At 36.8% G+C, this 144179-nt stretch overlaps 1 protein-coding gene, 1 long non-coding RNA gene and 1 pseudogene across 2 annotated transcripts in view; 1 reads left to right on the top strand and 2 right to left on the bottom strand.

Moving 5' to 3' along the window:
• The first annotated feature begins 15792 nt into the window (after window positions 1–15792).
• LOC101956265 (protein tyrosine phosphatase domain-containing protein 1 pseudogene) lies at window positions 15793–22911 on the top strand (annotated as a pseudogene).
• Window positions 22912–27359: 4448 nt separating this feature from the next.
• Window positions 27360–104277, bottom strand: LOC144364800 (antigen WC1.1-like). Its single transcript, XM_078015883.1, has 23 exons — window positions 103980–104277; window positions 99570–99662; window positions 99178–99492; window positions 97749–98063; window positions 90054–90368; window positions 82868–83176; window positions 82461–82778; window positions 71783–71875; window positions 71392–71706; window positions 69744–70058; window positions 63380–63694; window positions 58355–58663; window positions 57946–58263; window positions 51562–51654; window positions 51170–51484; window positions 49793–50107; window positions 44428–44469; window positions 44024–44338; window positions 43769–43801; window positions 43219–43356; window positions 42808–42903; window positions 40797–40943; window positions 27360–27478 (listed from the first exon to the last, which is right to left on the bottom strand). The coding sequence occupies exons 1-23, from the start codon at window positions 104275–104277 to the stop codon at window positions 27360–27362; spliced, it is 5241 nt and encodes a 1746-aa protein (XP_077872009.1).
• Window positions 104278–144173: 39896 nt separating this feature from the next.
• LOC144364953 (uncharacterized) overlaps window positions 144174–144179 on the bottom strand; it is an 11677-nt gene continuing 11671 nt past the window's right edge. The window contains exon 2 of the long non-coding RNA XR_013423116.1: window positions 144174–144179. This exon is cut by the window's right edge and continues 929 nt beyond it. This is a non-coding gene — a long non-coding RNA (uncharacterized LOC144364953).

The raw sequence follows: 144179 nt of genomic DNA, 5'->3' as shown, positions 1-144179 counted from the left end.
ATCTTTTAAATTGTTTTTTTGCACTGGGGATTTTAACCCAGGAGCTCTTTATTATTAAGCTACATCCTCACCCTCTCCTAATCACATTTTTTAAAACTTTCAGAGAGGGTCTAATTAGGCAATGTAGGGCCTCCCTAAATTTCTGAGGCTGGTCTTGAATTTGTAATCCTCCTGCCTCAGCCTCCCTAGTGGCTGACATTACAGGAGTGCACCAGGGCACCCTGCTAAAGACTTATCAGTCTTGTTGGTTTTTTCAAAGATAAGGTAATAATATTCTCTGTTTTTTATGGACTCTATTCTGTTAATCTTAGATAATCCTTATTAGATATAAGATTATATCTATTCTTCTGCTTGATTTGAGCATAGCTTGTTCTTTATCTAGGTTTTTTGGATTTCCATTTCTAGATGCAAATATATGTTGCTGATTTGAGTGAGAATTTTTTTTTCATATATGTATATATAGCTGTAATTTTCCCCCTGCTCTCACTAAATGCCCCAAATTTTGTCTTGCTATATTTTCATTTTCATTCATCTTAGAAGTATGTTCTATTTTTTCCCTGATTTCTCTTTGGTCCATTTGTTGTTGAAGTGTGCTATTTAATTTCCACAAGTTTGTGATTTTTCCAGTTGTGTTTCTGTTATTGATTTCTAATTTTATCCCATTGTGGTTAAAGATGATATAATAGTCCCCTCTTGTCCACATGGACAACTTTCTAATACCCTCAGAAGACGCTAAAAACTGTGGATAGTAATAAATCCCAAATATACCACATTTTCTCCCATATGCATATGCCTCTGATTAAGTCTCATCTATGAATTAGTTACAGTAAAAGATTAAAAATGACAATGAATAATCAAATCAAACAATTATAAAAATATAATGTAATAGTTTGTGAATGTGGTCTCTCTCACTCTCAGAATACCTTATTTCACTGTATGCTGGACAAAGAAATAATTGACATCTTGTTGGGATAAACAGGAATGCTTCAAAATTTATTATATTACTCAAAATGGCACATGTTTTAAAAATTGAAAATTGAGTATTTTTACTCATGAATATAGAGTGTCTCTTTTTTTCTCCCTTATTTTATATAGGCAATACAGGCTAATTTTAATTAAATTGAAAGTAACCTAGTAATAAAGAAAATAAAAGGATGATAGACTATCTCTTTATTCAGTTCTTTGCTATCTTTCTTTAGTTTTAGTTTACCTTTTTAAATTCTTATACATATCTTGCTAAATTTATACCAGAGTTCTTAATTTTTGAGGTGCTTAAATACATTGCTAACATGTTTTTAATTTCCAAAGCAACTTGTTTTTTTTCTGGTATACTTGAGTGATTGACTTCAGTGCAGTAACTTTATATCCTGCAACCTTGCTGTATTCATTTTGTATTTCCAGGAATTATTGCTTTTGTTGTTAATTCTTTTGATTTTTTTCTACACATAATCATTGCATCTGTAAACAAATATTTTTTTTCCTTTTAAATCTGTACACCTTTTATTTACTTTTCTTGTCTTATGTCATTAAGGACTTTTCAATGGTGTTAAAAAGCATGTTGAGAGGGGACATCCTTTATCCTTGTCTGTTTCTGATCTTAGTGGGCATCTTTGTTTTTCCTACCATTACCTGTTGGTTTTATTTTAAAACTTCTTTATCAAGTGAGGAAGTTCCTCCTACATCCCCGATTTTCTGACGGTTTGTTTTTTTTATCATGAGCAGGTGTTGAATTTTTCAAAAGATTTTCTGCATATATTGATGTTATCATGTGATTTTTCTTTTCTGTCTTGTTGATATGACGGATTATATTTATTGGGTTTTGAATGTTGAACTAGCCTTGTACAAGTAGAATAAATCCTACTCACTCATTGTATATAATTCTTTTAATACTTCACTGGACTCTATTTACTAATATATTTTGTTAAGAATTTTGCTTCTACATTCATGAGGGATGTTGAAATGTAATTTTCTTTTCCTGTAATACCTTTATCTTAGAATAATGCTTGCCTCATAGAATGAGTTAGGAAATATTCCCTTTGTTATTATTCTTTAAATAAGAACCTTGAGAAATAAGTGCTCACATTGTTATTCAGTTGCTATATTTAGAAGTAGCCCAAAAGGACTAAGGTTTTTTTTTTCCCCCACTGGGAGCAAATACCTTTGTGTTTGAACTAATGGTGTGGATCTTCTCGGCTTCTGTGTTCCTCCCCACACCATTTGATCTCAGAAATGTGTCTGAGGTTGATGTTTGGTGGTGGTTTTGTGCCATGTCCTCCATATTTAGGAGACTTCTGTTTGGTGTTAGTAGTGTTGGTTCATAGCCAAGACAGTTCCCTGCACTTACTTCAGAGGTAGAGTTTTTGCATCATTTTTAGAAGAGAATGAGTCTTTGTACCTTGGAAACAAGAGGCAGTTATTTTGCTTCAATCCCTTCCTTCGAAGCACTGAGCTTTTTGCTACACCCTAGAGTGAAAAGGTTGCTTCCCCTTATCTGGTGACTTAAGACTTTTGCTGCTTATAAGAGAAAGTTTTAGAGAAGACAGGACTTAGCGTTTCTCTATCAGCAGTTGTCCATCAACTCTGTGAGACTGAGGTTTCTTTGTCATCTCCTGTGCTGCTCCCAGTCTTTCTGATGGAAGTCCAGGAGGAAGATAATTGAGTGTGAAGTATCCCTGGTGTCTCTGACCTCAACAATTCAAAACTGGCAAGGAGGCAACTCTTTCAAATTGTATATTATACCCTTTATTTTAGTGGATTGTCTACTTGGGATCAGGATTACTTGGGTAGCACATGACTTCAATAAAATAAGTTAAAGGCAGAAAGAGCTATGCTTTTTTACCTCATCTACCTTTTTCTCAGTGTTGAAGAAGGAGAAATAAATATTTTTTGTAATTTTCTATATTCTCAACAGAAATGGTTGTTTCAAAAATTGTTCTTTTAACGTTCTAACATGCTTATGACAGAATTTTATCATCTGCAAACCTATTTATATTGTCTGTTTTCTCCCCCTTTCATCCCATCTCTTATTATGTCTAAAAAGTTTTGATTGAATGCTAGATTTTTTTAAATTGAAAATTTTGTTCTGACTTGACATAATCTTTCTCCATAAGTCCACCTTTTATTTCTTAATGCAGATACAATCAGAAGAAATTTGTTTGAGTGGCAATTTTGTTAGGGCTAAGATTACTTCTGGGTTACTCTCTTTTGAGGTCAGAGCTCTCGAGAAAATTTCAATTTCATCTAGAGTTCAGAAGGACTCAAAATGCCTGGAAGAGCCTGAGTTCAAACCTTATTTTCCACATTTTCAAGAACCTGTTGAAAACTAAGCACTATTCTTTTTTTGTTAGTGTAATTTAATTTACCCACAAGCCCACTTTAATTCAGATTTTGAGTTATGTTCTCTTGGTATGTCTGTTACTTAGGTGTGTTTATTTTAATTAATATTTTATTTTATGTGTTAATTCACACTAATTTTAAATTTTAAAATTAATAATAATTTTAATCAATTTAAAAATTTATAAATCAATTTAAAAACCATTATGTTCAAAATGGATTTGGAATATTCAACTAACCATGAGACCCTTCTGATCCTGAGCACTGTGCAATTCTTTGTATACAACCAGAGATATGAAAAAATATGCTCTATATATGCAATAAAAATTATAATGCGTTCTGTTGACATATATAAATAAAAATTTTTCAAAAAAGCACTGGGCAATTCTGTAGGCTACATGCCCATGAAGCTGTCTCTGTTCCATAGCATTTCAGAGATGATTGGCCCAATAAACCACAGCCTGTGTGACAGTCTAATCCTGTGGGAGAAGAAAAATCATGGTAGCTGCACCCAGTTGACAACTCTCAGTAAAAGCTGGTATTAACTCTGTGGGCATTTGAGAATTCAGAATCTGGTCCCTAAGTATGTTATGGATAGATGGTAACAGAGCTGTACCTGTCTGCCACCAATTTCCTAAGATTTTTCCTAGGAAAAATGGAATGGAATATTCACATTTCCTGTCTCTTATTTTATATGGTTAGTTATAGAGACTGAGAAATCATACTTTACAATTTCTCTTGTCTACCAATAATTCCCTTGAGAGATATTTTCAAGATAATGAACTGAGGTCAAAAGTTTTTGTTTGCTAGGTGTTTAGTATTGCATGATATTATTTCTATTTGGGTTCCTCTCCATTTTGTGCTTTTGCCTTGCCCATGATTCTGATGCCTTTAGAGGGCTCTACTTTGTCTCTGGATCTTAACTTTAACTTGATTCTAAATTTGCTATTTTGGTTGCTTTTTACATGGGTTAGAGGAGGACTACCTGAAAGAGGAGAAAGTTGTGAATAAATAATAAGATTGTGACTCGGTGGTGGAGCACTTGCCTGTCATGTGTGAGGCACTGGGTTAGATCCTGAGCACCACATAAAACAATAAATAAATCAAATGAAAGTAAAGAAAAATAGGATCCTGGAAATGAAATACTGCACTTAAGGAATCTGGAATATTACACAAAGAATCAGCATCTTTGGCTGGGTGTGGTGGTGCATGTCTGTAATCCTAGCAGCTCTGGAGGCTGAGGCAGGAGGATTGCTAGTTCAAAGCCAGCCTAGCAAAAGTGAGGTGCTAAGCAACTCAGTGAGACCCTGTCTCTAAATAAAATATAAAATAGGGCTAGAGATGTGGCTCAGTGGTTAAGTGACCCTGAGTTCAATCCCCAGTTAAAAAAAAAATCAGCATCAGCATGTTTGTATTGAAACATGTAAAATTTTGGTCCAAACTAGAGGTGCAGAAATGATCATAGTTGTATCCAGACCAAAAAACACAAGCTTTGTTCCATTTTAAGATGTCATTCATACTTTGACAATTCTGACTGGTTTTGTTGAGAAATGTGTTTGAACATCTAGCAATGTCAAATGTACTGCTTTTACAACATTCATAACCTGGCTATTTAAGTCCACAGATAATAATGTCTTTTTCAGGGTGAAACCCTCAGTGAGTGATTTGTGTTCAGAATGAGGGGGCACTAGGTCCAGCTCTGGATGGAGCTAATGTTTCTCTCTCCATATATTACCTTGCATTTAAAATGCCTGAATAGTCCAGAAATGTTTTTTTGTTAATTATACATTCTTTTTATCATTTCATTTTGTGTCCTACCACAATGACTGGAATTTGGTTATATGGAAAAAGATGCAGTTGTGACAGAACTAAGTGAAAATCATTAATCCCCAAATAATAGAAATTTTAAAAAATCTCAGACACTTCATTGGAATAAAATCTGCCAAAGTCATTTGGAATCAGAAGATTTTTAAATTCTTAACTTTAAAATGTTGACTGTGGAGATCTCAGACCCCAATTTATTTCCAGGACTGAATTTGTTTTTTCAGGTCTAACTACAGTGTTTTGCATCTGTGCTTTTAAGTAATAAAAACATATTTTGTTTTTGCTTTGCTGGGAATAAAACCTTACACATTGTATGCAAGGACTCTAACTCTTAGCAACAACACTAGAACTACAGTGATTTTATGATGTAAAGAAATTCAATTGACATCACAACACACATAGATTTTATATTGGGCAACATTTTTTTATTTCTTCTTGTCATTTCCTCTATGGGGAAAAGTCATAAAGTCTGTCTCTTATTGGGTGAAAATATGGTTAGACCAGATGTGGTGGTGCATGCCTGTAATCCCAATAGCTCCAGAGGCTAAAGGCAGGGGAATTGCAAGTTCATAGCTAGCATCAGCAATTTAGTGAGGTCCTGAGCAACTTAGCAAGACATTGTCTCAAGATATAAACAAACAAACAAATAAATAAATAAGGCAGGAGAATATGGCTCAGTGATTAAGCTCCCTTAGATTCAATCCATGGAACCAAAAAAAAATAGTGCTAGAAATGGATTAGGACTGGGGTTAATGATGTTCTGTTGGGTCTAGACTAATCTTGTTCCCTCATTTATCATTGTAACCATGATGAATTTGGATATCCTTCTCAAGTCATATTCTGGAAGATAGTGATGCAAGATTTTTTTGGAAAATAGTTCTATTGTAAGAAGTTATACTCTCTCTAAATTATTCTATATCCTATATGAATTATGTTTTGAAGAAATGAAGTAACTCTCTATGTTCAAGCTGTGGGTACAGGAAATTCAAACAGTCAACTCTTAAGTACTAAAAGTGCTTACTTTTATCCCCAATTCCATTCCAACATGTGCCTGTCAGTGGAATAGAAGGAGAATTAGGCTGTTTATTTCTCACCTGCTGTGGTAGTATCCACAGGATGACACAATGTACCTCTGAGTTTCCTGAGAAAATCATTTGAGTTCACAAGTTTACTGGGCATAAACTTAACATCTGCAGATAACAAGTCCAAATTATCTTATCAATTTCACAAGATTTAAAGTAGTTGAAGCATTAGCTCTCTGTACACTCTGGAGTATTTAAAATGGCTCCTTGGTGTGTCCCAGCTGTTGTGCATCTAACACAGCCTGTAAGTGTTTTCTGGATGAATTCTCAGACTCTATTTCTGTTTTGTTCCCTATGCTTCCTTTTTGTTTCTGCCTGATTTTACTTAATGTGTGAACATTTTGTGGTTTTTCTTTCTTCAAAACATTATTCTGGGAAGTTTATTTTATGTTGTGGACATTGATAAATATTTACTTTTAAATGGAAAATGCAATGTAACTATAAGCACACGGACCTAATTTTAATTTTCCACCTCTGTTCTTTCACATTTCTTTCTTCTGAGGGGATTTCTCTTCATCTTTCTTTCCATTTCACCCTAATTGTGTTCATAAATTTGTATAGATTTCCCTCTCTGTCTCCTAACCTTTCTTGGTTTCTTTGTTTTACAAGGTTTGAATTGGCTCTCACAAGTCCTCTTGAATTAAACCTTCTTGGCTTGGATATAGAGATTTAACAGGATTGTAAGCCAATAAAATATTATTCATCCATTAAAGTCAGAATAGAAGTTTATCTACTTCTGGTCATAGTGTTGTAAATACTTTATTAATGAAAAAACATTACTCACCGTAGGCTTATTATTAGAAATATGATTCCATATTATTAGAAGAATGATTCCAGTCATAATGACTGGGCACTATGTGACCTCCTGTAGTTCAGCACACATAGTGTAACTATGTGTAACCACTGTAACTCTTACTTACTATTTACCTGCTACTCACCCCCATTGCCTGAATGCAAAAGCAACTTATGTTTTTTCTCGTTAGGGCAAAATTTTCCTTCCTGTTATATATCACTATGGTGACAAACGCAAATTGTTGTAATGACAAAAAGAAACACATGCTGCACTTTTGGTCACATCTGATTAACAGCAATGCGGCAAGCCTTGATGATCACCACTTGGCAGAAAATTGTGATGTGGTTTGTGTGTTTTGGATCACTCTAAAAGATCCATAGTATTTTTGGAATCTTCTAACAAAGCAGCTTCACCATTGATCAGTCACAGAGATAAGGGGGAGTTTAGCTGTAGAGATTTAAATTTGATTTATTAACTGATATTATTTTATTTAGTTTGGCTTAAAAATTATAAGTACTTGTATTATGTTCTCTAAATATTTTTTCTTAAATGGGACAATTTGTGTTCTATGCCATGAATCCTTGTTCCTGAGAAAACAGTAAATCTTGTGATCTTGCATTTCCCTATTTATTCATTTTTCTATAGCCACAGAACACTGGTAGCAATCTCATTGCTGGGTCTATGACTCATATTAGGGAAGTACCAATTATTACTAAGGTAAGAAATTAAACAATGCAAAAACAAAAAGTAAAAAATTAGTGACTTGGAATAAATTTTACAAGATGGCAAGGGAAAAGATGAGAGAAAATATCACTAAAATGCTGAAGGACAGAGAGACAGCATCTACTTAGGTAAGATCCCAGAAGAACAGAAATAAAGCTGGTGAAAAATAAAAAAAAATTAGAAATAACGGATTAAATTTTACAGAAGGAAAAAAAAGAGAGAGATGCAATCTCAGTTTGAAAACACTAGTACATTGCCATAATTAAAAATCAACATACTTGGCCAAATTATAGAGAAATCTGAAATGTACCAAATTAACATCTAAGTGAAAGGGAAAGTGATCTGCCAGGAAGTGTGAATCAGATTGACTCTACATAACAAAAGTGTTTATAAGAAGATAATAGAGAGAGACTCATAAAATTTTAAAAACTAATAACTTTGCACTTAACTGAGGTATAAGTATATTATTAGTATAATAAATTCACAGTTTTATACAATGTATATGATGCTGCTTTTAAAATAAGTAGAGTTAGTGAGCTTAATTTAACAATAAATATCAGGGAATTAAAATTTTTTGAAGGTTTACCTTTAGTAAAACATATGTCTAGATGTTTATATGATTCTTTTTCATCAAGCTAGCAAGGAAGAAGTACTCTTATATAAGAAAAGAAAAACCAAAAAAGACAATAGAGAAAAGATTCCAACATATTTCATTTTGGTAGCTTTTGTGTTTTTAGCAATTTATCCATTTTACCTAAGTTATTCATTTTTTTTGGTTGACAATTTTCTATAATACTTTCACACTATATTTGTGTAGAATTGGCAATAGTGCCTCATTTTCAATTAAGCTTCCAGTAATTCATGTTTTCTCTTGTTTTTTTTTTTTTCTTCATGTTGCTACAGGTACGTCAGTTTTGTTGATCTATTCAAAGTAGTAAATTTTGGTTTCATTAGTTTTATCTTGCTTTTCTAGTCTCTACTTATCTTTGCTCTAATCTTTACTATTACTTACATCTTTTTGTTATATTTTGATTTAGTTTGTTCTCTCTTTCTAGGGCCTCATGTTGTAATATTGAGTCATTGATTTGAGTTCGTATTTTTTTTTAAATTTTCATTTTATAGGTATAACTTTCTCCCTTAGCACTGTACTCACTGATTCCATCATTGTGGCATGCTGTGTTTTCATTTTCTTTCATCTCTGAAGATTTTTAAATTTCCCACAACTTCTCACTTCATTTTATTATTTGAAAAGATATAATAGTTCCCCTTTATCCATGGGGCCACATTCCAAGAACCTCAGCAAATGCCAAACTGGATAGTACCAAACTCCATATGTGTTATATTTTCCTATATGTACATGCCTATGATTACATTTAATTTATACATTAGGCACAATGAAAGATTGACAGCAAAAAATAATAATGAAATAGAACACTATAAAAGTATAGTGTAATTCAATTTATATGAATGTGGTCTCTCTCACTCTCAAAATATCTTGTACATTGCACTGGAGAAAGGGATGATTCATATGCTGGTAGGATTAATTGGAATGATTCAAAAATTTGTCATGCTAGTCAGAATAACTCTATTTAAAACTCACAAAAAATTTTTTTAAATCCATTAAATATTTTAGATTCTCACTAAACACATAGAGAATCTCTGTTATTTAGTTCTTTGCTATTATTAATTAAATTTGTATGGTTTCTCTTTATACATCTACTGAGTATTAGATCTATATCTAAGTCTTAGTTCTGTTGGTGCTTAAGTAAATGGTAATGTGTTTTTAATTTCCAATTCCTCATGTCTTTCCTGGTAAATAGGAAAGTGATTGGCTTTAATGTAATAGTATTGCATCCTGCAACCTTGCTGTAATCACTTTTTAATTCTAGAAATTAGCGTTTTGTTGTTGATTCTGTTGACATTTTTTTCTACACAGATAATTATTTCATCTACAAACAAAGAGAGTTTTATTTTTCTTCCATATCTGTATACCTTTATTTCCTTTTTTGTCTTATTGCACTAGCAAACACTTCCAGTAGGTTTAATAGGCATCATGAAAGGGGAATTCCTTGTCTTTTCTTCTATCTCAGTGAGAAAGATTTGAGATTATTACCTTTAAGGATGATTTGTGCTCCAGGTTTCTTTTGTAGATTTTCTTTATCAAGTTGAAGAACTTCCCACTTCATGTTTGTTGGCTGAGAATGTATTTGTTATCCAGGATGAATATCAGGTAGGCATAGTGATGCACAGCTGTAATCCCAGTGTTTTGGGAGACTGAGGCAGAAGGATGCTAAGTTCAAAGCCAGCCTCAGCAATGAGAAAGAAGTAGGCAACTAAGTGTGAACTTATCTCTAAATAAAAACAAAACAAAATAAGTATGAGGATGTGGCTCATTGGTTAAGTGCCCCTGATTTCAATCCCCTGTATTTTTTTAATTATTTGTTTTAATTAGTTACACATGACAGTACAATAATCTTGACATATCATACATTTGAATCAAATGGGGTATAATTTCTCCTTTTTCTAAGTGTACAGGTTTCTGAATCACCTTGGTCATACAGTCCTGTATATACATACAACAATAATACTGTCTATTTTATTCTGCTGTCCTTCCTATGCCACCCTCACCTCCCCTCCCCTCACTTCTCTCTACCCAATCTAATATGACACATTTCTTTTTTTTTCTGCTCACATCATCATACATGCAATCTGTGTAAGAATGAGGGTCTCCTTTCATCTTCCATGCAATTCCCCTTCTCCCTGTCTTTCCCTCCCCCTCTATTTCCTATCTAGAGGTAATTTTCTTCTCCTGCTCTTCCTCCCTACCCCATTTTGAGTCACCTCCCTTTGGTATTTGTTTTTTTTTTTTTTGGAATTGACTAACTTCACTTACCATAATCTGCTCTTATGCCATCCATTTCCCTGCAAATTCCATGATATTGTTATTTTATAGTGCTGAGTAATATTTCATTGTGTATTAATACCACATTTATCCATTCATCCATTGAAGGACATCTAGGTTGGCTCCACAGCCTAGCTATTGTGAATTGTGCTGCTATAAACATTGATGTGGCTGTGTCCCTGTAGTATGCCGTTTTTAGGTCTTTTGAGTATAGTCTAAGAAGAGGAATAGCTGGGTCAAATGGTGGTTCCATTCCAAGTTTTCCAAGGAATCTCCATACTGCTTTCCAAATTCGCTGCACCAATTTGCAGTCCCACCAACAATGTATGAGTGAACCTTTTTCCCTGCATCCTCGCCAGCACTTGTTGTTGTTTGACTTCACAATGGCTGCCATTCTTACTGGAGTGAGATGGTATCTTATAGTAGTTTTAATTTGCATTTCGCTGACTGCTAGAGATGGTGAGCATTTTTTCGTGTATTTGTTGGTTGATTGTATATCCTCTTCTGAGAAGTGTCTGTTCAGGTCCTTGGTCCATTTGTTGATTGGTTATTTGTTTTTTGTTGTTGTTCTTGTTGTTTAACTTTTTGAGTTCTTTGTATATCCTAGAGATTAGTGTTCTATCTGAAGTGTGAGGGGTAAAAATTTGTTCCCAGCATGTAGGCTCCCTATTCACTTCACATATTATTTCTCTTGCTGAGAAAAAAAACAACTTTTTAGTTTGAATTTGTCCCATTTGTTGATTCTTGGTTTTAATTCTTGTGCTATAGGTGTCTTATTAAGGAACTTGTGGCCTAACCCCACGTGATGGAGATTAGAGCCTACTTTTTCATCTATTTGATGCAGAGTCTCTGGTTTGATTCCTAAATCCTTGTTCCATTTTGAGTTAACTTTTGTGCATGGTGAGAGATAGGGATTCAATTTCATTTTGTTGCCTATGGATTTCCAGTTCTCCCCACACCATTTGTTGTTACTAAAAAAGAAAAAAAAAAGAATCAATATTAGATTTTGACAAATACCTTGTCAGCATATGTTTACATAATTGTGGTTTTTTTCTTCTTTATCTCTTTGAACTGATGTAATAATTTGACTTTTTAAATGTTGAACTAACTTAAAAACCTGTGAAAAATTTCACTTGGTCATATTCTTTCAATACATTGTTGTACTCCCTTTACGATATTTTATTGAGGATTTTGTATCTATATTCATGAGAAAGTTTAGTCTGTAGTATTTTTTCTGCAATGTCTTTTTTCTAGTTTTGGTATTAGAGTAATGCAGGCCTAATAGAATTAGCTAGAATGTATTCCTCTTCTCTGATTTTCTGGATTAAGAACTGTGAGGGAAAAAATTCTGTAGTTAAGCCACCTGTTCTATAATATTTTATAATAGCCTTAGCAGATGAAGGCTTCTTTCTTCCCTCAGATCTCATTCTTATTACTTTGTGTGAAGTTCATTGTGGGAGCAAATACATTTTATGTTTGAATTTACAGGGTGAATTTTTCAGCATCTGTGCTGGTTCTCTCCACAGGAGCCAACTGAAATATACCTGTGGTTGATCTTCGATAGCTCTTTTATGCTACTTCCTCAGTGGTGAGCAGACCACCGAGGTTAGTATTCACTTTAGTTCCCAGATCCAAGGTGCTTTTGTTATCACCTCCTTGGTAGAGAATTTTTACTTCACCCCTTAACAAGAGAAAAGATGCAAGAGGCAGACTTGTTTAGCTATTACTTCACCAGAGTTTGTCTGTACCCTAAAGTAAAGGTTTGCTGTTCTTCATTTAGTGACATAAAACTTTTGCTTCCCATAAGAAGAAAGTTTCAGGACTTTGCTGTTCTCCTCCAGTAGCTGCAGATCACCACTTGCACTCTGTGACATCAAATGGTTTCCTGTGCTTCTTCATGTGGTTTCCTGTGCTGCTCTTTGTGGTGAGCTGTCAGTGGAGCCTCAGGAGGAAGATTCTGTGAATGGGCATGAAGTACCCTGTTGTAATGTGTCTCAACTATTCCAACTGACAAGGCAGCCCAAACATCCTGAAAAATTTATTAGAACTTTATCTCACATCCTATTTTTGGAATGAATTGTCCATCTTGCAAATTGGATTACTCACTCAGGTGACTCATAACTTCAGTTAAGAGAATAACCTGAAACAGAACAAGGTATGATTTTGTAGCTTATCTACCTTTAAATGATGCCAGTATTTTCCTCATACCAAAATATGACAAACACTGCACAAGAAATAAATACACCTGACTAATATCCCTGAAGAATATATGTATTCTATATATTTGTGTATACACACACACACACACACACACACACACACAGTTTCCTTGAAAAAAGTACTAGGATATTGAAATTAGTTTTAAACATATAGAATTGTATACATCATAACACTGTTAGATTTATCTCAAGAGTATAAGGTTTGAAAATCAATGTGACATACAATATCAATTGAATAAAGGAAAATATATCTTTTTATTTATGATCTTTTGAGTTTTGAAAAGGTATCAATTTGTTTTCATGGAGAAGCAGTAGTTTGATTTTACTTTTAATACTTCTGTGACAATAGGCAATTCTTGAGCAAAAATATAAAAGGTGATTCATACTACACTTCAAATACAAAAATTAAAATTAAACCAGTGAATGAGAGAGCTAAGCCAAGACTATAAAAACCTTTGTAGAAAACACAGGTGTAAATCTTCACAGCCTTGGATTTGGTAATCTGAAGCAAGAAATATGATACCAAAAACTTAAAGCAATAAAAGAAAAAGTGGATCAATTCAACTTCATTAAAATTAAAATGTTTCCTATTTCAAATGACAATACGACCAAATGTCATAAGCAATACATAGAGAAAAACAACCCACATTATGGAGAGAATTTTCCAAATCATGTATTGTTTAAGGAACTAGTATGCAAAATACATAAAACCTATTACAACTCAACAATAAAGGGACAAATAAACTACTTAAAACTCAGTAAAGAATTTGAATTGAGGAGATGGAAGATGGTGGGTTAGTGTGAGGCAGTATTTCTCTTAGCTCAGCTACCCAGAACTCAAACAGAGGGAATCTCATGTTTCCCCAAGGATTAGAGTGAAAAATCCTGTGTCTTAAGGGGTAGACTGCACTAGCTGAGAGTGCATGACTCACTAATCGAAAAAACAAACACAACAAGACAAAACCAAAATCCAAAAGCATCTCCACCAGATTTTATCAGTTGTCCTCAATCCAGAAGACATTTGGGGATTACAGTTTGGAGGAGCCTATGGAAACTGAAACCCAGATCCATGAGTTTGCCACTAGGTTGGTGTGTGCCTGTCTGAGCTTAGCAATCTTGGGGAAAATCAGAAACTGGGGGCATGTTGCCCAGGGAAAGACAGGATAGAGATGCTGTAGAGAGCCAGGCTCTCCCCTCTTAGTCCAGAGGCAGGTCCATCACCCACTGGGTACCTGGGCCCACGCAGGTTGGCACTCCCTGGGTCCTTGCACAAACCTTATCCCTGACTCCCTCCCACTTTCAACACCCACCAGTCCCTTGGTTACACCCTTGACATCATTCCAGCACTCAACAGGGTCCTCTAGATACCCAGTTTCCAGTTACCCAAACTCTCCATAGTCCCCAGACTAACCCATCTGTTGCAGCTTGGCAGCTGGCCTACAGGTGTCAGTGCCTGGTCTTGATTCACCCAAAAGAATAACTGGGCCTCTGATGTGGCTGGGCCCCACATACCTCTTAGCTGCCAGGTTCAGCACATAGCTCTGCAAAGGGTACACAGATCTTGGCACCCAGGCCTCCAGACTGGCTGGAAGACTAATGCCTGACAAGGAATTCAAAATGGTGGTGGCAGGAGAGATTGAGTTGGGAGACTAAATCAGAGACCAGGAATTTTGGGTTTTGCAGGTGATATAAGGGGCTAAGAACAGGCTCCTATAATATACAAGTGGAACCCAGAGGAGATTCCTGAGGTGCAGTCTTCCAACATGAACTGGCAATTGCTGGGCCCTGGAGGTGTGCTAACATAAAATCTCCAGACCAACTGGCACACAGCAAAGAGACTAGAGAATACCTAGCCTACACCCCACCTCCAGGAGTTCTGCCTATAGAACTAACTCTCCCACCATACCAACCCCAACCATCCTAAGGGTAGATTTAGAATCAAACTCTAGACTTTGCTGCTGAGAAAGGAAATTGAGAAACTATTTGAACTCCAATAAAATCAATTGTTTAAATTTTTCAAGATAACCTTTTTTTTCTGTCACATTTCTACCATTTTTGAAACCCAGTATTTTTTATATATCAATTTACTGAGAACTGGAATGTCTAAATAGTATGTTACAGTTTGGTTGTGTAGTCGTTTATTTTTACTTTTTTTTTCCCTTTTCCTTTTTTCTTTTTTTAAAAAATCATTTCATATATATATATATATATATATATATATATATATTAACCCCTTTCCCTGGATTTACTTTCTCCCAACCAACCTCCATTAATTCCTCTTTCACTCTTCCAATCATTTTTACTTCTATCTTCTGTCCTCTTACCTCATAAGCATAACATACTACACCACTTCTATTCTTTCTTTGTCCACCATTCACCATTTGAAATTATAAACCCTTTTGCTAACTTACTGTTTATATCATATACAATAATTGAATACATAATTTCTTCATTGCAACAAAACGTAGACATATTAAAAGGAATTATTTGGTTTAAAGCTGTATACTGTTTGCATTGGGTGCTGTTAATATTGGTCTCTCCCTTTAAAGGCAAGGTACTGGCAACCCCCAGGGATAGTATAAGTCTACAGGAAAGACACCGTATTGTCTTTTTTACACACTGCTACATAGGCAGACACATGAACAACATGGAAAAACTAGGTAATAATGCAAACTAAGATGCTCCAATAATAAAATTCATTGACAACACTGTAAAAGAAATGTCAGAGATGGAGTTTGGAATATTCATAATTAAAGCAACCTGTGCCATGAAGAATGATGTAAGGAATAGAATCAGAGATAAATTTCAGGAGGTGAAAGATCATATCAATAAAGAGAGATCCTAAAAAGAAATCAAGCAGAAATCCTCAAAATGAAGAAATCAACAAATCAAAATAAAAATTCAATTGAAAGCATCATGAACAGACTGGATCACTTGCAAAAAACAGTTTCAGGCAATGAACATGAAATATACAATGTTGAAAATCAAATTGATCATGCAGAGAAAATGGTAAGAAATCATGCAGAGAACTTCCAATAATTATGGGATAACATGAAAAGGCCAAGTTTAAGATTTATCAGGATAGATGAAGGCACAGAGATACAAACCAAATGAATGCACAATCTTTACAATGAAATAATATCAGAAAACTTCTCAAACCTAAAGAATGAAATGGAAAATCAAATATGAGAGACTTTTAGGATCCTTAATGTACAAAGTTAAATCAGACCCACATTAAGGCATATTATAATAAAAATGCCTTACATAAAGTATAAGGACAGAACTTTAAAGGCTGGGAGAGAAAAATATCAGATTAAGCATAGGTGGAAAATAATTTGGATCCCAGCTGATTTTTCAACACAGACCCTCAAGGTTAGGAGGCACTGGAATAATATATACCACGCTCTGAAAAAAATGAAGCCAACAAATAACTCTATATCCAGCAAAATTAAGCTTTAGGTTTATACATGAAATTAAAGCCTTCCATGATAAACAAAAGTTAAAAAGAATTCACAGCGAAAAAGCCTACATTACAGAATATCCTCAACAAAATATTCCATAAAGATGAAATTAAAGAAAATGAAAAGCAGCAAAGGGAGAATCTACATTGAATAAATAGTCAATCAAAGGCTAAACTACTTTAAATTAAACCTGAGAAATGATAAAAATGACCAGGAATACATATCATATCTCAATATCATTGAATGTTTATGGCCTAAACTCATCAATCAAAAGACATAGACTGGCAGATTTATTAAAAAAAAGATCCAATAATATGCTGTGTTCAATGGACACACCTCTAGACAATGACATCCATGTACTGAAGGTGAAAGAATGGAAAAAAACACCTCACCTGGATCATGTAAACAAGCAGGACTTTCTACCCTCAGATAAGTTAAAATGGATCTAAATCCTAAGTATATCATAAGGGACAAGGAAGAATATTTCACACTGCTTAATGAAATTATACATCAAAAAGACATAAATTGTAATTGTAAATATTCATGCTCCACTGAAGCATCTATATACATTAAACAAACCATTCTCAATTTCAAGAATGAAATAGACCACAACACAATAGTACTGAGTGACTTTTGCTTTTCCTTGTTTTATTTTTTTTATATTAAGGGTTGAACTCAGGGGCACTTGACCACTGAGCCATATCCTCAGCCCTATTTGTATTTTATTTAGAGACAGGGTCTCACTGGGTTGCTTAGCACCTTGCCAACATCATTATCAATGGAGAAAAATTGAAATCATTCCCTCTACAAACTGGAACAAGACAAGGATGCTCTCTTTAACCACTTTTATCCAACATTGTCCTTAAATCTCTAGCCAGAGCATTTAGAGAGGAGAAATAAATTAAAGGGATAAAAATAGGATAAAAGGAACTCAATCACTATTTGTCAGAAATAAAATTCTATAATTAGAAGATCCAAAAACTTCCACCAGAAAACTTCTAGAACTAGTAAATTAATTCAGCAATATAGCAGAACATAAAATCAACACCCATAAATCAAATGCATTCCTCTACATCAGTGATGAATTCACTGAATGATAAATTAGGAAAACTACCCCATTCATAATAGCCTCAAAAAATTGGTAATCAATCTAACAAAATATGTCAAAGACCTCTACAGTGTAAACTACAGAACATTAAACAATGAAATTGAAGAATACCTTAGAAGATAGAAAGATCTTCCATGCTCTTGGATAGGCAGAATTAACATTGGCCATACTACCAAAAGTATTGTATAGATTTAGTGCTATTCCTATTAAAATGCCAATGACATTCTTCATATAACTAGAAAAAGCAATCATAAAATTCATTTGGAAAAATAAGAGACCCAGAATAGGCAAAGCTATGCTGATCAAGAAAAGTGAAGCAGGAAGCATCACTATTAGACTATAAATTATACTACAGAGCCATAGTAACAAAAATGGCATGGTACTGGCACCAAAACTGATACAAGACCAATAGTACAGAATAGAAGAAACAGCGACAAACCCACATAAATTTGTCTAGTGACAAAGGAACAAAAAAACATTGAAGAATATATTTCTTCAACACATGGTGCTGAGAAAACTGGAAATCCATGTGTTCCTAAATGAAATTAGATGCTTATCTCTTACCCTGCACAAAACTCAACTCTAAGTGGATCAAGGACCTTGGCATTAGACCAGAGGCCCTTTGCCTAATAAAAGAAAAAAAGGCCCAATTCTTCACCATGTTTGCTATGGATCTGAATTCCTTAACAACACTCCTAAAGCACAAGAATGAAATCAAGAATCAATAAATGGATGGAATCACACTAAAAAAGATTCTTCATAGAAAAGGAAACAATCAAGAATGTGAAGAGAGAGCCTACAGAAGGGGAGAAAATTATTGCCACATGTACCTCAGATAGAACATTAACATCTAGGATCTACAAAGAATTGAAAATAGCTTACCCTAAAAAAACCAAAACCAAAACCAAAACAAACAAACAAACAAAAACCCCCAATTAATAAATGGGCAAAGGAACTGAACAGGTATTTCACAGGAGAATAAATATGATCAGTCAACACATATATGAAAAAATGTTTAACATCTCTAGCAGTTTGAAGAATGCAAATTCAAACTACATTGAGGTTTCATCTCACTCCAGTCAGAAAGGCAATTATCAAGAATATAAGTAACAGTAAATGTTGGTGAGGATGTGAGGAAAATGGTGCATTCATACATTGTTGTTTTGACTGAAAATTGGTATACCCACTCTTGAAAGAAAGTAGTATGGAGATTTCTCAGAAAAGTTGAAATGGAACCACCAGGTGAGTCAGCTACCCAAGTCTTGGTTTATACCCAAAAGACAAAATGAGCATACTACAGTGACTGAGCTATGGGAAGCCAGTCTGAAAGACCATGCCTTCCAGTCCTGAAGCATGAGGCTCTGAACAATCTTTGTGGCTTTGGTGTTGACCCAGATGGGATAGCAAGGCTAGTCTTCAGGTATAAGTTTACCCCTGGGGTTGAGTTACACTCACCTGCTCCCTTGTAGTCCTACCCCTTCTGCCCTTTCATGGATAGAACTTTCTGAGAATTCACATTCCTTGATGGTAGTTTTTATTACTGGAGAACTATCTTGACAAAATTGTTTGAAAAAGTAAAAACCATTATGAGCCAAAGTACTCATTGCCCCCTTATTTCTGTTAACCATTCTATGTAAAATAGCAATCTGGTTGTCCTCTAAATTCCTTTTCCTGTTTTTTTACAGCATTTATTAGCATCTGACATTTGTTTATTATTAGTCCCTCTCAGAACTCCTAGCATTTAAGCCCCAGGAGAGTTTGCCTACATTGTTCAGTACAATACTTTCAGTTGATAGTTGTTAAATGAAGAAGTACTTCCAAAGATTCTGAAAAAAAGGAAATTATTCTCAAAATTATGATTTATTCACTTAATATCATAGTGTGAAACTATTAGGTTACATTTTAAGAATAATAACATGGAGAAGTATAAAACATGAAATGATAAATTTAAAATAGAAATAAATTCTTATGTCTACACATCCATGCAACACATAATGTTTTGATCCACACTGGCATATATAATTGTGGTCCCATAAGATTACAATGGAGCTGAAACATTCCTCTTTCTTAGTGACATAACTACATCATAGTATAGCATATTACTCCTATGTCTGTGCTGGTAATGGAGGAAATACTTCTAGTGTCTTTCTAGTCTTATAAAAGAATAGCACATTAAATTGTGTCTAGTACATAAAGCTTAATAATGATAATAAAGACTCTGTTACTGTTTATATATTTACTCAACTATACTTCACCATTATTTTAAAATGTATTCCTTCTACTTATTAAAACATCTATTGTATATTTATTGGTGCCTACTAAAATGCCAAAGCTTAAGAAAACACACTAGAATATACGTGTCCTCCAAACTAGAATTATTAGTAATTTTCCAGGTTTATATTTATGTGATCCTAAAAGCATTATGCCCATCAACTTTAAGAAAAAAATAATTAAATGTGTCCAAAGACTTGGCTTTCCAAACCATGATAATCTGATTAAAAATTGGACACTGGTAACCTAAAATAATAATAAAGACAATCAGAAAACAAGTCAAATTAACTGGTGGTTCATATATTCCATCTGATTTTCAAAATTATTATACAATCTGGATTTGCTTTGCATGTAATAATTTTGCTTTGTACTTGCCTTGTACAATATCATTACCATTGTCTTTTGGTATATTGCAGAAATGCCACAGCTAACAAAACAATCTGGGTTAATTTGAGATAATAAAAGCTCACCTACAGGGAAGATAAATTATAATACTGACCCCAATTAATGGAAAGGGGTAGCTGTAAAAATTATAGATATTAAAGCTGAAACTATTAATTCCACTTCAAGAGTGGTAAAGGACCTTCTCAATGTTTTAAACCAAACCTAGGAGACTAAAGCAATGGAATTAAAATGAGTAAGGAAAGAGCCACCAATAAATAGGCCCTTGCATTCTAAAGTCATCCAGGATCCAGAGAATGACAGAACCCCATTAAATGTTGTGCAAATCTGGTGAATCCCTGATGTCCTGATCTGGGCGATCTTGAAGATCCTGCACAACAGGCAGTCAACCAGTATACATTAGGCAAAGAGGAGGATTATTGAAGAGAGAAATGTCCTTGATACTTGATACCATGGGAAGTCAGGATTGGTCAGCAAGACCCTGACCCTTCCTGGAAGACAGCACAACCAATCAAGAAGGACAACAAAAGGCTTTTCACAAGTTCCCAAGAGGGACCTTAGAGGAATCTAATGTGACCTTAATAGTAGATAGAAACAAGATCAATTTTTGACCAGTTTGCTGTTAAACACCTGTTGGAAAAGTATAACCAAAACACAGTCAACATGGACGTATCAAAGGAAAGAAGGTTCTTTAAGAATAACTTCTTTTAATATAACATGAGATGCACACTGTGTCAGCCCTACCGAAAGTAAGTAGAGAGGCTATAGAGAAAGAGGTCTGATGCCTGAGTGTTGGATAAGAACTATTAAAGGAGACTCTGCTAAAATCATGTTGTCCCTGAATTAATTTAAGTCTAATCATGATTTATTTTTTAAATCCCAATTCTGAGACGTGTAAAGGCAAATAAAAGTATTAAAACTTAACTTGCTAAACTTTTGGTTATAGTCAGTATTAAGACTAATCTCTGGTAAGTATATATTTTCTCCTACTGTTCAACCCTTGCCCTCCAAATCTTCTAATAAAGTCTGAATCTTCAAGATTACAACAATTATATGTTGAAAAGATGGTAACACAAAAATTCCAGCCAATTTCCACAACTGAGGCCAGTGTTTCTGTCAGTTCATGGAGAGGCCACAAAGGAGGGACTGAACTCCACCAAGAACAAGGTGAGGAGTTCATGGTGGGTCCTCCCCCACAGCTGCAGCTAGAGATGATGGCACACCAACTAGCCCCTTGACTCTACCTACTGAGAAACCTGACCTAGACACACCAGATAAAAAAGGACTGGAGAGTACAGAGGGCCATTCCAGAGACATGTATCAATACAGAATTGCAGGTGTGTGGCCTGCCAAGGAAGACGTTGTCTATGCACTGGGCTGGACTTCTCTTCCCACCCTGAGCAGCAGGGAGTGTCCTGGGAGGTCTCCAGTAGACCTTCAGAGGTAGCACCTCCATGGTAGCCAGCCCTGCCTGTCAGCCTGAGCCTCTGGGCCCTGGATGATGAGTGAGACCACTGGCTCAAAGGGCTTCGGATCCTGACAGTGACAACAAAGCTCCAAAAGAGACTCCCAAGGCTGCAGGAGTCTTGCCTCCAAATGAACAACCATATTCCATATTGGTGAATAATAATGTGTTTGCTGAAAACATGAAAGGAAATCCAGAACATCCAACCCCAAAGTATACAAAAGTGGGAGGACGGGTATTAGAATGTCATCCCTGGACACTCATGTGGTCCATGGTGTGTGGTGGTACAGCATGCAAATGTGAGAACCCAGCCTACTGGAGTGAGCAGGAGCAAGCAATTAAGGGTGTTTTCTCATCCTGGATCACTGATAATACAGGAAGAAAAAGTAGCCTTTTATTGTCACCCAGGGCTCAGCCAAACAGGTGTTTTAATAGCATATTATTTAGTTTTTGCAACAAAAATGACTGCAGACCAAGCAATTATATTTGTGCAGGCCAAGTGACCCAATTCCAAACAAACCAGAAGACAACTGCTGTGTTTTCAGGAAATTACTCACTTTCTGATTCCTCTCCCACATTATTTTCTATTCCTGTGCTCCCAAAGCACATACTGTCACATTAGTCTAGTATTTAATTTGCCAGCATCGTCCACTTCATGGTTATGAATCATGACTTTTGAAACACAAACCCCAAATTGTCTAACCGGTGTGAAAACAGACCAGTGGTGATGAAGGTCATGGTGAAAGGTCCTGAACTCTCTGCTGAAATTGAAAAGACCATGTCTGAGATGATGACAATGTGGCTGGATGAAGAGTTAATGAAGCACAAGAGTGAGGTGTCAGACCCATTTAACCCTACTGCAGTGGTGGCAGAGTTTCAGAAATGGGATGATTCTTTCCAATGAGCAAGAGTTTGACTCCCTTTGGAAGTAGGATGTCCAGTGATCTATCTGAAAAGGTGATTCAGGTACAGTGACTCAGAATTAAAGAAGACCAAACTCTCCTGGAGCAAGAGGAGACATCATGCCTGCCCAGGATATGCTGGGCCACAAGGTCCAGCAGCAGAAGCCCATTGGTCATTGTTGACACTCACCATCTCCTGAACTAGAGTTCCAGAGGAGGCATTGGTTAGTACAACATTTTCTTTCTGAAGTCACTCTAAGTGTGAAGGTTTGGAAAGACTCAAGTATGATGAACCACCACTTTTTTTGTAGGAGAGATATTCTAAAGGAAGTACAATGAAGTAGAACCCTCTCTGTGGGTATTTCACATTCATGCAATCCTGGGGGACAAATTACAAAAATTTTGCCAATCTCCATAAGGATCTAAACCCTTCTTACCCAGTAAGTGGCCCTCTGTCACTGTAAACTGCACAGTGGTTGCTTGGGGCCCAGGTTCTGTGGAGGAGGAGGAGGACATGCTACAACTCTCTGGATTCTGGCTTCAGTCCTAAGACACAGTTCTTGGTTGGAAATCAATATGTCAGGCCTAAATATCAAGATAACATTTCTGTTTATCTGTGAATAAGCTGAAGTTTGTGGAGCTACTTTTTCTCATAGCACTTTATTTTGAATGCTGTTGGCTTGTGCTGAGAACGATCATTCTTATCTGAGGAAATTATTTGTTTTATAATATCCTTAACCTACAACTCAGTCTTGAAAAATTGCCATAAAGTTGGTGCCACTTTCTTTTATTTATTCAACTGGATTAATATTGTTGTATTAACGTTTTAAGTATGTGTGTTTACCTTAATTCTTTTTGACATTCCAGAAAAAAGTTAATCCAAAACAATTATTTTCTTGATAGGACTTTTCCTAGAGATTTTACCAAATAGATAATTTTAGGAGTAAAATTTACAGTGTATGTATCCCACTGGTAAGTCACAAATGTTCTTAAACTTATAGAATGTATCTTATAGATACATTTTTAAAGGACTTCTAAAAACGTTGTTTGAAATTTCTTGGTTTTTATTTTTATAAATGTGTCAGAGTTTCAAAGTGTATTATTTTTCAAAGCCATTTGGTTTTACTTTAGTGGATAGGCTGTAAAGTGACTGGAAATTTTTATTTTTTTGGTACCAGGGATTGAAACCAAGGTCGCTTAAACACCGAGCCACATCCCAGCCATTTTCTGTATTTTATTTAGAGACAGGGTGTGGCTGAGTTGCTTTTGTTGAGGCTGGCTTTGCACTCACATTCGTTCTGCTGGAGACTTTTGAACTGCTGGGATTTCAGGCATGCACCACTGCTCTGGGCTATGACTGGGAGTTTTTCCTTTTAAAAAGTGGGCTTGTCCTTCGTGGGGCTTCCAGATGGCCTTTCTAGCCTTGGCTGTCACAAGAGGCACCAGCAAGACTCAACACACTATTCCTACTCTCCTAAGTTGCTGCTGAGCCAAATCACATCTTGCAAGAGAAGGGAGATCAGAAGAGGGCAGTGAGGGAAATTGGTGAAGAACTTGCCTGTGTCCCTCCAGGGACTCCATAGAAAGTATAGTCATGCCAGCTAGTTGTGCCAGCCCTGCTCTCTCTAGACACCACAGCCATTCTGAAAAGGTGACACACCCAGAATCAGCCAGGGCCGGGCCAGCATGGGTGTGCTAATACACCATCCACACAGATAATGTCCTGACACATGCCCCATACTCCCAAATTTGCAGCTCCATAGGCCCACTAGTCTCAGGCCACTGTTTTTGGCTGCTTTTTTGCTATGGGAATTATAATTTTTAATTTGAATTAGACCCCAGGTTGGATTCATCCTAACTGGCTTCAGATAAGGGTGACATGACTGTCTAAACTTGTTTCTCTCAGGTCAAACTATCATTCACTCCTTGAACCCATAACTTTATTGAAATTAAATTAATGTGTGGGACTATCAAAATCCAAGCCATAGAAAAAGGACACCAGCTTCTTCAGTAAAATGGATATTAATCAGACCAATTTCAAACTAACAAAGATATTATTCAGTTTTCAATATTGAATTTCTAGGAAAGCAAGACTAATTTAAAATGAATAAAATTTATCCAACTACTTCATTTCTGAATTACAGGTCTAGAATATCAGAAAATACTTTACTAATTATGGGTCTTACTAACTCTAATGGCAAATACTAACTTCAGTGTTGTTCCATATTGTTTAAATTTTCTTAAGAAATCATATCCAATGGCAACCAACAAACTCGCTAGACCATGCTGAAATGTCTCATTTTTCAAGTACCCACCCTAGTAAAGAAGGATAGGAACAGTTGCATTTTATCCAGATATACATTAGTTTATTGCCCCCATCCCCCACATAAAAATGTTTGTCCTTGCTTCCATCAACCTCAAGTGGGTAAGTGACATCACAGAGCTTTTTATCAGCTCACTTTCTATTACGTCTTTCTTTTTTTTTTTGACCAAAAATAAAACCAGTTGTTGTTTTGTGTCCAAAATACTTGTTTCAAATTATAGAATAGTGATTATTTTACCACAGCACTGCACATGTGAGAATCCAGGTACATTATCTTGAAAGGGGATATGATCAGTCTGTATACAAGTATTGTGTTTATTTGAATAAAAGTGAAAAGAACAACCCCCAAATAAAACAAAATACAGATTTGTAAAAAGAGTCTGATGTGTTTAGACATAGTTTATTATTGCTTACAGTTGCTATTGCTTTTTCCTAAAATGGCTGTAAGTGTATATCTAATGAGGTCCAATAATGAAGGTAGACCTCCAAGTGTGGAGACGTCATAGTCTAAAGTAAGGCCTTTAAACTTTCTAATATAGCTAAATGATTCCCAATTCTGAATTATAGAATTGCATGGGAAGTTTTTGAAAACAATAGCTGTACATATGGTTCATAAATTTCAGAATCATTTTATTTTTTATTTATATATGATAGCAGAATGCATTACAATTTTCATTACACATTATATTACTCTCCCAATTTTTCATATCTCTGATTGCATACAAAGTATATTCACACCAATTCATGTCTTCATAAATGTACTTTGGATAAAGATGATCATCACATTCCACTTTTAAAGTAACTTGATATTATGTTAGGAAAATACATTTTATTTTTTAATAAAATATTCAAGTTATAGAAGTAAATAAAACAAGATTCAGGTAGTCAAAGGTCAAATGCTTTCTCTCATACGGTAAAACTAGAGAGAAATAAAATTCAAAATGGGGGATCCATGAAAATAGAAGAAAGTTCAGTGGAGGAGTGGACGAGAATTGAGGGAAACATTGGAGGCACATGAAATGTGAGGAACTGCAGGATTAAATTGACCAAATTATGCTAAGTACATATATGAATATATGAGAGTGAATTTAATCTTATACAAAGAATGAAAGAAAGAAAGAAAGAAGAAAAGAAAGAAAAAAAGAAAGAAAGAAAAGGAAAGAAAGAAAGAAAGAAAGAAAGAAAGAAACAAGGAAAGAAAGAAAGAAAGAAAGAAAGAAAGAAAGAAAGAAAGAGCACAACAAAATATAAGGTAGAATAGTAGAGACAGGGCATCAGGAGAAGGGAGGAGAAGAAGGAGACTAGAAGTACTGTGGATGGTAATAGAGCAAACTCTATTAAGTGCAAAAGTGAATATGTCATGATAAATCACAGTATTATGCATAACTATAATGCATTAATAAAAACAGAAGTGGCTGGGGCAGTAGCTCAGTGGCAGAGCACTTGCCTACCATGTGTGAGGCACTGGGTTTGATTCTTATTACCACATAAAAATAAATAAATAAAATAAAGCAATGATGTCCATCTAAAACTACAAAATTATTTTTAAAAATACAAACAAAAAATCATTAAGGAAAAGAAAGAAATCACAAATATGAGTAAATATAATCTTGGTTTAAACTTATTCAGTTAGAATGGAGATGTGGAAACATTCATTTATTTGCAAGCAAATACCTGAATTTTGGAAAATTTGCTATAGATGACAATGGGTCTCTAGCATAGAGAATTTCAGAGTTTGGCATGCTTACTCAGTCCTTTCCAACTCAAATAAATATGTGAGGATGGTCTGTGATGGGAATAATTCACAGTAAATACAGCGACTTAGAAATATTTTGCAATTCTGGTGGTTAGAATTATTGGTTGTTTAAACAAAGACAACCAGAGAAAGAAGTAGAGTAGAGATAAGGAAAAGTGATACAAAACAATGGTATTTAATAATAATATTGTAATTTTATGAAGAAACATGAGACTTAGAGAGTTGTTGAATAACAAGAAAGGAGAAGAAACCATTGGAGTAAAAGTCTAATAGGCAGTAGTAGAATCTAGTTATTGATATTTTATAAAAATCATGAATAATTAAAATAAACATAGCCATTTACCATCCATCTTATACTCCTCAATCACTAAATGTAGGTTTTAGTCAGCATGAATGGGATGTTTTTGAATATTAAGATAGGTGTTTACTAAGTTAATTTCCTTAAGACCGAGTTCTTAGTTCAGGACTGCATTACAGTTTTATACTGTTCAAGAGAAGAATAAACTTCTGTTCATCTAAAAGATCAAGTGTATATTGTGGGGGATCCTATGTGAGATCCATTCAGTTTTAACACTGAATTTTCAGAGGTTGCTGGGGGTGAATGCATTTAAATTAAGAGAATGACACTGATATTTGAGGCTCAGAGTATTTATTGTAATGAGAAACTTTTTAGTAATGAATGTAGAAACTTTCTAGTAATGAAGAAGACAGAACTCTCTTTAATCACGAAACAATATTATAAGGAGTTATCTGCAGACTTGGTTACACAAAACACAAAACAAAACAAAAAAACCACTACAAGGTGTTAGGCTCAACATCATCATATCCAGGGTCTTCTTTTCTCAGGATGAATAAGGATGCTGTCTCTTCCATGTTATAATTGTCAGCTTCTTTGAGAGACTGAGGAGAGATGCCTGGAACAGTAAGAGAATCTTGATTTTAGTGGTGACAAATATGACAGTCCAGAGTCTTCTTGCAAAATGAAAAGACTGGTAGAGTGGCTAGAAAATATCTATGGGGAACCAGTACTTTTCTGGAAGGGTTAATAGAGTTATATCACATTGACCATGTCCTATGCAAATGTCTTGATTTGAACAGTTAGAAGGAGAATGAGTTAAAAATGGTGAGGAGTGGAAAAGAGATTCAAGTGCTTTCTTGCACACCAGGCTGGTCTGATTCCTTAAGCATTCCAGGTAGAAGATGACCTCTCACAATTCCTCCATACCTCAATAAAATACCACACTTTCTTTCACAGTATTCATGACAACAACTTGGGTCCAGATGCCAAAGAAGGGCAGATTAACTAAATTCAATAGTTTCCTTTTCTCACAGACCACATGAGCAGGCAAAAGTGGAAAGCTCACTTCTAAAATATGACACTATATGTTATTTCAAACAATAAGAGAATTATTCCTTCTAGCATGGGAAATTTCAATATCTTTACTTAAGGCTATTGTACCTTATGGATTAAAGTGGGAAATGTTAATGAAAATAATTGGTTATGTGCTTCATTAAAAATAAATTTTTAGCAAGGCAAGGTTGGTTCAGCACATGTGAATCAATAAATGGCATCCATCACATAAATAGAATTCAGAACATAAGTTATATAATCAACTCAATAGATGCAGAAAATAATTCATCAACAAAATTTAGCATCCATTCATGTTAAAAATCTCTGATGACACTAGGGATAGAAGAAAATTATCTCACTCTTATCTTATAATTCTTGTAATATTAGGTATATCAATTAGGAGGAGGAAATTGAATGGATATAATGAGAAAAAATTCAAATTATCTCTATTTGCAGATGCATGATTCTATACATAGAATCTCTTTCAGAAGAGTTTTAGTGTGGATTAATAAATACAGCAAAGTAGAAGGATACAGGATCAACATATAAAAATTAAAAGTTCTTCTATATGCCAATAGTAAAACCAACCAAAAAAATGAAGGAAAATATTCCATTGAAAATAACCTGAAACAAAGAAATGAACAATAACAACAACAACAACAACAACAACAACAACAAAAACACATGAAAATAAACCTAGCTAAAAAGTTGAAAGACCTCTAAAATAAAACTATAGAACATTGAAGAAAGAGTTTTAAAGAAGACTATAGAAGATGGAAAGGCATCTGTTGTTCTTCAATAAGCAGATTTAATATTGATAAAATGATTATACAACCAAAAGCAATCTATAGGTTCAATCAGTCCCAATCAAAATATCAATGACTTTCTTCACAGAACTGAAAAAGTCAGTCCTAAAATTCATATGGAAGAATAAAAGATCCAGAGTAGCCAAAGGAATCCTGAGAAAGAAGAACAAGGCTGGGGCAACAAAATTCCCATGATCAAATAGTGCTGCAGAGCTCCACTAACAAAAATAAAATGGCATTTTTATGAAAACCAACAGGAAAGTCACTGGACTAAAAGTCACTGGACTGAAAGTCACAGAGATAAACCCACACAGATGTAGTCATCTGATGCTTGAAACAAACAGTAAAAACATACATTGGAGAAAAAAATGGATGTTATGGTTTGGATGTCATGATGTGTATTCCAAAAGCTCCTGTGTGAGAAAATGCAAGAGAAGAAACAATTGGATTGTAAGAGCCTTAATTCAATTTTTGCATTATTCCCCTGATGAGAATTAAATGCCTGTTAACTGAAGGCTGGCGGGTTGTGGGTTGAGGGGGTGGGTCCCCGAAGGCATGGCCTTGGGTATATATTGTCTTCTGGAGAGTGGAGTCTGTCTCTTCTTCCTGATCACCATGCAGGCTGCTTCCTTCTGCCACACTCTTCCACCATGACGTTCAGCCACACCTTGAGCTTCAATGAATGGAGCCTACTATTTGTAAATAGATACCTTTGAGATTTTGAGTCCCTGCATAAATCTTTTCTCTTCTACAATTGTGCTGGTTGGGTCTTTTAGTCAAAGAAGTGAAAAAGCTGACTAAAGGAAAGGCAGCAGAATAGAATAGACATTATTATTGCTGTATGTATTTATGTGACTGTATGACCAATGGGATTCTGCAACCTGTACAATCAGAAAAATGAGAAATTATACCCCATTTGATTCAAAGGTATGAAATGTCAATATCATTGTAAAAAAATAAAAATAAAACATTGATATAAGGTAAAAAAACTGACTAAATAGACTTTTTAACAAATGGGAAAACACTAGGAAAACAAGATATCCATATGTAGAAGAATGAAAGCAGCTCCCTCTGCTTCACCCTGCATAAACATCAACTAAAATGGATCAGAGGCCTAGTAATTAGACAAGAATATTTACAATTGCTAGAAGAAAACATAGGGCCAACTCTCCAATACACAGGCACAAACGGTGTTTAATAAAACTCCCAAAGCTCAAGAAATAAAACCAAGACTCAATTGGGGCAGCTTCAAATTTGAAAACTTCAAACAGCAAAGGAAACAAGATGTTGAAAACAGAACCTGAAGAATGGGAGAAACTGTTGCCACTTATTCTTCTGACAGAGGATTCATATCCAGAATATGTAAAATCAAAATAACTCAAATAACCCAGTCAGTCAATGGGCAAGTGTTCTAAACAGATACTTCTCAGAAGATGACATGAAAATGGCCAAGAAATATATGAAAAAACTGTTCAAAATTCTTAACAATAAAGGAAATGAAATAAAAGTGATGTTTCATCTCACCCCAGTTAGAAAGACAAGATTCAAGATAAATAATGATCATTACCTTGTTTTAGGTTATTGTGAACTGAATAGTTTTCCTGATTTTAGTCTCAGCAGATTCATTATTGGAATATTGAAAAGGTATTGATTTTTATAAAATATTTCATTTTTTTAGTTGTGGTTGGACACAATATCTTCATTTTATTTATTTATTTTTATGTGATCCTGAGATTGAAACCTGGGCCTTGAATGGGCTATGCAAGTGCTCTACTGCTGAGGCACAACCTCAGCCTGAAAAGGTATTGATTTTTGAATGCTGATTTTGTATTCTACTTTCCTGAATTTGTACATAAGTTTTAGAATTCTTCTGATGGTGATGTTTGAGTATACTACATACAGGATCCTTTCTACAGGAAAGAGATAATTTGGCCTCTTCATATTTGTATTTCTTTAATTTCTTCTCTTGTCTGATTGCTCTGCCTTTAGTTTAAATAACTATATTGACTAGGAATTGTGAGAGTGGATATACTTTTCTTGTTCCTGATTTCAGAGAAAATATTTTTTAGTTTTTCTTCATTCAATAGGAATTTGGCTTTGCATTTGCTATACATAGCCTTTAAATGTTGAGGTAACTTCTTTCTATCCCTAATTTCTTCAGAAGTTTTAACATGAATGGGAGCTAAAATTTATCAACGGGCGGGCCCTGTGAACTCAAGCCGACCGCCGCCCACACGCGGCAGTGAGTTTAGGAGCAGGAGCGGCCTGCCTGGATCCCCGCGAGCTGGCTCTGTGAATCGCAGCCGGCGCAGGCCACACGCTGCATTGTTCTTGGGAACCATTGCTGCCCGCCTGGACCCCCTCGGGCGGGCCCTGTGAACCCAAGCCGACCGCCGCCCACACGCGGCAGCGAGTTTAGGAGCAGGAGCGGCCTGCCTGGGTCCCCGCAGCCCGGCTTTGTGAACCGCCCACACGTAACATCGAACTTGGGAGCTGTTGCTGGCTGTCTGCCTGTCCCCCCCCCTCCCCCGGGCTGGCTTGGTGAACCTCAATCAGCCGCTGCTCACACGGCGCAGTGAACTTGGGAGCCGGCGCTGCCTGCTTGGCTGCTTGGGCCCCGCAGACCAGCTCTGTGAACCGCCGCTGGCTACCGCCAAGCGGCCGCTGCCTACACCCTTGCAGTGAGTGGGGGAACAGGCGCTGCCTGCCCGGCCCCGAGGGCCCGACTCTGTGAACCTCCTCTGGCAGTTTGGAGCTGCAGACGACCACCCTCCACCTGCCAACCCAGTGCTGCAAACGACCCCTGACCAGCTCTGCAAAAGGCCCCGCCCACACAGCTAACAGCAGGAATGGAGACCCGCCCAATCCGGGAGGAAGTACCGCTGCACAGTGATTGACTCCCGCCTACTGAGAGGAGAAACTTGGCCCGGTGGGCATAGCTCCACCCACTGGAAGAGCAGTTAATCGAACTCTAGGACTGCATTTATAAAATTTTTTTTTTGGTGCTGTCTTTTTAAATGTTTTTTAATCCATCTTATTTTATTTTATTCTATCTTTTAAATCTCATTTTCCATTTCTACTATTATTATTTTTCTTTAAATCCCTTTTAATCTTCTATTTTTTTCTATCCTTCTTTTCTCCTGTCTTTACATCTCTTTTTAATTTTCTTATTCCCCCTTCCTTGAATTCTACCTGCTTACTCTTATTCTCTTTAGTGACTTCTACCCATCCCTTCTAATACCTTTCCTCCCAAGCTTCAAATATATTTATAGGAGTAAACAGTAACTCAGCAGTCAAACAGAACAAGAAACAATATGAACAGCATGAAAAAGCAAGGAAGAAAAGGAGTGCAAACAATGCAGGGCAGCCTAAATATTCAGGAGGATATAGAATCACCAGAAAAATGGTCATATAAAGAACTCATGGAACACCTGAGACAGATGGAATGGAACCTTAAAGAGGATACAAGACAGCAAATTCAAGCAGCGAAAGAACACATTGAGAATGTATTACACAAACAGATAAAGGAAGAAGTTAAGCATCTTTATCAGGAGATAGAGACTATAAAAAAGAATCAAACTATAATCTTAGAAATGAAGGAAACTATAAACCAAATTAAAAACTCAAATGAGAGTATCATTAATGGAGTGGAGCAAGTAGAAGCTAGAACATCAGATAATGAAGACAAAATATATCATCTGGAAAAGAGGCTAGCCATCTCAGATAGGCTGGTTAAAAATCATGAGAGAAGCATACAAGAGATATGTGATAATATAAAAAAACCAAATTTAAGAGTCATTGGGATAGAGGAAGGGATAGAGATTCAAACAAGGGGAATGAGTAATCTACTAGATGAAATAATCACAGAAAATTTTCCAGAATTAAAAAAGGAAACAGATATACAAATTGTAGATGCATACAGGACACCGAACATACAAAATCACAGTAGACCAACGCCAAGACACATTGTTATGAAGATATCCAATATACAGAACAAAGAGAAAATATTAAAAGCTACAAGAGAAAAGAGAAAGATTACATTCAGGGGTAAACCAATAAGGTTAACAACGGACTTCTCAACTCAGACGCTGAAAGCGAGAAGATCCTGGAATAACGTATTTCAAACACTGAAAGACAATGGATGCCAACCAAGAATTCTGTACCCAGCAAAATTAAGCTTCAGATACGACAACGAAATAAAAATCTTTCACGATAAACAAAAACTAAAAGAATTTGCAGCCAGAAAACCAGCGTTGCAAAGCATCTTGAGCAAAACACTTCACGAGGAAGAAACGGAAAACAATAACCAAAGCCAACAGTGGGAATTACCTCAGTAAAGACAGACGGAGGGGGGAAAACTAATCATGGTGAAACAAACGCAATTAAAAAAAAAAAAACGAGATAAATAATCAAATATGGCTGGAAGTACAAACCATATATCAATAGTAACTCTAAACATTAATGGTTTAAACACTCCAATAAAGCGACATAGGCTGGTAACATGGATCAAAAAAACCAAATCCAACAATATGCTGTCTCCAGGAGACTCACCTGACTGGAAAAGACATACACAGGCTGAAGGTGAAAGGTTGGGAAAAAATATACCACGCACACGCTCCTCGCAAGCAAGCAGGGGTGGCTATCCTCATATCGAATAAAATCGACTTCAAGACTAAGTTAATCCAAAGGGATAAGGAAGGACATTATATACTGTTAAAAGGAACCATTAAACTACAAGACATAACAATTATCAATATTTATGCACCAAATAATGGCGCTTCGAAGTTTATAAAACAAATTCTCCTCAGTTCAAGAATCAAATAGACCACAACACAATAATTATGGGTGACTTCAACACACCTCTCTCACCATTGGACAGATCCTCCAAGCAAAAGTTGAATAAAGAAACTATAGACCTCAATACCACAATCAATAACCTAGACTTAACTGACATATATAGAATATACCAACCATCATCGAATGGATATACTTTTTTCTCAGCAGCACATGGATCCTTCTCAAAAATAGACCATATATTATGCCATAGGGCAACCCTCAATAAATATAAAGGGGTAGAGATTATACCATGCATTTTATCTGATCATAATGGATTGAAACTGGAAATTAATGATAAAAGAAGGAAGGGAAAATCCAATATCACATGGAAAATGAACAATATGTTACTGAATGATCAAAGGGTTACAGAAGACATAAAGGAGGAAATCAAAAAATTCTTAGAGATAAATGAAAATGCAGACACAACCTATCGGAATCTATGGGACACAATGAAAGCAGTTTTAAGAGGGAAATTCATCGCCTGGAGGTCATTCCTCAAAAAAAGGAAAAACCAACAAATAAATGAGCTCACACTTCATCTCAAAGCCCTAGAAAAGGAAGAGCAAGACAATAGCAAATGCAGCAGAAAGCAAGAAATAATTAAAATCAGAGCGGAAATCAATGAAATTGAAACAAAAGAAACTATCGAAAAAATTAACAAAACTAAAAGTTGGTTCTTTGAAAAAATAAACAAGATTGACAAACCTTTAGCCATGCTAACGAAGAGGAGACAGAACTCAAATTACTAACATAAGGGATGAAAAAGGCAATATCACAACAGACGCCACAGAAATACAGAAGACAATTAGAAACTATTTTGAAAACCTATATTCCAATAAAATAGAAGATAGTGAAGACATCAATAAATTTCTTAAGACATATGATTTGCCCAGACTGAGTCAGGAGGACACACACGATTTGAACAGACCAATATCAATGGATGAAATTGAAGAAGTAATCAAAAGACTACCAACCAAGAAAAGCCCAGGACCAGATGGGTATACAGCGGAGTTTTACAAAACCTTTAAAGAAGAATTAATACCAATACTTTTCAAGTTATTCCAGGAAATAGAAAAAGAGGGAGTCCTTCCAAATTCATTCTATGAGGCCAACATCACATTGATTCCGAAACCAGACAAAGACACATCAAAGAAAGAAAACTACAGACCAATATCTCTGATAAACCTAGATGCAAAAATCCTCAATAAAATTCTGGCGAATTGGATACAAAGACACATCAAAAAAATTGTGCACCATGATCAAGTAGGATTCATCCCTGGGATGCAGGGATGGTTCAATATACCGAAATCAATAAATGTAATTCACCATATCAATAGACTTAAAGATAAGAACCATATGATCATCTCGATAGACGCAGAGAAAGCATTTGACAAAGTACAGCATCCCTTTATGTTCAAAACATTAGAAAAACTAGGGATAACAGGAACTTACCTTGATATTGTAAAAGCTATTTATGCTAAGCCCCAGGCTAGCATCATTCTGAATGGAGAAAAATTGAAGGCATTCCCCTTAAAATCAGGAACAAGACAGGGATGCCCTCTATCACCACTTCTATTCAATATAGTTCTCGAAACACTGGCCAGAGCAATTAGACAAATGAAAGAAATTAAAGGCATAAAAATTGGAAAGGAAGAACTTAAATTATCACTATTTGCAGATGACATGATTCTATACCTAGAAGACCCAAAATGGTCTACAAAAAAACTACTAGAACTAATAAATGAATTCAGCAAAGTGGCAGGATATAAAATCAACATGCACAAATCAAAGGCATTTCTGTATATCAGCAACAAAACCTCTGAAATGGAAATAAGGAAAACCACTCCATTCACAATATCCTCAAAAAAATAAAATACTTGGGAATCAACCTAACAAAAGGGGTGAAAGATTTATACAATGAAAACTACAGATCCCTAAAAAGAGAAGTAGAAGAAGATCTTAGAAGATGGAAAGATATACCCTGTTCATGGATAGGCAGAACTAACATCATCAAAATGGCGATATTACCAAAAGTCCTCTATAGGTTTAATGCAATGCCAATCAAAATTCCAATGGCATTGCTTGTAGAAATAGAGAAAGCAATCATGAAATTCATATGGAAAAATAAAAGACCCAGAATAGCAAAAGCAATTCTAAGGAGGAAGTGTGAATCAGGTGGTATAGCAATACCAGATTTCAAACTATACTACAGAGCAATAGTAACAAAAACAGCATGGTACTGGTACCAAAACAGGCGGGTAGACCAATGGTACAGAATAGAGGATACAGAGACTAATCCACAAAGTTACAACTATCTTATATTCGATAAAGGGGCTAAAAGCATGCAATGGAGGAAGGATAGCATTTTCAACAAATGGTGTTGGGAAAACTGGAAATCCGTATGCAACAAAATGAAACTTAATCCCCTCCTCTCACCATGCACAAAAATTAGCTCAAAATGGATCAAGGACCTTGATATCAAATCAGAGACTCTGCGTATGATAGAAGAAAAAGTTGGCTCTGATCTACATACTGTGGGATCAGGCTCCAAATTCCTTAACAGGACACTCATAGCACAAGAGTTAATAGCAAGAATCAACAAATGGGACTTACTTAAACTAAAAAGTTTTTTCACAGCAAGAGAAACAATAAGAGAAGTAAATCGGGAGCCTACATCATGGGAACAAATTTTTACCCCCCACACTTCAGATAGAGCCTTAATATCCAGAGTTTACAAAGAACTCAAAAAATTAGAAAATAAGACAACAAATAACCCAATCAACAAATGGGCCGAGGACCTGAACAGACACTTCTCAGAGGGGGACATACAATCAATCAACAGATACATGAAAAAATGCTCACCATCTCTAGCAGTCAGAGAAATGCAAATCAAAACTACCCTAATATACCATCTCACTCCAGTAAGATTGGCAGCCATTATGAAGTCAAATAATAACAAGTGCTGGCGAGGATGTGGGGAAAAGGGTACTCTTATACATTGCTGGTGGGACTGCAAATTGGTTCGGCCAATTTGGAAAGCAGTATGGAGATTCCTGGGAAAGCTAGGAATGGAACCACCATTTGACCCAGTTATTGCCCTTCTTGGTCTATTCCCTGAAGACCTTAAAAGAGCGTACTACAGGGATACTGCCACATCGATGTTCATAGCAGCACAATTCACAATAGCTAGACTGTGGAACAAACCCAGATGCCCTTCAATGGATGAATGGATTAAAAAAATGTAGCATTTATACACTATGGAGTATTATGCAGCACTAAAAAATGACAGAATCATGGAATTTTTAGGGAAATGGATGGCATTAGAGCAGATTATGCTCAGTGAAGCTAGCCAATCCCTAAAAAACAAATACCAAATGTCTTCTTTGATATAATGAGAGCAACTAAGAATAGAGTAGGGAGGAAGAGCAGGAAGAAAAGATTGACATTAAACAGAGGCACGAGATGGGAGGGAAAGAGAGAGAAAAGTGGAATTGCATGGAAATGGAAAGAGACCCTCATGGTTATAAAAAACTACATAAAAGAGGTTGTGAGGGGAATTGGAAGAAAAATAAGGAGAGAAATGAATTACAGTAGATGGAATAGAAAGAGAAGATGGGGGGAGGGGGATAGTAGAGGATAGGAAAGGTAGCAGAATACATCAGTCACTAGTATGGCATTATGTAAAAATGTGAATGTGTAACCTATGTGATTCTGCAATCTGTATTTGGGGTAAAAATGGGAGTTCATAACTCACTTGAAACTATTGTTCGAAGTATGATATGTCAAGAGCTTTGTAATGTTGTGAACAACCAATAAAAAAAAAGGAAAAAAAATTTATCAAATGTTTTTTCTTTATCTACTAAAGTGATCATGTAATTCTTATCCCTAGATGTATTTTTTTGGTGAATTAAACATATTGATTTGCATATGTTGAACTACCCTTGCATCCCACTCACATGAAACCCACTTTTCATTCCATACTATCTTGTTAAAGTGTCTTTGAATGTGCTTTAATAATATTTTATTGAAAAATTTTGTGTCTGCTTCATTCAGGGACATTGGTCTGTAGTTTTCCTTCTTTGATGGGTCTTTGTATTGCTTTGGTATAAGAGTAATACTGGCTGTATAGAATAAATTTGGAAGTGTTTCCTACTTTTATATTTCATTGAATAATTTGAGAAAGATGGGTAAAATTTCTTTCTTAATAATTTGATAGGACTTCTTTTTGTTGGAGGACTTCTAATTGCTGCTTCAGTATCATTGCTTGATATAGTCCCTTTGTGTTTTCTATATTTTGCTGCTTTGATTTCTACCTAGTAATTGGTTAATATCTTCTAGATTTTATAGTTTTAGTGCAAATTTTCAAAATAGTTCCTAATGAGCCTATGGACTTCTGAAATGTTTTTTCATCTCTAATTTTGTTTATTTGGGTCTTCTCTCACTTTTGGTTATTTTAGCTAAGGAGAGAGCTGTACTATCAAAAACAGCATGGTACTGGCATCAAAACAGACATGAAGACTAATGCAATGGAATAAAAAAAAACACAGAATAAGCTCAAATAGATATTTTCATCTGATACTTGACAAAGAAATAAAAGCCTTACATTGGAGAAAAGAGCCTTTCTTTTAAAAAATGATTCTTGGAAAACTGGATATTTGTATGTAGAAGGATGAATCTAGTTCCATATCTCTCAACTGGTACAAAGGTCAATTAAAATGAATCAAAGACCTAGGAATTAGGCCAGAAACTTTGTTATTGACAGAAGAGTATAGGGTTACTATTCCAACATATTGGCATAGGCTCCTTATCAAGATCCTGAAAGTTCAAGAAATAAAACTAAGAATCAACAAGTGGGATGGTATCACTTAAAATATTTCTGCACAGCAAAGGAAATAAGAGAATGAATAGAGAACCTATAAAATGGAAGAAAATATTTGCCAGCTATTCTTTTGACAGAGGATTAATATTCAGACTATATAAACATCTCAAAAAGTTAATACCTAAGAAGCACTTATTCTAATTAATAAATGGGCAGTAAAGATAAACAGGTGTTTTTCAAAAGAAGTAATACAAATGACCAAGAAATATATGAAAAGCTGCTTAACTTCTATACAAATCAAGGGAATGCAGATCAAAACTAAATTTTTATGTCATCTTGTCCCTGTTAGAATGGCAATCATCAAGAATATATATAATAATAAATGCTGGAGTGGATGTGGAGAAAAGTACTCATTCATTTTGGGCAGCACTGCAAATTAGTAGTCACTTTGGAAAACAGTATAAAAAGTTCTCAAAAGACTAGGAGTAAAACAACTTCATGACTATGATACTCCTTGGTTTTATCCAAGGAATTAAACTAAGCATACTGGAGTATATTGACATATCAATGTTGAGGGAAGCACAATTTACAATAGCCAAGTTATGGAAACCGCCTGGGTGTCCCTCAGCTGATGAATGCATATAGAGAATGTGGGAAAATTTTACTCAGCCATAAAGGAGAATTAAATTATGGTATTTGCATATAAATGGCTGGAACTGGAGAACATCATACTAAGGGAAATATACCAAATTCAGAAAGTCAAAAATTGAATTTCCTCTCTTATTTGCAGAAGTTGGAGCAAAATAAGGCATGAAGGGAAAGAAAGGGGTAGAATTCTGGATTAACAATGACTCATGAAAGCAAAAGAGAGATCAGTGGAAGAGAGTAAGGGGGTTGATGCAAAGGGAGAAAAAAATAAGAAAATGGAGGAACTGTAGAATGAAATCAACCAAATTACGTTAAAGATAAATATAGCATGTTAAAGTATATGTGTGTATGTATATATAATTGTAGATATATAAAACTAATTTATTAAAAAACTATAAATTAACAGAAAGGAGATAAGTAGAGGAAGGAGAGAAAAAGAAGGGAGAAGAAAAAAGTGGAATATGGGGAATTAAAATGAAGAAAACTTTATTTTGTGGGTGTATAAATAGTTCAAAATGAACACTTCTATTATGGAGAAATATAATGCACTGATAAAAATGAAAGAATTCAATAAATAAATGTTGATGAGGAGGTGAGGATAAAGAAATACACACACATTCATGGTGAGATGGCAAATTAGTATGTCAACTTTGGAAAGCAGTATGAAGATTGTTTAAAAGAGTAGGAATGCAGCTACCATAAGACTCTGCTATTCCACTTGCTTATATCTATCAAAAGAGTTGAAATCAGCATAAAACTGTGACCCAGGTATATCAGTGTTTATAATAGCTGAGTTTATAGTGACCTAGTTATGGAACCAGCTTAGGTGTCTCTAAATGAATGAATAAATAAAAAATTACACACACACACACACACACACACACAATACCCACAAACACACATAACACACTTCTATTCAGTCATAAAGAAAAATTAAATTATATCATTTGCTGGTAAATAGGTGGAACTGGAGAAAATCATGCTAAGTGAAATAAGCTCAGGATGATAAGACTTTAAACTTTTCTCTCATATGCAGAAGGTATATAGAAGTAAGAAATAAAAAGAGAGATATTAGGAAAATAGAAGCAATAACAATGGATTAGAAGTGGGTGGAGGGGAGGCATGATGGGGAGAAAATGGATAGGATCTTTGAAATGAAATTCTCCATTTATGCTCTCTGTGTGCTTGAATATATCACAATGAATGTTACTTTTATGTATGAATGTAATGTTCTCACTACAAAAACAATAAATACATAGAAAGCAGACCTGTTGATTAAGAGAAGGTAATCAGGGGGAAGGAAAAGGGAAAGAGGAAGCATTAGACATTTAAATGGAGCAAATTATGCTATATGTATTTATGAATAATCAAAATTAATGCCACTATATTGAATAACTATATTGCACTAATAAAAACACTAAAATGCTCTCCAAATTACTTCTCACATGTTTAAAGACAAGAATACTGGATGTTCAAACAGAGGTCTTGATTTTCTTTGTGAAGAGTGTAACAAAGCCACAAAGTCTCTGCAGTTCATACAGATATGTATCGATCCCAAGAGCAGTGTGTGCAGACAGAGGACACAATATTTACCTCCTTTCAGAAGAAATAAAATAGCTTCAATAAACAGAAAAAGGGAAGAGATGACATCATCTTGGTTTACAAGGCTACTTAGAATCTTGTAGTAAAGGAAAACTGATCATTGATATGTCCAAATCCATCTTTACCATGATAATAATGCAAGACCACTGGAGACATAGTTATCCATTTACCTGTCTGAGAACACCTGGCACCACCTCCCTCTTCTGAGAAAAAATTCTTCTCCCTAATTCCAAAGGAAGAAGGAATTTCAGGAACAGGTATCTCTTCAGCATCATCATAACCACTGCTTGTGGCAACTGCATGCTGTCCTCCAGGTTCTGAAAACAGGGAATAAGGAGAAAGAGCAAGATATTTGTTAGTCTTGGTGATGTCTTCAGTCTGTTCTAATGAAGAGATTCTATGACATTCTCATAGCTGAGAAATATAGGTACCATATTCCAAGGCTTTCCCAAAGGCATACATTTGATGTCCATATTCTTAGATCATTTAAATCATCTAAATATTTCAATGTATAAAATTCAAGAATATTTTATTAACATGTCATGCCAAAAACATCAATAAAACTTATGTTGTAAGTTTTTTCTATAGAGAGAGAGAGAAAATTTTTTTAATATTTATTTTTCAGCTCTTGGCAGACACAACATCTTTGTTTGTATGTGGTGCTGAGGATCGAACCCGGGCCGCATGCATGTGAGGCCAGGAGCTACTGCTTGAGCAACATCTCCAGCCCCTGTGTTATAAGTTTAATGTACTCTTTTCAGGCATAAAATAAAGAGTTGTAAAATATGTATGTGTCAGAGATTGAGGGTAGTTTCATCAGGAATAAGGAGAACCCAGGCTGTTCATATGGCCTCTGAGGCAATGGAGACACAGAAGTCTGGTTTTCTCTCTCCCACAGATAGGCTATTCTACCAATTTGAATCCCAGGAGGCATGGGTTTCAACATCCTCTAGTGCTTTGCTGTCCTTAAAATTTGATTTTAAAGAGCACTCCTGGACATACCTCATCCTAAGAACTCTCCATTTTTACCACTTGGGGAAGGTCCATGATGTCCTCCTTTCTTAGGTCATTTTTAGAGAAGCTCTTCCAATGATTGATAAGTACAGGCATCACACACACTCCTTGTGTTCTAGTGATTATGAAGGTCATTTATTTTGTCTTAGTATTCCATAAACCACAAAATAATCCATGCATCCCTGTATTTCAGATCAAATCCATATGTTCTCTTTCACAATAGAATTTGTGAGATGATCAAGTTCAAATGTTCTTTTTAAAGTTATGGCCTTGGATTTTATAATGATATATTTGAGGTGTATCTGTGACCATATGGAAGTATCTATGGAAACCAACAGATTAGAATCTCATCTTTCCCTTTCTGTATGACAGAGTGGGTGGAGAAAAAAAGTAGTTGTGAACCTGAAGGAAGAGACCCTTCCCATCCTAATCATAGAAAGGTCTTCTCAGATGATAACCTCCTGCTCACTCCCACCATCCAGGGGAAGACTTGTCTCTACTACCTGGGGAAGGTTCAGGGTCTCCATTCTCCTCACTGTCCCCTGTGTAATAGGGTAGCTTAGTTGCTGAGCCATCATCAGATATAGTTCCTAGTAGGGAGAAAACATCATAAACACAGGAGGAGGTACAATGTCATGGTTCAGAAAAAATTTAGAAGCTTCATCCTTGTAGAGAAAGGGCTTAGAGCTCCTGCCTTAGAAGGATGCTGATAATTGTTATAGTGGTCCAGGAACATTCCTAAAAGTTCTTTTTCTAAATAGTTGGTCCTCAGGTTGGTGGTATTTGAAAAGGTAGAACCTTTAAGTTGTGAAAACTAGTGGGATGAATGAAGTTGTTGGGTGCATCCTCTTAAAAAGTATTGTAGGATGCTAATCTCTTCTTCTTTCTCTTAATATTCTGGTCACTATGAGGTGAGGATCTTTGCTCTACCACATGCTCCCAGCATGATAGGCTGCCTTACATTGGCCAAAAGCAGTAAAATATCTGAAAATGGAAGCCAAATCAAACTTTCTTCTTTATAATTTGATTCCCTCAGACATTTTATTTCAGTAATAGAAAGCTACCAAATATGCCACGTGAGGTTGGGTTAGTCATGTGATTTTTGCTTATTGAAGATTCCCACACTGATAGCAAACTCATGCAAACAAAGGAGGCTATGGAACACACCTGGGCTGTTCAGCAGGCTCTCCTTCTCTGGATTTATGGGGTAATCTATCTCCTGGTACAGGACCTCATCAACAGCATCTTCAAAAGTGGATAAGGCTATGGAAAGCAGAATGAGTTCAGACATTGCTCCTAGAAGTCTTTCCATTACCAACAGACCATGGGATAGAACTATATTTCTGTCCACCCCCCGGATCTTAAACCCAGTCTCCACTAGCACTGCCCACATGGAAAATCATCATATTTGAGGGCTCCCTTTTTTAACCCAGGATGAATTCATGCTTTTTAAGTCTCCAATCCATGGTAGAGAAGGCAGTTTTTCATACAAGGAGAACAAGACTAAAATGTGTACTTAAAAAAATTGGCCCAATATTCTCATGTATACTTTCAGGTCACAGAATCCCCAAGTCCCACCTTGGCGCTGTGCTCTCCATCTGAGCAGCTGAGTTACCAGGATGATGAGAACAAGAAAGAGAAGGGCTCCCAGGATCATGCAGAGGATCCCAGGTAAGGAGAAGATGCCAGGGACAGGAGCTGAGGCTGAACTGGTGCCTGGAGAAGAAAAAGAGCCATGAGTCTTTAGAGAGGACCATAAGCTCAGGAGAACCCAATTATCACTTGAGTCCTCAGGACCATAAAATCCCTAGTTCGTATATTATATATCATAAATCTCAGGATAAAACCACCCTAGATCCTGCTCTGGGCTGTGTCAACTATCTTCTTAGTCTGGTTTTAAGGGATTTCTATAAATTTAATGCAAGTGAGGCAGTGGAGCTCCCTGAGTGTTACAATTTAACACAAATGATGGCTTCTTCTAACACCTGATCATCAGGCCTACTGTAATATGACCAGAGCATTGTAGACTCCATAGTGCAGAACTCTGGAAATCTGCTTATCTCTTCTATTACTGGGTTTAGAGTAATTTTTTTTTAAAAAAGCAAACAAACAAAAAAAATACACTTACTTCTCCTGGTGGGGCGAGTTGTTGTCCTTTCACCTGGGGAGAAGAAAAGGAAAATAGAATCACTGCACTGTTTTGGTCTGGGAATGTCTCTGGGTCCCACCCCCAACCATTGGCACATAGTTCTGTCCCAGATGCCAGGAGATTGGGCACAGCCTTCCAGTTCCAGGGATCAGGGCAGCAGGGCAACCTGGGAAGCCCTTTGGATGCAAACACACTGCTTCAACCCTGGCTCCCTCTCCTGGTCCTGCTACTCACCAGAGCACCTCACACCAGCGTCCTCCTCATGCTTGCAGTCACTCTGTCCCCAGGGTGCTGCAGCACAGGCCCACAGGGAGGGCTCCCTGCCCCTGCACTGCACCTCGTCCAGCCAGATGCTTCCATTTCCAGGGCCAAATGCAGCCTCCCCTGGTGCTTCCAGGGCAGAGCCACAGCCCAGCTGCTGACACACCACCTCAGCCTCTGCCAGGCTCCAGGAGTCATCACACACAGTGCCCCAGGCGCCTTCATGCCAAACCTCCAGTCGCCCTGAGCACTCGCTGTCTCCTCCCCTGAGTCGGAGCTTCTCTTTGTCTGAAAAGGCAGCAGCACCTCAACTTACTCCCTGGTGGGAGGAAAGGAGCCCCTGGAAGCCATGGGGAAGGTGGGAGGGGATGAAGTACCTGTGCAGGGCGCAGTGGATGGACAGCTCTTGGGTCTGTTTCCTGCAGGAGCAGACAGTGGGGAAGCACTAGTAAGTGACAGGTGGGGAGATCCTGCCCCCAGAAAAGTCTCTCTAAGATCCTGGGCTCAGTTCAGGTGACAGGTGGAGATAAGGTGCTTCAGAAGTAGTCTATTAGACTGGGTTACTGCAACATTCATTCCCTGTAGCATATTCCTATCAGCAGCTGAAATTATTTTTATCAATTTACCTGTTTTAAATGCCTACTATGTGAAAAAAATACAAACATGATAATGCACATTCTCTTATATGTACACGAAAACACACTCAGACACATGTTACCCAGAAAGAAAACTCCTCTGGACAGGAGACTTGCCTCATTCCCTCTGTTCCTCCTAATAGGACAATGCCTCACATGTTGAGTGCATTCCTTAGAAATATATATGCGTGACTTTCTACGAATGGTATGAACATTGGCTTGATAAATATTTAATGATTAAATAAATAGATGAGTAAGATGTGCAGGAAAATACTTTTTGAATTCTTTCAAATCCCAAAGGCAATTAAAGAAATGTAAATTAATGTCAACGGTTTTTGGTAATAAATATTAGGCATTTAAAACATAAGTACTGAGTAATCCCCATAATAAGTTATACTCAATATATCTCATATTGTTAATGAAAAATTACAAACATTGAAAGTATTCATTTAAATTAATTGAAACTATTATTTTAAATAAATTAAAATATTTTTTACATAAATTATGCAAGCAGATATCAGAGAAAAGTTAATAAGTAAACAATAGTTAGCTGGAAAGAGAAATATTTTCATGGAAAGATAATACACTCAGGAAAATTAATACATGAAAGGACATAGAAGTAACATAGAACCAAGCAAAATAAAAAAAGAATACCTATAAATGCAAATTAACATGGACAAAACACACATGCCACTTGTCCTAAAACACCTTCATGGATATACATTATCCCCATTATCCTGTCAACCTCCTACACTAAACTGAGAACATCTCTAGATGATAACAGAACCTGTTTTGGGTGGTTGCTTACTTCAGGATTGGGTGTCTATTTCTCAATATGTGGAGTCTATTGTAAGAAAAAACATCATCGGTACCTAATCTTATTACTTATTATCACTTTAGACTCTACAGGAAAAAGGAATAAATAAGGCAAGGAAAGGGAGAAAAAGGAAAAGAGTAAAAAAAAATTTTCTTTTGAAATGTTTACTAGCATTTATTTTCTCATCCTTCCTGGATTTTAGGAAGTTCCTAGCATAGGTTTGTGGGATTTGTTCCTTTTTTGATTTTTGAACTTCTGTATGTTCTTTGACTTTAGTTTAATGGTCAAGTTATAAAAAAAATCTCAGTGTATTCTATGAAGATATGAAATACTGTATGAAAACAATTGCTCCTTCAAAGCAATATGATGATATCTGTTTAAAAAATACATATCCTGTGATCTTGCAATCATTGGCAGTCATCTTGTAGTAATAACCTACTAGTATGTAGTGTGACATGTGCAAGGATATTTATTGTTTTTAGAAGGGAAAAATTTAAAAACTATTATAAATAAATAGCAAAAATGATTATGCAAACTCTATTACTTATCTCTTAAGAATGTAACATTATGGAGTTGTTTTACAAAAGAGTGAGCACTACTTGTGGAACATCCTTAATATATTGTTAAGAAAGCCAATGTAACAATAGTAAGTATGACACAAGCCCAACATTGTAAAACCAAATAAAAAGACACTATAAAATAAATGCTATTATCACTATATTAGTTTAGATAAAATTCCATGAAAATGGAGAATTGGGAAAAGAGTAACTATCAGTCCATTCATTCTATTTACATCAGGGGAATATGAATAGACAAGTGGCTATGCAATGTGACTAATGTACCTTTTATATTTTAATATGTCTTCCTTGATTTCAATGAGTATTTAGGGTTTTGGTAATTCAGTGTAATTGAAAACATATTATTTAATTCTACACCAAAAATAAACTAGAAAGAAGAATGTCAATCCTCTAGTGTCAAATATTTGCCAAGCATGTGGAGAGCAAAAAATATAACACAGCATAAGAGAAGGTGGTGTGGACATGCCTTTATGTCTCCAGTGCTCTTTGCCCAGGGAGACAACATCACTCATTCCCTTGGGTTCCCACATGGTGAGGTTCTTTAGAGTTACTTAAACTTAGAGTGAACCCAAACCCAACCAGTAGTAATCTTCATCCCTGAGTCACATCCTTGACCCTGAAGTGGCTCACAGTCTCCTCCCTCTTCCAGGGGGAAGTCCTTCAAAGTCTGAGAAAATCAATGTGTTCACTCTTCCTGACATTTCTGCAAATTATGGTAATTACAAACTGCTGAGCCATGTTTTCAAGTTGTTTCAGCATTTGGGAGCCACAGAGAAATTTGCCAGTGTCACTTCTAAAGGAATCTCACCTGTGACACAGCAACATGTTAATCAACTTGGTAATCAAATGAGCATATTTCCAGCATTAGATAGACATTATGATATGGAAGAAAAAGATCTCTGAAGATTGTTGGAAGAGTCCAAGCAACAAGTGATCTTTCCTGAACTAAGATAGATGAGGGTGGGAAGGAAAGACTAGAAGGAATTAGGACGTGGTTTCTGGTACAGGCATAGAACTTGCTTCTACATTGGAACTGGAGGGAGAGTAAAATGGAGATGTGAATGTAGACTGAGAATAAGTAACTGAGCAACAACAGTGGCATTAACTTGGATGGGGAATAGAAAAGGGAGAAATGGGTAGAGGCAGATTGAAGGAGTGAAATAAAATGCACTACTTTGAAAACTAAATTTGAATTGTCCATTTATATTCAAGTGAGGGTCCAGTAGCAATGAAATGTATTAGAATGGATTTAAAGTCAGAGATCAGATATGGACTTTATATTGGGAGCTGTCAGTGGAATAACATCATCTAAAGCCTGGACCCCAATGAGATTAGTGAAGGAAAGAGTTAAGGAAGAATAGAGAGTCTAAAATTTAGATATTGAATGAAGAAGTTGCAAGACTAATACTCAGTAAATTAGAGTGACCAAAAAAGAAGATAGATAGCTGAAACTTTCTATTTTTCCAGTAAAGTTTGAGTGAATATTATCATTTGTATGCATGATGTGGTTTAAATAGCAATGAGGAGGAGATCAGGGAATTTGTAAAATGTCATGTTAGAGAGAGGGCAAGAGCACACGTGAGAGAAGCACAGTGTGGAGGATCCATCAGAGATTGGATCACAAATTCAAAGAGAATAGCAGGGTAATTTCACATTATAACAAGATACAGTACTTGTCCATGATTCAGCAGTCCTTGCCTAGTCCAGTGCAGGCAGCGAAGTGTTAGGTAGTTGACTAAACTATTCTTCTCATTGACAGATAAAGTAGAAACCAGGGAATTGAGTGTACTTGAAGGGGGAGGATTGTATTGGGACATCATGTTGTCTAATCAGGGTAAGAAGAACATGTGCAATCCTGAGGAGAGTGAAAGAATGAAAAACTGATAGGGGAAAACATTTGCAGTCTTCATGAGGATGAAATATCTGGAAAAGAAGCATAATGAATATGTGCCACATGGAGAAGAGGCAACAGTCAGAGAAGGAACAATGTAAACAAGATCTCAAGCTGGACAGTTAGTGATGGTCAATAGTGTGGCCATCCAGGGAGACGGGATGTAAGTGTAGTGCCTCCAAGGGATGAAGTCAGGAATGGAGGCCAGTATGTTATCTCAGTGGAGTGCAAGTTTCCTGGAAGCACCAGGAACAGGAGACTGAGGAGCCTAGTGATCCTTGGATTGCAGCATTGCTGGATGAGGGGAAGCAACCAGGCTGAAGACTGACACCAGTTGAAGTGATAGCTGGTACCACTTCATGGGACAAATTTTAAGCGCGTGGACATGAAGAAAAAATAATATAAATTGTTGAAAATGACAAAAGAAAGTGGGAACATTTTTTATTCTAAGATTTGACCCAGAAATATTCTTTTGAAAAGGAAGCAGAGTCTCCAGATGATAAAGATATCATTGTTTTCACAGGACAGCCAGTTTTTTTTATCAGAATATTAAACTGAAGCACACATTATAGGTTTTAAGAAATTGGAAGACAGTAGCCTCCAATTTCCAACAGGCTCCATAGAATGTTTCCTGTGAGAGGGATGAAGCGGTTCATTTGCAGTAGCATATGGATAAACGCTCAGAGGAGGGAGTATCAACCAAGACCTCTGGGACTGTAAGAAGATGAATTCAATAATAAAAAAGGGGAGACAGGCCCCTCATCTCACAGCAATTCCCCATAATGTGGCAGACAAGAAGACTAACAGAAAGCTTTTCAACAGAATTGTTATTGGGGCCATGGAGAGGAATTGAACTTTTCTTATCCATCCAGATAATCAGGCATCACTCTCCCCCAGCTTCTTCCTACTGTGTTCATGATGGGATTTTATCACTACCTCAAGTCACCAGGCTTTTCACACCTCAGTATTTACACTGACCAAAAGCTCTTATTACTGTCTTAATTTGACATCTACTTCTTTCAATGGTCTCAACCTAAATGTGATTTCTCTTTTCCTCAAATTACTCATTTACACAGCACCTTCCACTTCTTTATGACACATTTCTGGTTGGTGTGTGTCATCATGCTAGAGGATAAACTCCATGAGGACAAGGGGAATATTTTCTTCTTGGCTCTCCTCCTCATTGCTAGATGCAATTCACTCAATTACTTATCATCAACAATCTGAACTGAGAGTTTGTCTGACTGATGTAGATGCCTGATGTCCGTAAAAGACCATGGGCTCAAACAAATATGACTAGTACTGGATACCCCAAGTTTCCCTCACTCTCTTGAGAGTATGGGGTGAATGAAGTGCTTGCTCCTAATCTTAGTTTCCACATCTGGGTTAAATGATCACCATAATACATATGAGAGTTTGCTGAGAGGTTTAATCTTCATTACATGTAGAAAAAAAAACAAAAAAAAATCTTAACACTATGACAGGACATAGCAAGTGATTTATATAATTGAGGTAAAATTCCTCACTCTAATAAGGAAATAGAGAATAATTATTATAGACTAGGACTATACTAGCCATTTTTAGACAGTTTTTTACCTTTAGAGGATAAGTTCATGCTCAATTTAATATCCATGGCATTTTCCACATAAATGGCTGTCAGAACAGGTTTACTTAATTCTGTCATTGAAACAAGATTGTAAATTGAGGCTAAAATAATCTCTATTCAAATTTGTATCTCAGAAACTTATTTGAACTTATTCTCTTCTCTTGAAAGTATGAAAAAAACTTAGAGTGAGGACACAGGAATAGGGAGTAAGTCACCTGAGCACATGATATAAGCTTCCTCCTTTGCAGAGCAAGATCTCTGTTTCCAGGGATCAGAAGGGCACTGCCAGAGAGAAGTGTCCGTTTTCCTACACTGGATTCCATCTACCCAACGAGGTCTAGAACCTTCTCTGAGAGGAACAGAAGTGTTGAGAGTCCCACTGTTCCCACAGCCAAGCTGTCTGCAGATCATGGACAAGGTCACAGCTTCCATGGGGCTGTGGCAGACACTGCCCCAGGTGTTGTTGTAGAAAACCTCCAGCCACCCAGCACACTCCTGGTCCTTGCTCACCAACCTGAGGGCCAGGAACTCTGAAACCAAGAGGAGGAAAATAGGATACAGTAAGAATTTAATATTTAGTGCTGTTTTACTTTACCCCTATATAGTGAGTCCTCACTGCTAACTTTGCTGATGAAATACCCACCAGGTGGAAAGACAAGACATATATCCCTGACCTGTTTTCATAGCTTGTATGTATCTTTGTAATTCTATGACAATGGTATAGTGGAAAATGAACAGGCAGGAACACTGAAGTGTGGTTCTTGAGGGGAGGGAGGAAAAGCTACCTGACTAAATATCTGACAGACCCTGGGAAAAGGGGTATGGACAATGAGGTGGCAGAAGAGTGAAGTCCCAGATATGTAAGTTTCTGATCCTGAAGCTTGTGAATAGGTTACCTTTTGAGGCAAAGGGGCTTTGCAAACAAGATCAAGATGAGGAATTTTTAATGGGGAGATTATTTTAGATTATCTGGGATTAATTATGTCAGCTCAATCTAACATCTTTTATCTGTATACTTACAAGGAGACAATGGTTTCTGACTCTGATCATAGAAAGATGTGAAGATTAAAAAATGGTCAGAAGTATGCAAGGTAGTTGACTTGAATAGTGAAAGCAAATACAGGTAATTTTTATATATTAGAAAGGCAAGGAAATGAGTATTTGAAGAGCCTCTGCTGAATGTAGCTCACTGACACCTCGTTTATAGCTCAGGTGGACTGGGGTCAGACTTGAACTCATGTTGTTTTAAGCCACTAACTCTGTGGTAATTTATTATACCAGCAATAGGAAACTAATACAGTGGGTCTCAGGATGTTGCACACACAGTAACTGAAGCATGAGGTCTGCAGTCAAATGAATACTGAAGAGAATGATTGTCAGGAGGCAGGGATGAGAAGGAAGGAGCAGAAACTCAGCTGCTGCACCAGGAAATAGAAGCACCTCATCTTTTCTTCTAGAGGGACAGGGAATGTGGGATGAGCCTCATCCTCCTCTACCCTGCCACCAATTTCCCCTCCTCTTCCGTAAGGCTCAGATACCATCCTGTACATGCTTCTGATTTCTCCTACTTGTACCCAGTGTGGACCACAGACCTGAGCAGATGACCCCAGCGTCTTCTTTGTGCCTGCAGTTGTGTTGCCCCCAGCCCTGGGAAGGGCACTGCCACACATGGGCCTCCTCTCCTGTGCAGTTCAGCTCATCCAGCCAGATGGGCCCTGATCCCTCTCCAAAGTGAGCAGAGATGGTGGCCTCCAGGGCCACTCCACAGCCCAGCTGTCTGCACACCACGTGGGCATCACTCAGGTCCCAGCTGTCATCACAGATGGAGCCCCAGGAGCCCTGCTGCAGGATCTCCACTCTCCCTGCACAGTGACTGCCCCCGTCCACCAGGTGGAGCTGTCTGCTGTCTGAGGAGAGACAGGGTCATGTCAGTGGGCATTTACACAGGGAATGGGACAGCTCTGGTGCTGGGGTCCTTGCTCACCTGAGAAGTTGGCAGTGTGGCCCTCTGAGGCTGCAGAGCCTGCTGTGTTAGACAAGGAGTCATTGCACTGGGGCAGCAACTTAGTCTGGTTACCTACAGATGGGAGTAGAGAGGATGAAACTGAATTAAAGTACATAATAATCTCGTGATGGCATCTGAAAGCTGTAGGACAAAATCAGTAATTTCCTATCTTCAGAACTGTTCTCCTAATGGAGATTTCTGCTTCTGACTCTGACACTTTGGGGGCTATATGTCAAGCACTCAGAGGGACTTTAGAAAAGTGAGAATAAGTTAATGCTTCTTGAGGACATTGCACAGCTCCCATGATAACTAGACGTTAGCAGTCAAGTGAAGAGAAAAGTAAAATGTGGGATTAGCTATTTTTTCCCTGGAGGTACTTGCCTATTCTAAGTTAGAAGGTAAAACTAAAAATCTCAGCATATTTTCCAAATTGCCTTGGCCATACACAAATATAATTTAGCTTGGATCAAAAAGGAGAAATCATGTTAAACAACCAGGAAACTTGTATCGTATTTTGTGAAAGAAAAAGGATTTTTGTCACAGGGATGGTGCCCAGTTTCTCAAAATTTCACTTGTTTTTGTATAATGTGATCTACCTTAAATACAATACATGGAAGGTGCAAAATAAAATTCTTTCTGAAGGTTTTGTATAGTTTCTCAAAAAGCATATTGATCCAAAACACCACATGAAATAGCGTTTAGTAGACAACAAACAGGAACAATGAAAAAAAAAATGAAAAAGATTTTTAGATATTAATATTGGTGTTTCCTTATAGGTGATCTAAATAATCATGTTTAATTGGTCTATTAAATGGCATGATGTGTATCTTGGCAGAGAAATGATCATCAAAATATAGTAAAAATTTGCAAGTTAAAAAATCAAGAGCTAAAAATAAGAACTCAAAGGTGAGTCAAAAACATTAGATTATCACAGAATAGAAATTGAAAAGTATAAAAACAGAGAAAAATACACAGAGTAAAGCACAAAAATATAAGGATAGAAACTACAAACAAGGACTTGTGAGACATGGTGAGAGAACCTAACATTCCTATGTAACCTATAAGTTTTAGATATTTAAGGCCACTATAATAGTGCTAAAAGTACAACTTAGAGAATACACAATTTCATATATTCAATATACATATAGCTTTAAAGCATTTTCACAAAATTTTTGATGTTCTATCTATTGACCTCTGGAGTCTATTTCTCCTTCCCTTGAATCTGGGCTGACCATGGTGAGTTGTCTATAAGCAATAGAATGTGGTGAAGCCAAAATGGCTTGACATAGAAACCTAGCTTAGAAAATCATGCCTCCTTCTCTTTAGGATGTTTGCTTTATGGCATATCTATTGTATAGAGACTATCATGTGGGAGAGACCATTTGCAGGAGGTTCTGTCAACAGCACCCTGTTGAACTTCAAGCTACCAGCCATGTGAATAAACTATCCTGGATTCCCAGCTTGGTTAAGTCTTCAAGTGATCTCAGTTCCCTATGATATTCAAGAGTAACATTATGACAGATCCCAAGAGGCAACAGCCAAGAGGCATTCCCAAATTCATGAGTCAGGTAATGATGAGAAAAAAATGAAATATATTTTTCTTTTGTGTTGTTCTTCCTTTCTCTTTCTTTCTTGCTTTCATTCTTTCAAATACCTAACTTACAGAATAAGCATAGAATTTTTAAGGTTGCTAGAAACAAATATCATATTACAATTAGAGGAAAACCAATTTGCATCTCAGCTTATTTCTCAAACCAGACTCCAAAATCTAGGAGGACTTGGAATAATATACATCAAGCTTTCACAGAAAAAGGATGTCAGCCAAGAATACAATACCCAACAAAATTAAGCTTCATATTTGAAGATGAAATTAAAACCTTCCATGATAAACAAAATTTTTAAAAAATCACAACTAAAAATCCTGCACTACAGGATATTCTCAGAAAAATATTCCAGGAAGAAAAAAATGAAAAATAAAAGTGAAAATCAGCAAAGGGAGAAGGGGATAAACTAAATCAAATTAAAAACCAGAAATAAAACAATATAACAGGGAATGCAAATCATATCTCAATAATATATTTGATCATAAATAGGCAAAACTAATCAATCAAAAGACATAGACTGGCATATTGGATTAAAATAACATAACCCAACAATATGCCCCCTCCAAGAGACTCACCACTCAGGCAAAGACATCACAGACTAAAAGTGAAAAGATGGGAAAACTATATCACTCATATGGATCATGTGAACAGTCAGGTATTTCTGTCCTCATATAAGATAATGTGAACTTCATGCCAAAACTAATCTTAAGGCACAAAGAAGGACATTTCATACAGCTTAAGGGAATGATACATATGCAAGACATAGCAGTTGTAAATATTTATGCCTCAAAAAATCAGCATCTATGCACATGAAACAATTCTTATCAATTTCAAAAAAGAAATAGTTCATAACACAATAATACTAACTGAATTATACATACCTCTATCACCACTTCATAGATCCTCAAAACAAAAATAAAAGAAATCATAGCACTAAATAATGCAATCAATAATTTTGACTTTACGGGCATATATAGAGTAGTTCATCCACCAATGATTGGAGACATTTTCTTATTAGCAGTACATGAATTCTTCTCTAAAATAGACCATATCTTATGCCACAAAGCAACTCTTAGAAAATATAAAAAATAGAGATGTTACCTTGCATTCTATCTAATCATAATGGAATTAGAAATCAATGATATAATTTAAAAAATAGAAGCTACTCTAACACCATAGAATTAAATAATACACTACTGAATGACCAAATGATAGAAGAAATCAGGGATGAAATAATAAAATACATAGGGGAAATGAAAATAATGTCACAACATATCAAAATCTCTGGGACACTATGAAGGCAGTACTAAGTGGAAATTTCATTGCATTGAACTCATTCACTAAAAGAGTATAAAGTCAAAAAATAAGTAAGCTAACATTACACCTCAAAGCCCTAGAAAAAGAACAACAAATCAACACCAATAAAGTAGAAGACAGGAAAAAAATAAAATTAGAGCTGAAATCAATAAAATGGAAACAAAATAAATAATTCAAAAAATTGACAAAATGAAAAGTTGGTTCTTTGCAAAAATCAACATAATTGATAAACCTTTAGCAACTAAGACAAAGACAGAGAAAACAAAAATTACTAAAATTTGTGGTGAAAAAAGAAGTATTACTTAAATACAGATGATAATCAGAAAGTATTTGGAAAATTTATATACTCAAAAAAAAAAAAGAAAAAAATCTAGGGGACACTGACAAATTTCTAGAGACATATAACCTATCCAAACTGAATCAGGAGGACATACACAATTTGAACAGATCAATTTCAAGCATTGAAATAGAAGTCACCATAAAAAGCACACAAATCAAGAAAAGCCCAGGACCAGATGGATTCTCAGCCAAGTTCTACAAGATCTTGAAAGAAAATGAATATCAGTCAAGAATACATTCAACACCAATAGTCCTCAAATTATTCCATGAAACAGAAATGAAGAAAATCCTTCCAAACTCATTCTATGAAGCTACTATCACCCTGATACCAAAACCAGACACAGACACATCAAGGAAAGAAAACTTCAGACCAATATCCCTGATGAACATGGATATAAAAATTATCATTAAAATCCTGGCAAATCTCATAGAAAAATATTGAAAATAGTGCACCATGATCAAGTGGGGCTCATCCGAGGGGTGCAAATTTATTTCAACATAGAGTAATCAATGAATATAATTCAGTACATTGATAGACATAAAGCCAAGAATTATATGATCATCTCAATAGATTCAGAAAAAGCACTTAACAAAATACACATGGTTTCATGTTCAAAACACTAGAAAAATTAGGGAGCGTAGTAACATACCTCAACACTGTAAAAGTTATATATGTTAAATCCAAGGCCAACAGTATTCTAAATGGGGAAAAACTGAAAACATTCCCTCAAAGAACTGGAACAAGACAAGAATTCTCTCTTTTACCACTTATATTCAACATTGTCCTTAAAAATCTAGCCAGGGCAATAAGACAGAAGAAAGAAATTGATAAGAAAGAAAGAATTCAAACAATCCCTATTTGCTGAGGACATGACCCATATTAAAAGACCCCCAAAAAATCCACCAGAAAACTTGAAGAACTAACGAATGAATTCAGCAAAGTAGCAGAATATAAAATTAACACCCATAAATCAATTGCATTCCTATACATCAGGGGTGAATCCTCCAAAAGAAATCAGGAAAACTACCCCATTCATAATGGCCTCAAAATTTAAAGTATTTGGGAATCTATATAGCAAAAGAGATGAAAGACCTCTACAATGAAAACTACAGAACATTATAGAAAGAAATTGAAAAACAACTTAGAAGATGGAAGGATCTACCATGTTCATGGATAGCAGAATTAACATTGCCAAAATGGCAATACTCTCAATTGCTCTATACAGATTTAATGGAAATTCCAATGGCATTCTTTATTGAAATAGAAAAATCAGTCATAAAATTCATTTGGAAAAATAAGAGATGCAGAAGAGCCAAAGCAATCCTTAACAATAAAAGTAAAGCTGGAGCCATCAAAATACCAGACCTTAAATTATACTACAGAGCTATGGTTACAAAGAACAGCATAGTGTTGGCACCAAAAAGTCAGGTAGACTAATGCTACAGAGTGAAGACACAGAGACAAACCTACATAAATACAGTTATTTCATACTAGACAAAGGTCCAAAAAATACATTGGAGAAAAGATAGCCTCTTCAAAAATGGTGCGAGGAAAAGAGGAAATTCTTTGTAGCAAAATATAAGGGAGCCCAAATCTCTCACCCTGCACAAAACTCAACTCAAAGTGCATCAAGGACTTAGGCTTGAGACCTTAGATTCTTTGCCTAATAGTAGTAAAGTAGGACCAAATCTCCACCATGTCAACTTAGAAACTGACTTCCTTAACAAGACTTATAAAGTGCAAGAAGTAAAATCAAGAAACCACAAATGGGATAGATTTTAACTAAAAAGCTTCTTCAGAGCAAAGGAAACAATCAAGAATATGAAAAAAAAGCCTACAGATTAGAAGAAAGTCATTGTCACCTGCATTAATCTCCATGATATGTAAAGACCTCAAAAACTTAACACTCCCCCACCAAATAACCCAGCAGATAAATGGGCTCAGGTACTGAACAGACAATTGGTCAACAAATATATAAAAAGAATTCAACATCTCCAGTATTTAGAGACATGCAAATTAAAACTACACTGAGAACTCATCTCACTTGAGTTGTAATGGCAAGTATCAAGAATACAAGTAACAAAAAATGTTGGCAAGTACATGGGGGAAAGTACACTCATACAATGTGGGTGAGACTGCTTATGCAAAGTGGTATAGAGATTCCTCAGAAATCTTGGAAAGGAACCTCCATTTCATTCAGTTTTCCCACTGCTCAGCATATACCTGAAGGATTAAAAATCGGCATGCTATAGCTATACAGCACATCAAAGTTTAGAGCAGCTAAATTCATAATAGCTAAGATAGGGAACCAACATAGATGTCCTTCAGCAGATGAGTGTTTAAAGAAAATATGGTATATATACACATTGGAATATCACTCAGCCATAAAGAAGAATGAAATTATGGCATTTGGGAGTAAATGATTGAATGAGTGTACTATCATACTAAGTGAAATAAGACAATCCCCCCAAAACAAAGGCCAAATGTTTTCTCTGATATGCAGGTGGCTAATTCAAAATAAGGTGTGTGGGTGATAGGAAAGATTAGAGTTACTTTGCATTATACAGAGGGGATTGAAAGGAGGGGGATTTATATAAGAGTAGAAAGGATAGCTAAGTGAATCAGACATTATTACCCTATTAGCATTTATGATTACATGACTGGTGTAACTCTTCACCATGTACAACCAGAGGAATGAGAATTTATACTCCAGATGTGTATAATATATCAAAATACATTCTACTATCATATATAGCTAGTAAGAATACATAAAAATAATAATAAAAAAGTTTGAAGCAAATGTGGTAGCAGAAATTTAAGATTTGAGATAACATTGCAGAACAAAATGTGTATTCCTTATGTTAGTCTATTTTTCTGTGTGCTTAAACTATATAGGTGATAATAAACTTTTAGACTTTGCCAATCCAAAAAAAATCCTCTAAATAACATTTGACAGGGTCTGGAACATGAATGATCACCAAGAAGAATCACATCACACCAAGGAATGTTTCATATTTCTATTCTGCTCTCCATGCTGTCTACACTTAGAGACATGTCACTCAAGGAGAAAAGTGAGTACCATCCAGCCCTGACCTCTCTTACCTGAGCAGACCACAGAGGCCGTGTTTCCATGGGCACAGGCAGGAACACCCAGGGCACTCACAGGGCAATTCCACAAGAAGGACTCAGACCCTGAGCAGTGGAATCTGTCTCTCCAGATCTCATCTCCTCCTTCCACAAAGTACGCTCCCTTTGGGGTGGAGATGGCAACCCCACAGCCCAGCTGACGGCAAACGACATTGGCATTGGCCATATTCCAGTGGGAGGCACAGAGTGTTCTCCAGCCTCCAGAGGTCTTCATCTCCACTTGACCCTCACACCAAGAGCTGCCATTTTTCATGAGCCTGACTTCTGTGTACTCTGGCAGGAGAAGACAGGATTCCAATAACATCTAACATTTGTTACCACAACAGAGTGTGCAAAAAGGTTAAGGTCCTGCTGTGGGTCTCACCTGAGCAGACGACTTGCACAGCCCCTCTGTGTGGGCAGCTGCCTGCACGACAGGGCACTCTGGGGCAGAACCAGAGCTCAGGCTCCCATCCCTTACACTGGAACTCTTCAGCCCAGACCTGTTCACTGGCCTCTCTGAGGGGCAGGTCCAAGAGAAAAGATGCTGCCTTGCCACACCCCAGCTCTGCACAGATGACCTGGGCAGTGGGTAATGTGAAATTCCTATAAGGTACTGGAGTCCATCCTCCTCCATAATTCACTTCCACTCGACCAGAGCAAGGTCCACCTCCTCCATCCAAACGCACAAATCCTGTGGAAGAACATAACCAGTACAATGGGTTGGAATTGGGAGCTACATCTCTCAGGAAAGATGTGGAATCTTTTCCTTCCCCAGGAATAGGATGTGGAGAATGGATTCAATGGTGTCAGAATAGAGACTCCATGAATAAATGTCTGAAGACAACTTTAGGAGTAGGAATTTGTAAGTTTAGTTCTAAATGGCTGAATCCAGAAATTATAATTATATATATATATATATATATATATATATATATATATATATATATATACACACAATACATATTATTCTATGTATTACAATATACCTGTGTGTTTGTCTGTCTGTTTCAGTCTACCTCCTTTTTAATCAGCCCAATCTCCTGACTTGAACTCACCACAGAAAAAGAGTAGGATTAATTTTCCACTCTTTTATCCTCAGAAACTTTCAGTTCTCAAATAATCATTGCAACTAAGTTAACATTTGTTAAAGAATGGAAAAATTCAAAATATACCCAAATGACAATTTATATTAATTTCCCATTTAGACATGAGAAAAGATCCCACTAAATAGTGTGAGGCAGAGATGGAAAGTAAGTTATGGTGACTAAGATAACCTGGCTTCTTTACATCATCCTTCCCATTAAAGAAATCAGAATTTAGAAGTAGGATAAGCTAGGCAAGTTGGTGTACGCCTATAATACCAGTGGCACTGGAGGCTAAACCAGAGGATCTTGAGTTCAGAGTAGCTTCCGAAATGGCTGCTAAGCAACTCATTGATCAGTCTGTTGCTTTCTAAATAAAACACATAACAGAGCTGGGGGCCTGGGGATGTGGCTCAAGTGGTAACACGCTCGCCTGGCATGTGTGGGGCACTGGGTTCAATCCTCAGCACCACATAAAGTAAAATAAAGATGTTGTGTCTGCTGAAACCTGAAAAATAAATATTAAAAAATTCTCTCTCTCTCTCTCTCTCTCTCTCTCTCTCTCTCTCTCTCTCTCTCTCTCTCTTAAAAAAAGCTGGGGATGTGGCTCAGTGTTTGAGGGCCCTTGAGTTCAATCCCTAGTACCTCCCAACCCCAAAAGAAGTAGGATCAGAAGTTGTCAACAGATTTGAGCATGCTCCTTTGCCTTTTTGTTTTGCTTCTAAGAATCATTCAGTTACTAATAAGTAAAGTTGGAAGAAGTCATTGGATATCTACTGAAGTTGATCAGGAAGTAATTTTGAGTATGGGTTCAGACCTTTGGGTAGGCATCTGACTACAGATATGCAATTGTAATGTAATAGTAGGTTGATATCCTGAAGAAGGAATACTTTCTCTGGAAAATAACTTGTTCAGTAATTTTTCTTTTCAAAGTAAGTCATCAAAATGGAAGTTACTCAGTATGGGTAAAAATGCCTCCAACTGGGAAAGGATAAAAATGCAGCGGAGAGGTCTTCAAAGGAGACACAATCTAAACTTGCTGCCTAGGCCTGATATAGGAGAGAGGTGTACAAAATCAATATTAAGAGTCTGCTTCCCTGTTTTTTTATTCACAACACTAGCATGTTTTCAGAATTTGTCAATTTCCAGATGTGCTTCTAGGTGCTGAGTATGTATATTTAAAGAAAATAATGTCATCATCTTTGTAGAGCTTTATATGCAGTGGGGAGAAAACCAGTTGTAAGCCATTTGATGTTTGTGCATCACTTGGTGGAAAACTTGAATCTGTAGAAATCTATTGATTCATATGAATCAATCTCACTTGAGTACATTAAAAGTTGCATCCATTTATATCCTTGTCTGATCTTTTGATCCATAGACACATTGTTCTCCTGGGAATTTTTTGGGTTTCTTATGAAAGTATCATCCAATGGACCTTTCTTTCTCTATTGTGACCTTCTCAATACCTCAGCTTTGAGTCACTCTTGCAAATCATTTTCCTCCTTTTGTGCAGGAGGGGTGCACTGAATTCACACAATGTACACAGATTGCTATTCCTACTACACCAGGGTCTTATGTGCTGCTGAGGTAATCCTTATGTGCTCTTTGTCAACCTTTGAAGGCCATCCCCCAGATCCTGTAAGCTTTTGCTGTCTTCTTCATAAAATTCTGTTTGTATTCCTGTCACATTCTTATCAAATTTATCTGACAATATACTTTTCTTATATCATTGTTTCCATCATATATAAACAACATAATTTTCCCCATATCTTGTCACTTTATGTTTTTCTAAATTTCAAGTGTATTTCAACTGAAATGTACTGACATAGTGTACATATTAATTGAGTAAATTCACGTGCTGATGTATGTATGCATTGCATTTCTTTGTCTTTTCAACTTTTAATTTCTTTTTGGTGAAAGCTTCCAATACACTTTCTTCTAGCTTTTTGAAATGTAGTTTATTATTGTTTTATATAGTCATCCTCCTGTGCCATGGTGCACCAGAACTTCTTGTTCCTACTTAAGTAAAACCCATTATTCATTGATCAAGCTGTTGCCTTCCATTCCCATTCCCTATACTCTCTAGTCTATGGTAACCACAATTCTACTCCTAACCTCTATAAGGACAACTCTTTTATATTTTACATACAATGAGATTATAAGATACTTGTCTTTCTTTGCCTGACTTATTTCATTTAACCTAATTATCACCTGACCCATGCATATTATGTCAAATGAAAATATTTCATTCATTTTATGGCTAAATACTATTCCATTGTATTTCATTTATTTATCCATTTATCAGCTGATGGGCATTTAGATTAGTTCCATTTCTTAGCTACTATGAATAGTGCTGCCATAAACATGGGAGTCCAGATGTCTCTATAACATAGTGATTTCACTTCCTTTTGACATATGCTTAGCATTGATATTGCTGTATCATATAGCAATTTGTGGGCCCTGGATGTTTGATAATGTCTTTGTACCTCCCTTATTTCTAATGGATAGATTTTCTGGATTCAATATTCAGTATTCTTGATTGGCAGGTTTTTCTTAGGTTCTATGAAAACCTCATGGCACTGACTTCTGACCTATATATTTACTGTTGAGAAGTCTGTCATCACGTGAATTGGGACATGCTTATAAATGTTATTTCTTATTTTGTTTCCTTGATGCCTGATATTCTTTATCTTTCATCTTTGAAAGCTGTATTATAATTTATATTGATAAGAATCTGAGGCTCCCAGTCACAACAGCTCAACTAACTTTTCACATTCATGCAAACACTCAACTGTCTCCATGTTATGATGCTGGAGGTTGCGGAGGAATGAGATAGGAGGTGACCACCAATGTTGCAGATGCCCATTTTTCTACCATCACACCCTGAAAACACAGCCTGCCAAAGCAACACAGAACTTGGGAGGGACCAAGGCCCTAAATACTATGAGCTGCTTACTGGTGAGGTGCACTCAAGGCTCCAGATTCTTGCAATCAGCCACAGGTGCTGCAGGTACTTCTTGAGTCTGTCTCACCAGAACACGGGTCTTGCTCTGTCATAACCCTTCTACATTTGAGACCTCTAATTCTTACTTGGTACTGGGTATGATCATGGTGGGTCTGGCACTGAATTCCAAGACAAAGTCCTATGCCAGCACTCTGCCTGATCCTTAGACTCTTACTTTCTCCTCTTCTGCTAGAGGTTGGAATAGTTGTAGTGGAGGCAGTCTCTTTGCTACCCAACTAAACACAGTTCCAGAGTCTCAGTGTGAGGTTACTGGCATGGGGACAGTATTGTTGGGATATGTTGGGCACCAAGTTTCACTATGGCAGGCCTAGTCCTGGGTTTCAAGTAAAAGGTCTGGGTTTAATTCCCTTTCCATTTCCCAAGAATGCATTTCCCTTCATGCTGGGCTGCTTGAGGTTGGGAAATGGGCAAGTCTTATCTTCCTTCCTCCTTCAATGTGTCTTTTCTTTTTATCATAGTAAAATCAGGCGCTCACCTTGTTTATTGTCTGTTATGAAGCCAGTTTAGTGTGTGAGTAACAATTAATATGGTGTATTTGTGGGAGATCATTAAACAACCCTTCTGGTTCTAATCCTAAACTATTTAACATCTTACTATAATACATATGCATTAATATTTTATTACATCCAACATTAACAGAGCTAAATTCATCTCACAAGTATAAATTTATTGCTTTGAAAAAGAAATGTAGAGGGAATCTATTGTAGTGATGATGGAAGGAATATCTGTGACTCAGAGCATTTCACTCAAAGTTCTCTGGCCCTTCCTGCCAATGAGTTGATAATTCTGATGTCTGAATCTGGAAAGAGGAATTGCAAGTTTTCAGTAATCCATAAATTCACCTGTGATATGTTTAATCCCATCCATGTGCCTATACACCTACTAACCAGTGCAAAACTATCTCTAGCTCTACATAAATAAATATTGAATTCAAATGAAAAAAAAATCCCCATTCTTGTCTTTTTTTTTTTGTAAAGAGGATGTGCATGGTAATTTATAGGTAACCCTACAAATAGTAAATCATAGAACCAGAATTATAAAGATGATTTTATGTGGAATGATTATATAAAGTAACCTTATCTCATCAACTATGACTGCAGAGAATAGAAAGGACACTATCTGAGATTTACAAGAAAGAATTCAATAAAATTCATCCTATACTGCTTTTTTGAGCAATCAGCATTCATGGGGACCTCTTAATCCTCCATGGCTCATCATCTGTCCCTTATTTCCCCAAGAACAGATAAACACTTTTTGTCTCTTCAATTCTCCTATGCTGTGGAGAATGCACAGACCCTACCTGAGCAGATGACACCTGCCTCCTCATCGTGCGCGCAGTTATGCTGTCCCCAGCCTTGAGCTGGGCACTTCCACACTTGGTCCTCCTCTCCTGTGCACTTCAGCTCGTCCAGCCAGATGGGTCCTGATCCCTCCCCAAATTGTGCATAGCCCATGGCATCAATGGCCACTCCACAGCCCAGCTGTCTGCACGCCACGTGGGCATCTTTCAGGTCCCAGCTGTCATCACAGACAGTGCCCCAGGAATGCTGGTGAAGGATCTCCACTCTGCCTGCACAGCGACTGCCTCCATCCACCAGGCGGAGCTGTGGGCTCTCTGAGAAGAAAATAATTAGGTCAATGGTTGTATTTACAAAGAAAAAGAGGAGTGTTTTCTTGTCCTTTGCTATTCCCCCCTCAACAAATCAGTTGGTGGTATCCACTTTCAGATTTCAGAGCTTGCTGTGTAACACATGGAGTCATTTACAGCAGGGCAGCAGCTAAGTTTCAATGTCTACCAAAATAAGTAGAAAAATCAATTATGTAAAAAATAAGAAAAAAAATTAAACACAATATAATATAGTTAGATGTCTCACATAGAAATTATTATGTAGCTGCTATTAGAGTTAAACTTATTATTTGCAGAGTTCTCCATAGGATTTGATAAAACAGTTCTAGAAATGTCAGGTTTCCTACCTTGAGTAGTTAAAAGTGTCTTTTTCTGAATGATTTCTAAAAGTCAATGGGCCAGCATCTGACTTGTTCTTATAGAGCACACACACTTGAGTTCTAATTGCCTAATATATGGGAGGATCAGAACACAGTGGGTAGAGTAAGAAACTGGGATGAGATTATCAGAAACTTCAGGTGACAGCCATGAATCCAGGAGAAATTATAACCATATGGTCATTAAAACTGGAAAATTGATGGACCATGGTTTGCCTCCAAATATTTCATTAATGATTCTAGGCTTCAGAGTTCAGATTGGATATGTAATGCCAAACCTTGACTTACTTTAGGTAGGTTGAGAAACTTCTCAAAAAAAGTTGATGTCAGATATTGACATTGCTCAACACCCATAGAATGTTACTTTACCCCTCAAACAAATCAAATCTATGCTTGGAATTGTTTTCAGGAATTGTTATTATACAAAAATAGGAGTTTGGGGCAAGGAAATAAATCGCAGAAAAGAGGCACCTTTGTTGTGACTCTGAGTGAAAAAGGTTAGGGAACAAAGGGACAATTATATTTTGAGAAGAGAAAGAAAGGAGCTGATAAAGAAGTCATGACAAACTTCATGGAGAGCAGAAAGGCAGTCTAGGAAAGTACAAAGCAATTTACAATTTCATCTCCAGCTGCCTGAGTGAGGGAGACAACTTGTAAGTATAAAGTAAACTGGAGAATGCAGACAACCCAGATGGTATCTTACCTGTGGGAGAAACACATGGTTCTTACAAGCTTTAAATCAAATTTGGGGCATTGTTCTGAGACAGAGTACTTCTGTACAATAAGCAAGCTTTAGAGAAAAAAATCACCACATTGCCCAGCAAGCTCTCAGAATGATATAACCAGGAGCTATCTTAAGAAGTGGTCATTGTTAGGAACTAAACTGCTCTGGGGCTTAGACAGTATGTGGTAATGACAATTTTAGGTCCCTGGGCCACCCTGACATAGTGATTGGGTTGAAGTTAGCGTTCTACAGTTTCAGGTAGGAAGAGTACCTGTCACAAACATGCTGAGAGCACTGAATTACAGGGGAGGGATGGAGGTCTCATTGGTAAGTGGTCCTATTCTCTGTGAAGAAGAGCAATTCCAGGCACATATGGTTGCACATAGGGACCAGGTCTGAGAGCTAAGAGACAGCATCTGGCCATTCACAGCTTCCCCATGTCACCTCTCCAGGGATCACACTATTTTTCACAGGATTTCCAGGGATTCACCATGGCTAGGACACTTGGCACACTAACTCTAGCCACTATAGGGAAAATTCTCCTTACTGAAGCTGTGACCTAGTCCTGGTGAAACATTAGTGGATATTTATACTTAATGAATAGGGAAGTAAGAAATCCACAGCTGAAGAGCCAGTCACAAGTTGGCATAATTCCTGTTCTTGGACAATCTCCACATTAATTATTAATTATTTCTCCAGAGAGAAATAATCCAAATGTTGTAAAAAAAAGTACCTTAAAAGACCTCAGTACAGGTTGCTTCCATACCCCTCAGAGCAAACACTAAAAAATAATACCACAGGAAGAATGCCCTGACACTGTGTTGTCCATAAAAACACACCTGAACTACCAGAAGGACTCCATTTATATGAGAACTATAGAAAAAGACGTGCTCTGACACATACCTGAAGTTTCAAAACCCATTATTGCCAGCCAAAGAATCCACAGAGAAACAACCTACAATGTCCACTTTAAATTAATCTCAACACTACAAGACACCTACATCTCAAGGCATATGGTTAAGAAAAAGTGCTTTTTAAGAATATCTTCGCATATCTGATTTCCAAACAGAACCAATAAATATCAGGAGGGTATGGAGTTGAGTACTTAAGACCTTGAAAGAAAACAACTGTGAACTACATGAGTATATTCAGTGAAGTTATCTTTAGAATAAATAAGTAAGTCTTTAGAATAAATAAATAAGTCTCTTTGAAGATAAGTATCAGTTAAAGGAATTTTGAACAACTGAACCTACACTGTAGAAGATAATGAAGCAATCCCACACACAGAGCAGGAAGCAGGACAACCGAGCCACGAGAGCATAGGAAAGAATAAATCTCACTAGAAGAGCAGATTAAAAAAAAAGTGAGAAGGAGGAAAGAATCAAACATTAACAATTCAGTAAATTAAAAAAGCTCCAGTAACCCAATAAACAAATAGGCCAAGGACCTGAACAGACACTTCTCAGAGGAGGACATACAATCAATCAACAAGTACATAAAAAAATGCTCACCATCTCTAGCAGTCAGAGAAATGCAAATCAAAACCACCCTAAGATACCATCTCACTCCAGTAAGATTGGCAGCCATTATGAACTCAAAGAACAACAAGTGCTGGTGAGGATGTGGGGAAAGGGGTACTCTTGTACATTGTTGGTGGGGCTGCAAATTGGTGCGGCCAATTTGGAAAACAGTATGGAGATTCCTGGGAAAGCTGGGAATGGAACCACCATTTGACCCAGCTATTCCCCTTCTTGGACTATTCCCTGAAGACCTTAAAAGAGCATACTACAGGGATACTGCCACATCGATGTTCATAGCAGCACAATTCACAATAGCTAGACTGTGGAACCAACCCAGATGCCCTTCAATAGACAAATGGATAAAAAAAAATGTGGCATTTATACACCATGGAGTATTACGCAACACTGAAAAATGACAAAATCATGGAATTTGAAGGGAAATGGATGGCACTAGAGCAGATTATGCTAAGTGAAGCTAGCCAATCCCTAAAAAAACAAATGCCAAATGTCTTCTTTGATATAATGAGAACAACTAAGAACAGAGCAGGGAAGAAGAGCAGGAGGAAAAGATTAACATTTAACAGAGACATGAGGTGGGAGGGAAAGGGAGAGAAAAGGGAAATTGCATGGAAATGGAAGGAGACCCTCATTGTTATACAAAGTTACATATAAGAAGCTGTGAGGGGAATGGTTAAAAAAAGAGAGAGAAATGAATTACAGTAGATGGGGTAGAGAGAGAAGATGGGAGGGGAGGGGAGTGGGGATAGTAGAGGATAAGAAAGGTAGCAGAATACAACAGTACTAATAGGGCATTATGTAAAAATGTGGATGTGTAACTGATGTGATTCTGCAATGTGTTTTTGGGGTAAAAATGGGAGTTCATAACTCACTTGAATCTAATGTATGAAATATGATATGTCAAGAGGTTTGTAATGTTTTGAACAACCAATTAAAAAAAAGAAAAAGAAAAAGCTCCAAGATGAATAAGGGAGAAAGATGTGACAATAGATTATTCAAGCTGTCCAGAAAAAATATATAGGCAAAGAGAAATTGAAAATCCATAAGACAAAATAAGAACAACCAATAGGGTAAAGTGACTGTATGAGGAAAAAACAAAGTAGGCAGCTGAAGGTTTCTATTTTCCAGGGATGTTTGAGGCAAGATGATCATTTAAGTGTATGGTGGAGTTAAAATATTAGCATGTGAGAGATCTGAGGATTTGTAAAATAACATGTTACAGAAAGGGCAAAAGCACATGTGAGAGAAGCACATTAGAATATGGGCTGGCGTGGATGGTCCGTCAGAGGTTGGATTCAAATTCAAAGAGAATTGCAAGATAATTTCACATAATAACAAGATACAGTACTTGTTCATGATTCAGCAGTCATTGCCCAGTCCAGTACAGGCAGGGAAGAGTTAGGTAGTTTACACAATCATTCTTGTCATTGATAGATAAAGAAGAGAGCAGAGAATTGAGTGTACTTGAAGGGGGAGGATTATAATGCAGCATCATGTTGTCTAAACACGGTAAAAAGAACATGTGCAATCATGAGGAGAGTGGAAAACTGTGAAGGTGATAAAGGAAAACATTTGGAATCTGCATGAGGATTAAGTATCTGGAGAAAAGGAGCATCAAGAATATGTGCCATAAGGAAAAGAAGCAGTAGTCAGAGAGGGAACAATGCAATCAAGATCTCGAGCTGGACAGTTAGTGATGGTCAATAGCGTGGCCATACATGGAGATGTAATGTAAGGGGAGTGCTTCAAAGGGAGAAAGCCAATAATTGAGAGGCTAGGATGTTATCTCAATTGTGTACAAGATTCCTGGCAGCACCAGGAACAGGAGACAGAGGGGACTGGGGAGCCTAGTACTTCAGACATCCTGGATGAGGGGAGTGACCAAGCTGGAGAGTGACACCAAAAGAGCTGGCAGGTACCACCTCATGGGCAAAATCAAACAGCTGGACATGGAGAAAAAGAAAAGAATTTATTAAAAATTACAAGGTACAGCAGAAATATTCTAATAGGATGGATAATTACAAGCTTATTCTAAAATTTGACCTAGAAATAAAAAGCATGTTGAAAGGGAAACACAGAGCCTCCAAATAACTACTACTTCATTGTTTTCAGAGGTCAACCAGGTTTTTATCAGAACAAGAAACTGAAGGGGACATGACAGGTCTTAAAAAAATTAGAAGATGATAGGTTCCAATTTCCAATAGGTACAATGGAATGCTTTCTGAGAGAGGGATGAAGTGGGCATTAGTTTGCAGTAGCATATGGATAAAGGCTCAGAGGGGGTAGTATCAACCAAGATCACTGGGACTGTGAGGAGGTGACTTCAAAGAAGAAAATAAGGGGAGACCAGGCCCTTCATCTCACAGCAGTTCGCTGATATGGCAAAGGGGAAGATTAACAAACAGCTTTTCAATAGGATTATTATTTGGGACATGCTTTGGAAAGGCCTTGAGCTCTTCCTACCCATCCAGGTAATCATGTATCACTCTCCTCACCCTCTTCCTCTATTGCTCATGGTACCTTAAGGTCACTATGCTCCTCCCAAGTCAGTACTTACACTGATAAATCCTCTATTTTCTTCTTTCATTGAACCTCTAGTGCTCATTAAGTTTTCAAAATTTTTTTTCTCTTTTTCCCAAATCACACATTTCCATAGCACCTTATGCATGGTTGTGTAGTCGGGCTGGAGTGCAAACTCCATGAAGATAGGGGCAGTGATTTCTTCTTGTGTCTGTCTTCCTGCCTGTAATTATTTTTCTACCTACAAGTACTTTCTACTTGATTACTTTCCATCAACAAAATAAACTGACACATAGTCTGTCTGGTGTAGATGGATTTCAGAGTAAAGAGTCCAATATATTTGATTCCCCAAATTGTTCCCCACTGGTTTGAAAGTTTTAAGGAGATGAAGTGTTTACTCCTAACCTCAGTTTCCTCCTCTGAAATAAATGATCACCATGATACCTATCATCAGTTGATTGTGAGGATTAAGCCACATTATTTGTGGTATGGTGGGGTGGGGGAAAGGTGATAGCACACAGTAAGCAATGTGTACTACTGAGATCTAATCATTCACTCTCTCACTAAGGAAATACAGATTAATTTATATAATCTGAAACTGCATTAGCTAATTGCCAAGAATGTTAATCAGAGTGTAACTTCATGCTCCCATATGCTCAGTTCAGTCTCTGGTACTTTTCAAATAAATTGCTATCATTGCAGATTTTCTTATATCTGCCTTTGAAGTAGGATTGCAAGAGTTGGATAAAGTAATCTCTAGGTCCAGTATTGATTCTGCAGATTTATTTCAACTCATCCATTATACATGGATATATAAAACTTTCTTAACAACAACCTGCAGGCATAGGACAAACACATAAAAATAGACAGTAGGTCACCTGTACATGTGATATGAGCTTCCTCCTTTGCAGAGCAAGATTGGTATTTCCAGGGGTCAGAAGGACACTGCCAGAGAGAGGTATCAATTTCTCGACAGTGGATTCCATCTACCCAGTGAGGCCTAGAACCTTCTCTGGGAGGAATCAGGAAATCCAGAGTCCCAGTGTCTCCACAGCCAAGCTGCCTGCAGATCATGGACAAGGTCACAGCTTCCATGGGGCTGTGGCAGACACTGCCCCAGGTGTTGTTGTAGAAAACCTCCAGCCACCCAGCACACTCCTGGTCCTTGCTCACCAGCCTGAGGGCCAGGAACTCTGAAATGGAAAGGAGGAAAATAGGGCTCAGTGAGTATTCAACTCTTACTGCTGTTTCTTCTTTATTCCTATGTAGTGAGTGCTCATTGCTGACTCTGCTGAGGAAATGCCCACTCGGTGGAAGACTGGAATTTTTGTCCCTTTAACGTGTTTTGCTAACTTGTACCTCTGTTTCTGTTTCTTCAACAATGTAATATTACCAAATGCACAGGCAGGAACAATGATCTGGAGACTCTACAGAAAGTTAATTCTTTATCTGCTATCTGACTAAACATCTAACAGATCCTTAAAAAAAAACGAGTATAAACAGAGTGGTAGAAGTGTAGAGCTCCAAATATGTCTACTTCTTGATCCTGAGCGCTTGTGAATATTTGAGCTCACATTGCAAAAGGGTTTTTCAAACAAGATTAAGAAAAGAATCCTTTCTCTAGGCAAGATGGGACATGCTTGTGTTCCAAGTTGATTGGAAGGCTAAAGCAGGAGCATCTCATGTTCAAAGCCAGCCTCAGCAACTTAGTGAGGCTCAAAGCAAATTAATATGACTCTGTCTTAAAATAAAAAATAAACAAAAGTGTCATGGTTGTGCTTCAGTGGTTGAGTCCCCTGATTCAAGCCCAGTACCAAAATAACAAACAAAAACAAAAAAATAAAATTAAAAAATTATGCTTTCATTGTGAGATTATCCTGGATAATTCTGAATAGGATTTCTCTAATGTAATGCCATCCTTACACCAGTATCCTCACAAACAGATTAGCCATTCTGGCCCTCACCAGAGTGAGATATGAACATGGAATGACAAGAGGGTTGAAACAATTTGGGTTGAAGAAGGAAGGGGTCATACAATGAATTCAGGTAATTTATAGAAGTGGAAAACGGTAATTAAAAGAGTCTTCCCAGAGCTCCAGCTGTTGCAGCCTGCTGACACCTTGTTTATAGCCCACACAGACCCAGGTCAGTCTTCTAACCTACACACTGTAAGGTGATAAGTTTGTATTGTTTTAAGACTCTCAGTCTATGGTAACTTGTTACAGAAGAAATAGAAGACTAATTCAGTGGGTCAGGAAGTTGCTGCACTGGCAGGTAACAGAAGAGTGATGACTGCTTTAAATGGACACTGTAGAGAAAGACTGTGTCAGGGACAGTGCTAAGAAGGAAGGAGCAGAAGCTCAGTTGCTGCAGCAGGACATGGAAGCACCTAATCTTCTCCTCTGCTGCAGGCACAGGAATAGTGAGAGGTACCACCTCTCCTTTGCTCTATCAGCAACTACCCAATAGTAGCTCAGACACCATCCTGCAGGCCCTTCCAGCCTATGCACAGAATGTATCACAGACCTGAGCAGATGACCCCGGCATCCTTCTTGTGACTGCAGTTGTGCTGCCCCCAGTGCTGGGAAGAGCATTGCCACACGTGGGCCTCCTCTCCTGTGCAGTTTACGTCATCCAGCCAGATAGGCCCTGATCCCTCTCCAAAGTGAGCAGAGATGGTGGCCTCCAGGGCCACTCCACAGCCCAGCTGTCTGCACACCACATGGGCATCACTCAGGTCCCAGCTGTCATCACAGATGGAGCCCCAAGAGCCCTGCTGCAGGATCTCCACTCTTCCTGCACAGTGACTGCCCCCATCCACCAGGCGGAGCTGTCTGCTGTCTGAGGAGAGACAGGGTCATGTCAGTGGGCAGTTATACAGGGAATGGGAAGGCTCTGGTGCTGGAGCCTTGCTCACCTGAGCAGTTGGCAGTGTGGCCCTCTGAGGCTGCAGAGACTGCTGGATCAGACCAGGAGTCATTGCACTGAGGAAGCAGCTGGGTCTGGATTCCTACAGATGGGATTAGAGAGCAGGAAACTGAATTAAACTTGACAATAATCCAGTGATGGCATCTGAAAGCTGTAGCCCACAATCAGTAACTTCCTATCTTCTATTCAAGGATTCTTCTTCTGCTTCTGAGACACACTTCTCTCTTAAATGAGGTGTAAGTCTACTAAAGTCCCAGGAATGACTTTAGAAAAGTATACAACTCCCAGGGAAGCAAGACTTAGGAGTCAAGTTCAGAGAAAAATAAAGCTATATTCAGCTATTTTTCCATGGAGGCATTAGGGCATTCAAAGGTAGTAGGTGACACTCTGAAAATCTCAGCATGTTTGCCATTTTTTTCCTGGGAGTACACAAGTAAAATTTACATTGAAACAAAGAGGAGTAATCATATTTAAACAATGATGAAAGTTGTATCATATTTTATAAAAGAATATTTGTCGTAGAGATGGTGCATCTTGGTAGAAAATGACAAAAATCCAATAAATATTTGTGAGTGATGTATAACTAAAAAGAACCAAGTAAAATGAACCTATATAGTCAGTAGCTAAAAATAAGAAACCAGAGGATGAGTCTAACAATACTGTAGGTTAACACAAAATAGAAAAAATTAAGTGGATTAACATGGGAAAACATAGAGTCAAAAACATAAAGACAAACCATAAGAAATATAATAGGATACTAAGAGAGATGGTGAGAGAACGTAACATTCCTACAAATTTTAGGTATTAAGACCATAATAGATTGCACAAAAATAAAATTAGAAAATACACAAAGTGAGATATTTAACACACTTGTAGTTTTTGAAAATAACCCACAAAATCTGTGACACTCTATTCATTGACCTGTGCTATCCATTCCTCCTGCCCTCCCATCTGGGATGACAGTGGTGAGTTGTCTATAAAGTCTATAAGCAACAGAATGTGGTAAAGTCAGAACAGCTTGACTTAGGAACCTTGCTAAGAAAGTCAGGCCTCCTCCTCTGACTTAGTAGAATGTTTGCTTAATGGAAATCTACTCTGTAGACACTATCTTGTCGGAGAGAACATTTGCAGGTGGTTTTGTCAGCAGCCCCAGGTGAACTTGAAGCTACCAGCCATGTGAATAAATTGTCCTGGATTCCCAGCTTGGTCAAGTCTTCAATGACCTCAGCTGCTGATGAGATCCAAGTGCAACCTCATGAGAGATCACAAGTGGCAACTGTCAAGAGCCCTTGCCAAATTTATGAATCTGGAAATTACACTTGTGTTGCTATTTTTTAGGGGGTGCAGTGATACATTAAAAAAACAATAGCAACTAGGAAAAATACATTTACTGTGAAACAGCAATCGTACATTCCCATGTTTATTGGGCACTATTCACAATAGCTATACTATGGAATCAGATGTCCACTGAAAGAAAAATTCATAAAGAAAATGTGGTATAAATATGACCATAAAAGGAATGGTGCCTTGCCTTTTGCATCAAAATAGATGGAATCGTAGGACATTATGTTACGTTCAATAACCCAGACACAGAAAGACAAGTACCACACTTTCTCCATCATAATTGGAAGCCAACAGGTTATTTTATGGAAATTGCCAATGACACTGTGGTTATGTAAATAGTCTTGATAATATTTCAAAAATAAGGAAATATCTTATTCACCTACTCTTAACTAGTCAGTCAGAAATATTTTACATATTCAGGGAAAAATGTGGCAGAAAGAGGGGATAATATAGAAAAAAATAGCATTGGGGAATCAGGGTTAGGATGATCTGGGAAATTTGTGCTATCTTTGAAGCTTATTCAGAATTCTAAATCATCAAGAAAAATAATAAAATAAATGAAAGGGAAAAAAGAAAAACAAAGCCACCAAAAAAGCGAATGCAAAAACTAGTTGTGGTGTTTAGATACTGGGTATCCCAGAAAAGCTTATGTGTGAGACAATGAAAGAAAGTTTACAAGTGAAATGATTGAGTTAGGAACATTTTAACTTAATCAGCACATTAGTCCTTTTGTAGTATTAACTGGGTGGTGACAATAGTCAGATATGTTGTGGCTGAATAAGATAGGTCCCTGTTGGCATGATTTGAGGATTTACATGTTGTCTTTGTTGAGCAGAGCTCTCCCCATTTCTGCTTCTTGGTGGCCATCTTCTGACCTCCTTTACCCTGCTTCACTCTTACACTATGATATTCTGCCTTTACCTCCAACCACAAGGAATGGAGTAGGATATATATGGACTGAGACCTCTGAAAACTTCAGCTTCAAAATAATTTTTTTTCTCCTAAAATTGTTCTTGTTAGATCCAACATGGCGGCCGGCGAGGAAGCAGCGATTCTAACGTCTCCACTTTGACCGGATAAGAAAGACCCATCGGAACAGCCGCAGCCTACCTACGGAGGAACTTCTAGCATAATTCCCTGAAGAAGAGAGCTGCCGTGAACTGGTAGGTTTATTGGTAGTGACAGTTTGTCCCAGAGAAGTGGATCTTGGACGGCCACGCGGGCACAGAATTCTAGTCCCACAGACATCAGCCGCTCCTGCATGCGGCCCCACCGGGAGGTTTAGCTCTCGCTCTGGGAGGAGCCACATCACCCGCCCGGTTCCTAACCACGCGGCCACAGCTACCTGACTAGACAGGTGGACACTCGGCAGGTGCAGAAATCATCTTCTGTAAACAGCAGCCGTTTTTGCAAGCGGCGGACACCCGGAGCAGCTTGGCCCGCCACGCCCGAACCGGAATTCGGCCTCCGCCATCCGGGCTCCCCCTGGGAGGCCTAGGGCTCGCTCTGGGAGGAGCCGCATCACGCACCCGGTTCCTAACTACACGGCCACAGCTACCTGGCTAGACAGGTGGCCCCGCGGCGGGTGCAGAAACCATCTTCTGTAAACAGCAGCTGTTTTTGCAAGCAGCGGACACCCGGAGCGAATTGGCCCGCCCCGCCCGAACCAGAATTCGGCCTCCGCCATCCGGGCTCCCCCTGGGAGGCCTAGGGCTTGCTCTGGGAGCAGCCGCATTACCCACCCGGTCCCTACCACACGGTCACAGCTTCCCGGCTCTACAGGTGGCCCCTCCGGCGGGCGCAGAGGTCCAATTCCCCAACCACCAGCAGCTTCTGAAAGCGGCGGTGGCCCGGAGCGGAGTGGCAGCCCAAACCGGCAGACGCCTCCGCTATATCGGCTCTCCCGGAGGCCCTGCTCTCGCTCGGCGAACAGCCAAACCACCCGCTCGGATCTTAACCACGCAGACACAGCTACCCCGCTCTTCACGTGGCTCCCGGTCACCCGACTCAGCTAGAAGGGTCCCCGTATGGCCCCGCACATGGCCATGCCCTCCGGGCTCTGCTAATAGCCCCGCACACCTGGCGAACAACCGGGAAACTTCAAAATCTCTCTGTGGGCGTGACCGCAAGGACCAAAGGACTCTCAACACCCAACTCCCCTTACTGCTAGAGTCAGGCAGACCTGAGACCCACCAACGGAACAGGCCTAGAGGCCTGCCTGCATGGTAGATACGCCACTCCATTTGGAGTAGGGGGGCAGAGCAGAGCAGCCGCCCACATCCGGATCAGGCCCAACTACCTGAGGGGGTGATAGTCATATCACCACAATTGGAGGGGGGGCAGAGCAGAGCCGCCACCCGCTCCCGCAGGGGGGGCAGACCTGCGAACAACCAGCAGAGCAGGCCTAGCGGCCTGCCAGCGCAGTATTGAGATCACCCCACTAGAGAAGGAGCACAGCCACTACCCGCCCTGCAAGGGAGATTTTTCAACTATACAAGAGCAATATAAATAATTAGGGAGAAAAACTCATAATCACAACAGTTTCACCAAGCAGAAAGAAATGTGAGCAGCATGAAAAGACAAGGAAAGAAAGGACCACAAGCAATGCAGGTCAACTCAACTTTTGAAGAGGTAATAGCTGCAACAGATGGAATGTCAGATAAAGAGTACAGGATATATATGCTTCAGATGATCTGGAGTCTCAAGGAAGACATGAGACAGCAAAATCAGACAATAAAAGATCACATTGACAAACAAATCCAGGAAGTAAAAGATCAATTTCACAGGGAGATAGAGGTAATAAAAAACAAACAAATAGAAATCCTAGAAATGCAGGAAACAATAAACCAACTTAAAAACTCAATTGAGAATACTACCAGCAGAGTGGATCACTTAGAAGAGAGAACATCAGACAATGAAGACAAAGTATTTCAACTGGAAAAGAACATAGACAGCTCAACAAGTCTTCTAAGAAACCATGAGCAGAACATCCAAGAATTATGGGACAATTTCAAAAGACCAAATTTAAGAGTCATTGGGATACAAGAAGGCACAGAGCTCCATACCAAAGGAATAAACAGTCTATTCAGTGAAATAATACGAGAAAACTTCCCAGACTTGAAGAATGAGACAGAATCCCGAATCCTAGAAGCCTACAGGACGCTGAATGTGCAAAATCATAAGAGATCCACACCTAGACACATTATAATGAAGATGTCCAACATACAGAATAAGGAGAGAATTTTAAAAGCTGCAAGAGAAAGAAAGCAGATTACATTTACGGGCAAACCAATCAGGATAACAGCTGATCTCTCAACACAGACTCTGAAAGCTGGAATAACATATTTCAAACACTGAAAGAAAATGGGTTCCAACCTAGAATCGTGTATCCGGCGAAATTAAGCTTCAGGATAGAAGATGAAATTAAAACTTTCCACAATAAACAAAAGTTAAAAGAATTCGCAGCTAGAAAACCATCTCTACAAAAAATTCTTTGCAAAACATTACAGGAAGAGGAAATGGACAATAACATTGAAAACCAACAATGGGAGGTAGGACAGTAAAGGGGGGAAAGTAGTCAATAAGAATAACAAATCAGGTTTAGTAACATCAATAAACAAATATGGCTAGAAGAACAAACCAGATCTCAATAATAACCCTAAATGTTAATGGCTTAAACTCACCAATTAAGAGACACAGGCTAGTAGAATGGATCACAAAACAAGACCCAACAATATGCTGCCTACAGGAGATGCATCTGATAGGAAAAGATATTCATAGACTGAAGGTGAAAGGTTGGGAAAAATCATACCACTCATATGGACTGCGGAAACAAGCAGGAGTGTCCATACTCATATCTAATAAAATAGATTTCAAGCCAAAGTTAAATAAAAGGGATAAAGAAGGACACTTCATACTGCTCAAGGGAACCATACACCAACAAGACATAACAATCATAAATATATATGCCCCAAATAATGGTGCAGCTGTGTTCATCAAGCAAACTCTTCTCAAGTTCAAGAGTCTAATAGATCACCATACAATAATCATGGGAGACTTCAACACACCTCTCTCACCACTGGACAGATCTTACAAACAAAAGTTAAATAAGGAAACTATAGAACTCAATAACACAATTAACAACCTAGACTTAATTGACATATATAGACTTTACCACCCAACATCAAGTAGTTACACCTTTTTCTCAGCAGCACATGGAACCTTCTCAAAAATAGACCACATATTATGTCACAGGGCAACTCTTAGACAATATAAAGGGGTAGAGATAATACCATGCATCTTATCTGATCATAATGGAATAAAACTGAGAATCAATGATAAAAGAAGGAAGGAAACATCAAGCATCACTTGGAGAATGAACAATAGGATGCTGAATGATCAATGGGTTTTAGAAGACATCAAGGAGGAAATTAAAAACTTCCTAGAGTTAAATGAAAACACAGACACAACATATCGGAATCTATGGGACACATTGAAAGCAGTTCTAAGAGGAAAATTCATTGCTTGGAATTCATTCCTCAAAAAAAGAAAAAAAAAACAACAAATAAATGATCTCTTACTTCATCTCAAAATCCTAGAAAAAGAAGAGCAAAACAACAGCAAAAGAAGTAGAAGGCAAGAAATAATTAAAATCAGAGCTGAAATTAATGAAATTGAAACAAAAGAAACAATTGAAAAAATTGACAAAATCAAAAGTTGGTTCTTTGAAAAAATAAATAAAATCGACAGGCCCTTAGCCATGCTAACGAAGAGAAGAAGAGAGAGAACTCAAATTACTAACATACGGGATGAAAAAGGCAATATCACAACAGACACTTCAGAAATACAGAAGATAATCAGAAATTATTTTGAATCCTTATACTCCAATAAAATAGAAGATAGTGAAGGCATAGATAAATTCCTTAAGTCTTATGATCTGCCTAGATTGAGTCAGGAGGATATAGACAACCTAAACAGACCAATAACAATAGAGGAAATAGAAGAAACCATCAAAAGATTACCAACTAAGAAAAGCCCAGGACCGGATGGGTATACAGCAGAGTTTTACAAAACCTTTAAAGAGGAACTAACACCAATACTTTTCAAGCTATTTCAGGAAATAGAAAAAGAGGGAGAACTTCCAAATTCATTCTACGAGGCCAACATCACCCTGATTCTGAAACCAGACAAAGACACTTCAAAGAAAGAAAACTACAGACCAATATCTCTAATGAACCTTGACACAAAAATCCTCAATAAAATTCTGGCGAATCGGATTCAAATACATATCAAAAAAATTATACACCATGATCAAGTAGGATTCATCCCTGGGATGCAAGGCTGGTTCAATATACGGAAATCAATAAATGTTATTCACCACATCAATAGACTTAAAAATAAGAACCATATGATCATCTTGATAGATGCAGAAAAAGCATTGACAAAGTTCAGCATCCCTTTATGTTCAAAACTCTAGAAAAATTAGGGATAACCGGAACATACCTCAACATTGTAAAAGCAATCTATGATAAGCCACAGGCCAGCATCATTCTGAATGGAGAAAAATTGAAGGCATTCCCTCTAAGATCTGGTACAAGACAGGGATGCCCTCTCTCACCACTTCTGTTCAACATAGTCCTTGAAACACTGGCCAGAGCAATTAGACAGATGAAAGAAATTAAAGGCATAAAAATAGGAAAAGAAGAACTTAAATTATCACTATTTGCAGATGATATGATCCTATACCTAGCAGACCCAAAAGGGTCTACAAAGAAGCTACTAGAGCTAATAAATGAATTCAGCAAAGTGGCAGGATATAAGATCAACACGCATAAATCAAAGGCGTTCCTGTATATCAGCGACAAATCCTCTGAAATGGAAATGAGGACAACTATTCCATTCACAATATCCCCCCCAAAAATAAAATACTTGGGAATCAACCTAACAAGAGAGGTGAAAGATTTATATAATGAAAATTACAGAACCCTAAAGAAAGACATAGAAGAAGACCTTAGAAGATGGAGAAATATACCCTGCTCATGGATAGACAGAACTAACATCATCAAAATGGCGATATTACCAAAAGTTCTCTATAAGTTCAATGCAATACCAATCAAAATCCCAATGGCATTTCTTGTAGAAATAGATAAAAGAATCATGAAATTCATATGGAATAATAAAAGACCCAGAATAGCAAAAACAATGCTAAGCAGGAAGTGTGAATCAGGTGGTATAGCGATACCAGACTTCAAACTATACTACAGAGCAATAGTAACAAAAACAGCATGGTACTGGTATCAAAACAGGCGGGTGGACCAATGGTACAGAATAGAGGATACAGTAACCAATCCACAAAACTACAACTACCTTATATTTGATAAAGGGGCTAAAAGCATGCAATGGAGGAAGGATAGCATCTTCAACAAATGGTGCTGGGAAAACTGGAAATCCATTTGCATCAAAATGAATCTGAATCCCTATCTCTCGCCATGCACAAAAGTTAACTCAAAATGGATCAAGGAGCTTGATATTAAATCAGAGACATGGCATCTGATAGAAGAAAAAGTTGGCTGCGATCTACATACAGTGGGATCGGGCCCCAAATTCCTCAATAGGACACCCATAGCACAAGAGTTAACAACTAGAATCAACAAATGGGACTTACTCAAACTAAAAAGTTTTTTCTCAGCAAAAGAAACAATAAGAGAGATAAATAGGGAGCCTACATCCTGGGAACAAATCTTTAATCCACATACTTCAGATAGAGCCCTAATAACCAGAATATACAAAGAACTCAAAAAATTAGACAATAAGATAACAAATAACCCAATCAATAAATGGGCCAAGGACCTGAATAGACACTTCTCAGAGGAGGACATACAATCAATCAATAAGTACATGAAGAAATGCTCACCATAGCTAGCAGTCAGAGAAATGCAAATCAAAACTACCCTAAGATACCATCTCACTCCAGTAAGATTGGCAGCCATTAGGAAGTCAAACAACAATAAGTGCTGGAGAGGATGCAGAGAAAAGGGCACTCTTGTTCATTGCTGGTGGGAATGCAAATTGGTGCAGCCATTTTGGAAAGCAGTATGGAGATTTCTTGGAAAGCTGGGAATGGAACCACCATTTGACCCAGCTATTCCCCTTCTCGGTCTATTCCCTAAAGACTTAAAAAGAGCATGCTACAGGGACACTGCTGCATCGATGTTCATAGCAGCACAATTCACGATAGCAAGATTGTGGAACCAACCTAGATGCCCTTCAATAGATGAATGGATAAAAAAAAATGTGGCATTTATACACAATGGAGTATTACTCTGCATTAAGGAACGACAAAATCATAGAATTTGGAGGGAAATGGATGGCATTAGAGCAGATTATGCTAAGTGAAGCTAGTCAATCGTTAAAAAACAATTACCAAATGACCCCTTTGATATAAGGGGAGTAAACAAGGACAGGGTAAGGACGAAGAGCTTGAGAAGAAGATTTACATTAAACAGGGATGAGAGGTGGGAGGGAAAGGGAGTGAGAATGATATATAAGAGGAAAGGAGGGGTAAGACAAGATAATACAAATGGAAGAAATGATTTACAGTAGAAGGGGTAGAGAGAGAAAAGGGGAGGGGAGGGGAGGGGAGGGGGGATAGCAGAGAATAGGACTGACAGCAGAATACATCAGACACTAGAAAAGCAATATGTCAATCAATGGAAGGGTAACTGATGTGATACAACAATTTGTATACGGAGTAAAGTTGGGAGTTCATAACCCACTTGAATCAAACTGTGAAAAGATGATGTATTAAGAACTGTGTAATGTTTTGAACGACCAACAATAAAAAAAAATTGTTTTTGTTAGGCCTTTCTGTCACAGCATAAAAAATTAGACTAAAACATTAAATGTCCTAGGACATTTTACTAAAAGAAATTTATAAAATAACATCAAAAATATAAAACACCAGCAGTATATGTAGTGAAAGTTACATATAATTTCTGAGGGAAATTAAAGATACACCTTGTACATTAATTAGCTTGTACATTAATTAGATATTTAAGTCAAATCCAAACTCAATCTAAAGACCATCATTCTATTGTTGAATTAAATATATCATGTTGTATGTAAAATTTATTTGAAATGCAGAAGACCAAGCATGACCAATGTACTGGACAGAAAAAAACAACACAATTAGTGCAGTTGCTTTAAAGAAATCTTTAAAAATGTTAATCAGACATGCTATAAAGTTATGATAATTAAGGAAGTATGCATGGCTACAAGCCTAGAAAATGACAGAATGGAATGGAACAGAGCATAGAACAAGAGTCAGAAATATCTGCACCCTGTGTATTTCAAAGGTGACATAGCAATGATTTTCAGTAATCATTCTGAGTCAATTGGATATCCAAACAATGATGTGAAACTTTTTTACAGTACACACTTTATACAATACCAATTCCAGAAAGATTGTGCAACTATATGTAAAGAAAGGTAACTAAATGTGTATAAAATACTCTTGAAGAATATTTTTATGATCTTATGATAGCAAATTTATTTTTAATATTACACTAGAAAACTATGAGATCAGCAAATGTTGATATGCTCTGCTTCATTATGAACAAGAATTTGACTCTAGAAAGAAGACCATATATAAAGAGGGGACATATTATAGGACAAGGATTAATAAAGATATACAAATATATCCATATTTGCACCCAACAATATTGACATGGTACTTTATAGGATCATTATTTGTGTACTCAAAAAGTGCAAACAACTTAAATCTCCAAATCATTTGAATTGTTCAACATGTGATCCTATGGTTATTTGGCAGAAAACTCTACAGCAATAAAAATTAGACTAAGATAAAAATAGAAATATGGGTAAATTCTAAGAGTTTTGTTGAGTCAAAGTAAACCAAAAAGAGAACATGGTGCATGATTTTCTATAAAGCTCAAAACTTGAAAAACAAAATTCCTTGGCAACAAAAGTTAGAGTGGTCTTCTTTGGAGGGGAGGAGGGCACAGTGACTAGAGAGAGGGATGTGAGGGTGACTTCTGGGAGCTGCTGATACTCTCTGATAGTCCAAGGTGAGGAACATGTCAGAGCTGTCATTCATTGTTATATAGTGTTATCTATGAATTTCAATAAATTATAATTCTTACTTAAAACAAATCCTCTTAATATTTCTTGACAGGGCTGGAAGATGAATGATCATTAAGAAACATGGTTTATCACAAAATGTCACATTTTTGAAGTCAGCTTTCCATGATGTCTGCTCTTAGAGACATGCCACTCAAGTACCAGTCAGCCCTGACCTCTCTTACCTGAGCAGACCACAGAGGCTGTGTTTCCATGGGCACAGGCAGGAACACCCAGGGCAGTCACAGGGCAATTCCACAAGAAGGACTCAGACCCTGAGCAGTGGAATCGGTCTCTCCAGATCTCATCTCCTCCTTCCACAAAGTATGCTCCCTTTGGGGTGGAGATGGCCACTCCACAGCCCAGCTGACGACAAACTACATTGGCATTGGCCATATTCCAGTGGGAGGCACAAAGTGTTCTCCAGCCTCCAGAGGTCTTCATCTCCACTTGACCTTCACACTGAGAGCTCCCATTTTTCATGAGCCGAATATCTGTGTATCCTGGTAGAAGACAGGGTTTAGCAAAATTTCACATTTTTCTTATGACCATAGAGTGTGTAGGGAGGTTAAAGTCCTGTTGTCAGTCTCACCTGAGCAAAAAACTTGCACAGCCCCTCTGTGGGAGCAGTTGCCAGCAGGACAGGGCACTCTGGGGCAGAACCAGAGGCCAGGCTCCTGTCCCTCACACTGGAACTCTTCAGCCCAGACCTGTTCACTGTCCTCTCTGAAGGGCAGGTTCCCCAGGACAGATGCAGCCTTGCCACAACCCAGCTCTGCACAGATGACCTGGGCTGTGGCTAATGTGAAATTCCCATCAGATACTGGAATCCATCCTTCTCCAGAATTCACTTCCACTCGCCCAGAGCAAGGTCCGTGTCCTCCAACCAGATGCACAAATCCTATGGAAGAAAAATCAAACAACAAGTAACAGTAAATAGAAGGAGGAAGCTACAATTCACAGGTTATGCTGTGAAATCTTTTTGTTTTTCAGGGTTGAGGTGAGGGGTTTGGATTCAACAGATGGTGCCTAAATGTGAATTCTTGGAGGAAGTGTGTGAAGACAAATTTTGGAGAAGAAATTTGGAAGGGCAATTTTAAATTGTTGATTCAAGAAATGAATATACACACTGCTCTACACTGATGTGTATGTGTCCAAAAGTGAATATATGTAGAATGTAATATGCAGTTTTCTTTTATATGAACATATTATTCTTCATATTATAAATGCATCTGTGGGTTTTTATGACTTTCTGTGACAATCTACCTCCTTTTTTAAAAAATTAGATCCATATGTATCCACTGAAAGTGAACTCAGTGTAGAAAAAAACTAGGATCAATTTTTCCCTATTTTATCCTCTGAAATTATCAATTCACAGATAATAATTCCAACTAAGATAACATTAGTTAATGAATGAAAAAAATCAATAGGTCTGGAGACTGACAGTTTATACTTATTTCTCATTTAGGTGTAAGAAAAGAGCCCACTAAATAGTGTGAGGCTGAGATAGAAAACAGGTTATTGTGACTAAAATAATCAGGGTTCTTTTGATCATTCTTCATATCATAGAAGAAAGAAAGGCCATTTAGAAGTAGGAATAGAAGTTATTGAGAGATTTGAGCTTGAGCATTGTTGCTGTCTTTTCTTTTGTGTTTTATTAAGCGTTTATTTTGTTCCTAATAAACAGAGTTTGAAGACTCCATTATACAGCTACTTAAGCTGGTCAGGAAGTGATTTCAAGTATGGGTCCAGACAATTTTGGGAGACATTTGGTTATAGATGTGAAATTGTAATGTAATAAAAAGTTCAGGTAGTAATGAAGTTCAGCAACGAATCCTTTCTCAAGAAAATATCATGTTCATTCTATTTGTTCCCAAGTAAACCATCAAAGTGGAATGAAGATCAAAAGCATTAATCTAACTTAATAAAATTGTTATGTAAAATATTCCCTTTTCTCTCTGAAGCTGATATATTAAAATGAAGTGTGAATGAATAAAGTGTAGCTACATTTATAATATTAATTTCTATCATTATAGAGGAGTAATATAGTGTACCTTACTTATAGAGTCAAAATGCAGACATACAAATTCCAAACTGAAATCTCTAATCTTTAGGAGATTATGTTTAAAAGTGTATGAGACCTACAGGAGCATTATAAAACCAGCCATCCATACAGTTATCCAGTGACAGGAACAACACAGATCAGCCTCCAGAACAGAAACCTGACTGGCTGAAGGCTCTGCCACTGGATGCACCAGGTCTCCTTCTCTGTGAACTCTGGTTTCCACTCAGTTCCACCTTCACATTAAAGGTCAACATCAGCACCACCAGAGAGGGCCACCAGGTTTGCATGCCTGATTGCAGTTTAAGCTGAGATAGAAATAACAAACTTGCCTGAAGTGGCACTGTCTCCTTTTTTATTTTCCTTTCTAAAAATAATATTTGGCCCATTGGTAGCATCCAAAAGTTAGAATGTCTCAGTGGAGATAAAATAACATTATGTCCAAGTTTTATCTGAGATAATCCACTGGGGTATGAGTGCAATGTCCTCTGGTTGAAATGTTATGAGGGTATCATTGTCTGAATTCCATTGGAATATCAAACCTTTGCAATAAACTTTTATATAATTTCAATTATTAAAAATCAGAAGAAATTCAGATAAAAAAATAGATCACCCAATGTACGTTTCACCTTTACTCTTTTACTCTTTTTTCTCAGTCTCTGTTTTTTTATTGAATTTTTTTTATTTACAATTTTTTTTATCTATATAGCCTGAGAGGGGGAAAGAGTAAAATTCATACAGTACATGTACTCAGACCATAACTGAGCCTGTGTGATTGTGATGAACAGAAATATTGAGGTATTCAGAGGGCAGTATTGTTGCAAACTCAGCAATACATGTATTTGTTTTTTTAAAACAAGATATTTTACCAAGAACTACGGAATATAGAATTAATACAATTAACCAAATTCCATGAAAACTCCAAAGAGCAAACAGCAAAAAAATAAAGTAACTTTGAAACCTGAAGTTTTGACACCTACATCTTGAACACTAGAGAACAAATCTTCCTTTTTGTGTCATAAATCAGAAGAGACAGAGAAACACTTGCACTTCAGTGCAAAAAGGGAAGCATCAAATCTCACAACAAACAATCAAAGAAAATGGTCCTGCTCTGTGGCCTAATAAACCCAGAGAATTAGCACCAGAAAGAACTGGGGGTGCAAGGTTTGACAAATAGAGTCTTTTGGTGGCTTCTCTTGTAGGGACAGACAGATGGGCAGCTTCCAGACAAGGTCTGGGTGTAGATGCTTCCTGTATAAATAAATGAGGTGTTATGATATTTATCCTAAATCCATTCTCAGTCTCAATTTTCCTTCCTAAATCTCTCTATCTTAATTCTCTAGTATCCTATATACCTCAATTTTATGTTGGGGGTATCTTTGTATTAGGCACTGAATTCTATTAGAATATCAAACCTTTGCAATAAACTTTTATATAATTTCCTTTATAAAAAATCAGAAGAATTTCTGACTTGTGATGTCTCCTCATCCATCACTCCAAAATCTTATGTTTAGGCCTTTTTCATGGTTAAGTTTAAAGCTCCACAGTGATTAATGCTGTTGGCAGTATTAAATGTGTTAAAAATTACTAAAAATGATATACCACTGAAGATGCTCATGCGCTACATCCATATGTCCTGACAGAAAAGACAGAACTTGGGGAGAGTAAGTAAATTTTAGAAGATAGAGATAAGCTGGCATCCAGGCCTGTCCGCTGTTTCCTCATTTATGCCTCTCAGCGACAGCTCCTCTTGCATTCACGCCCCTCCTTTCCTACTCCCCCCACACCCCTTCAACATGCCCCTCCATAGAGGATATACCCTGTGCCTTTCTCTGGTGCTGCATTTCTACTCCTATTTCACAGAGGTGGCCTCCACTTTATCAACTGGGTTTATTTACAAAAACACTTCAGTCAAGTCCCAGAAGGGTTGTAGAAACCTGGCCTTCAGGAAACTACTCTTTCTGTACTGCGCCAGCTCCTGGGAAATCCCCAATTCTTCAAATCCCAGCTTTTACAAAACTAGGGCTCTTTCCCCTTGTGGAAATGGCCTCTTTCACTTCCCATCACTATCAGAACTTTGGGGCTCAAATTTATCCAGGTAAACTAAAGAGGCAGAATGGCCAGCTTGATTTCCAAATTATTTCATTAAGACTACACCTTTGTTTCTTCCAATAAGACCAAAATTTCCTGCTCCACCTTTCCTGTAGCTGTGACTCATCTGCATCTAACCAACTCTCCAGGACTTTGATCATAAGCCTTGTTTTTGAATCCACCTGTCTCCTCGTCTATCACTCCAAAACCTTATTATACTCTTTAGGACACAGAACTGTGTCACCTGAATAGATGGGAATGTCTCCACCAGATGTGGTATTAGGCCAGGCAGAGGTGCACATAGATCCCAGTATCTTCCTTGAAGACCAAACTTGCCCTGTATTCTTGGGCTTTCCAGTCATCTCTGAAAGCCAGGAAATTGAGGCAGCATGACCTTCCCATTAAGACAGAGCTGGTGACAAGGAGTGAGGTCAATGGATGCTCAGAAATGGGGGAAAATGTGTGTGATCAGTAAAGGGTAAAATGGGGAAGAGTGGTTTTTAAAGGAGACATAATCTAAACTTTCCACCTTGACCTGATATAGGAGAGAGGTATTTGAAGAGAGTACTGACAATCTACTTCCGTGGTTTCTAATCCAAATTATTAATGTCTTTTTAGGATTTGCCATGTTCCAGAAATGTTTTTAGGTATTGGGCATAAATATTTCAAGGAAATAATGAGAACAAAAACAAACAATTTCAAGCCATTTGAAGTTTATGAGAGTCCTGTTTGGGGGGAAAAATGGCATCTGCAGAAGTCCACTGATTCACATGAATCATTCTCACTAGAGATTGCAATCAGATCTATCCTTGTCTGATTCTTTGCTTCAGGACACATTGCTGCTTTGGGAAAGTTTCAAGTTTCTTAAAAAGGTGTAATCCATAATCCATGGGACCATTTCCTCCCCCATTCTGACCTCAATACCTCAACTTTTAGTTACACTTACAAATCATTCTTCTTTGACACAGCAAGTGTGTCCAGAACTCACACAAATGTACATAGATTTCCCACCCTACACGAGGGTCTTAAGTGCTGCTCAGATAATCCTTATAAGCTCTTTGTTAATCCTCTGTTGCCACCCCCAGACCTGGAAGTTTCCTCTGTCTTCCTCAAAATGTTCCATTGTTCTCATCAAATTTACCTCACAGTGCATTTCTCTTGTATTACTGAATCCATCACATATAAACTATATAAACTTCCCTCATATCTTGTCACCCATAGCATTTTTCTCCTTTTTTCATTTAAACTTGTTTCAACTAATACCTAAAATATAAATAGTATACCAATTACTGCAGTAAATTGATTCTTGATGCATGTATATACTGTGTTATCGTATTTCCTCAAACACTTTTTATTTTCATTTGTGAAGATTTCCAATACTCTCTCTTCTTGCTTTTTGAAATAGGTTTTCTTATTGCTATCTATAGTCACTGTACTGTGCAACGGTGCACAAGGACTTCTGGTCTATCTAAGTAAAACGTATAACTGATTGATCATTCCCTATCTAACCGTACACTTTCCAGCCTATGGAAATCACAATTCCAGTCTAAACTACTAAATTTTTATGAGGTCAACTCTTTCAGGTTTCACACATAGTGAGATTAGAAGACCCTTGTTCTTCTTTGCCTGACTCATTTCACTTAACCTAATGATTTTCAGGTATATGCATGTTGCAGCAAATGAAAGGATTTCATTTTGGGGGGGCGGGGGCAAGGAGTATTTCATTATGTAAATGTACTTCACTGTATTCATATATAAGTTAATGGACACTTAGATTATTTCCCTTTCAACTACTGTCAGTAGTACTCCATAAACATGAGAGTACAGAGGTCTCTTCAACATCCTGATTTCATTTCCTTTGGATATATACTCAGCAGTGATTACTATATTATATGGTAATTTTGGGGGGAAGGTGGTTGTCTAATAATAGCTTTGTATTTTCTTTGTTTATAAAGGACAGCTTTGAAATGTTCTGTATTTTTTATTTGCAAATTTTTTCTTCAGTTCTATGAAAATCTCATGACACTCACTTCTGGCCTGTATGTTTCCTGTTGGGAAGCTAATTGTCAGGTGAATTAGGATACCCTATGTGTTCTTTGTGTCTTTATTCTTGATTCCTTGAGACTCTTTATCTTTCATCTTTGAAAGCTGTATTATAATATGTTATGACAAGAGCTCAAGGGTCCAGGTCAAATTTGGGTGCCCATGTACACTTTAAATCCCAAGCAGAGACTTAACTCTCTCCAAAGTGTGTTCCCTGGGGCTTGGGGAAGGAGTGAGGAGGGTGGTCCTGTGGCCACCAATGCTGCAAAGATATGTAACACACTGAGGCCTCAGCCTGCCAAGGTAACACAGCCCTGTGTAGGGACCAAGGCCCTCAATGCTATGAGCTGCCTATTGCTAAGGTGGACTCATGTCCCAAGACTCCTGCAACCAGCCACAGGCTCTTATTAAGTATGTACCACAGCACACAGGTCATGCTCTCTCAATGAGTTCTGTCCTACATTTGAGGCCTCTAATTCCTACTGAGTATTGAGTATCATCAGAATGTGCCTAGCATTGTGCTCAAAAACAAAATTCTACATCTGTTCTTATGTCCTGCTCCTTAGACAATAGAGTATTGATTTCCTTCTGCCAAGACAGCTTGGAAGAGTGAGGGTGGAGACAGTCTCTTTGATGCCCAACTAAACACAGTTCCAGAGTCTCAGTCTGAGTTGTGGGCTCTCTGAGAGAAAAAAAATCATGTCAATGGTTATACTGTCATAGGATCAAGGATTATTGGAACCTACTGGGCACCTTCATAGTTCTGAGTTTCAAGTCTAACGTGTTGACTTAGACCTTTCCATTCCCCAAGAAAAATGCATATTTCTTCATGTTGGGCTGCGTGGATTAAGGGAAAGGATAACTCTTATTTTATTCTTTCTTTTGAAGTGTCTTTTCTTTTTATTATCATAAAAGCTGGAAATCACCTGCTTTCTTCTCTTTTCATACACCTGGTTTATTTTCTCTCATCAAATTGTTTGGTGTGTGCAAAACTGCTTACATGGTGTTTTGTGAGAGATAACAGACCTCTGGTCCTTCCTGCCAATGACATAAAAATTCTGATATCTAAATCTGGAAAGAAAAATTGCAACTTTGCAATAATCCATAAATTCTTTTATAGTGTCTTTGATCCCTGTGCCCACATACCCACTAACCCAGTACAAAAATATTCCTGACTATACATCTACAAACACTCAATTCAACTGAGAAAAGTAGGGCCTCATTCTTGTCTGTCCTTTGAAAAGCGCTGCAAACAGAGTGTGTGTGCTAACTTATTTGCAATCCTAAGGAATAAAACCTTTTAAATTATAGAAACAAAAGTATGAAAATTGACTTTAAGTCAAAATGGACTACAAAAAATATCTTGTGAAGTAAGAGAGTTGAGAAGCAAAAGAATACAATCAGACATTTACAGGACAGGAATAAATGAAGTCTGTCATCCACTGTTACCCCTGAATCCTCAGATTCAGGAAAAGATCTCTTAGTCCTCTCTGGACAATTCACCTCTTATTCCTCCAGAGATAAGATACTACTTCCTGGAGCTTTCCAATGTCTTAGGTAGTGGAGAATTCACTGACCATACCTGAGCAGATGACTCCTGCATCATTATAGTGCTCACAGTTGTTCTTTCCCAAGCCCAGGGGAGGGCAATTCCACAAGTAGTCCTCCTCTCCTGTGCATGCCAGCCTTGTCAGCCAGATGGGTCCAGATCCATCTCCAAATTCTGCATAGAGCAAGGCATTGAAGGCCACTCCACAGCCCAGTTGTCTGCACACCACATGGGCATCATTGAGGTCCCAACTGTCACCACAGACAGTGCCCCAGGAATGCTGGTGAAGGATCTCCACTCTGCCTGCACAGCGACTGCCACTATCCACCAGGCGGAGCTGTGGGCTCTCTGAGAGAAAGAATCATGTCAATGGTTGTGTTTAAAAGGAGAATGGGAAAGGTTCTCTTGTCATGTGGTACTGCCTTCCCAACCAAGCAGTTGGCAGCATGCATTTTCAGAATGCAGAACTTACTGAGTAAGACATGGAACCATTCATTATACTAGGGTAGCAGGTAAGTCTGAGTTTCTAACATAACCTAAGAAAATTAATTGTGAAAAAATAAGAAATTAAATCAAACACAACATAATCAAGTGAGTAGTCTTAGGTAGAATTATTATGTAGATCTGGTCAGAGTAAAACTTGCTGTTGGTAGAGTTCTGCATATGATGTGACAAAACTATTTGAGAAATGCCAAGATTTCTAATTTTAGTAGCTGAAAGTGTCTTTTTCTGATTGATACTTAATTTGATTAGCTGAAAGTGTCTTTTCTGAATGAATAGGCCAGTATCCGAATTGGTTTCTTGTAAAGCACATACACGTGACTATTCATGGCCTGAGATTTGGAAGGATGAGAGCACATGGGGTATGAAATGGGGATGAGATCCTCAGAAGTCTCAGGTGACAGCCATGAATCTGGAGGGCGGGGGGGGGGGAATGAAATTATCCAGGAATTAAGATTGGAAGTGAATGGGTCATAAGACAAAACATAGCTAATGTAATATATTTCACTATTGATCCTAGGCTTCATATTTCAAATATAGATATTAAAATTTAAATTTGTGTTCACTTCAGGTAGATTGGGAAACCTCCCTGAATAGATGATATCAGATATTGGCATTGCCCAAATGCCACTAGGAATCATAGAATATTACTTATTCCCCCAATATATCCAATCTGTGCTTGGATTTCCTGCCAGGAGTTCTTGAGGAGGAGGCAAATAGTAGAATAGAAGTTCACTTTTTGTGACTCTGTGAGTGACAAGAGCCAGAGAACACAGGAGAAACTGTATTTTGAGAAGAGAACAAGGAAGAAAACTGGGAACCAATGAAGAAATGATGAGAAATGTTAACAATATGGAGAAGCATTAATGCAGCCCAGAGTAAAATACAAAGCAATTTTCAACTTCAAATCCAGCTGTCTTACCTGTGGGAGAAACACATTGTTCTTACACAAGTTTTAGATCAAATTTGGGTTGTTGTTCTGAGATGGATGCCTTCCATATAACAAGCCAGATTTGGAGAAGAAATTTATCACATTGCTCAGCAAGCTCTCAGAGTGCTATAACCAGGGGCCATCTTGAGAAGGGTACTATTGTAGGAGCAAAATTGTGCTGGAATTATAAAATGGATTCATTATAATACACGTGTCCTTTGGTCATCCCTCACAGAAACTAGATGGAAGATGTGAGCATTTACAGTCTCAGATAGGAAGACTTACTTCCACAAACACACTGAAATGGCAGCAGAGAAAGGACTAGAAGCCTCATTGATACATGGTCCTTCTCTATGTGAAAAGAAGTGACTCCAGTCTCATGTGGCTGCACAGAGAGGCCTGGATTGAAAGCTCAGAGATCAAATCTGATGATTCACCCCATTCATGTGCCCCATCTCCTGGGTGGAGCTCAGTAGTTTGATTGCTTGCACCACTTTTCACAGGAATTCCAGAGACTCACCATGGCTAGGACACTTGGCTAGACCCCAAGGGCATGAGGTCCCTGGAACAAGTGTGGGCCCACCAGTTGGGTCCACAAATCACTGGCACTTGATTGCTGAGACACATCCCCAGTCTTATTTTGTATTTTATAGAGAGACAGGATCTCATTGAGTTGCTTAGTGTCTCATCTGGCTGTTGCTGGGGCTGGCTTTGAACTAGCAATTCTCCTGCCTCAGCCTCCTGAGCTGCTAGTATTACAGGTGTTCTCCATCACACCTGCTCCTAGCTCATTTTGATGGAATTCAAAGGATCTACATTTGGCTTCTTTTTTAGCCTGGGGACACCTGCTGGATTCAAATGTTAAATGGCCAGGAAAAAGGGGTCTAAATGACCAGGGAATAAGTGTCTGTATGCAAGTATTTTGTTTGGGAGGATTTTTGACATATTTTTTTATTTTTTAATATCTACATTATTATATTTACCTTATTAGTATATATTTAATTCATTTTAAAATTCTTTATTTACCCGTTCCCCTCGCAACCTCTTATGTGTGATTTTGTATAACAATGAGTGTCTCCCTCCATTACCATGCAATTTCCCTTTTCTCACAAGGAGAGAAATGAATTACAGTAGATGGGGTAGAGAGAGAAGATGGGAGGGGAGGGGAGGGGGGATAGTAGAGGATAGGAAAGGTAGCAGAATACAACTGTTACTAATAGGGCATTATGTAAAAATGTGGATGTGTAACAGATGTGATTCTGCAATCTGTATCTGGGGTAAAAATGGGAGTTCATAACCAACTTGAATATAATGTATGAAACATGATATGTCAAGAGCTTTGTAATGTTTTGAACAACCAATAAATAAAATAAAATAAAATAAAATAAAATTCTTTAAATGAAAAATTCTTTCTCATCATTCTTATATAAAATGATTTTCTTGTTATTTTTTATTCCTCTTCTTCTCTATGAGTTTCTTCCTTTTGAATTATTTTTCCTTTTATAATTTACTTTCTTGTTTATTCTATATTTATTCTTTAGTTGTTATTGATTTTAATTGATTATTACTATATTTTATAGTATTTTTATAGCTGATTTATGTGTCTGTGGTAGCTACTGCTGTTATTCATTTTTTTCTCTCTCAATTATGATCATGATTAAGCTAAGAACCTTGAACAGTTTTGGGTGTGCTGTGTCACTGAACTATACTTCTAGCCACAAGAGTGAGGTTGCACCTTAATATTATCATTACCTATCCCTGCTCACGCCTTGGTGGGTGTTATTGTTTGAATGTGAGGTGCCCCCCAAAGCTCCTGATAAGACAATGCAAACGTTTTAGAGGAGAAATGATTGGGTTATAAGAGTTAAGACTCTCATAAGTCTTAATCCAATTGGTGAATTGATCTTCTGATGGGATTAAGTCAGAGGTAATACTATTCTTTGAATTACAGAAGAGACTAGGGAGTTGGGTGTAATGAAGGGGGATGATTATAATGGGATATTATTTCATTTAATCAGGGTAAGAAGAACATGTACAATATGAGGAGACTGGAAAAGTGAAAAACTGATAAGGTAAAACATTTAGAATCTGCATGAGGATAAAATATCTGGAAAAGTTGCATTATGAATATGTGTCATAGGGAGAAGAAGCAACAGTCAGAGAAGTGAATAATGCCATCAAGATCCCAAGCTGGACAGTTAGTGATGGTCAAAAGGGTGGCTCTAGATGGAGATGGGTTTGAGGGAGCATTTCAAAGGGAGAAATTTATGTCTGGAGAGGCCAGGATGTTATCTCATTTGTGTTCAAGGATGCTGGTAGCACCAGGAACAAGAGACAGGGGAGCCTGGTGAGCTTGGTACTGTAGCCTTCCTGGATGAGGGGGAGTGACCAGGCTGGAGAGTGACACCAACAGAAGTGGTGGCCAGTGTCACCTCATGGGGCAAATTTAATGTTTCTGGACGTGGAGAAAAGGAAAGAAATTGCTGAAAATGAAAAGGTGATGAAAAAATATTCTCTGATTTGGCCAGAAAAAGATTGCATGTTTAAAAGGAAACGCAGAGCCTCCTACTAATAAGAAAATCATTGTTTCAAGTGGATAGCAGGTTTTTATCAGAGCATGAGTCTAAAGGACACATTATACATTACAGTTCTTTTTTAAAAATATTTAGTTTTTAGTTGTAGTTGGACACAATACCTTTATTTTATTTACTTATTTTTATGTGGTGCTAAAGATTGAACCCAGGGCCTTGTGTGTGCTAGGCAAGTGCTCTACCTCTGAGCCACAACCCCAGCCCTACATTATAGTTCGTAAGAAGTTAGAAGATATTAGGCACAAATTTCCTTCAGGCCCCACTAATGTTTCCTGAGAGAGGGAGGAAGTGGGCACCTTAGTTTGCAGTAGTATATGGCTCAGAGGAACAGTATCAACCAAGACCACTGGCGCTGTAAGGAGATCAATTCAATAAAAAAATGAGGGGAGACCAGGCCCCTCATCTCATAGTACTTCCTCCTGATGTGCCAGAGAAGCAGACTAAGAAACATCTTTTCAACAGGATCATTATTGGGTCATGTGTGGGAGAGGTGTTGTCCTCTTCTTACCCATGCAGGTAATTAGGCATTGCTCTTCCCCATCCTCCTCCCGCTCTGCTCAGGATGAGACTGCATCATAACTGAAGGTCACCATGCCCTTTTACGTCAGTATTTAAACTGAGCAAATGTTCTACGTTTTTCCAGCATTGTACCTCTTCTCCTTTCTTTCTCAACCTAAATATAGTTTCTCTTTTCCTCAATGCACATATTTGTACAGCACCTAGTTTTCTTCTTATTTTTTATTCCCCTTCTTCTTTTTGTATTTTCTTCTTCAATCTTCCTTTTTGAATTAATATTCCTTTTATTAATTTACTTTTTTGTTCATTCTACATTTATTCTTTCCCTTTTCTATTGTTACTGCTTTCATAGTTATTGAGTTTATTTGATTATTACTGTATTTATATAGCTGATTTATGTTTATGTGGTTGGTACTTTTTTATTCATTTTCTTCTTTCTGAGTCATGATGGTGATTAAGCCAAGAACCTCAAACACGTTGGATGTGCTTTGTCACTGAGCTACACCTCCAGCCACCTGAGTGAAGTAGTTCCTTATTGTAACCATGACCTAGTCCTGCTCAAGCCTTGGTGGATGTTATGGTTTGGATTTGAGGTGTTCCCCAAAAGCTCTGCATGAGACAATGCAAGAAATTTTAGAGGATAAATGATTGGGTTATGAGACTCTTAACCCAATTAGTGAATTAATCTCCCAATGGAAGTAACTGAGTTGTAATAATATTCTTGTCTTTCACTGACAGAGGAGATCAGGGAGTTGAGTGTACTTGGAGGGGGAGGATTATAATGGGGCATCATGTTGTCTAATCAGAGTAAGAAGAACATGTTCCATCATGGGGTGGAAAACTGAAAAACTGTTAAGGGAAAACATTTGGAATCTGCATGAGGATGAAATATATGGAAAAGGATCGTTATGAATATGTGCATAAGGAGAAGAGACAATAGAGAAGGAAAGTGCAATCAAGATCTCAAGATGTACAGTTAGGGGTGGTCAATAGTGTGATCATACAGGGAGATGGGGTATGGAGGAATAAGGGAGAAATTCAGGAATGGAGAGGCCAGGATGTTTTTTCAGTTGTGTTCAATGATGCTGGAAGCACCAGGAACAGGAGAAAGAGGAATGTGGTGAGCCTGGTATAGCAGCCTTCATGGATGATGGGAGTGTGCAGACTGGATATTGACACCAACAGAACTGGTATCTGGTGCCACCTCATGGGGTAAATTTCAAGTAGCTGAACATAAAGAAAAAGAAAAGAATTGTTTAAGTTTACTGGTGGAGCTTTTTGGGTCTTCTAGCGGCACAATTCACATTAGCTAAACTGTGGAGCTGACCTAGATGCCCTTCAGTGGATGAATGGATAAAAAAATGTGGCATATATACAGAATGAAATTTTACTCAGCAATAAAAGTGATCAAAATCATGACATTTGCAGGTAAATGGATGGCATTGGAGAAGATAATGCTAAGTTAGCCAATCCCCAAAAATCAAATGCTGAATATTTTCTCTGATACAAGTAGGCTGACTTATAGTGGGGTAGAGAGGGGGAGCATAGGAGGAATAGATGCATTCTAGATAGGCCAGAGTGGTGGGAGGGAAAGAGAGAGGGCAAGGGATTAGCAAGGATTGTGGAATGTGATAGACATCATCATCCAAAATTCATGTATAAAGAAATAAATTGGTGTCAACATACTTTATATACAAATAGAGATTTGAAAAATTGTGCTCTATATGTGTAATAAGAAATGTAATGCATTCCACTATCAGTTATTTTTAAAGAAGATTAATTTAAAAATCATTAAAAATTGTTTAAAATGACAATAGAAAGCATAAATATTTTTCTTCTAATATTTGGCCCAGAAATATCCTGTTGAAAGGGAATCATGGAGCCGTTAAATGATAAGGACATCATTGTTTTCAGAAGACAGCCAGGTTTTTATTAAAACACAAAACTGAAGTGAACGTTATAGGTTTTAATTAGTTGGAAGATAATAGACTCCAATTCGCAACAGGCACCATGGAATGTTTTCTGAGAGAGGGATGAAGTGGGCATTTTAGTTTTCAGTAGCATATGGGAAAAGCTCATAGGAGAGAGTATCAACTAAGACCACTGGGACTGTGAGGAGATCAATTCAAGAAGAAAATAAAGCTAGACTAGGCTCCTCATTTCATAGCACTTCCACATGATGTAGAGATGAAATGACCAAAAACACCTTTCAACAGGATTGCTATTGGAGCAATGCCTTGGAGAGGCCTCTAGTAATTCTTACCCATCCAGGTAATCAGGTATCACTCTCCCCCCACTCTTCCTGCTTTGCTTATGATAAAATTTATCAGTCCCTCAAGGCCACCATGATCCTACCACCTCAGTAGTTACACTGACAAAATGCTCTATGTTCTTCCTGCATTGGACCTCATTTAGGTCTTCTTATTTAGGTCTCAAGTTAAATATGATTGCTGTCTTCCTCAATGAACATATTTGCACAGCATCTTCCATGCACTAATGACATTCAAATTTATGTGTGGTTGTGTAGTCACGCTAGAGTATAAACTCCATGAGAGCATGCACAATATTTTCTTCTTGTGTCTCTCTTCATGCCTGGAATTAAGTTTTTACCTACAAATACCTCAATTACTTATCATCAATAAACTAATCTGTAGTGGATTCCAGAGTAAACAGCCATTGTATTGGATTCCTCAAGTTGTCACTCACTCAACTGAAATTGTGAAGAAGATGAAGTGTTTACTCTAAACCTCAATTTACTCATCAGGAATAAATGATCACCATGATACCTATCAAGAGCTGATTGTGTTGGTGGGAACAAATTGATAATAATTGGCAAGCAATGCGTATTACTGAGGTCTAATCATTTGCCCTCTCATTAAGGAAATACAGATTAATTACTATAATCTGAGACTGCATTAGCTAATTGCTAAGAATGTCCATCAGAGTGTAACTTCATGCTCCCATTTACTAAGTTCAGTCTCTTGGTACTTTTCATATAAATTGCTATCATAGCAGGTTTCCTAGCATCTGCCTTTCAAACAGAATTTAAAGAAGTGGATCAAGTAATCTCTATCCAGTATTCATTCTGTAGATTTATTTCAACTCATCCATTATGTGTGCATATATGAACCTTTCCTGACAACAACCTACAGGCATAGGACAAACACATAGAAATAGACAGTAGGTCACCTGTACATGTGATATGAGCTTCCTCCTTTGGAGAGCAAGATTGATGTTTCCAGGGGTCAGAAGGACACTGCCAGAGAGAAGTATCAGTTTCCCGACAGCGGATTTTATCTACCCAGCGAGGTCTAGAACCTTCCCTGGAAGGAATCAAGAAATCTAGAGTCCCAGTGTCCCCACAGCCAAGCTGTCTGCAGATCACAGACAAAGTCATGGGTTCCATGGGGCTATGGCAGACACTGCCCCAAGTGTTGTTGTAGAAAACTTCCAGCCACCCAGCACATTCTCGATTGTGGCTCACCAGCCTGAGGGCCAAGAACTCTGAAATAGAAAGAAAGGGGAACATCAAGGCTAAGTGAGCACTGAACTCCTACTGCTGTTTTTCCTTTATTCCTAAGTAGTGAGTGCTCATTGCTGACTCTGCTGAGGAAGTGCCCACTAGGTGAAGGAATGGAAGTTTTGACCCTTTAACCTGTTTTGCTAACTTTTACTGCTCTTCCTGTTTTTACACAAATGTAATATTAGCAAATCAATAGACAGAAACATTGACCTGGGGGCTCTGTAGTAAATAAACTCTTTATCTACTCTCTGACTAATCCTCTGACCCTAGAAAAGGATGGCTGACATAGGTGTGGCATAATAGTGGAGCTCCAAATATGCTCACTCCCTGATCCTGGGAGCCTGTGAATATTTTACCCATTGCAAAATGGTTTTGCGACATAATTAAGAAGAGAAGCTTTTTGTGGATTATCCTGTATCATCCTGGATTCACAGGTGAGCAAAATGTATTCATATCCTTAGACCTGTGTCCCCAAAAGCAGATAATTCTTTCTAGCTCTCATCAGAGGGAGATATGTTCATGGAATGATGGTCAGAGAATTGCACTGCTATTGCTTTGAAGAAGGAAGGGGCCATGAAACAAAGTATTCAGGCAATATCTAAAAGCTCTATAAGGAAGGAAATGAGTCTTCCTAAGGCCTTAGCTGTTGCATCCTGCTAACTCCTTATTTATAGCCCAGACAGACCCAGGTCAGTCTTCTAACCTACACATTGTAAAATGATAAATTTGTGTTTTTTTTTTTTTTGAGTCACTCAATCTATGGTGACTTGTTACAGCAGAAATAGAAAACTAATTCAGTGGGTCAAGATGTTGTGCCTGCAGGTCACAGAAGAGTGATGACTGCTTTAAATGGATACTGAAGAGAATGACTGTGACAGGGGACAGTGCTGAGAAGGAAGGAGCAGAAGCTCAGCTGCTCCAGAAGGAAATGGAAGGACCTCTTCTTCTCCTCTGCTGAAATAACAGAAATTGTAAGAGGAGCCTCCTCCTCCCCTGCCCTATCAATTTATGCCCAAACCCTCACCCAGGGCTCAGACACCACCTTGCAGATCTTCCCCTGCCCTCCCCCACCTGCACACAGTATGCACCACAGACCTGAGCAGATGACCCCTACATCCTCTTTGTGACTGCAGTTGTGTTGCCCCCAGCCCTGGGAAGGGCACTGCCACACATAGGCCTCCTCTCCTGTGCAGTTCAGGTTGTCCAACCAGATGGGCCCTGATCCCTCTCCAAAATGAGCAGAGATGGTGGCCTCCAGGGCCACTCCACAGCCCAGCTGTCTGCACACCACGTGGGCATCACTCAGGTCCCAGCTGTCATCACAGATGGAGCCCCAGGAGCCCTGCAGCAGGATCTCCACTCTCCCTGCGCAGCGACTGCCCCCATCCACCAGGCGGAGGTGTCTGCTGTCTGAGGAGAGACAGGGTCATGTCAGTGGGCATTTACACAGGGAATGGGGAGGCTCAGGTGCTGGGGTCCTAGCTCACCTAAGCAGTTGGTAGTGTGGCCCTCTGAGGCTGCAGAATCTTCTGGGTCAGACCAGGAGTCCTTGCACTGGGGCAGCAGCTGGGTCTGGTTTCCTACCAAATGAGTTAGAGAAAAGGAACCTGAATTAAAGTACATAACAATCTAGTGATGGCATCTGAGGTGAAAGCTGTTGCAAAGGAGCATTCATTTTCTATCTTCAGAGCTGATCTTCTAATGGAGATGTCTGCTTTTCGTTATGCCAGACATTTTTGTTTTAAGCACACACTTAGGAATGAGTTTAGGAAAATGGGACATATTAGTGCATATTAGGCATCAAGACTTTTAGAGTTAAATTTAGAGAAAAGTGAAAACTAGAATCAGGTATTTCTCCCTTTAGCCATTTTTCATTCAAAGTTAGTAGGTGAGATTCTGAAAAATATCAGCATGTTGCCTCATTTCCCTGGGAATACACATGTGTAATTTAGTTTGGACCAAAGAGGTGAAATTCTGTTGAGCATCTGGAAATCTTGCATCATATTCTGTGAACTGAAAGAAGAGGGTTTTTTGTTTGTTTGTTTGTTTTTGTTTTTTTAGATGGTGCCCATTTCTAAACACTTGAACAACTTTTACTTAAGATTATCTACACTAATTAGACTGCACAGAAGAGGCAAAATACCTTTCTGAAGGTTTCATATGATGTGCATCTTGGTAGAGAAATGATTAACAAAAATCCAATAAATATTTTAGAGTCATATGTTATTTTCAAAAGTCAGTAGATAAAAATAAGAACTAGTGGATGAGTCTAACAATACTGTAGATGCTCTTCAAAATAGAAATAGTAAGTGGAAGAACATGGGAAAATACAGAGTGAAGCATAGAAATACAATAGGATAAGAAATATAATAGGGAATTAAGAGAGATGGTGAAAAAATCTAATATTCTTCATACTCTACAAGTTTTAGATACTTAGGGCCATGATTTTTTAAATAAATAATGACTCTTTTTAGTTATATGTGACATAAGAATCCATTTTTAAACAATCATACAAGCATGGAATATATCTTATTCTAGTTAGAGTTACATTCTTATTGATGTACATGATGGTGGGATTCATTGTGATGTTTTCATGCATATACTTGGGAAAACTATGTCAGATTCTTTCCACTGTTCTTTTCCTATCCCTCTCCCTTCCCTATATAGCCCATTTTCTAATGTACTGGATTTCTGTTCTTCCCTTCACTTTCCCCTCTTCTTATTGTAGGTTAGCTTTCACATATCACAGAAAACATTTGACCTTTGGTTTGATAGTGTTGAAGTAAAAATAGAAAATACATAAAGTAGGATATTTGATACATATATAGTGTTTAAAAATATCCACAAAATCTTTTACACTCTATCCATTCTTCCTTCCCTCCAATCTGGCTGTCAGTGGTGAGTTGTCTATAAGCAATAGAATATGAGGTAGTCTACACGACTTTACTTAGAGAACTAGCTCAGAATGTCAGGCCTTCTCCTCTTGAATTAGTAGGATGTTTGCTTAATGGGAAATCTATTCTGTAGAGACTATCATGTGGGAGAGAGCATTTGTAGGTGGTTCCATCAGCAACCCCAGGTGAACTTCAGGCTACCAGCCATGTGAATGAGCTTTTCTGGCTTCCCAGCTTCATCAAGTCTTCAATGACCTCAGCTGCAGATGAGATCCAAGGGAACCTCAAGAGAGACCACAAGAGGCAACTGCCAAGAGCCCTTGCCAAATTTATTAATCTACAAATCATGAAAAAAATAAAATATAATTTTTATTTTAATTGTTATTTTGGGGGGAAATTTATTGTACAGTGTAGCCACCAAGAGTACATTTACTATGAAACACGGGAATCTTACATTCCCATATTCTTTGTGGCACTATTATTAATAGCTATGGTATGGAATCACTCTAAGTGCTTACTGAAAGAAAAATTTATGAAGTATAGATGTTATATAGACAGCCATAAAGAAGAATGAAATCCTGTCATTTGCATCAAAACAGATGGAACTGGAAAACATTGTGTTTAGTTAATAAACCACATAGAGAAAGACAAGTACCCAAGTCCTCTATCCTTGGAAGTGGAAGCAAAAAGGAGTCCACTGGAAAATAGAGAGGAGATTGGTACAGGGTAGGTACTATTTATAGCACTAGATATGTCCAATGTGGTCTAAAAATTCTTGTGCATGAACTTAAAAAATACATGTTTTGTGATTAATTTTTCTAACATATATAGTTTAAATTTCTACTTTGGAAAAAAGTCAAAGCCGGTTTTCATTTATGTAACAGACTCAAACATTGATTTACAATTTATCTTATTACTTACTTATTTTTGCTTATTGTCATAGCTCAAAAAGAGAACTTTTCATATAATTAAAATGTCCTTACCAAGGCATACCAAGAAAATTTAAAGAGTTTCATAGTAAGAAAGTTAACTAAACATGAGAACTGAATGTAGCACATTATCACACATTTTTTTACTGTGAATAACTTATTTAGGAAAATTAGTAATATTCTGAACAAGACTAAAACACTATATGATTATATTATGGAATTGGCAGCAATGCTGTGATTACATATGAAATTCTTGAAAACATTTTAGGAGTAATGGGACACATTACATTATCCACCTACTCACCTACTCTTAACTAATCATTCAGAAAGATTTGATAAATTTATGCATAAATGGAGCAGAAGGATGGAATATAGTAAAATAGTGGCATTTTAAATATGGTTAGGGTTACTTGGAAATTTTATACTATCTTTGAAACTTTTTCAGAATTATTAAATTAACAAAAATAAATAAATGAAAGAAATAAAAAAGAAAAACCAACTCCCCAAACACATACTAAAAATAAAGGAGAAAACAATTTGAAGACATTCCTAGGATATTTCACCAAAAGAAACATTAATGGCATTGAATATATCTAGAAGTAACATCATAAAAGCTATGAATAATCTATGAGAGAAATTTGATATACTTTGGAAGTCAAGTACCTCCATATTCATGTGTAATTCAGATCCAATGTCAACCTAAATACCATCATGCTTTTATTTATATTATATATATTAAGTTGTTTCTAACATTTATGTGGAATGCATATGACCAAGTATGACTAATGCATTAGGCAAGAGAAGCTACACAATTGGACTGTACAAATACACAAACAATAGAATTGAATGGAACAGAGTATAGAATGAATAGAAAAATCTGCACTGTTTATCTCAAAGGTGACCTTGTGGAGGGAAAAAGCTCTTTCAGTAAAATATGCTGAGTCAATTTACTGTACAAATACTAATGTGAAACTTTTCTTCACATCATACACACCCATACAATATTAACCCCAGATACTGTACAAGTATATGCAAAAGAAAAATAATTAAGCACATATAAGACAACCTGAGAGAATATCTTAATGATCTCATGGTGTAAATATTGTGTTTAGTGTACAAAAAATGTTGATAAGCTGTGCTTCATTAAGAATATTTGGCACCTGAAAGACTACCATATTAAGAGAGTGAAAGTAAAAGCACAAGGGGTACAAACCTGATAGAACTACATATATATTTGCACCACAAGCTATTGTCATGTTAAAATGTACAATCATTATTTGGGAAGTCACAAGCATCAAATCTTAATGTTGGTAATCTTAATGTATCAATACATGATCATGTGGTCATTCAGCAGAAAACTCAACAGCAAAATAATAATAATAATAAGAAGAAGAAGAAGAAGAGAAGTTCTGCTACAAATAGTAAAATGGGTGAATTCTAAACACAATATGGAGTCAAAGTAGATACACCAAGAGAAGGTACTGCATGATTTTACATAAAAGTCAAAAGCTGACAAAATTTTCTTTGGCAACAAACATTTGAATGGTCTTCTTTGGAGGAGAGGAGAGCACAATGACTGGAGGGATGTGCAGGTGACTTCTGGGAGCCACTGAACCTCTCTGATGTTCCAGGGTGAGGAACTTGACAAAGCTTTCATTCATTGCTACACACTGTTCTCTATGAATTTCAAAAAATAATAGTGCTTACTTAAAAACTACTCCTCTTTGTACCCCTTGAGAGAGCCTGAAAGATGAATGATCATTGAGAAGAATCACAGAACCCCACATAATTTTTTAAAAAATAATTTTCCTCTTAATATCACTTTTCTGTTTCATGATTAGATCATGAACCCATGTCACATTCAATTAAAAAAATTTAGTTCTTGATGAGCTTTTATTTTTATTTATTTATATGTGATGCTAATAATCCAACACAGTTCCTCGCACATGCTACACAAGTGCTCTACCACTTAGCCAGAACCCTAGCCCAGAATGTCTCATATTTAAAGTCAGCTCTCCATCTATCTGCTCTTAGAGACATGACTCAAGTACCGTTCAACCCTGACCTCTCTTACCTGAGCAGACCACAGAGGCTGTGTTTCCATGGGCACAGGCAGGAACACCCAGGGCAGTCACAGGGCAATTCCACAAGAAGGACTCAGACCCTGAGCAGTGAAATCGGTCTCTCCAGATCTCATCTCCTCCTTCCACAAAGTATGCTCCCTTTGGGGTGGAGATGGCGACTCCACAGCCCAGCTGACGGCAAACAACATTGGCATTGGCCATATTCCAGTGGGAGGCACAGAGTGTTCTCCAGCCTCCAGAGGTCTTCATCTCCACTTGTCCCTCACACTGAGAGCTGCCATTTTTCATGAGCCGAACATCTGTATATCCTGGTAGAAGACAGAGTTTTAGCAATGTCACACATTTTTCTTACCCCTGTAGAGTGAATAGGGCTGTTAACATCCTGCTGTGATTCTCACTTGAGCAAACAACTTGCACAGCTCCTCTGTGGGGGCAGCTGTCTCCAGGACAGGGCACTCTGGGGCAGAACCAGAGGCCAGGCTCCTGCCCCTCACACTGGAACTCTTCAGCCCAGATCTGTTTACTGTCCTCTCTGAAGGGCAGGTTCCCCAGGACAGATGCAGCCTTGCCACACCCCAGCTCTGCACAGATGACCTGGGCTGTGGCTCATGTGAAATTCCCATCAGATACTGGACTCCATCCTTCTCCAGAATTTACCTCCACTTGCCCAGAGCAGGGTCCACCTCCACCATCTAAATGCACAAATCCTTTGGAAAAAATTAACTAACAAAATTAATATCTTGGCTTGGAATTGGTAGCTACATGTCTTAGACATGCTTGAGAGCTTTTCTTTTCCCAGGGTGTGGGGAATGGATTAAAGAGTTGGTATCAGAATGGGAATTCCTTGAGCAGGCATGTGAAGACAAATTTAGGAGGAATTATAAAGGTCAATTCTGAATTATTGACTCAAGAAATGAATATGTATTTATATAACTATTTCTGTGTGTGTGGTGTGTAATATACTTTTTTCCTTATATATGAATATATTATTCTTCATATTAAAATGATACCTGGAGGCTGGGGATGTGGCTCAAGCGATATCGCGCTCGCCTGGCATACATGGGGCACTGGGTTCGATTCTCAGAACCACATAAGAAAATAAAATAAGGATGTTGTGTCCACCGAAAACTAAAAAATAAATATTAAAACTTTCTCTCTCTCTCTCTCTCTCTCTCTCTCTCTCTCTCTCTCTCTCTCTCCTTTCTCTCTCTGTCTTAAAAAAAGATACTTTTGTGTTTGTCTGTATATCTGCCTCTGTCAGTCTACCTCCTTTTTTTAATGGGAGCTATAATTAACTATCCACTGAATATGAACTGAAGTAGAAAAATACTAGACTTTTTTTTTACAATTTTATCCTCAAAAACTTTTAGTTCACTGAAAAAATTCCAACTAAGTTAACATTTGTTAATGAAATAAAAATTCCATATGTCAAAAACTGACAATTTGTATTTATTTCCCATTTAGGGATGAAGAAAGACTCCACTAAATAGTATGAGAATGAGATAAAACCAGGTTATTTAGACTAACATAATCAGAGTTCTTTACATCATATTTCCTGTTACAGAGGAAAGAATGGTAATTTAGAAGTATGATAGTATTGTCATAAGTTTAAAATAAAAAATGGAAGTTATCCAGAGATTTGAGCATTTTTTGCCTTTTTCTTTTATTTCATTTTGAGAAGTTATTTTGTTTTTAATAAGTTGAGTTGGAAAAATACATTATATATCTATCTAAACTAATCAGGAAGGGATTTGAAGCATGAGTTCAGACCTTGGGTAGATGTCTGGCTATAGGTAAGGAAAAGCAATGTAATAGTAATTTTATGTCCTGAAGAAGTTCATCAGGGAATCCTTGCTGAAGAGAATAACATGATCAGTGATTATTATTCCAAAGTAATCCTTCAAAATGGAATGAATATCAAAAGTATTGATCAAGTTTATTAAAATTTTTACTTTAAATATTATAATTAGAATGCTCTCATTTTTTCTGTCTGAAACTGGTATATTAACATCAAGTGTGGATTTGTAACCTTGTGACTACAAGTCATTTAATTTGTATTATTATTACAGAGGAGTGAGGACAATGTATCTACTCCCTTCTACCAACTAAGCTTCAGAATACAGATTTTGCTGGAGAAGACATGAAGTCATCACACCAGGGCAGCAGCAAAGTCTTAATTCCTAACAAAACAAGTAGAAGAATTAATTGTGTAAAAAATGGAATTATGGGCTGGGGATGTGGCTCAAACAGTAACGCACTCACCTGGCATGTGCAGGGCACTGGGTTCAATCCTCAGTACCACATAAAAATAAAATAAAGATGTTATGTCCACTGAAAACTGAAAAATAAATATTAAAAACTCTCTCTCTCTCTCTCTCTCTCTCTTTAAAAATAATGAAATTATATCTACTGTAATTTAGTAAGTAGTCCCAGGTAGAAGTTAGGTAGGTCCTATCAGAGTTAAACTTGTTATTGGCAGAGTTCTTCATAAGGTGTGATAAAACATTTCTAGACATGTCAATATTTATACTTTGAATAGTTGAAAGTATCTTTTCTCTAAGTGATTTCTAAGATTTAATGTAATGTGCCAGCATCTGAATTGGTTTCTTATAAAGCATGCATGCTCAAGTGCCAATGGTTTGGCATTTGGAAGGATGAGAGCACAGTGCATGGAGTAAGGAACAGGGATTAGATCATCAGAAGTCTCTGGTGACCACTTTGAATCCAAGAAAAAATAAATTATATAGGCATTAAGACTAAAAAATAAATGGATCACAAGGCAGACAATGGTATATCTCAAAATATTTCACTGATGATTCTTTATTTCAGAGTTCAGATCTGAATATTCAATTTCAAATTTGTGTTCACTTTAGGTAGATTTAGCATCCTCCCCAAAAGATGATTTCACATGTGGACATTGCTCAGGAATCATAGAATGTTACTTTTCCCCCAAATAATTTAAATAATGGCTTGGATTTCCTATCAAGAGTTATTATTCAAAAATAGGAGTTCTTATTGAGGAGGCAAATAGCAGAATAGAATTACTTTTGTTGTGTCTGAGAATGAAAAGAGTCAGGTATCACAGGGGAAACCGTATTCTCAAAAGAGAAAGGGAGGACTTGGGACTAATTTACAAAAAAATGATAGGAATTCTAAATAACTCAGAGGAGCATTAAGGCAGCCCAGAGAAAAGTACAAAGCAATTTACAAGTTCAACTTTAGCTGCCTGGTGATGGAGGCAATCTGCAAGCATAAGGTAAGCTGGAGAGTGCAGACAACCCAGATGGTGTCAGAAGAGCAGCAGTCTTACCTGCTGTAGGAGACACACATGGTTATTACAAACTGTAAATTAAATTTGGGGAATTGTTCTGAGAGAAGTGCTCCTACACAACCAGAGAGCTTTAGACAATTTATGCCAATGCTCAGCAAGCCCTCAGAGTGCTACAATAAGAACCTGTCTGAGAGGGGCCTATTGTAGGGGATAAACTGCACTGGGATTAGAAAATATGAATCAATCAATTCAAGGTCCCTGGGTCACCTTGCTACCATGGTGGGGTGGAGTACTAATCTACTCTAAAATCTCAGATAGGGAGACTGCCTGCTGCAAACATACTGAGAGGATTGAGTGACAGTGAAGGCCCTAGAAGTTTCATTAGGAAGTGGTCCTTCCCTCTGTGAAGAAGAGTGATTCCATTGACATATTTGCACATAGGGAGAGAGCTCAGAGTACACATCTGATGATTCACCCCATTCACATATCCCCTCTCCAGGATGGAACTCAATGATTTGATTGCTTATACCACTTTTCACAGACATTTAAGGATTCACCACTCTAGGACACTTCCACCAGCAATGACTAGAGTACTCTGGAACAAGTGTGTGCCCAATAGTGGGATCCACAAAAGCATTGAAGGAATGGATTGTGATAACTCTGACTTTTGCAATGATTCCAGATTTGTAAACAAAATCCCTCCAGTGTGATTATGGCCTGCCCCATCAACATTTCCTTACCCTCCATGGAAGGAAATGAAGTCACAGTGCAGCCAGCATATCACACCAAATCCCAGAACATTTAGTGGGAAGTGAGAGGAACTACAATTGGTTTCTTTTGCAGGCTACTAATTCCCCATACCTGATGCATTCAAACATTAGATCACCTGGAAACAGGTGTCTCCACTGCAAATATTTCACATGGAAAGATTTTTTGACACATTTTAAATAATTTATATTATTATATTCTTTTACTATTTAATTAATTTATTTTTAAAATTCTTTATAAGAATTTTCTCATTTTTCCATTTCTTTACATATTTTTTAAAATTTCCCAATCTTCCTATTTATTTTCCTTCTATAATTTTCCTTCTTAAGATATTTTTTCTTTTATTAACTTTCGACTTTCTTCTTAATTTATTTTTCCCCTTATCTATGGTTACTGCTGTTTTAGATGTTGTTGAGTGTAATTAATTATTACTGTATTTATGTAGTTTGTATTTTATGTTGTTGCTATTGCTGTTGTTTGTTTTCTTCTTTCTGGTCATGATGGCGACCATATATGATCATATATGAAAAGTACACTCCAAAATCAGTTAGAAGAAACAAAGAAGGTAACTACATAGTGGTAAGTTGAACAAACTATCAAAAAGATGCAATGATTATAAATGCATTATAAATTCATATGGAACAGAACATACTATTTTGTAAAACAAATCTTATAGGATATAAAGAGAAAATAAACTTGAATACAATGCTAATGATGTCTTAATATTTCACTAATAACTTAGTCATCCAGACAAGATATCAACAAACAAACATAGGATTAGAGTACATTATATATCAAGTGAACATAACACCTACAGAGTGTTCCACCCAACAGCTGCAGAATACACATTGTCTTCATTTGCAGTGGACCACTCAGCTTCAGAATTGTACTCTTCACAGATAAATGAAACCTAATCCTCCTATAGTCTGATTAACTCATGAAAAGAGTAAAATTCATTCACTGAACATTCTTAGAGCTTTGGCTGAGTATCAGACTGCTGTGGAAAGAGATCCTGAAGTGACCCAAGTAGCAGCATCAGAAAAAAACTAAACATTCTCTTCCTATCTTTAAACAAATTTTCAAGTACTTATGGATCATTTATGATGTTCTAGCATTCTGTTATGAAATTTCATTAACCCAGAAGCCATGGAACAGATGTTTTGAATAATATATGACTTAGAAATCTCAGTCTGCTATCAACTGTACACAATAAGGTGATCCTCGCCTGTAGTTCTCAGGGATCAATGGACTCTTCCAAATGATGAGGTGTAAACAGTGCACAGTCAGGGGATAGATCAGATACAGGTGTGCACTGCTCTACAAACCAAGTCACTTTATTCTAAAAGATGGATATTACTATGGCCTACACAAGCCTTCAATTAGAAGTGTGTTCCTTATATTACAGAACACAGAACTTGGTTTTAATTTCAAAAGTACAATTCCTTTGTAATATTTCACTGGCTGATAAGAATCTGGAGATAAAAAAATTTCCCATCTTCTTTTCCATTTTCAGATGGCTGAGGTAAAAATATCACCAATTTAGTGAGCTCCCCTCCTCGTATCTGTGTTTTTCATACAAGAATGTATTCATGAATAGAAGTTAGGTGCCATACTGTATGTATTGCTCAGTCTGTACAATCTACAATAGTGAATAAACATTTTCAGAATGTTATGATTGATTCATCTAGACCTCTGTAATATAGATACAAAAATGATCAAATATATATTCAGAGTAGCCCATCTTGAATGCAGTGGAATAGAATATGTCATAACTTGAGTATGGTTTAAAGGCCTACAGTGGTTGGCATTTACCTGTAATTGCCATTTTTCATGGTTTACTGAAGAAACTAGCAGACATCTTCCCCCTCTGATTTGTAAACACTTATTGTGGAAGTACTGCTTGGAGTTTTGAAACACATAGTAAGCCTACAGCCTGAGGCCTTTGTTTAGACATTGATATTAAACATAATATCTGATGCTGGGTTTCTTAATGTTAATTTTCACTACAAATGATAGGCACTCACCTAAAAGTGGATTGATACATAAAACTGTAGAGATCACAGAAAAGATTAACTTCTGAAGAAAAATTATGAGGAATGGGGACTTGATGCTTCTAAAACATTTCTTCCACATTTCCTTCCCAATTCCTGATTCTTTCCATTTAACTTTGCTCTTTAGATATGTCTTTACCACATAGCTGAGATTGTGGACCCCAGAATGTATATTTGATCCACAAGAATATGGTAAAAACAGGGCAGTGACTGACCTGTTTTGTGTTTTGGGAGGAGGTGGTTACTAGTCCATCAGGGATAGTGGATTATTAGTGCACCATCAGCACAACATTGATAGGGTGATGGTGCACCAAAAGAAGAGATATTTAGCAGCAAATAGGGATGCATCTACTAAATTTATAAAAATAAATCTAATAGGAAATATGTAGGACTCTTGTAAAAGCAACAAAATTATTTTTTATTCAAATTTGTTATATATGACAGCAGAATGTATTACAATTCATATTATACATATATAGCACAATTTTTTATATCTCTGGTTGTACACAAAGTTGAGTCACATCATTCATGCCTTCATACATGCACTTAAGATAATTATGACCATCTCATTCCACTGTCTTTCCCTTCCCTTTGCTCTATCTAGTGTTTGTCTAATCCTACAATGTTCTCCCTCCAACCTCATTCTGAATCAACATTCTTATATCAGAGAAAACATTCAGCATTTGGGTTTTTGGGGGATTGATTAACTTCATTTAGCATTATATTCTCCAACTCCATCCATTTACCTGCAAATGCCAAGATTTTATTCTCTTTTAATGCTGAATAGTATTTCATTAGACAAACTAAAGAAATTAAAGGGATACGAATAGGAAAAGAAGAACTCAAATTAGCACTTTTGCCAATGATATAATTGTGTACCTAGAGACCCAGAAAATTCCACCAGAAAACTTCTAGAACTAATTAATAAATGAATTCAACAAAATAGCAAGATGTAAAATCAACACCCATAAGTCAAAGGCATTTCTGTATATCAGTGATAAATCCTCTGAAAGGGAAATGAGAAAAACTACCCCGTTTACAATAGCCTAAAAAATAATAATAATACTTGGGAATCAACTTAGTGAAAGAGGAGAAACAAAACTATGGAACACTAAAGAAAGAAATTAAAGAAGTCCTTAGAAGATGAAAAGATCAAACCTTGTTCTTGGATACCCAGAATTAATATTGTCGCAATGACCACACTACCCAAAGCACTATACAGATTTAATGCAATTCCAATCAAAATTCCAATGACATTCCTCATAGAAATAGAAAAGGTAGTCATGAAATTCATCTGGAAAAATAAGAGACCCAGAATAGCTAAAGCAATCTTTATCAAGAAGAATGAAGTAGGTGGCCTCACTATACCAGAACTTAAACTATACTACAGAGCAAATGTAGCAAAAACAGCAGGGTATTGGCACCAAAATAGACTGATAGACCAGTGGTACAGAATAGAAGACACAATGACAAACTCATCTAACTACACTTATCTTGTATAAGACAAAGGCACCAAAAACATACATGGAAGAAACGATAGTCTCTTTAAAAAATGGTGCTGGGAAATCTGGAACTCCATATGCAACAAAATGAAATTAAACCCTTATCTTTCACTATGTACAAAACTTAACTCAAAGTGGATCAAGGGCCTAGGGAATTGAACCAGAGACACTCTGCCTATTTGAAGAAAAAGTAGGCCCAAATCTCCATCATGTTGGATTAGGCTCTGACTTCCTTAATAAGACTTGGGACTATTTTTGAAGGGTTTAAAGTGAAAAACACAAATAATTTTTATACTGTTTTCTTTAGTGAATGCAAATATTTGAATGCAAATATTTGATATAATATAGTCCAGTGTCTAAATTGTTACAAATTTGATGCTTTCTATAGGTTTTTTGAAGTTTATAAAATAAATGTGAATATAGGAAAGAAATTTGTGAAGTAGCAGGCTGCTGTAAAAATATTCATGAGATTTTAAAATTATATTAAAAAGATTTAAGTTCTTATGAGAGTTCAATGAAGCAGAATGTAAATGTAGACAAAAACAATTGTATTTTTAAGAAGTTAGTATTTAAAATTTAACACCTTAAATCATTAGGACATGTATTTTTATATTGTTGAAAATTTAAGTCTTGTTTTTTTAAAACAATAGTATTTTACCACTGATTTTTATTGTGCTCTAAAATAAAATTTTTAACTGCTTAAATAAGCACATATTGAAGTCATTCATAATGCATAGGTGCAAAACACATGCACATATATATCCAATAATATCCAATTTTATTGTAAAGAAGATATATTTGACTATTTTCCTAATAACCTAAAAATTTCAGCTTGTCATGAAAATGGCTCCATATTTCCATATTGACTAACATCCTTCATTTCTGGGATGTAGCAAAAATCTTTTCATTGGCCATTGATCTGGTAGGATCATTTTTGAAAAATTGACTCAAAAAATAAAATTTTATGTCTTGCATGAAGGATAAACCTAACTAAAACAGTGATTATCACTATTCCCAAACTCTTGAGGGGTCTCTACCCTCCCAACAGAACCATGTTGGAGATTAAGATTTACCATGGGCTTTGGGGGACAATTTTGAGATCCAAACTATAGCAGTCATTGCATTTTTGGAAAGTCTAGTTAAAGAGGAAAAATTTTACCAATGTCCTTGTTTTATTCTTCCCAATGACAGCTTCACATGAAAGGTGACTGCAAATTTCCCACTCCATTGGCTCATTGTAAGATATATATTATATGTCAGTCTCCTGGCACTTCTTTTCTACTTTCCTCTCAGACAAGTGTCCTCCATATCTCATAATTAACTCACTTGCAAAAAAGACACCAACCTGAGTGACAGGAGAATCTCAGGATCCAGACTAGAAAGTTGTTCCTTTGTACCTATGCTTGAAACCAAAGATCCTCAATTCTCCACATTTCTGCTCTTTTCAGGGCTTTATTGACCACAGGAAATGTCTCCTCTTAAACTCTCTCATGATTAGAGCTTTAGGTCTCAATTTTATCCAGGTAAACAAAAAAGCTAGGATGACAAGGATGGTTCTCATTTCATCAAGATTGTACATATATTTCTTTCTCTGTGTCCAGGGTTGCTTTCTTCATCCTGTCTTGTAGCTGTGACTCAATTGACATTCAACCAACTCTCAGGTCCTGTGACAATATCCTCACCTCTATCTCTCTGACTCTCATACATCACTCCAGGGTCCTACTTTTTCTTGGAACAGAGCACTGTGTTGCTTGAGATACTGGGGATGTCTCCATTACATGTGGTATTTGGTCAATTACAGATCCACAAAGATCAAAGTATGTTCCTTGAAGACCATCTAGCTTTTTACCTTTCAAAGCAGAGATGGCTGCATGACCTTCCAATAAAGGTAAAGAAGGGGCAAAAAGCATGGTCTCTAGATGCTGAGAAATAGCCATAAGAGCCTCAGATTAGGACATAATGAAAATGGGGGAGAAAAGGAGACTTCAAAGAGGTATATGTAAACTTTCTGCTAAGGATTTTTTATTTATGTTGAAGATGACTATTTGAAGGCAATATTGAGAGTTCACCTCATATTTTTTAATTGATTTTATTAAATAAATGACAGTGGAGTGCAGTACAATTATATATATATATATATATATATATATATATATATATATATATAACACAATTTTTCATATCTCTGATTGTATATAAAGTATATTGACCCAATTCATATCTTCATACATGTACTTTGGATAATAATGTCTATCACATTCCATCATCCTTGCTAACCCCTTGCCCCCTCCCTCTCCTTTCCACCCCTCTGCCCTATCTCCCTATTTAGAGTTCGTGTATTCCTCCCTTGTTCCCCCTCCCTATCCTACTATGAATTAGCCACCTTATCAGACAAAACCAATGGCATTTGTTTTTTATGGTTTTTTTGGATTGTCTAAGTTCACTTAGTATTATCTTCTCCAGTGCCTTCCATTTACCTGCAAATGCCATGATTTTATTCTCTTTTATTGTTGAGTAAAATTCCCCATGTTGTTTTATTCAAAATTAAAATAACCTTTTAGATTTCTTTATGTTGCAAGAATATTTGTAGTTGTTGAGAATATAAATCACAAGAAAACTATGATGTTAGCTTTGGGGTTCCTTATTTCTGGTGGAAAGAAAGAGAAGCAAATAGTTTCAAGTCATTTGAAAAGTTTATGAATGACCTGGGTGGACAAAGAAAGAGATATTGCTCCTACAGAGGACTACTGATTTATATGAGCCAATCTAACCAAAGGCAAAATGAAAATTTCAGTCATATGTGTTTCTGTTTCATTTCTTTCTATATGTGTGCACTTTGACCTAAGGCAAGATTCTTAATGAAATCTTATCACTGGGACCCCTTTTTCAACATTTTGATCTGCTTAGTGCCTCAAACTTGAGTCATTCTTCCAACTCATTCTTCTCTTTTTCTACAATAGCAATGTAGAATTCACATAAATTGGAGAGGAAATTCTCCAAATTACAACTGGGTCTTAAGCTCTGCTCAAAGAACCTTAAGTACGTAGTCAGCTCTCATTGTCAAACAGTATTACAAAAAAAAAAAAACTCTTTTATGTTCCCAAAGTCCACTTGTCTCCATCCTCCCAGTCTTATCAAATAACACCAAAGGCACTTTTATGACTGAATGCAACAGGTAGAAACTGTCATCTCTAACCAAAATATATACTTAATGACATTTTATTAAACCCAACATTGACTTTCAAACACACAGCCGAGTGTTTCTTCCAATTTGAGTTTATGAAGATGTTGTGTTAAAAAATGAAGAGAATTGATTGTAGTAAAGACAAAAGGAGATTCCACAACTCAGAGCTTTCCATCTGTAGTTTTTCATCCCCTTCACCAAAGAGTATGTAATATTTTCCCTGAATGCAAGAGATTTGTGACTTTGTAGTAATCCATAAATTCCCCTGTGGTTTGTTTATTGATATCCTCTGTGCCTATACATCTACTAGCCTAGTGCAAAACAGTGTTTCAGGCTACACATATGGAAACACTTCAACTGAGAAAAGTATAACTGCATTCTAGTCCTTTCTTCTCACAGGCTCACTGTCTCTAAGGAGATAAAATCTGTTGATTTTCAGATGTTTTGGATTATAAGAAACTTATGAGAACAAAATTAAAAAGAATATAAAGTTAATTTTAATTGAGGTATTATTAAAATAAATTATCTTTTCTAAGACAGACAACTGGAGAAGGAAAAACTGTAGTTGAGACTCACCAGAGGGAAGTAACTGAAGCTCATTGCAATCAGAAATTGAGCAGTCTTGGTCTAGAGGTAGACCTGTGAGTCCCTTCTTGCCCATCCAACCTCTATTTCCCCAGAAATCAGAAACCTTCTAATCTAGAACTTTTCATTCTCCCAGACACTGAACAATACAATGTTGTTAACCTGAGCATGGGACTTCTAAATCATCATGCCTGCTGTTGCAGTTCTGTTGTTATTCAAAAATAGCAATGAAATTGAAAAATACCTAGTTGGACTGATCAAGGAAACAACAGAGAAGTCACAAATTACCAGCATAGTAAATGAAGGAGATGACATCACTCCATTTCAAATAATCACCCATTATCCTTGATAAGAAAATGCTTTAATCCAGTTCATGTTAATTTATGTGACAACTTATATAAAACTAATAAATTTCTAGGAATATATAATTTTCCCAAACTGGTACAAGAACAACTAAAAAAAACAAAATCACAACCAAAGTGGTGGAATAAAATGTTTCCAAAAGTGTTTCAGTGATTATTTGCCATAGACACATCAATTGAATTAGATATTCACACTCCAAACTACTTTCACAAGAGTTAAGGAAGCCAAGCAAGAAAACATATTACTTGTTTGCAGTATAATAATAAAAAATGATGCATTGAATAAGGCAGGAAGAAAAGAGTTACTCATGATATCTCGCCCTTTAATCAAGTAAAGCAGTCTGGAGAGAGATGTCTCCCATATAGGTAGGGAGAAGGAATAAAGGCTGTACCTTAGACTTTAATACCAAGCATTCCATGGTGAACTCCAGTGCCTGGCCATATCCCAAGTTCCCTGCATTGTAGGAAATGATTCTCTTGAACTCTCTTAGCCAACAGTGCTTCCTTCCTTCCCCAACCTTGGGCAGAAGAGGATGGAGGAAGACTTCACCCTACTGGAAGAAAAGCTAGCACAGGACTTGACTTGGAGCTCAGTTCTGGCCCACAATGGTGACACATAGCACCAGGAAAAACCCAAGGGTCCCTATGCTCAGGCCAGAGCTCACACACAGAGCTTCCAGACCTAGCAGAGCTCAGGGTAGATGTTTATTCATCAATAGGATGGATCTATGTTTTGTCCTACAGCAGAACAAGTTACAGGGAGCTCCTGGATACACCCCTGAAATTATGCAGCTACTTGTAGCTGTGAGACTCAGATGGAACCCAGTTTAGTGCTAACTTTGGTGGTCAAAGAACTACCTTCACAAACACTATATCAGTACTGAGCAGCAGAATGTTGAGCCAACCTCAATTTTCTGGGTGTAGGAAGCAAACTAAGCACAGGATTTGGCCTTGTGTATCAGTGCTAGACAGATGAAATCTAATACTGGACAGGTCCTGGTGGCACTTGTTCCCAGGCCAGTGCCCCTGAATGGAGAAGAGAAACATGGTCCCAGATTCTTAACCATAGATGGTGCCGATCTGCCTTGTACTTCCTGAGAAGGCAGTTTTCCTCTTCATGTTATTCTGTCTGAAGTGGGCAGAGTAATGGGGTGGGAAGGTCTTTGGCCACTAATGCTGCAATGCTGTTTCACATGCTGATTGTTCAATATGCAGGTGATTTTACACATCACTAAGGTACAAGTGACCAGCTTCCCAAGAAGCATGACCTCACCTAATGGTTGAAATAAGTACCAGAAAGTAACCATATACTATCAATTTATCCTGCTATGAAGTGTAAACAACTATTTTAATGAAACCCAATGAGTCTTTTAACAAAAACTGAGAAATAATTTAATATTCTAACAGAAATTTACAGAAATGGAAGTAATTAAAAAAACAAGCAAAAATCTGTGAGGTAAAAAATAAACTAAGTGAATTTAAAACAATGAAAGATGTCAGAACACATACAAGAACAAAAGAATTACTAAGCTCAAAGGAAATTTGGAACAGGATTAAAAAACTAAATATAGTTTTTTTTCAATGCATCAAAAGAATATAAATAATACATAGGGGTATTTTATGGGTGGAAACTATACAAATACATGAAAATAAAATAACTTACTTCAAAAAAGCAATGGATCAAGGAAGTTATCATAAAGGAACTTCAATATTTTCTTAAAACAAATCAAAATAGACATACCAAAATGGATTAAATGCAGGAAGGTATCTCAAGGAATGAAGATTATGTTAAGCAATGTCTACATCAAAAATAAAACAAAACAAAAACAATGTCTACATCAAAAATAAAACAAAAACAGAAATTAAAATATATTATATATATTTTAATTGTGTTTCAAAGATATTATAGAAGACAAGAAAAAGCTAATTCGATATTAGCAGAAAGGAAGAACAAAGACCAAAGCTAAAAAAAATGAAGTAGAGACCAAAATATCAACACAACTAGGAACTGGTTCTTTATAAATACTCAAAAAATTGACAACCAGACTATGAGAGACGAGAGAGAGAGAGAGAGAGAGAGAGAGAGAGAGAGAGAGAGAGATCCTCAAATAAAATCAGAGAATAAAAGGTAGACATTACAACTCACACCAAAGAAATACAGAGGATCATTTGAAATTATTATGAATACTATATGGGAAGAAATTTGATAAAGTAGAAGAAATGGACAAATTCTTCAACACATAAACCTTATCAATATTGAATCATGAAGAAATAGAATACATGATGATACCCAATAATGAGTAAAGAGTTAAATTATTAATAAAAACCCTCCTACTAAAAAAAGTCTCAAGGGCTTATGACTGCAATACTGAGTAACCCACAAAGGTTTAAAGAAGAACTAATATAAATACTGTTAAAATCATTTCAAAAAATAGACAAGGTAATTCTTCCAAACTCATTCTCAGAGGCCAGAATCCCCTCATATTAACATTAGGCAAGGACACACAAAAAAGAGAAAAGCTACAGGCCCAACAACTTTCATAATTATACATGTCAAAATCCTCAACAAAATACTAGCAAATCTAATAGCATATTAAAAAGATTAGTACTATGATCAAATGGGATTTATCCTGGGGATGCAAATGTGGTTTAACAAACTCAAAACCGTAAACATGATACAACACATCAACAGAATAAAGAACAAAAATAATATGATATTAAAATTATATAATAATAAATGCAAAAACAGGTCTGGAATAAAATTTATCATTCTTTTACAATAAAAACTGAATAAACTAGGATAGAAGAAACATCCTTCAACATAATAAAGGCTATTTATAATGCCAACAGGTATAACGTTACTGAATGGGAGAACTCAAAATCTTTCTTCCTAAGATCTCAAACAAATGATAATGTCCACTTCTGTCACTTTTGTTCTACTTGGTACAGAAATCCTAGCTGGAGCAACCTGGTAATAGAAAACAACAAAGGGAATTCAAATTGCAAAATAAGATGTCAAATTGTTGTTTGTAGATCATAAGATCCTAATACAGAAAATCCCAGTCTCCATCAAATGACAACAACTGAAACTAGAAAATGAATTAACCAAATTTGTAGGAAACACAATCAGTATATGAAAATTCATAGTCCTGTGGTTTAACAATAGTGAAATATCTGAAACATAATCAAAAATCAATTCCATTTATAATAGCTATAAAAAATACTTAGGAATAAATATAACTAGAGAAAGAGAAATTTCTATAATAAAAACTATAAAACATTGATGAAAGATTTTGAAGAAAACATATACAAAAACACAAGTGGAAAGTCATGCCATGTTTATAGATCAGGAGTCAACATTTCTATCTAAAGAAATCCACAGATTCAAGCCAATCCCTGTCAAAATACCAATGGTATTCTTCACACATCTGGAGAAAAGCAATCTCAAAATGTATATAGAATAAGAAAAAAACCTTGAATAGGCAAAGCCATTTTGAGCCTAAACACCCAAATAGGACTCATTACCTTACTTCTAAATTTACTCTTAAGAATCAGTAACCAAAACAAAACAAAAACAGGTTATTAGCATAAAAACAGAAACACAGAACAAGAGAACAGAATACATAGCCTAGAAGTAAATTCATATATCCACAGTCAACTGACTTGGGATACAGGTGCTACGAACATGCATTGGAGGAAGAAAACCATTTCATTAAATACAGATGAGAATACTAGTTATACTCATTCAAAAGAAAAAAAAATGATCCTTAACTCTCACCAGATACAAAACTCATCTTAAAGTGGATTAAAGACTTAAATGCAAGCTATGAAATAACTACACATAGGAGAAATTCTTCAGGATATAGGAATGGGAAGGAAACTTTTGGACAAGACATCAAAAGAACAGGAAACACAAAATAGACACATGAAATTTACAAAAAAACGAAAGTCTTCCAAATAGTAAAGGAGACACTCAATAGAGTGAAGAGACAATCTACATAATGTGAAAAAATATTTGTAAACTATACATGTGAAAACAGGTTTATGTCAAGAACATATTTTTAAAAAGATATATTTAAAAACCCTGATAAAATATGGGTTATAGATGGAAATAGATACTTCTCAAAATATATGAAATGGGGCCTGGGCATACAGCTCAGTTGATAGAGTGCTTGCCTTGCATGCACAGGGCCTGGGTTCAAGCACTCCAAAAAAAAAAAAAATATATATATATATATGGAGAGAGAGAGAGAGAGAAGCACATATTTTCATATACCCACAAGGTATATTAGAATATGCTCACCATCACTAATCTTCAAGGAAAAGCAAACCAAGTGACAATGGCATATTGCTTACTCCAGTAAGAATGGCTATTACAAAAAAAAAAAATTAATGAGTTTGGGGATGTGAACAATGTGATGTACATAAACAACAAAATATTACTTAGCACCAAAACCCATGAAATCCTGCTATTTTCAAAACCATGGATGCAAGTAGACATCACGGTTTAGTAAAACAGGCAGAGTACAGAAGGATAAGTGCCAGGTGAGCTTTCTGAGATGAGCACTATAAAAAGGTCCATCTCACTGAAATGAAAGATAGGTTAGAAGCAGCTGGAGAGACCGGAGGCCTATGGGGAGAGGAGACGAAGGGGAAAGGCTGATGAGGGGCTCCAGGTTATGTAGCTAGATAGGAGAAAGACGTTCTGTTGTGCTCTTGAACATCAGGGTGACTATAGATAATGTTAATGTGCTACATATTTCAAAAGCTCCAATCATGGATTTTGACGGGTTTCACCACAAAGAAATTACAAATATTTGAAGAGATAGATAGGTTTAACCTGATTTAAACATTGCATAATATATATGTAGAATAAACTACCTGGTATCCCATAATTATGTGTATATTTTTATTTTTATATGTCTGTTAAAAATTTTTTGTCTATACAATTGGATCAGAATTGGATCAATCCAAGTGATAGGAAGCAAAAAACGCCTGCAGAAAGACAAAGTTCTGCCAAGTATCCTGGGTGGGGGAAACACTATAGCGAGGCAGAAAACGCCTGAGCTGTGGGTTTGTGAGGAAGAAAAAGAATTTCATGTCAGGCTTAGAGTGCAGGTGCAGGGTTATCTGTGGTATAATTGCAGTTCATGTTGGGGGGGCGGTCTTTATAGGCACCAAGGTTTACATCTGCCCTTGTCATGTACACATACACAGATATCATCACCAAAACTGTCCTCACTATCAAATCCGGCACCATGGCTCAGAGAAATTTCTATGGATTTCTGTCTAGACAGCTGACTTCCAGTGGGCAGCCATGCTCCCGCTCACACTTTTACTTTCAAAGTTCCTTCACCCATTACTTTTCTCCCTCTCTCCCTCTATCCCTCCACCTCTCTGTAACCCCCCTCCCCACCTATCTCTGTTTTATTTTTCAGTCTTTCCTCCTTTTTCTCTCATCTTTCTTTTCTCTCTTCTGTATTTTTCTTCCTGTTTCTCTCTCCCCCTTCTCTCTTCAGGTACATCACTCTCTATGACTCTTCTATCTCCCTCCTTCCTTTTCTGTCTCTGTCTCTCTCTTTCATACACACAAATACACCAGTTCACTGGCTAAAAGGGCAGAAATACCAATAGGGTGGGTAAGCATACTATAGAGTACAGGAGGAACAGGTAAGAGGGCAGCCTGAGGTCATCTCTCAGCCTCTAACTGTTATGGGAAACCTGGGAAGTGATTTTTTAGGTGTCTTTGTGGAAATCCAAAATACAGTCTCTGGTTGATCTGTGAACAAACTTTATATCTTTGCAACATCCCGTTGTTGTTCTTGAATAACTGAGACCCCACTGAAGAAAAATCAGCATTTCCTGTCACTAGGATCAGAGTGGGTCAAACCCAAATGATCAATAAAGAGGCATTGTCTTTAGGATCCCAAGGAGAATTTCCCAGAATCTTGGAGCTAATCCAGCATCTCCCTCATTTTAAAAAAAATGGGGATATGCTTACCTTGAGCATCCGCTATGACAGTAAGGAGGAGAAAAGCAAGTCCCTGGAGAAGGAAGTGTCCCTGCATGGTCCTTTTGTTCCTTGTGTCCTCTGGTCACAGCATTGGCTTCCCCAGATTATCTGGGGAGACCTCCCAGGTTTTGATGGGGTCCTACCACAGGAAGGGGATTATATAGTGCCAGCCACTGACATGGCCATCTTCTGAGAGCCAATAGAAGCTGTGTTTAACATCTTCCCTGCCCTCAGAAACTGTATGAAAAGGAAACTTTCTGAAGTTAAAACATCAATTAGCTGCTGAATCTTAACTATCTCCTTATATAGAATAGGGGTCTTTTGATATCATATTTCTTTCTGTTCTCATATTCATATAGAAAAGTAATTTTTTTTTTACCTCAGGGGCTTGGTTCAATGGCAGGTTCCACCCAGTTGCTAGCATTATTCAAGCGCAAGGTTTTGGGTCAATTCCATTACCCAGTGGAATCAAGAAAAGACGACCGTTGTTAAGTGAGAACTAGTATTCCAGTGTCACAGTACCAGCATGCTGTGGCTGCAAGGACTCAAGATGTCCTTAACTATAAGAAGAAAAAGAAGGGGACTAGAAAGATTAAAAGACTTTGGGGAATGGACAAAGGTGAGTTGGACATCACAAGGGTGTGAGTTTGGATCCTATAGGCTTAACTTTCCTCCCCTTTCATTTCTAGGTTATAAGTGAAGCCTGTCCATGACTCTTTTGATGAAATTCTTATTTATGAAGGCTGTCTTCCTCTCCTTCAGTCATATCTCAAAGAACTTTTATTGATTTCACATGGGAATAAATTACACTTCCCTGGGACATAGTGGGATCAGAGATTGAAAAAAAAGTTATACATTCATTTCTCATTTGCAATTCAGCTCTCCTCTCTCTGACACTCTTGTCTTTATGGGATTAAGGGGGTGCCTGCCTGCTCCTGGGTTCTCCTTTTCAGCATGTCTTTCTATACCTCCTCTTCTTCCCTTCATCCTCACATAAATTACTTAGTTCACTTTCACATTCTCTTATGACCTCTATTCAACCTCTACCCAGTATGGCATACCTCCTGAAGTTGTTGTTTACTTGCTTGATCAATTATTGAGACAGGAATATTAAAACATCCCACTTAAGATAGCAGCTCTATTTCCCCCTTTGCTTGTATCATCCAGGCTTCATGGATTTTGATGCTCTGCCATTATTTGCATGAGTATTAATGGTGGTTTTGTTTTCTTCACAAACTTTACGTTTTATCATCATGATAAGTCCTTCTTTAATTATTGTCATAGCCTTTGCATTGGGTTCTACTTTTTCTTATATGAATGTAGTTATACCAATTTTATTATGAGTAATGTTTTCTCATTATCTCTTTCCATCCCTTTCCTTTGCAATTTTTGGTGACTATATTTACAATTCATTTCTTATAGAAACATAGTTGCATACTGCTTTTGAAAACAATTCCACTCTAACATGATTAGAGATTTTAGATAGTTGTAGAACTAGAGGTGACCCACATACTCTTCATCCCATTCTACCCAAAATTTACAAATTGTAAAATAATAGTGCAGTATTTAAACAAGGAACTTTTCACTGTCACCAGCAACGCAGGAGAGATCTAATCTTTTGCATCCACTCTTACATTTAGTAGTTGGTACTTTTCATTTTATCTATTTGAATAGATTATAGTGACATTGTATCATTGTTTTAAATTGTTTCTTAAATGATTATTTTTTTGAACATTTTTGACATTTATGTATCTTCTCTATTGAATTGTTTGTCGATATCTATTGCCAATTTTCCAATTGAATATTTTTAGTGTTGAGTTTTGAGAAATGTATGTATATTCTAAATATAACTTTATCAGATATTTCTTTTGCAAATATTTTCTCTCAGTATGGGGCTGGAATTCTAGAGAAACAGATTTTTATTATGATTAAGTCTAATTTATCAATTTTTACCTATATAATTAGATCATGCTTTTTGTGTCATCAAACAGCTCTCTGACCAGCTTTAGATCCCAAAGATTTTCTCTTAAATTATATTTTTAAAGTTTTGTGGTTTTACATTTTATACTTAAACTCAGGATGCATTTTAAGTTAATTTTTTTAAGGAGTGATACTCAGGTAAGGTTAATTTGATTTCTTTGTCATGGATGCCTAATTGCATCACTACCTCTAGGCTAGCTTTTCTCCACAGAAGTTCTTTTGCACCTTTATAAAAGTTTACTATCTATGTAAGCCTGTTTCTATGTTATCTGTTCTTTTCTATCCACTCACATGCCAGTCCCTTCACTTAAGCCAAATGGTCTGCATTATCATAGCTATAAATGTCTTGATAGTGCATATACTGATGCCTCCCATTTTATTATTTCCTCCCCATTTTTAGATATTCTCATTCATTTTCTTTTTGCATAAGTTTTTAAAAAGCTTCTCTATATATACAAATCTTTTAAATAGACTTTAGATAGAAATTCATATAAATCTAATTATTTTCTAATCCATGAATGGAGAATGTCTCTCCATTTGTCTTTTTAAATTTATTGTATACCTTTTAAATCTTTCTACACACAAATCTTGGATATATCTCTTTGAATGTATACATAAATATGTGGTTTTTGGTTATTGAAAATACAATTATTGTTATGTTTTTATATTTTATTTTTGTTTAATGTTAGTATATAACAATGCCATTTAAGTGTTCTTTGTGCAAAACACATAAAGTCTATTATTTAAAAAAATTTAAATGTATAATCAATATTTAAACTTAATCTGTGTGGTAGCTGGTACAGGATTTCCTTTCTTACAGGGTTGCATGGTATTTCATTGTACTATAGACCACATTATGCAATGTCCCTTAGTAATGTTTTTTTTCTATTTTTTCTACTTATACTATTTTTTATTTTACTTATTTGTTTATTTATTTATTTATTTATTTATTTTTGGTACTATGGGTCAAACTCAGGGACACTTAAACATCTCAAGAAACATCTCAAGCCATTTTGAAGTGTTTTATATTGAGACAGGGTCTCTCTAAGTGTCTTTGGGACCTGCTAATTTCCTGAGGCTGGCTATGTACTTGTGATCCTCATTCCTCAGCCACCTGAGCCTCTGGGATTACTAGCATGCACCACCATATCCAGCTTCAGCTTCATCCCAGTGAAATAGTAACATTGTTAGTCAACTTTTTATCACTGTGGTAAAATACTTTAGAAAAACAACTTAAAGATAAGGAAAGATTCATTATGGCTCACAATTTCAGAAATTACAGTGTGGCTTGGTTGTTCAATTGCTTTGGGTCATGATGAAAAAGCATGGCAGAGGAAATCTGCTCAATTCATGGTTGCCAGAAGGAGAGAAAAGGGAAGAAAATTGAGAGAAGGGGTTGGGAAAAATATATAGTTCTTAAGAGCACAATCCCAAGGACCCATTCTGTCCATCTAGGTTCAAGTACCTACCTTTTCCACCAACTCTGAATAATTCATTCAAGTTATGAATCTATCACAAGATTAATTCACTGATGAGGTTAGAGTCCCCATGATTTAATCACTTCTGCCAATCTCAACCTCTGAACAAGGCTGCATTGCTGCATTGGGTATGAATACTTCAATACATGAGCCTTTGGGGGTCCTCTTCAAATATAAACCATCATATTTTGTCCCTGATCCCCAAAAGTTCATGAACATCTCACAATGCACAATGCATTCAGTCATCTTCAAGAATCTCCATAGTCTTAGAAGTCCTAGAATTTCTTTAAAGTTCAACTTCTAAATCTCCTCTGAGACTGAAGGCAGCTTTTAGCTGCAAAATTAAAAAAAAATAACAATTTACATATGTCCAATATACAATGGTGGGGCAGGAAAAATTCCTAGTCCAAAAAGGGAGGAAGGAGGGAATATAAAGGAAGGATTGGATCAAAGAAAGACTGAAACTCAGGAGGGAAAACATTAAATATGGTAGCTTCATGTCTGGCATCTGGGGAACATGGTGGTAATCTATGAGCTCCTAGAGATTAGGCATTCCTGCCTCTATGACCTTGCCAGTTGAAGCCCACATGACCCCTTTTGGGCTGGCTCTGCTCAATTCTTGCAGCTCTCCTCAGCAGACATTCCACATTCTTGGCACCTCTAACTTACTGGGGTGGCCAATTCAGTTTTGACTTCATTGTAAAAGCTTCATTCATCCCCTTCTCATGGGCTGCCCAAGGGAATACCAATCCTGTCACACATTGTCTGTCCTCCAAGGATTTTTTTCTGAAATCTTGGTAAAAGCCTCCATGTCCCTGTAACCCTTGTATTTTTGCATGCGTGCAAAACCAGCACAAAATGGATGATGCCAAATTCTGCAGGAGTTTGAGCAGTAGTGTGGCTCACTTAGGCCACAGTAGTGGCCTCTGAGTGCCTAGAAAGGGGAGCACAGTGTACTGTACCCTGTGGAAACAACTTCTTAGGTAGCCCTGTGGTAACAGTGCTCTCTTCTCAAAGAAAAGTCTTTTGAACAAGTTTTCACCTGTACACTCTTGAGCCTGCTATGGTTGGGATCTTGTTAATACCTAAGATACCCTCAAGGGACAAGGGTACAAAAGTGCTTGGGTCCTTTTAATGGTACTAATTTCTTTGGAGCTTCCATAACCTCAATTTTACAGGTGATTTTCTGGCCTAACTGCAGGTCTTTATCATCTTTTTGCTCTACTTTATTCCTGATTTTAAATGTACACCTAACATGTAGCCAGAAATATTCATGCCACATTCTTAATAATATACTACCTTGAAACTTCATCTACCATATGAGCACTGAGGGGTCATCACAGATCCAAACCATAACAGGATGTACAAATGCTCTTTGAAAAAGTGTTTCCATGGAGCAAAGCTCTCTTACAGTAGGTGAAGCTGTGGCTGAATACCTGGAATCTCCAGGCCCTTTTAGAAGACAGGGCCTGGCACTTCCTAGCAATGCAGAGGCAAGGAATGTCAATGTCCTGGAGATGGTTCTCTACTTAGGCTATAGGGAAAATTTGTTTTATTATCAAACAGGTTCCCGGTTCTCTCCATTTACCTGCATGTGAGATAGAATAAATCTATTTCCCTCTGGAGCAGACCTTTTAGACAGGGGCTGAATATGTCCAGAGGGACCCTTAGTCCTTCAATAAAGGATGTTTCTTCAGGAAAACTTTTCTTTCCTTTGATTGATTTAGGAAAAAAACAGCTGAAGAAACAGATCACTCAGAAAATACTGTGCTCTAAGCTTTCTCTCTCCCTGCTAAGATGTGGGTGACTCAGATGTGAAAAGGGCTGGATCTTGTGCCTCTGAAACTTTAAGTCTGTGGCAGCTATGAAGCCTACAAGTATTCATGAGCATTCTCTTATTTAACATCTAGGACAGCATGGGATGGGGTTGAGGTCTCTGCCAGGCTCTCACAATTTGGCATTGTTCCTGAAGCTGTGACCTCATCTTGTTGAGTGCCAACATGTGATAATAAGGGGCAGGACACCCCCCCATCTTTTTTGTATTCAAGATATTCCCCCACTCAGTGGTCCATTCAAATCCTACTACTGGGATCTTCTTTATAACAAATATCTTCAGTTTCATTCTGGGACCTTGCCTCTTCCTTTTTTTTGATTTTCCTGGTGCAGGAAGAATATAACGTGCAACAAGGACTTTAGAGAACACAAGGATCCTGGGATGAGAAGAGCTTAGGGGAAGTAGGTGAAAAGGGCCCAGGGTGATGGGGATTACTGAATCTGCATCTTGTCCTTACTGTTTTCTGAAAAGTGATACTTGTACTTCTCTAAACTGTAAGCCTCAATGACTTTGGAAACATGCTATAATGTTTGATAACAGTGGGGATCGACACATGGGACCAGGAACTAAGTTAGGCCAGCAGTGGGTGTCATTTATTTAATGTACAGGAACTCTGTCCCTCAGAGCGCAGAGAACATGAAAATCTGACAGCAGTCCCAGAGCGTGGGTTTATATAGAGGTATTTCATGGTGTTTCTTACTCAACCTTTGTCTCAATCTTGATTGCATGGGATATTATCTGTGAGGTGGCATGTGAAGACCTCCATGACGGTAATGAGACCAGGGAGGAGAAAGAGTTGTAGTTAGGGAATGTACCTAGCATGTTCTTCCCATAAACCATTATCTGGGGTTATTCACACTGCCTGTGGTGTAATATCTGCACCCAGCATTTCTGAGTCCCACCTCAGAAACATAGCTGCCTTTGTGCTCTGAGAGGCATGAAGACCAAATTGGTTTTAAAGATGTCCTAGGCAATGTGGGCAATTAACCTCTAGAGAGTAGAGATGAGGAAGGGTATGGCTTTATATAGCGGAGATGCTGAGGATAATAGAGGTTAGGGAATTTAGAACATCTGTCCTCTGAGAAGGAGCATCTGGTTCTCATGGGACCATCCTTTAAGAATGGAATGACTGCTTTTCTAAATTAAATAATTCTTGCTCACACTCTATTTTCTTTTTCTTTTTCTGACATCTTGACTACCTCATGACCTCAAAGAGTAGGAACCAGTCTGTGTTCTCTATGTTCATAGCTTCTCTAATGATTTCAGATATAATTTTTATGTAGTTAAGACATTTCATTAGATCAAAAATAAATTTAAAACTCATAAAACTTTAGGATGAGTCAATGGAGAAATACATTTTTAATGAGATATTAGGCTGTACTGAACATTTTGTTTGAAGGGACTTATGCTAACAAATTTGAAGTTGGTACCTCTAACAACTATCCAAATGTCTTTAATTACAGACTCTGGGATTTTTAGTACTTGAAGAGGTCACAATGTATGCAGAGCAAAATACTACTTCACACATGAAGTAACTGAAAGTAGATAACATGGGACTTTCTCAAGATTGCACAGAAGTCACTGTTAGATCCGGAATGGCCCTCTTCTTATCCCTAGTCACAAGTCCATATCACTTTCATGCTTTCCATTAGGGACTCTTGTCTGTTTTTAGAGGGCAGAAGGCTCATGATCTAAGAAACAGTAACAACAATGAATGGCTTTCTGGGTCTGCAATTATTTCTTAGCTTTCTCTATGTAACACTGATTAGATGGATGTGCCCAGGGCCACTCTCCTAGGAATGGGACCTAAGTGACAGCACAGCACCACCATATGCTGTCTGTCTCTGCTGTCATTCTCTTGTATGTCTTAGTAGTTTTTACACAACAAACTCTGCATTTTAATTTTGCCCTGAGCCTTACAAGTTGTTTACCCCAGAGGCAGTTCCTCACACGCAAGTAGAAGTGAGGTCCATATCAGAAGTCATCATTTCCTGGGAGGATGAGCTTGAGTCATTAATTGCCAAGCCTTCCTGCAAAGCCAAATTTTTTATTCTCAATGGGGACAAATTCTCAAATCATTCCTCTTATTTCTAGGCATCTTTAGAGAGTAGGGAACAGATTGGAACTTGTGAAAGGCTCCCACCTATATTCACATTCACTTGCATTTCGCCATGCAGCAACCTTATCTTTCCAGTCACAACAATGACATGAATTATGAAGAGATATTTTGGGATTAATTCAGGATTTAAAGCAAAGTAAAAAATAGTAGTAAAAGTACATAATATTGATAAAGTATTTTGATACTTTATAGTTACTAATATATCAGGATTTCTTGGCTAAGCATTCATTTTTACTAGGCAGGGATTGGTGAGGGAAAGTAATTACTCCATAATTTTTTAAGACACACAGCAGGACATAGTGCAAGATGAAAATGTGGGATGTCTTGTTTTAAAACCATGAGTGTGTTCACAATGGATCTAGAACATTCAACAAAGCATGAGGCCCTCCTGATCCTGGGCACTGTGCAATTCTATAGGCTACATACTTAGGATGCTTCTCTGACTCACAGCATTTCAGAGCTGATTGGCCCAATAAAGCACAGCTCTGTGAGGGTGGTCTAGTACCTTGGAGGAGGAAAATCAGAGCAGCTATATTCATTGACTTTCAGTAAAACCTGGGGTTATTCCTGTGGGCCTTTTTGAAGCTGGGGTCTGGTTCCTAAGTTTCTTCATGGAATACATGGTAATGGAGTTGTACCTTTCCGCCACCAATTTCTTAAGAGAAATTGTGGGAAAATGTGTGGTGTTCACAATTCTTTTCTTTGATCCCATGTCCCTGATTATTTGTATAGATTGAGGAATAGTTCTTTGCAGTTTTTAGTGTGTCAGTCATCCCTATGAGAGATATTTCCCAGATAGTGATCTGTGATCAATAGTTTATGTTACCCTGTGTGTTTAATGTTGTTTAAAAATTGCCTCAGTCTGGGTCCCTAGGTTGCTATGTGTTTACCACACCCATGATTCTGATACCTCTAGGGAACTCTGTTTTGACTTCAGTGCCTAATTATCACCAGACACTAAATTTGTTATTTTTGGATTTTTATTTTGCTCAGAAGAAGAAGATCTGGCAGAGGAGAACCTTCTGAATGAAGAATAGAAGTCTGGAAATGAGGATTCTGAGATCAGAGACTCTGGAATGTCACTTGAAAAACCAGTGTCCTTGTACTGACCCAAGACACTTTGGTCCTGGTTAGAGGTTCGGAAACCATCACTGTGTGTGTTCAGATAACGTGGGTAATGGTCACTTGTCTTTCATTTCCATATAAATAGTCCATATAAATACTTTGGCCATTCTAGACAGTTCTGTATAGTAGAGAATTATCTGTGAACACCTAGAGATGCCAACACAAAATGCTCTTACAGTGTCCATGATGTCGCCCCTTTAACTGAGAGGTATATTTCTTTCTGGTGGGTGAAACTCAAAGTGAGTTGACTTGTGGTTAAACTCAGAGAGAAGCTTAGTCAAGGTCCAACTGATACTTTACTTTAAAAGCAAATGAATATTCCATAAAATTGCAATGCTAATTACAATGTCTTTTCTTGCATAATTTCCCCCACACTCAGTAGCTCTGGAACTTTGTTACATGGAAGCAGAGGCAGGTGTGACAGTACTTCCTGCAAAAAAAGTAATAAACCCAAAACTTTAGAAATCTAAAAACTTCTCACAGATGTAATTGTAATAGGAAGGTAGAGAAATAAATTTGAAAGCAAATATTTTTAAATAGTTAACTTTGAAACTTTGTCTGTGAAGTTTTTAGGATTGCAATTTGTTTTCAAGTCCTTCTCTACCTTTTCGTGGTTGAGTTACTGAGTAGAACACCTAATGAACCAACGGCAAGGAATTCTCATCTCTACATTTCCCAGTAAAGACTATCTCATACTTTCTCAACTATGATTTTTTTTGTTTTATTAATTAATGTATTTACTTGTACTGTGCTGGGGATTTAACCCATGGCACTGTGCTTGCTAGGCAAGTGCTATGCAACTGAGGTACACTCCCAATCCTGCAACGATATTTTAAAATGTAAACAAATCCAAGTGACCCCTAAACATTGTTAGGTTTTACTTGTGGGAAAAAATTTTCAGCTTCTTGTTCATTTCCTCTGAATGTGGAAAAAGATGAGAAACTCCCTGTCTCTTGGTAGGTAATGGCAGTGCTAGAAATGGGTTGGGGTCAAGGTTAATGATGTTCTGTTAGGGTGTAGATGAGTCTTGTGCCCTGAGCACATTAAGCCATGAGAAGATATGGATGCATGATACCTTGAGAAACAGTTTTAGTATAACTATTTACACTCTCTGTCAGATTACTCTCTTTCCCACTATCTTTGAATAACTTAATTTGAAAAAAATGAGGTATCCCTCTAAGCTCAAGTTGGGAGTGGGGGAAATTCAAATGACCAATTCTTAATCAAAATAAACAAATAATAAATAAAGTCTATGTTTTCCAAGAATTCCATCCAAATATGTTCTTATCAGTTTAAAAGGAGGGATATGAGGTTATTTCTGACCTGATGTGGTAGGTTAATGGGATAACACACTGTAAAGTCAGGTCAGACTTGTGATCCTCTGAGCTTCCCAGGAAGATCATTAGAGTTCACATGTATGCTCAGAGTACACATAGCAACGGCAGATAATAAGTCCAAGTTTTTAATTCTTTCAGTAATGAAAAAGAAAGTAGATAAAGAATTGGCTCTAGATACACTCTGGTATTTCTCATGGCTTTTGGGTGTGTCAGGCTATTATGCTTCCAAGTACTGTGTTCTGTAAGTTGGCTCTTCTTTTCTTTCTGCTCTATTTCACCTAATGTATGCACATTTTACTACTTCTTCTTTATCCAAAATATTACTGTTAGAAGTTTATTTTGTGTAGTCAGTATTTACTGATGTTTAGTGTTAAAGGTAAAGTGAAGAGTGATACAACCTGGAGCAAGATGTAAACATCATCAAATTCACCCAATTTAATATCCTACTGCTGTGCCTTTCAATCCCTTTCACTCAGGGAAATTTCTCTTTGTAATTCTTTCCATTAAATATAACTGTAATTGTGACAATAACTTATATGGATTCTCTCCCATCTCTCAGGGTGGCCTGTCCTGATTTCTTTCTTTTAAGAGTTTTGAACTGACTTGGAATTTACACTCTTGCCTCAGGTAACAGGATAGTATATAATTAAATATTCTTCCTCCAAAAGAGGCAAAGTGGAGGAATTCTGTCTACTTCCTATCTTATACTTTGTTCAGTGGTCAGGGAATCAAAGAAAATTTTATGTTCCCAACAATCATTACTTGGCCAGTTTTGATTCCCTGATTCTCATATATGAGCTATAGTGTGCAGAAGCTGACCCCACAAAATAGGATTTGTGCATTCTGCCTATTTGGAGTCTAGTCCACACTGATGATTAGGTCCAAGAGGGACTACCCAAATAGGAACATGGCAGAAGTTTGGCAAACAGATCAGTCTAGCTTGCAGGGAATAATAGGAACCTTGTCAACACAGCAGACTTACAGTTAGGAAAATGAATCAAATTATAATAATCAGCCACTGACTGATCTCCTGTAATACAGTATACATACAGCATTAACTTTTATGACTGTTACCCACATCCCATCCCCATTTCCTGAATGAAAATGCAACTGCTGTTATTTTATAACACAAATTTCCTTCCTGTTATATATCACTATGGTTATAACTGTAAATGGTATAAAGATGAGCAGAAAAACATCCTACAACTTAGGTCATATCTGATTACCAGTAATGCAAGAGGACTTGCTGATATCTACTTGGCAGTGAATTGTGGTGTGAATTTAGATTGCTTAAATTGCTCTGAAATATCTACAGCATCTACATAATTTCCTAAAGTACTAGCCTCACCAATGATCAATTGTAGAGACAAAGGGGCATTAATTTTACAAATTTGAATTTGATGTGTTAATGCATAGCTTTTCATGTAGTTTGGCTGAAAGGTGACAATTGTTTATATAATATTCTCTAAATAAATTTTCTTTAATAAAATAATGTGTTTTATTGGAAATGTCTTCATATTTCTGGCTAATCAGTGAACTAACAAGAGCTTCCCACTTCCATAATCAACTCTGGAGAAATAGTAGTGATAATGGGAGTACTATCCAAAGAATTAAGCACATTAGAGTAAATTTGTCCTTGAGTAGATTGAAGTCTGTAGTAAACTGGTAAATAAGGCTTATGGACAATGAAAGAGCTTTAGTCTGAGAAGAGGACTGCATCAAGGAGGCAATGACAGTGTGGATTGTAGGGAAGTTCTGTTCATGCATTTCCCCAATTCATTTTATCATTTGTGTTAGAGACACAGACATTTATGGAAATAATCAGAGCTAGTCCATGTGTCCCTGATGCATCAGGAAAATACAAATGTTATTAAACTAAAATGTTAGACAATTAAAATTAAAAAAACAGAGTGAATATAGTTGAAAAACAATTTTTTAGTTGGCATGTCAATTTACCAAGAAGGTAAGAAGAAAATATACAAGCAGAACTTATCTCTGAAACACTGAAGGATAGAGCATCTATTTATCAGAAGTATCAGAAGTCCTAGAAGGAACAAAACATAAGTCTGGAGAAAAGAAAAAAAAGAACTATTAGTTGAAAATTGCAGAGAAGTAAAAAACAAGTCTTACTTTGAAAAGACTTGTACATTGCCACTTAAGTATAATAAATAATGATAATCACAGGTAGAAAAATTAGAATAAGATTTATTCCATGCAGTTATAATTATGTCAAAATGGATTATACTGTTATGTATAAGTAAAAAGAACCATTAACAAAAGTACTAAAGTAAAATTCAAAGAACTTTGAAGTTAGAACTCTATTTATAGCAAATATCATTAAGAGATGGATAAATATAGTATCAGTTAAATAAGTTGACAACTTTATAAAATATATATCATGCTGCCACTAACAAAAATAAAGAATAAATTCAACAATAAGTATAAGAATATTGCAATGTTTTTCAAAAATTAGTCTTAGTAAAACACAGAACTAGATTGTTTATTGTTTGATGAAATTCTCATAGAAGAATTTCTCTTTTACAAAAAAGGAAAAACAGAACAAAAAATAGCGGAAAAATATCCATCTTGTTTAGTTTTGGCAATTCTTGTGTTTCTATAAATTTATACATTTCATATAGATTATTCAATTTTTGGTGTGCAATTGTTCATAGTACTCTCATAACATTAAAAAATCCATAGAATTGGCAACAATTCCTCTATTTTCATTTCTAATTTTAGTAATTTGTATCTTCTCTTTTTCTTATTTCTTTAGTTAAAGGTTTATCAGTTTTTTGAATTGTTTTTGGCACTGGGGATTTTAACTCAGGAGATCTTTATTACTGGGTTACATCCTTAGCCTCCCCACAGCCCTGTTTTTTAAAACTTTAAGGGTCTCACTAAGTTGTTTAGGGCCTCCCTAAATTGCTGAGGCTGGTCTTGAATTTGTAATCCTCCTGCCTCAGCCTTCCTAGTGGCTGGGATTACAGGAATGCACCAAGGCACCCTGCTAAAGATTTGTCATTCTTGTTGGTCTTTTCAAAGATACGGAAATAATTTTTCTGTTTTTTTTATCTGGCCTCTATTCTGTTTATCTTAGACCTAATCCTTATTATTTCTATCTTTCTGCTTAATTTGAGTGTAGCTTGTTCTTCTATTTCTAGGTTTTCTGGATTTCTATTTCTAGATGCAAATATAGGTTGCTGATTTGAGTGAGAAGTTGTTTTTTTATTTGTATTTATAGCTGTAATATCCCCTTATCCATGCTCTCACTAAATGCCATAAGTTTTGTTATGCTGTGCTTTCATTTTCATTCATCTCAGAAGTATTTTCTAATTTCTCTCATTTCTCTTTGGTCAAGTGGTTGTTTAAGAGTGTTGTTTAATTTTCACAAGTTTGTGATTTTCCAGTTGTGCTTCTGTTATTGATTTCTAACTTTATCCTATTGTGGTTGAAGAAGATATAATAGTCCCCTCTTGTCCACAAGGACAACTCTTTAAAACCCTCAGTGGATGATTAAAACTGTGGATAGTGCAAGCCTAAAATATACCACATTTTCTTCCATTTGCACATGCCTCTGAGTAAATCTCATTTATGAATTTGTCACAGTAAAAGATTAACAGTGACAATGAATAATTAAACCAAACAATTATAAAAATATAATGTAATAGTTACGTGAAAGTGGTCTCTCTCACTGTTAGAATACCTTATTATACTGTATGCTGGACAAAGGCATAATTCCCACCTTGGTGGGATAAGCAGGAATGCTTCAAGACGCTATTATACTACACAGAATGGCACACACTTTAAAAAATTGCAAATTATTTTAGTTTAATTTTCCAGTTAATATTTTTGAGTCTTCTTACTCATGAACATAGAGTGTCTCTTTCCCTGCCCCCCTTATTTTATATAGGCAATACAGGCTAATTTTAATTGAATTGAAAGTAATCTAATAATAAAGAAAATAAAAGGTCGATAGAGTATCTCTTTAGTCAGATCTTTGCTATCTTTCCTTAGTTTTAGTTTTAATTTTTAAGTTCTTATAAGTATCTTGCAAAATTTATACCAAAGTGCTTAATTTTTGAAGTGCTTAGTTTTTGCTTATGTACATGCTAATGTGTTTTTAATTTCCAGGAATTATTGCTTTTGTTGTTGATTCTTTTGATTTATTTTTTTTCTACAGATAAGCATTGCTTCTGTAAACAAAAATATTTTTTTCTTTCCAAATCTGTACACTTTTTATTTCCTTTTCTTGTCTTATGGCATTATTAAGGACTTCTCAATGATGCTAAAAAGCATGTTGAAAGGGGACATCCTTCATTCTCGTCTGTTTCTGATCTCAGTGGGAATCTTTGATTTTCTTACCATTACCTGTATGTTTTGTTGTAGAAATTAAACTTTATCAAGTGAGAAAGTTCCCCCTACATCCCCGATTTGCTGAGAGATTATTGTTGCTTTTATCATGAGTGGGTGTTGAATTTTTCAAAAAATTTTCTGTATGTATTGATATAATCATGTGATCTTTTCTGTCTTGTTGATATGATGGATTATTTTAATTGAGCTTTGAATGTTGAACCAGCCTTGTACAAATATAACAAATCCTATTTGTTCACATTCTATAATTCTTTTAATACATTACTGAACATTATTTACTAAAATTGTGTTAAGAATTTTGCTTCTACATTCATGAGGGATGTTGGAATGTAATTTTTTTCCCGTAATATCTTTATCTGATGTTAGAGTAGTGCTGGCCTCATAGAATGAATTAGGAAATATTCCCTTTGCTTTTATTCTTTGAATAAGAACTTTGAGAAATAAATGCTCACATTGTTGCTCAGCTGCTGTATTTAGTAGTAGCCCAAAAGAACTAAGGTTTTTTCCTACTGGGAGCAAATACTTTTGTGTTTGAACTAATAATGTGGATCTTCTCAGCTTCTGTTCTCCTCCCTACAGCAGTTGAACTCTGAAAGGTGTCTGTGGTTGATCTTTTGTGGTGGTTTTGTTCCATATCCTCCATATTTAGGAGCCTTCTGTTTGGTGTTAGTAGTGTTGGTTCGTAGCCAAGACAGTTCCCTGCACTTACGTCAGAAGTAGAATTTATGCTTCACCCTTTAGAAGAAAATGAGTCTTTGTACCTTGGAAAGAAGAGGCATTTATTTTGTTTCTCCTCCTTCCTTAGAAGCACTGAACTTTTTGCTACACCCTAAAGTGAAAAGGTTGCTTCCCCTTATCTGGTGACTTAAAAAAAAAAGCTTTTTATAAGAGTAAGTTTCAGAGAAGACAGGCCTTTGCCTTTCTCCATCAGCAGTTGTCAATTAACTCTGTGAAACTGAGGTTTACTTGTCATCTCCTGTGCTGCTCCCATTTGTGAAGTACCTTTACGTCTCTGACCTCAACAATTCAAAACTTACAAGGAAATTTATACTTTATGGTTAGCAACTCTTTCAAATTATATGTTATATCCTTTTTTTTTTGGAGTGGATTGTCTACTTGTGATCCAGTTTCCTTGGATAACACATGACTTCAATTTAAAAAAAAAGTTAAATGAAGAAAAAGGTGTGCCTTTTCAGCTCATCTACCTTTTTATCAATGTTGAAGGAGAAATAATCTTTGTAATTTTCTATATTCTTAATAGTAATGGATGTTTCAAAAATTGTTATTTTAAAGTTCTAGCCTGCTTATGACAGATTTTTATCATCATTAAACCTGTTTATGTTGTCTGTTCCCTTGCACTTTCATCCTGTCTCTTATTATACCTAAAAAAGTTTGATTGAATGCTAGATTTTTTTAGATTAAAATTTTTTTCTGACTTGACATAATCTTTCTCCATAAGTCCACCTTTTATTCCTTAAGACAGATACAATCTGAGGAAATTTGTTTGAGTTGTAATTTTATTAGGTCTAAGATTACTTCCCGGTTACTCCTTTTTGAGGTTATAGTCCTACAGAAAATTTCAATTTCATCTAGAGTTCAGAAAGACTCAGATTGCCTGGAAGAGCTTGAGTTCAAACATTAGTTTCAACAGTTCCAAGAACCTGTTAAAAACTAAATACTTTTCTTTTTTTTTTTGTTAGTGTAATTTAACTTACCCACACTTTAATTCAGATTTTGAGTTATGTTCTCTTGGTGTGTGTGTGACTTAGACATGTTTATTTTTAATTAATGTTTTAGTTTTTAGCTGTACCTTCCTGACACCAATTTCCTAAGAGTTTTCCTAGGAAAAAATGGGATGGGATGTTCACATTTCCTGTCTCTGATTTCATGTGGTTAGTTATAGAGACTGAGAAAATCACACTTTACAGTTTCTCTTGTCTGCCAATAATTCCCTTGAGAGATATTTCCAAGATAATGGACTGAGGTCAACTGTATTTGTTTGCTAGGTGTTTAGTGTTGCTTAGAAATTATCTCTATTTGGGTTCCTCTATATTTTGTGCTTTTACCTTGCTTATTATTCTGATGCCTTTAGAGTCCCCTGCTTTGTCTCTGGCTTTTAACTTTAACTTGACTCTAAATTTGCTATTTCTGGTTGCTTTTTGCATGAGTTGGAGGAGGAATATCTGAGAGAGGAGAAGGTTGTGTTTGGAGAATAAAATTGTGGCTCAGTGGTGGAGCACTTGTTTGTCTCATGTGAGATATTTGGTTAAATACTGAGCACACATAAAATTAAAAATAATGGCAAAAAAAATAATAGGAGCCTGGGAATGAAGACACTGAGCTCAAGGAATCTGGAATATTACACAAAGAATCAGCATGTTCAGGTGGGTGTTGTGGTGCACACCTGCAATCCCATTGGCTCTGGAGGCTGAGGCAGGAGAATCATGGTAGAAAGGGAGCCTAGCAAAAGTGAGGTGCTAAGCAACTCAGTGAGACTCTGTATAAAATACAAAATAGTGATAAAGATGTGGCTCAGTGGTTGAGTGCCCCTGAGTTCAATCCCCAGTTCTAAAAAATTTAAAAAATAAGAATCAGCATGTTAGTATTGAAACAAGTTAAATTTGGGTCCAAACTAGAGGTACAGAAAAAATCACAGTTGTAGCCAGATAGAAGAATGCAGGCTTTGTTCCATTTTAAAATGTCTTTCATACTTTGACCATTCTGACCAATTTTGTGTGATCTAAAAATGTTTGTTAACATCTAGTAATGTCAAACAAATTGCTTTTACATATTCATAAGCTGGCCATTAATTTCACAGATATAATTTCTTTTCCAGAGTGAAACCCTAGGTGAGTGACTTGTGTTCAGACTGAGGGGAACACTGGGTCCAGCTCCGGAGCTAATGTTTTTCTCCCCACAGATGATCTCACATTTAAAATGCCCAAATGGTTCAGAAATGTTTGTGCTCATTATATATTCTTTTTTTCATATCGTTTTGGGTCTTCCCACAATGACTGGAATTTGGTTATATGGAAAAAGATGCAGTTGTGACAGAAGTAAGTGAAAATTATTAACCCTAAAATAATAAAAATTAAAAAAAAAACTCAGAGACTTTATTGGAATGAAATCTACCGAAGTCATTTGGAATCAGAAAATTCTTAAATTCTTAACTTTGAAATGTTGACCCTGGAGGTCTCAGACCTGAATTCATTTCCAAGACCGATTCTGTCTTTTCAAGTCTAACTACAGTGTTTGGCACCTCATCTGTCTTAATGAGTAATAAAAACATATTTTGTTTTTGCTTTGCTGGGAATGAAACCTTACCCAAGGTATGCAAGGATTTTAACCCTGAACTACACACTGAACTACAGTGATTTCATGATATAAACAAATTCAATTGACCTCATAAAACAACTAGATTTTAGGTGGGGCAACTATTTTTAATTACTTCTTCTCTTTTCCTTTACAGGGAAAGATCATAAACTCTGTCTCTTGGTGGGTAAAAACACAGCCAGAGACTGGTGCTGTGGTACATGCCCGTAATCCCAGCAGCTCCAGAGGCTAAGGCAGGAGAACTACAAGTTCAAAGCAAGCATCAACAATATAGTGAGGTCTTGAGCAACTTAGCAAGACATTGTCTCAAGATATAAATAAATAAATAGATAGATAGATAGATAGATAGATAGATAGATAAATAAATAAATAAATAAATAAATAAATAAATAAATAAATAAGACAGGGTATGTGGCTCAGTGATTAAGCAGCCCTAGGGTCAATACCTGGTACACACACAAAAAAAAATTGCTGGAAGTGAATTAGGACTGGGGTTAGTGATGTTCTTTCTGTTGGAGTCTAGACTACTCTTGTTGCATTATTTATCATGTAACCATGAAGAATGTGGATGTTCTTCTCAACTCATGTCCTGGAAGATAGTGATGCAAGATTTTTTGGAAAATAGTTCTAATGAAAGAAGTTATACTATCTCTAAATTATTCTGTATTCCTATTTGAATTTTACATTTTGAAAAAATGAAGTAACTCTATAGGTTCATTAAATTCAAATTATCAACTCTTAAGTATTAAAAGTGCTTACTTTTATCCCCAATGCCATTTCAAAGTGTGCCTGTCAGTGGAAGATAATGAGAATGAGGTTATTTATTTCTGACCTGCTGTGGTAGTGTCAATAGGATGACACAGTGTACAGAGTAGGGTCAGACTTGCTAAATTCTGAGCTTCCTGGGGAAATCATTTGAGTTCACAAGTTTGCTTGGCATAAACTTAACATCTGCAGATAACTACTCCAAGTTATCACATCATTTTCACAATAAATAAAGTAGTTGAAGCATTAGCTCTCTGTACACCCTGGAGTATTTCTAATGGCTCCTGGGTGTGCCCTAGCTGTTGTGCATCTAAAACAGCCTGTAAGTGTTTTCTTACTGAATTCTCAGACTCAATTTCTGTTTTGCTCTTGATGCTTCCTAATTTCTTTCTGCCTGATTTTAATTAATGTGTGAACGTTTTGTGATTTTTCTTTCTTCAAAACATTTTTCTGGGAAGTTTATATTATGTAGTGGATACTGATAAATATTATTCTTAAAAGAAAAGTGCAATTTAATTATAAGCACATGAACATAATTTTAATTTCCCACCTCTGTTCTTTCACATTTCTTTCTTCTGAGGGCATTTCTCTTCGTCTTCCTTTCCATTTCACCCTAATTGTGTCCATAACTTTGTATAGATTTACCTCTCTGTCTCCCAACCTTGCTTGGTTTCTTTGTTTTACAAGGTTTGAGTTGGCTCTCACAAGTCCTCTTGAATTGACCCTTTTAGGCTTGGATATAGAGATTTAACAGGATAGTAAGCCAGTAAAATATTATTCCTCCATTAAAGTCAGAGTAGAAGAATTTTATCTACTCTGTTCACAGTGTTTGTAAAAGACTTTACTAATTAAAAAACATTGTACACAACAGGCTTAGAAATGTGAGCAGCACACACAGTGTTAACTCTTACTTACTATTACCTGAAAACCACTGCCACTTCCTTAGTGCAAAAGCAACTTACGTTTTTTTCTTCTTAGAGCAAAATTTTCCTTCCTGTTATATATCACTATGGTGAAAAACGCAAATGGTTGTAATAACAAACAAAAACACATCCTGCATTTTGGTCATATCTGATTAACAGCAATGCAACAAGCCTTGATAATCACTACTTGGCAGAGAATTGTGGTGTGGTTTATGTATTTTGGATCACTCTAAAAGATCTGTAGTATGTTTATAATCTTCTAACATAGCAACTTCACCATTGATCAATTACAGAGATAAAAGTGACATTTAGTTGTAGACACTGAATTTGATTTACCAATTGATATTATTTCATTTAGTTTGGCTCAAAAATTATGAGTACTTGTATTATATGCTCTAAATATTTTTTTTCTTAAATGGGACAATTTGTGTTCTATGCCATGGATCCCTGTTCCTGACAAAATAATGAATCTTGTGACCTTACATTTACCCATTTATTCCTTGACTTATAGCCAAGAACTTTGGTAGCAATCTAATTGCTGTGTCTATGACTCATATCAGGGAAGTACAAATATTACTAACAAATTAAACAATGAAAAAACAAAAAGTAAAAAAGTAGTGACTTGGAATAAATTTTACCAAGAAGACAAGAGAAAAGAAGAAAAAAAAGTCACTGAAATGCTGAAGGATAGAGAAACAGCATCTATTTATGTAAAAATCCCAGAAGAACAGAAATAAAGCTGGTAAAAAAGAAAGAATTTAGAACAAATAGATTAAATTTCACAGAAGGGAGAGAGGGAGAGAGAGAGAAAGAGAGAGAGAGGAAGGGAGGAGAGAGAGAGAGAGAGAGAGAGAGAGAGAGAGAGAGAGAGAGAGAGAGAGAGAGCGCAAACATCTCAATTCAAAAACACTACTACATTACCATAATTAAAAATAACCATACCTGGACAAATTATAGAAAAATCTGAAAAATACCAAATTAACATCCAAGTTTAAAAGGAATATGAGAGGCCAGGAAGTATGAATCAGATTGACTCTAAACAGCAAAAGTGTTTATGAGAAGATATTAGAGAAAGACTCATAAAATTTTTTAAAAAAACAATAATTTTTAACTTAGAATTATGCATAGGGCTAGAAAGTAATTTCTAACTGAGTTATACATATATTATCAGTTAAATAAGTTCATAAATTTATAAAATATATATGATGCTGCTTTTAAAATAAGCAGATATAGTGAGCTAAATTCAACAATAAGTATTAGGGAATTAAAATGTTTTTTGAAGGTTAACTTTAGTAAAACATATGTCTAGATTTCTATATGATTCTGTTTCATCAAGCTAGCAAGGAAGAAGTACTATTATATAACAAAAGAAAAACCAAACAAACAATAGAGAAAAGATTTCAACATATTTCATCTTGGTAGCTTTTGTGTTTTTAAGAATTTATTTATTTTATCTAGGTTATCCATTTTTTGGGGGCGTTAATAATTGTTTATAGTATTTTCACATTTTATTTGTATGGAATTGGCAATTAAGCTTCTAGTGATCAATGTCTTCTCTTGATTTTTTTCCTACTTAATGTTGCTAAAAGCAGGTCAGTTTTGTTGATCTTTTCGAAGTCCTGACTTTGGGTTTCATTAGCTTTATATTGCTTTTCTCGTCTCTACTTACCTTTGCTTTCATCACTAATTCCATCTTTTTGTTAGATTTTGATTTAGTTTGTTCTTCTATTTCTAGGGCCTCATGTTGTAATATTAAGTTGTTGATTCAAGATCTTCTTTTTAATTTTCATTTTATAGAATTTCCCCCTTAGTACTGCTCTCATGATTCCATAATTGTGGCATTTTGTGTTTTCATTTTCTCTCATCCCTGAATATTTTATAATTTTCCTTCTGATTCCTTCTTTTATCCATTCATAAAGTGTGTTGGTCAATTTTGACAAATTTGTGAATTGTCTAGTTGTGATTTATGTTATGAACTTCTCACTTAACCCTATTATTTGAGAAGATACAATAGTGCCCCTTTATCCTTGGGGCCACATTCCAAGAGCCTCAGTTATGCCAAACTGGATTGTATAAAATTCTAAATGTGCTATACTTCCCTATATGTACATGCTTATGATTACACTTAATTTATAAATTAGGCACAATGAAAGATTAACAGCAAAATTAATAATGAAATAGAACACTACAAGAGTATTTTTGAACAATTTATGTGAATGTGATATCTCTCACTCTCAAAATATCTTGTACTCAGTTTTAGAGAAAGGGATGATTCACATTCTGGTAGGATAAATTGGAATAATTCAAAAATTTGTAACGCTATTCAGAATGGCCCTCTATTTAAAATTCACAAAAAAGTTTTTAAAATATCCATTAAATATTTTAGACTTCTCACTAAAGGATGTGGAGTATCTCTGTTATTTAGTTCTTTGCTATTATTAATTAAATTGTATAGTTTCTTTATACATCTACTACATGTTACATCTATATCTAAGTTTTTGTTCTGTTGGTGCTTATGTAAATGTAATGTGTTTTTAATTTCCAATTCTTCGTGTTCTTTCCTGGTATATAGGAAAGTGAATGGCTTTAAAGGAATAGTGCTGGATCTTGTAGCCTTTCTGTAATCACTTTTTAGTTCCAGGAATTGGCGTTTTTGTTGTTGATTCTGTTGATATTTTTTGACACAGATAATCATTTCATCTACAAACAAAGAGAGGTTGAATTATTTTTCTTCCATATCTATATACTTTTACTTCCCTTTTCTTGTCTTATTGCATTTCCAAAGACTTCCAGGATAGTTTAAAAGGCATGATAAAAGGGAAATTCCTTGTCTTTTCTTCTATCTTAAAGAGAAAGCTTTGAGATTTTTACCATAAAGGATGATTTTGCTCTAGGTTTATTTTCTAGAACTTCTTTATCAATTTGAAGAACTTCCCACTCTGTTTTTGTTGCCTGAGAGTTTGTTTGTTATCCAGTATGGATATCCAGTGGACATGGTGGTTCACACCTGTAATCCAAGTATCTTGGGAGGCTAAGGCAGAAGGATCCTGACACGAGCAAAGGACGGCGGCGAGGTCCTCCGACCGCTCCCGGGTGGTCCTGAAGTCACGGCTGCCCCTGCCCCAGGTAACCTCTCCCGGCCGACGATCCGTGTCTTGAAAGAAGAAGCCGCCACACGCGAGATGCCTT

This window comes from Ictidomys tridecemlineatus, chromosome 6 (assembly GCF_052094955.1).
Source record: "Ictidomys tridecemlineatus isolate mIctTri1 chromosome 6, mIctTri1.hap1, whole genome shotgun sequence".
NCBI lineage: Eukaryota > Metazoa > Chordata > Mammalia > Rodentia > Sciuridae > Ictidomys > Ictidomys tridecemlineatus.
This window is presented reverse-complemented; position numbering and strand designations above follow the sequence as displayed.

What these genes read in the sequence shown, in the direction of transcription:
- LOC144364800 (XM_078015883.1), bottom strand. Translation starts at nt 104,277, where the DNA reads ATGAAAAATGGCAGCTCTCAGTGTGAGGGACAAGTGGAGATGAAGACC. An exon ending in CGCTGGTGTGAGGTGCTCTG is followed by an intron (nt 43,802 to 44,023) that starts GTGAGTAGCAGG and finishes TCTTCTCCCCAG; the next exon opens with GTGAAAGGACAACAACTCGC. An exon ending in TGCCAGGTGTTCTCAGACAG is followed by an intron (nt 27,479 to 40,796) that starts GTAAATGGATAA and finishes TTACTGTTCCAG; the next exon opens with GCATCTCTCCTCAGTCTCTC.